At 33.2% G+C, this 144,179-nt stretch overlaps 6 protein-coding genes, 2 long non-coding RNA genes, 1 other non-coding gene and 1 pseudogene across 10 annotated transcripts; 5 read left to right on the top strand and 5 right to left on the bottom strand.

Moving 5' to 3' along the window:
* The first annotated feature begins 11,206 nt into the window (after positions 1 to 11,206).
* LOC128289917 (small nucleolar RNA R71) lies at positions 11,207 to 11,313 on the top strand. Its single transcript, XR_008279558.1, has one exon. It is a non-coding gene; the product is annotated as a small nucleolar RNA R71 (small nucleolar RNA).
* Positions 11,314 to 11,442: 129 nt separating this feature from the next.
* Positions 11,443 to 16,834, bottom strand: LOC128285523 (uncharacterized). The gene is made up of 2 exons (XR_008275958.1): positions 16,773 to 16,834; positions 11,443 to 11,889 (listed from the first exon to the last, which is right to left on the bottom strand). It is a non-coding gene; the product is annotated as an uncharacterized LOC128285523 (long non-coding RNA).
* A 3,421-nt stretch (positions 16,835 to 20,255) lies between these two features.
* Positions 20,256 to 23,093, top strand: LOC108464414 (lysine histidine transporter-like 8). The gene is made up of 5 exons (XM_017764709.2): positions 20,256 to 20,805; positions 20,902 to 21,038; positions 21,134 to 21,561; positions 22,194 to 22,325; positions 22,426 to 23,093. Exons 1-5 carry the CDS (start codon positions 20,420 to 20,422, stop codon positions 22,912 to 22,914), a joined length of 1,572 nt encoding a protein of 523 aa, XP_017620198.1. The 5' UTR covers positions 20,256 to 20,419; the 3' UTR covers positions 22,915 to 23,093.
* A 46,778-nt stretch (positions 23,094 to 69,871) lies between these two features.
* LOC108466721 (lysine histidine transporter-like 7) lies at positions 69,872 to 72,541 on the top strand. Its single transcript, XM_017767092.2, has 5 exons — positions 69,872 to 70,357; positions 70,864 to 70,997; positions 71,120 to 71,559; positions 71,642 to 71,773; positions 71,845 to 72,541. The coding sequence occupies exons 1-5, from the start codon at positions 70,068 to 70,070 to the stop codon at positions 72,328 to 72,330; spliced, it is 1,482 nt and encodes a 493-aa protein (XP_017622581.1). The 5' UTR covers positions 69,872 to 70,067; the 3' UTR covers positions 72,331 to 72,541.
* A 2,249-nt stretch (positions 72,542 to 74,790) lies between these two features.
* On the bottom strand, positions 74,791 to 77,471 carry LOC108462674 (uncharacterized). The gene is made up of 3 exons (XM_017762596.2): positions 76,645 to 77,471; positions 76,004 to 76,189; positions 74,791 to 75,348 (listed from the first exon to the last, which is right to left on the bottom strand). Exons 1-3 carry the CDS (start codon positions 77,086 to 77,088, stop codon positions 75,061 to 75,063), a joined length of 918 nt encoding a protein of 305 aa, XP_017618085.1. The 5' UTR covers positions 77,089 to 77,471; the 3' UTR covers positions 74,791 to 75,060.
* A 5,069-nt stretch (positions 77,472 to 82,540) lies between these two features.
* LOC108460915 (L-ascorbate oxidase homolog) lies at positions 82,541 to 85,786 on the bottom strand. Its single transcript, XM_017760623.2, has 8 exons — positions 85,294 to 85,786; positions 85,087 to 85,196; positions 84,349 to 84,619; positions 84,111 to 84,213; positions 83,666 to 84,011; positions 83,214 to 83,579; positions 83,040 to 83,118; positions 82,541 to 82,961 (listed from the first exon to the last, which is right to left on the bottom strand). The coding sequence occupies exons 1-8, from the start codon at positions 85,441 to 85,443 to the stop codon at positions 82,749 to 82,751; spliced, it is 1,638 nt and encodes a 545-aa protein (XP_017616112.1). The 5' UTR covers positions 85,444 to 85,786; the 3' UTR covers positions 82,541 to 82,748.
* A 4,494-nt stretch (positions 85,787 to 90,280) lies between these two features.
* On the top strand, positions 90,281 to 91,866 carry LOC108466148 (GDSL esterase/lipase At5g55050-like). The gene is made up of 5 exons (XM_017766506.1): positions 90,281 to 90,515; positions 90,590 to 90,729; positions 90,832 to 91,065; positions 91,303 to 91,549; positions 91,658 to 91,866. The coding sequence occupies exons 1-5, from the start codon at positions 90,281 to 90,283 to the stop codon at positions 91,864 to 91,866; spliced, it is 1,065 nt and encodes a 354-aa protein (XP_017621995.1).
* A 1,110-nt stretch (positions 91,867 to 92,976) lies between these two features.
* On the bottom strand, positions 92,977 to 94,505 carry LOC108460926 (uncharacterized; annotated as a pseudogene).
* A 31,053-nt stretch (positions 94,506 to 125,558) lies between these two features.
* Positions 125,559 to 128,915, top strand: LOC108467304 (rop guanine nucleotide exchange factor 1). Of its 2 annotated transcripts, none has more exons than XM_053025093.1 (5): positions 125,559 to 126,137; positions 126,459 to 126,518; positions 126,676 to 127,175; positions 127,546 to 127,899; positions 128,243 to 128,915. In XM_053025093.1, the coding sequence occupies exons 1-5, from the start codon at positions 125,855 to 125,857 to the stop codon at positions 128,672 to 128,674; spliced, it is 1,629 nt and encodes a 542-aa protein (XP_052881053.1). In that variant the 5' UTR covers positions 125,559 to 125,854; the 3' UTR covers positions 128,675 to 128,915. The 2 variants fall into 2 exon arrangements, with proteins under 2 accessions (XP_052881053.1, XP_017623417.1); XM_017767928.2 differs by having other exon boundaries at positions 125,560 to 126,137; positions 126,459 to 126,575.
* LOC128289361 (uncharacterized) lies at positions 128,385 to 129,708 on the bottom strand. Its single transcript, XR_008278979.1, has 2 exons — positions 129,332 to 129,708; positions 128,385 to 129,147 (listed from the first exon to the last, which is right to left on the bottom strand). It is a non-coding gene; the product is annotated as an uncharacterized LOC128289361 (long non-coding RNA).
* Between the last annotated feature and the right edge of the window lie 14,471 nt (positions 129,709 to 144,179).

The following is a 144,179-nucleotide window of genomic DNA, read 5'->3' as shown; positions in this document are numbered from 1 at the left end:
CGAGACAGATGGGGCCCTTCTTATGGCGTTCAGTCTGATGGCGGAATGATAGCGCGATGAAGTATGCCAAGTCAATAATATGCCCAGTAGCCATGCTCCATAAAAAGTACGCATCATAGGTACTAACACCTCCTGTGCTCTCTCTTCGTTCTGTCAAAGTGTGAGCTAGGAGGGCGTGAAGATACCGTAGGGCCGGAGAGAGACGTGTCGCCTTCGAGCGACTCGTGTCATAATTTGTTAGACTACCCGTGAGATCAGTCCAGTAGCACGAAGATGAGTGATAAATATGCCTATGAAGTTGAAGAAAGTCCTCGACACTCATGAACTCTTCTTTGTAGAGTCCCAAAGTAGCACCGAACTCTGAGACGTTCATATGTCGTACCAACCTGCCAAGGCGAAAGGTGATGGTGCCTGGATTGTCATAGACCGACATGACTTGCTGGACTGAAAATGTGGCACCGAACTTTAAGGTGAGCTCCGAGTAGGTGGGCTCGATGATGGTGAAGAACCATCCTATGGGGTTGTGGCAATAATTGCGCGCACATTATCAGCCAAACGGACCTACTCCAACACGACCCAGTCAATGCAACGACCTAAATCGAGTGGTCGCACTCGATAAAGCTGGTACAAATTCTCCTGTGGGCCTGCCGTAAATCGGAGGAAAGGATGGCGAGCTTTACCGGTAAGGCTTGAGAAGAAGGTCGCTAGGGGGCCCTTCCGCTTTTTCGAAGCTGGGACAGCAACTTTGGACTTTCCTCGAGTGTTTGTCATAATGGATCTGCAATAATAAAAGAATGTATCAATAAAGAATGCATCGCCAAATAAAAGGCAAATAATCCTAAATAACAATTTACTCCTAAAACAGAATATTCGAAAGCAAAGTATGCAAACTTCATATAATGACTCTAAATACGAATTATAGTAATTAAAAAGAAAGTGAATAAATAAATAAATAAATAAAAGAATCCAAACTAAACTTAAATCAGAACTAAAAGACAAAGTAGACTATACTAAAAAAAATCTGACAATAATAACTAAGAATAAAAAGAAAAATTGGCAAAGAATAGTCATGTTAGTAAGAAGCAAGAATACATAGACAAAAGAACAAATTCAATGTGAAGCTAAAGGGCCAAATAGAAATCGGACAGTGGGTAACCATACTAATGATAATAAACAATGAAAATAAAATAAAATAAAATAATAGAGAAATGGAATAAATAATAAGCATAATAAATAACTAGCATAAATAATTGCTATAAAATTAAAAAAATAATAAATGTTAAGGGTAAAAAAAGAAACCGAAAGTGGTGACTGGAGGTACAGATGGTCAGTGGATAGGTGTTTGGGGGTGCGACGGTACTTGGTCGGGAGAAAGGGGAGGAAAGATGAGGGAAGAAGGGAGGGGAGAAGGGGGTTCGGCTGAGGAGGGGAAATAGAAGAAATAAGAGGAGATGGAAAGAAAGAAAAAGAAGGAAAAGGGAAGAGGGGAGAGAGGAAAGAGAAGGGAACGACAGTGGCCGGAATAAGGAAGGGGAATAGGAATGGTGGCTAGGGGTTGAAGAAGATGGGGTGGAAAAAAGACAAAAGTGAAAAATAATAAAAAGGGAATTTACGGTTTTATGGCTGACACAATCGTGTAACGATCCGTGTTGGGACACACCGCTATGTCACACGCCCATTAGGCATTCTTTGAGCCCATGTGCGATTCAAAATTTTAGTCCAATCTTCACACGGCCAGGGACACGCTCGTGTGTCCATGCTGTGATTTACATGGCCGTGTTGCACGGCCGTGTGTAATGTTGTTCGTTTCTCTCATGCCCGTGTTGTCTCCTACACGCCCGTGTGTCTGAACACACGGCCATGTGCCTAGCCTGTGTAGCTCTCTGGCTTGGATAATTAAGCTTCAGTTTTCACACTGCATAGGACACCACAAGGCCGTGTCGCATGCCTGTGTTGATTCTTTTAGCCCGTGTCTCTGTCAATTTTTGGGGATTTCAGCTTCAGGGCTCACATGGCCTAGGATACGCCCGTGTGTCCTGGCCGTGTAACTCTCTATTGATTTCCTTTAAAATAAAAAACTAAGTCCAAAGGTCCACGCGGCCAAGGACACGTTCATTTGTCCAAGCCGTGTGTGTTACACAACCATATCGCACTGGCGTGTAGCTCATCATCGCACTCATGTTAAGTCACATGGCCTAGGACACGCCCGTGTGTCTAGACCGTCTAGGTCAAAAACCTGCATTTTAATGTTTAGTTAAGCTTAAAGAAATAATATGAAATAAAAAATGAGGAAATTAACAATGTTAGTACTCGAGTTGCCTCCCAAGAAATGCTTATTTAAAGTCTAAGCTAGACTTAACTTGTGCGCATGGTTACGAAGGTTCGAATAGCTGAAGCTCCTCTCTATCGTTTTTGAAATCCTCACCATTATAAAGTTTAAGTTGATGACCGTTTACCTTGAATATGCCAAATTTTGGGTGAGTTACCTCTATCGTACTGTATGGGAAAACGGTTTGCACTACAAATGGACCTGACCATCTTGATTTCAGCTTTTCGGGAAAAAACTTGGGTCTTGAATTATACAAGAGGACAAGATTTCCAACTTCAAATTTTTTGGGTTGCTTTAAACAAGCGTCATGGCGTCGTTTTGTCGCTTCTTTGTATAATTGTGAGTTCTTATAAGCATTTGCTCGCCATTCATCTAACTCGTTCAGCTGCATCAATCTCTTCTCACTTGCGAGTTTGAGATCAAAGTTTAGGAATTTTATAGCCCAAAATGCTTTATGCTCTAATTCGAATGGTAGATGACAACATTTCCCATAAACAAGTTTGTAAGGAGATGTTCCTATGAGAGTTTTAAAAGAGGTTCTATAGGCTCATAAATCGTCATCTACTTTTATCGCTCAATCCTTCCTATTTGATTATACGGTTTTCTCTAGGATGTGTTTAAGTTCTCGATTGGTGACTTCGACTTGTCCACTAGTTTGAGGGTGATAAGGGTAGCTGTTCTATGATATACTCCATATTTCTTAAGTATTTTATCAAATTAAGCATTATAAAAATGTGTACCCCTATCACTAATGATTGCTCTATGTGTTCTGAATCGAGAAAATAGCTTCTTAAGGAATCTAACTACCACTCTAGCATCATTAGTAGGTAAAGCTTGAACTTCTACTGTAACACCCCTTACCCGTATTCGAGGCCGGGCTAAGGTACGAGGCATTACCAGACAAACATATAAACATTAAACTAAAATACGAGCCATAAAATTTTATTCATATTTCAAAGCGTTCATTCTCTTACACATAGTCCCTTATTTGAGTCTACGGAGCCCAAAACATACTTTAGAAAGGTTTTGGGACTAAACTGAGAACTTACGAAAACCTTGGAAATTTCATGCTTTAAGGCTCCACACGCCCGTGTCCCAAAGTCGTGTTCCATACACGGCTAAGACACATGGTCGTGTCTCTGCCTGTGTGGAATATATCTAGGCTATTTTCCAAGCTTTGGTCAACCTTGATCTCTTACACACTTATACAAAATCAAAAGCATATAACATGGTATTCATTTAATGATTAAACATCCTCAATTAAACCACAAACATAGCATTTGTATGTCATCATACATGTGTCTCTCATACTCATTTTACCTTGTTTATTATAGTACCACTTATACATTTATACCAAGATTATCATCTTACCAAATATCTTCAGCTTAATAATCAAGTATTCATATTTAAAGCTAGATCATATCTTTATAAAATACCACGATTCAGATGCACAGAATAACATGTTTCTGAAACATTTCAATTCAATTCCATACCCAACAAGCATTACATTGAGACTAGTCATATATATATATATATATACATGTCATGATACATAACATTCTCTTTTGTTTTCTTATAAACACATATCATTTATTTCATTATATCAATATTTCATATACCATAGTTTCCATGTATTCCACATATATTTATTTTCCTCCTCCTCCTCTCCATTCCACATCCTTAATGTATATAGCATTCTTGTAAGTACGATTTCACAATTTACTAATAAATGTTCACATCAAACTGTCTACACGAGTCATAGTCACTTAATTATTTATAATTCGAGCTAAAGAGCTCCAAATTAAGATCCGTAAATTTCCCCTGAAACTAGACTCACATATCGTTCCACCATAAAAGTTTCATAATTTTTGGTTTAGCCAATTAGTACAGTTTATTCATTAAAATTTCCCTGTTTCACTTTCGACAGTTCGACCTCTCTTCACTAAAAATAATTATCTCATAGTACAGAACTCCGATAATGTTCTTGTTGATTTATATTGAAAATATACTCATTATGGATTTTAAAAATATAATTTTGAGCCTCTAATTATTTTTCTCCAAATTTTTGTGATTTTCCAAAGTCAGAACAGGGGATCACGTAATCATTCTGAATCAGTCTCACGAAAACATAAATATCTCAAAATATAGAACTCCTTTGCTTTTATGTTTCTTTTATATGAAAATAGACTCATTAAGATTTAATTTGATATCTCATTCAGTCTCTGATTTAATTTATACTATTTTTGGTGATTTTTCAAAATCACGTCACTGCTACTGTCTAAAACGGTTTTATTGCTAATTCACTCTTTCACACTTTCTTTGTATTAACCTCATTTTAACATACATATCACAAATCATTTTCACCACATTTCATACATCACAAGTATAGGCCCATGATCACACGGTCACCATAAAATCATCCTCATGTATAACTTACTTGTTTATAACCTTACCACATCTGGTCACTTAATGAACACATCATTCACATAACCAAGTTCTGCACATATTCATCACAAAACTCACAAAGCAATACATAGAGAGTCTCCGTTGAACACTTGGATCAATCCTCGATACTTGGTGGTTTCAGCAAATAGCTCCACCCATCATATAGTTCGGCTCTCTTGTACACATGGTGAACACTTAGTACCACCCATGTGACCTAGCGATTTATCTCGTAGCTCTCTTGTCTACATGGTGTCCTTCACTTGGAACCACGCATGCGACCTAGCTACATATATCCCGTAGCTCTCTTGTCTACATGGTGTACACATAGTATCACCCATACGACCTAGCTACATCATAATGTCTTGTAGCTCTCTTGTACACATGATGTGCACTCAAGACTATACATGTGACCTAGCTACATACCATCTCAGTATCATCCAATCTTTCCAAGGTTCAACCTAATTTCTCTCTTTTCCAACAATTTCACCAATCAAGTAATTATCCACAAACATATTTCCAATATTTTTATAAAATATCATAATACAAGTAATAGTGATGTATTACTTACATATAAACTTACATCTCATTTAATATCAACGCAATAACATTAAATTACACATTGTCTTATTAAAAATCATATGAACTTACAATTTCCCATAATATCCATAATCATAGAAATCACATTTATGTATGATAATTCAATGCACTTCATGTACCATAGACATATTTTTAAATCAATTCATAAACTTGGCACCATAATCATTTAATTTAACATAATTCAATTAATTCACTAAATTTAACTTTCAAATATAAATTACAGCATTATTGTTGTATTATTATCATACCAACTTGCATACTTTCAACACCTCGGAGATCATAGTAAATATATCAATTTTACATTGAAACATGCATAAATTAATGCTTATTATACATATGAACTTACCTTGATATTAAAACGGCCATTTTACCAACTTTTCCAATTTTCGATTTTTCCCTCATTCTAGGTTCAAATCTCTTTTTCCGGGATCTCAATCATCATATTTTACTTATTTAATTAATGTACTATTCAAAACAGTCCTTAACTCAAACTTTGGAAAAATTACAATTTTGCCCTTAAACTTTTGCATATTTACAGTTTTGCCCCTAGGCTCGGGAATTAAACTTCATCCCTTATTCTTATGTTTTATGACATGATGATCACTTTTCCCTTCTATGGCAACATCAAATTCTCACTCTAACATATATTTATGACTATTAGGTATTTTTACCGATTAAGCCCTTTTGCTCGTTTTCACTTAAAACTGAGTAGCAAAAGTTGTCTAACATAATTTAAAACCTCATATTGTATCATAAAACACCAGAATACACAAATTTTACCTATGGGTATTTTTCCAAATATGAACCCTAAGTTGAATTATTGCTAGCATAAGTTAAATCAAGTTACCGGGACTCCAAAAACGTAAAGAACTTGAAAAACGGGGTTAGAACAGACTTACAATTGAGCTTGGGAAGCTTGAAAACCCTATCCATGGAGTCTCCCTTGGTATACACGTCCATGGTGAAGAAGATGAGAAAAATTGGCTTTTAATTTTGTATTTTAATTCATTTTACCCCTAAATGACCAAAATACCCTTACTACTAAACTTTCGAAAAATTCCATCCATGTCCAATTTTTGTCCATAACTTAGAAATTGGTAAAATTTCTATTTAAGACCTCATAATTAATATTTCAAATCAATTTCATACTAGAAACTTCTAGAATGCAAGTTTTGCAACTTATTCAATTTAGCCCCTAACTTCGAATTAAGCACTTTATGCATAGAATTTCTTCACGAAATTTTCACACAATCATGCAATCATATCATAGACCTAAAAATAATCATAAAATAATTATTTATATCTCAAATTTTGTGGTCCCGAAACCTCTGTTCCAACTAGACCCAATTTTGGGCTATTACATCTACCCATTTTGACATATAATCGACTGCTACTAGGATATATTTATTTCCATACGAACTAGGGAATGGGCCCATAAAATCAATACCCCAAACATCAAATATTTCACATAAGAGCATATACGTTTGAGGCATTTCATTACATTTAGAGATATTACCTGTTCTTTGGCATCTATCACAAGAAGTAACATACCTGTTAGTGTCTCTGAATAGTGTGGGCCAATAAAAACCTGATTTAAGTGCTTTATGTGCTGTCCTAGTCCCACTGTAATATCCTCCTGTTGGCCCTGAGTGACAATGTTCCAAGATCTTACTTGCTTCTGATTTTGTAACACATATCCAAATTACTTGATCTGCGCATACACGAAAAAGGAAAGGATCCTCCCAAAAATAATTTTTCACATCGGCAAAGAATCGCTTCTTTTGATGATGTGTCAACTTTTTTGGAAGGATGTTAGTAGCTAGATAATTTGCAATATCCGCAAACCAAGGGCTTTCAGAGTCAGTTATAACCAAGAGTTGTGCTTCAGGAAAAGAGTCATTTATCTCATTTTCATCAAGCTTATTGAGATGTGGGTTTTCTAACCTAGACAAGTGATCTTTTGCAAGATTTTCGGCTCCCTTCTTATCTTGGATTTCTAAATCGAATTCCTGCAACAATGAAATCCATCTTATTAGTCGAGACTTTGCATCTGATTTAGTAAGGAGATAACGAAGAGTCGAATGGTCAGTGTAGACGACAAATTTAGATAATATTAAATATGGTCTAAATTTATCGAATGCAAAAGCCATAGCCAACAATTCTTTCTTAGTAGTTGTGTAATTTTATTGTGCGGCTGTCAATGTCTTGTTAGCATACTAAATCAGTTGAAAATGTTTATCTCTTCACTGTCTAAAAATCGCACCTACTACAAAATCACTCGCATCACATATTAGTTCAAAGGGTAAATTCCAATCAGGTGCAACTACAATTGGAGCATTAATTAATTTATCTTTAAAAGTATTAAATGCTTCTAAACATTCCTGATTGAAATTGAAAGGCACATCTTTTTCTAGCAAATTCGTTAAAGGCTTATCTATTTTATAAAAATCCTTAATAAATCTCCTATAAAACCCAACATGTCCTAAAAAGCTTCGAATAGCCTTAATTGAACTAAGGGGAGGTAATTTCTCAATAGTTTCAATTTTTGCTTTATTAACCTCAATCCTTTTACTAGAAATTTTGTGGCCTAGCACAATCCCTTCACGGACCATGAAGTGGCATTTTTCCCAATTAAGTACAAGGTTTGTTTCCTCACATCTTATTAGAACTCGTTTTAAATTTTTAAGTCAAAGATGGTAAGAATTACCGAATACCGAGAAGTCGTTCATAAATACCTCCATAATGTCTTCTACGAGTTCAGAAAAAATAGCCAACATATAACGCTAAAAGGTAGCAGGAGCATTACATAATCCAAAAGGCATTCTTCAATAAGAAAACGTACCATGGACATGTAAATGACGTTTTCTCTTGGTCCTCAGGAGCTATTGGGATTTGGAAGTAACCAGAGAGTCTATCCAGGAAGCAACAATACATATGCCTAGATAATCTTTCCAACATCTGATCAATGAATGGCAAAAGAAAGTGATCTTTTCTTGTGGCATCGTTCAACTTCCTATAGTCAATGCAAACTTTCTATCCCATGACGGTTCGTGTTGGGATCAATTCGTTCTTCTCATTAGCCACAACAGTCATGCCTCCTTTCTTAGGAACAACCTGCACATGACTCACCTAAGAACTGTCAGAAATAGGATAAATAACTCCAACGCCTAGAATTTTAATTACCTCAGCTTTTACGACTTCTTTCATGTTAGGATTCAGTCGTCTTTGAGTTTGCACAGAAGGACTGATCCCTCTAATATCGGAAATCTTCTAACCTATGGCTCTTTTATGCTCTTTTAACACTTGAAGTAACTCATCTTTTTCGTTTGGCTGCAAATTTGAAGCAATAATCACTAGTCATGTGGAATTATTTCCAAGAAACGCACACTCTAGGTGATTTGGTAATTGCTTTAATTCTAATTTAGGAGGTTCTTCAATAGAGGGTTTTAATTTTAATTTATTATTTACCTCAATACCTTTATAATTCTTCTGTCTCAGCGAAGACTTATTAGAATTTAATTTAGCTTTTGTATTACCTATCACAGCATCATCGTCATTTACCTCCTCTCCTTGAGTAAGATACAGTTCCAACGTGCCCTTATGAATGACTTCCTATAAAGAATCTTGAGTAGCATGATCAATTGAATCAATAAAATAACAGGAATGATCTTATTCTCTAGAGAATCTCATGGCATCATAGATTTTAAAAATAATTTCTTCTTCACCTACCCTAAGCACAAGTTTACCATCACCCACATCAATAACAGCTCTAGCAGTAGCTAAGAATGGGCGACCTAAAATTAAAGGTACCTCAACATCCTCATCCATGTCAAGCACAACAAAATCAACAGAGAATATGAGGTTGTCTACTTTTACAAGGACATCTTTAATAATACCCCTAGGATACTTGACAGATCTATCAGCTAATTGAATACTCATCCTAGTGGGTTTTTGTTCCTCAAAACCAAGCTGCTTGAACATTTTATAAGGCATCAAATTAATACTAGCACCTAAATCAACTAATGCTTTCTCAATGTTCATACTACCAATTAAACAAGGAATAATAAAACTTCCTAGGTCTTTCAATTTGGTTGGTAGCTTGTTTTGAAGAATAGCTGAGCATTCCTCGTTGAGTTCCACGGTAGATAGCTCTTCAAACTTCCTTTTATTTGCTAGAAGCTCCTTCAGAAATTTAACGTATGTAGGTATCTGCGAAATAGCTTCAACAAAAGGTAATTCATATGTAGCTGTTTAAAAAGTTTAAGAAATTTACCAAATTATGCATCCATACTAGAGTTGTTCATGGGCCGGGCTAAGCCGGGCTCAACTAAAAAATCATGCTGGCCTGGGCCCAAAAACAGGCATAAAATTTTGCCCAAGCTTGGCCCGGCCTAAATTAATTTTTTATATTATTTTAAATATATATAATACATCAAAATACTAAAAACATAAAATAAATATTTCCCAATAAATTGAAAATAAATTTTAAAAATATGTAAACTTAAATAACACTAAGATAAATGCAACTTAACAAGTAAATGCCTCTAAAATAATAAAAATTAACAAATGTATTTAAAATAATAACAAAATTAACAAGAAAATAAGTTTTATACAATATCCAAACAATAACAACAAAATAGTAGCAACATAATAGTAAAATGGTAGTAAAATAGAGAGAAAACAACAAGAAAATAACATTCAAAAATAAAAAAAAATACAGATTTTTTTTGTCCTTTAGTGAATTTAGGCTAGGCCGGGCTGGGCCCAGGGTAAAAATACCTTACCCGAGGCTCGGCCTATCTTTTAAATGGGCCTTATTTTTTTGTACAAGCCCATTTTTCGGGCCTATATTTTTGGCCAAACCTTCCCACATTTTGGGCAGGCCTTCGGGCCGAGCCGGGTAGCCCGACCCATGAATACCTCTAATCCATAAGGACTTTTTTCAACTTTGCTGCATATGAGATTGGTGGTTTATATTCTTTTAGCACCGGTGTTACACTTACTTCAGGTTTTACCTCTTCGTCCTTTTCCTTATCAGATTCTTGTGGCAACTTCTTTTCAGGTTCAGTTAACACTTTCTCATTCCTTAATGTAATCACTTTTACATGCTCTCTTAGGTTGGATTTAGTGTTACTAGGCAAACTACCTTCTTGCCTTTCTGAAACTAATTTAGAAAGCTGCCCAATTTGATTTTTGAGCCCTTGAATTGATGCTTGCTAATTTTTCAAAACCGTCTCGGTGTTTTGGAAATGAGTCTTTGACACAGAAGTAAAATTTTCAAACATCTCTTCAAGGTTCAGTTTCTTTTCTTGCCGATAAGGTTGCTGCTAAAGACCCGGAGGAGGTGGTGGTGGTCTTTGATTTTCTTGACCTCCCCATGAGAAATTTGAGTGGTTCCTCCAACCTGCATTATAGGTTTTACTGTAAGAATTGTTTTGAGGTCTAGGATTATTACCCATATAATTCATTTGCTAATTTTCTATAATAGAACCGTAGGGTAAATTTTCTGAATTGCTCATTTTACCTCCACTCGTGTCATACTACATCACCAGATGTACTTGCGTAGAACCACATAAATCATCAATCTTTCTATTTAAAACTTCTACCTAATTTCACAACATGGTAACTACATCAACGTTAAAAACACCAGTTGCTTTTGTCGGCTTTGTCCTCATAACTTGCCACTGATAATTATTTAGTGACATCTCCTCTATGAACTCATAAGCCTCCTTAGGTGTTTTATTATTTATAGTACCACCGGCAACTGCATCGATCATTTGCCTATTTGAGGGGTTCAAAAAATTATTGAAGGTTCGAACTTGTAGCCATAGAGGTAACCCATAGTGAGGGCACCTTCTCAATAGATCCTTATACCTCTCCCATGCATTGTAAAGGGTTTTTAAATCCATCTGCGCAAATGAAGAGATATCATTCCTTAATTTAGCCATCTTGGCTGGTGGAAAGTATTTCAATAAAAACTTCTCGGTCATCTAATCCCAAGTAGTGATAGAACCTCGTGGTAAGGAATTCAACCACTGCTTAGCCTTATTACTCAACGAGAAAAAGAATAATTGTAGGCGAATAGTGTCGTTAGAAATGTCATTTATCTTGAAAGTATCACAGAACTCTAAGAAATTGGCCAAATGTGTATTCGGGTCTTCATCTTTCAAACCATCAAACTGAACAAACTGTTGAATCATTCGAATAGTGTTAGGTTTTAGTTCAAAATTATTTGCAACAATGGTAGGTCTAACAATACTAGATTCGGCCCCAGTGAGAGTGGGCCTAGCATAATCGTACATAGTACGAGGAGCAGGATTCTGATTTACGAGAATTGCGGCAACCACAGGAGGTAGCGAATTATTCTAATTTTTAGCTATCTATCGTCCTCGTGCTCTTCCTCTATATACTGTAGACTCTGCCTTATTTCCCTATGATTTCTGCGAACTGTGCTTTCAATTTCACTGTCAAAAAGTAGAGGTCCTGACGAGTTTTTTCTACTCATAAACTACAAGAACCTGCCAGAAGCAAATAAAAGAAAAATTAGTAATCAAAAATTAAAATTAAAATAAAATGCGATAAAATAAAAATGATTAAATTAATAAAAATCAAGCGTTCCTAATATCTTAGTCCTTGGCAACGGTGCCAAAAACTAGATGATCGTTTTATGAATCACTAAACTAGACTACGATCACGACTAAGGCAAGCGCATCTATCGAATGGTAGTAGAGCTATGGTGAGTCCAGAATATCGTATCCACAAGGACTAAAAGTGCTAGTATTAACTATCTTTCTATTATTTAGCCTAAAATATAAGAGATTTGTTTTAATCTAAAATTAACTAACTAATTAACCACTGAATGCGACAAAGAGCGAATTGGAAAAAATACTTGAAGAAAACTTATAAAGAGGACAATACCCAGGAAAGAATCCATCTAGACTTCACTTATTATTCTGACTCTGAATCAAACGATTTATTCACTTTACTTGATCCGTAGAAATCCCTAAATTATGTTAATATCTCTTTCGAGACTAAGAACAACTGACTCTAGGTTGATTAATTGAAATCCCTTTCTAATTAAAACCCCTATCGTCGCATTAACTCGATCTATGGATTCCCTTATTAGATTTGACTCTAATCCTACAGATTTATGTTATCCTATCTTTAGGATTGCATGCAACTCCGCTTAATTATGCTAGATCTACTCTTAAATAGGGACTTTTGCTCCACTGAATAAGCACATCAAACTTGAATTAATATCCTGAAAATATTAAGGCAAGAATTAATAACACGTAATTAAGAACAAGAACAAGTATCTATCATGTAATTTAGAAAATTAAATAATAAGATCCATCATAGGTTTCATCCTCCCTAGGTATTTAGGGATTTTAGCTCATCATGTAAAAGGAAAACATCTCAAATTTAGAAATATAACAAGACATAAAAAAACCCAAATAAACTTCGAGAGAAATTTGAATGGATATATTCAATCTTGAAGTGGATCTACTTTCGAGATGATTCCAACGGGTTCCTTCGAGAGAAATATTTTTATAAATATTTATGGAGTGTTATTAAGTTAGTATTAAAGTTTCATTAGAAAATTTTAACGTTTGGTTAGTCAATTAATTAAAAAAGACTAAATTGAAAATAGTGCAAAATTTGGTAAAGTGATTAAATAGCTTAAGTGACTAATAAGGAGGGATTTAAAAGGAAATTAGACCCAAATCATATGGGCTGGACGATTTGGGCAAGAAAATCAGCAAAAAGACAAGGAGAAACAAGGGCAAAATTGGAAATTTTGTAAATTAAACATATAAAATAAAGACAAAATTGAAAAATTTAGAGATATCATCATTTTTCTTCAACAAAAACGCCATGGGAGGTCTGGTTTTTCATATTTGGACATATTTCAGTTTAATTTTTACATTTTATGTGTAATTTTTATGTTTTTGTGACTTTTACAATTAGGTCCAACTATCTAATTCATTAGTTTTTGATTTTATGGGTGACTTTAAAAGTTACCATGAATAATTTCTATATGATTATGGTGAATTATTATGGAATTGAAGTTCTTATTTTATTATATGATGATTTTATTAAGTGATTTTGATAAAAATTGATTTTAGGACCTAATTGTAAAAAAGTTGTGAATTAAGGTTTGGTATTGAAATTATGATTTTCAAAGGTTGTGTAGTAGCATATAATGAATAAACAAAATGTTAATTTAGAAAAATTAGCTCAATTGATGGGTTAATTGACCAGGGACTAAATTGTAACAACTGTAAAATTTAGGGAAAAGTGTAATTTTTGGAATTAAAGGGTATAAACTGTAAATTAGAGTAAAATTGAAATGAATGCTAATAAATTAATGATTTTACAATTATAGATTAAGAACCCAAAGTGAATCGTGGAAAAAAGAAAATAGCCGATTAGTCCCTGAACTTGTATGACTTTTACGAATTTGCCCAAGTAAGTTCATATTGCTAAATTCAATGTTTTATGAATATTATGGTATATTATTGTATATGAACGTTATAAAATTTTGATAATTGTAAAATAATGATTAAGGAAAAGTACAAATTAGTTAGAACGATGGATTTGAGTACTTTTGTTCAGTGGCTAAGACGAATTGACGGAAAAGACCATGGTTGGACCATGGCAACATGTGATATGTGATTTTTGTATAAGACCATAGCTGGGCTATGACGTCGGTGTGATATGAGCTTCCGTATAAGACCATATCTGGGATATGGCATCTGTATGATATGTGCTTCTGTGTAAGACCATATCTGGGATATGGCATCAGTGTGATATGTGATCCGTGTAAGACTATAGCCGAGCTATGGCTTCAGTGTGTGATATGTGACTATGTGCAAGACCATAGTTTCACTATGGCATTGTGATAACGAAGTACTCAATTCCGTAATTGTTCCCTAATTTGATTAAGAAAGGTAAATGATAAAGGGGCCCAAGAGATTAAAAGTTGGTTAATAAGTGACATTGAATTCAAGCAAGTGAACTTATCACTAATTTTGTGATTGATAGGAGGAGTTAGTGAATTTAGATATTGTATAATTGTTATAAGATTTTTGGTAAGAATTATTTTCTATACCCATGAACTTATTAAGCTTTCATAAACTTACTCCTGTGTGTTAAATGTTCTTTGTAGATTGAAGTGAAATTGGTGGATCGGATCAACACATCAGGGCACACTATCCAGATTACTCCGGTAAATTTTATTGTGCATTTTAAGGTTTATATGGGATGTATAAGGTTTAATTGAAAGGAAATGAAGGTGTTATAAACTTAGTTATCAGCATTTTTCACTAAAACAGTTTTGGACAGTAGCAGTAGTTCAAGTTTGAAAAATCACCAAAAATTGTGGAAATATACTTAAAGGTTGAATAAAATATGAAAATAAAGACTATTGAGTCTAGTTTTACATAGAAGAAACAGTGTAAGGAAAAAAATCTTATTTTATGAGATATTTTAATTTTTGTGAGATAAAGTCAAAATAATTTTGGAATCCCCTGTTTTGATTTGGGAAAATCATTAAAAATTGTAAAAAAAATAATTATGGGTTATAATTTATATGCTTAAAATATTTAATGAGTCTATTTTCAAAAGAAACAAACAAGAACATCATCCGTATTTTGTATGAGGAGATAATTAATTTTTAGTAAAGAAAGGTTGAAGCTGTTAAACAGCAAAATAGGGGTAATTTTGAAGAATAAACTGTACTTATTGGCTAATCCATAAATTTTGGAAATTTTATGGTAAGACGATATGTGAGTCTAGTTTTAAGGAAAATTAGCGTATCTTAATTTGAAGTTCCGTAGCTCCAGATATAAATAATTTAGTGACTATAACTTAAGTGGACAGTTTCTCTATGAACAATAAATATCATGAATTATTTAAAAATATTCTAAAATTTTCGGTAATGGTGTTGGATATGGGTTAGGGATGTTACATTCAATGCTATGCATGACATTTTCTAGACTCCTAGAAAAATAGTAGTAACCAACCGTATGTGATAAGTCGTAATTTATACATATTTTTATCCCATGCTTAGCACATTTTTAGATGAATTATCATTAGATTTGTGGAATTTGATGCTCTTAATCCTTTAATTTCATGTTGTATACTTAAGTGAGCATAGGAGAGTAAAAAGAGCGAGAAACGGGCCAAAAACAAAGAAAATGGGTCAACGTGAGAAATCAACATGGCCTGGACTTCCTCACACGATTAGACCACACGCCCGTGTTTATTTAGCAGACTTTAACACGGCCTAAGCCACCCCACACGAGCTTGTAACACGGGCGTGTCCCTATCGGGCCGAAGTCTAGTTCTATTCGAAAAAGGCTACTTTTTAGGGTTTTAAAGCATTCTAAAGTCTATATAAAAACCCTAGAAGAATACCTAAAAGGAAGAGGCACCTAGAGGCAAACACACGGAGTGGGAGGCAAGGAATTACTCGAAGAAAGTCGATTGATCCATCTCAGAAGCCAGATTCTCCTTCACGACTGAAGATCTCCCTTCAATTTCCTTCAGGGGTTTTTGGGTTTCTTTATGTTTTGTTATTATTATTCTTCTGAGATGTTTTCTTTTGTACATATGAACTAAATTCCCTAAATACCTAAGGGGAATGAAACCTAAGACGGATCTTATTACTATTTTCTGAATTATATGATAAATACTTGATTTGTTCTTAATTATGTGTTCTTAATTCTTACTTTAATATTCTAGGATATTGATTCAAGTATTGATGTGCTTATTCAAAGGAGCAAAAGTCTCTGTCTAAGAGTAGATTTAGCATAATTAAGCGAAGTTGATTGCACCTCTAGACATAGGGCGACATAAATCTGTCGGATTAGGGTCAAACCTAATAAGGGAATCCATAGATCGAGTTAATGCAACACTAGGGGTTTTAATTAAAAAGAGATTTCAATTAATCAACCTAGGGTTAGACGTTGTTAGTCTCGAGAGAGATAATAAAATAAATTAGGGATTTCTACAGATCGAGTCAAGTGAATAAATCATCTAGTTCATAGTCAAATAACAAGTGAAGTCTAGGTGGATTCTTCCTTGGGTATTGTCTAAATCAATCAGTTTTTTCAAAAGTATTTCCCCAATTTACTTCCTGTGCATTCTTAGTTTAGTTAATTAGTTTAGATAAAGTAAATCCCCTTATTTTTAGGCTAGATAATAAAAAGAAGTTTAATACTAGTACTTTTAGTTCCTATAGGTTCGACATTCCGGTCTTGCTATAAGCTATACTACTGTTCGATAAATGCACTTGCCTTTATCGTGATAATAGTTAGTTTTTAAGTACGATCAATCATAAATATAAAACTTATCAAGCACATCAATGCGCTTGTCCTGCGATAACATATTTGTCTACCTCTTAAAACTGAGGAAGAATTTGGTTTATCAAGTCAAGCTCCTCTAAAGTTGCCCTGCGATTCAACATTGTTCGAGTACCTAATCTTCATTGTTCAACAAGGGTTGGGTTTGCACATCTTTCCTTGAAGGACAGACAGGCGAAGCGTCACTTGTTTGGTGATATTGAACAACTTAACACTCGAAAAATGTAAATGATTGTGTAATTAATGAAGGCGTATTAGAAAAGCCTCATAGTCTTTGCATAGGCAGAGTAACGAAGCATGATCACTAAAGTAGCAAAGAAGTTGCAGAAGGTGTCTGCAACAAAAAAGAAAAAAGAATTACCTCATCTAGAAGAATTTTGCAATTCCCTTGCCATATCTCAACAGTAACATTCTTCTACAGCTACTGAAGATGTCTAAACAGGGATTAGAGCTACCTACTAATCAGTTGAACTATGATATCTGACGCAGTATTCAAGAATTACGTGGTCTCATTCTTCTGTAAGAACATGGAGCAGCTAGTTGCATAGAATAAAGTGGATGAATCATTCTTTCTCTTATGTAGATTTCTACTTTACCCCACAACATTCGATGCTGTATAGGTCTCATTCACCACCAAATGATAATAACCGTCATTGATATACTTAAATCTTAATTAATATTATATTATTTGTCTTTCGGGTTTTGAAATTTCTACAAGCAAGTCTAACATATCGCTTGTATGTAAGCATTCCAGCTTAAACTCAACATATCATACACCAAACTACATCCATTCAAGCTTTTCAAAATTCAAACAGTATCCCATTATTGACCAGAGATTGCGTATTCTACTTCCCTGAAGACTTTTGAACAAAGTATAAAGTAGAGAAACAATATTGTGGTGGAAATTATTAGTGATTCAAAAATATACATAAGAAATAAGAGCAGATAGACATTGAAATTCGAATCTAATCTGCTCTGATTATTGTTTCAGATCCCCATGATGATGATCATTTATTGTTGTTGGTCAATTCTTTTGTTGAACCATATAATATTTTAACTCCTTTCCTAACTGTATGTCAATCCCTGATTTTGTCATGCACATGCCTCAATTAGTTTTCAGAAGCCATCTTCATAAGCTTACCTCAAAATAGCAGGTTTAGACATATTATTCTCACATAAATTTACTAACATTGGTCACTTAGTAGAAACTGTTATATTTCACCCACCTGCATCTGTCTAATACTTGAAATTTAAAATAAAAACATGGATAAATTTGGGGTTTCATGCCTTCCTATTATACATTATTAAAATAGTTGCAACGTGCTTTTTGCAATATAATCTTCATTAAAGTAACTATCTTGTGATCTGAATTGGCGGGTTCAAACAAAAGCAGCGGAAACCAACATATGAACTCTTTTATCATTTTTCATTTTTTTTTTATTATTCTCATTTTTCGTTACAAAATCTAAATTCGTAACTATAGGACATCAACTTTATTTTAATGTGCAATTTTATACATAAAATTTTAATTTCATCTAATTCTCACAAATTATTAACACAATTATTATTTTATGTTTATATATATATTGCATACACAAATAATTATATTTATTTAATATAAAATAAATTGATGTATTTATTTCTTTAAATGTGTATAAAATTAAAGTTTCATGTATACATTTGAACCACAACCATAGTATTATATGTATAATTACACCAAATTAAAGTATATGTATCAAATTAGACATTAAATTAAAATTTATATATAATTTTGAGATTCATCATTATAGGAAATGAGTTACTAGAAATATTACGACTGGTCAAATTTTGCTCCCAATCACTAACGCTTTACACATTTAAAATTTGTTCCCTCTAGTAATTAGTTCCTTTACTATTTTGGTATGATAATTGAAGTCCATTGATAACACTGTCAAGATACTTTGTTGTGTGACTTATTTAAAATCCAAGAAAAAAAATGTTCACATTACCAATATTACATACGTGGAGGGCCTAATAAACAAATAAAAATGTTATGTAAGATTGTAAAGATTTTCAATTTTGAATCCGGGGTTATAAAATTCTTTGTTAGGATTATTTCATAGAAGTAAAGTGAATTAAAAAATGGCATTATCAATTAAATTTTAATTATTAAATCAAAAGAGTAGAGAGTCTAAATTTTTGAAATTTAAAGTAGAACAATTAAATTTAAAATGTGTAAAGAGTATAGGGACTAAAACCAGAATTAGACCATTAGGACTTGTACAGGTTGGCTTATTGGGAGGAGATAGAGTTGACTCCGTGGTTTCAATCTTTTTTTATTTTTTTCCCTTTTCTTCCGCTAATTAAATCATTAGTCAAATTAGTGCCCTTAATAATTAACCACTTAATCCAATTTCAATTTCAATTTCAATTTCATACACAATTTGTGTACTCTGGGCTTTGAAGTTTGAACATGTAAATTCAAACATTATAATTGAAACTAATATAAATATAAATATTTCAGACGTGAAAATTGAGCATTTGATCCAATTGCCAGACGTTCAAACTGTTTTTTATTATATTAATAGGTAGCCCACTTTATTAGATTATAAAACAGGATATTTTGACATTTTATATATTTCGTTCAAAAATGCCACCTTTAGATTGTTTACTTATTCTGAAAACACCAGGAAATTGTGGATAACTCCCAACATTGACTACAACTTTACAATTACCACACGTTTTGTTGCAGTGATATATAATTTACTAATAAATTATCGTACCAAGTGTGTTATTATTAGGATTTTATCTTTCTTTTTGTAAAAAAAAGTTAAAAAGGAATTTATATTTGATGAATCTATGTAGGTATCAGTTTGCAAAATAGGTACCCTAATGATACCCAAACAAGATTTATTACATTATATATTGCATACAATAATACCAAAGCGTCTTATATATATACAAGGACCGCCATTCATTCAATTTAGAACTTTGCTGGTTTAATTATGATTTAATTTATCAAATTTTGATAGTTTTTATAAAGTACGAGGATTATATTTGGATAAATTAAAATTCGTAAAACCCGATGCTAAACCTTATGCAAGTATGAAACTACGCGAAGTAGGTCGCAATATTATATTTTAGTGTCCTCCATTTTCTTGAATGATCTGAAAAGCATGGCTAATAAATAAATTTAGATGACGAGATTATTAAAAGGTTATTTTTTTAATATTTATTCAACAAGGCAAGTGTTTTACCTTTGAAAACATTTTTTTTAATGTTTATCTATAAGGACTCATTCCAAATCAAGTTCTAAGTTACAATAGTAAACGTGTGTATGTACTGGTTGACCCAAAAATATTTTGGTTGGCTACTTTGAGTGACCGGCAGTTGTAAAGTATGAGTTAAGAAATATGTCGATGAGTTGAAAAAACTGAACTAGTGAGCCCCGGCTGGCTGCTGCTGCAGTCTTCCCCTTTTTCCTGGCTTTGAATATTAACCATCATTCTCCTAAAATCAACTTGCCCTCGTCATCAAATAGTAAGTTAACCATGTTTATATTACATAAAATTCCTACATTGTTTTCTAAGTTCCGGAGTCTATATATAGGAGATATTTTAGTGCATCTATGTGAGGGAAAAGCAGGGGAAATTACTACATAATTGAGAGAGATCAAGGTGACAACTTATTTGGGACGATAAAAATGGGTGATAAGGAAATAGGCTCCTTCCCTGCAACACCAAGAACTGGTTCGGCAGCACCAACGCCGCCGATATCGGCTCCTCCTTCCCAACTTCATTCTCCCTCTCTTACTCGATCACCGCTTCTTTCCACGGATGATCACATACAACCTGCAAGCAAAACCCCAAAAAGTTCAACCCCAAGGATTAGAACCCCACGTTTTATTACTCCTTTGGGAAGTCCAATTAGAAGGGCTCTTAAGCTTACCAGGCTTGACCCTCATGATGCTTGGCTTCCCATCACTGAGTCAAGGAATGGAAATGCCTATTACGCTGCATTTCATACTCTTTGTTCAGGGATTGGTATTCAAGCCCTTGTGCTCCCTGTTGCTTTCACGTTCCTTGGGTGGTACGTAATCAAAGACACTTATAAATTTTCATGGTGCTTACAATATGCAACAGGTTGATGAAGTTAACAGGTTATACCAATGTTTGTTGTTTCCAGGTCTTGGGGAATCATAACCTTGACTGTGGCCTTCATATGGCAGCTTTACACCCTATACTTACTGGTCCACCTCCATGAATCTCCTGAAACTGGAATGCGTTACAGCAGATATCTTCAGCTTTGCAATGCGACTTTCGGTAAAGCCATAAACCCAACATTAATTCTTGATTTTCTAGCGAATTTTTGAAGTCGAAACTGATTGTTTAATGTTCATTCATGGTTAACAACTCAGGTGAGAAGTTAGCAAAATGGTTTGCATTGTTCCCCATCTTGTACCTATCAGCAGGAACATGCATCACCTTGATCATCATCGGTGCCCAATCTTGTAGGCTGTTTTTCAATACCGTATGCGGTGGAACATGCTCCGCTCAGCCACCTACCAACGCGGAGTGGTACTTAATATTCACTTCTGCTGCAGTGCTTCTGTCTCAGCTGCCTAATTTAAACTCGATCGCCGGTGTGTCGCTCGTCGGAGCCATCACAGCTATTGCTTATTGCACCCTAATTTGGGTGATTTCAGTGGTTGAGGGAAGAATGCCCGGAGTATCATACAATCCAGTGAAAGGAAGAACTGAAGTTATTAGAATTTTTGATATTCTTAATGCGCTTGGGATCATTGCTTTTGCTTTTAGAGGCCACAACCTGATACTTGAGATTCAGGTAAAATTTCCCATGCTCTACTAATATATGTTTCTTTATTTAGATTATATATTAAATTTTATGCTATCATAGAAAAAATTAAAAATTAAAAATTAAAAAATTAAAAATTAAAAATATTAAAATTAAAAGTAAAATCCAACGAAATATTTCATTTTTATCCCTTCTCAAATATTACAGATTCATTTTAAGTCACTGTAATTTCTTCTCAAATTTTTCATGTTCAACAAACAATTCTTGGCTTAGCCATTTATGACGTTTTTCATACAAAAAAAAAAAAACATCAACTTTGTCTCTTTGACAAATAAATAGAGAATTTTAAATAAAACAGTTAAAAAAGAACAAACTTGTTGACCACGTGCACACACATTTAAAAGAGATGTCAGCTTTGCTCAACGAAGCAGCTGACTGCGACAATTATTTTGAAAGTGTAAACAAATGATTTTACTTTGCAAGCTTAACTATGATTTTAAAGCCTTAATTTCTACAATACAAAACGTAACACCCTATGAAAACAAGAGCCTAAACATGTTGAATTTCCATATTCAACCAAGGGATTTGTCTCAATCCCATGAAACCGCGGGACTTTGATCCAAAAAGAAGTATGATATTACATTGGAACCACCAACTTGCAGGCAACCATGCCGTCGGACGAGAAACATCCCTCGCGTGTGCCAATGTGGAAGGGAGTCAAGATAGCTTACACACTTGTCGCAATGTGCTTATTCCCTCTTGCAATTGCTGGCTATTGGGCTTATGGTCAAATGGTAACTACTGCCTTTAATATCTTTCACACTTGAACACTTTCCTTTACTACAATTCAATGTTTTGCAAGATTAATGTTTATTTTGTTGTTGTCATTGACAGATACCAGTAGATGGGGGCATGCTAACAGCCTTATTTGCATTCCATGGTCAAGATACATCCCAATTCCTCCTAGGATTAACAAGTTTATGCGTCATAATTAGTTCCCTAAGCTCATTCCAGATCTACGGCATGCCAGCGTTTGACGACATGGAATCTCTATACGTCAAGAAGAAGAAGAAGCCGTCACCGTGGTGGCTGAGACTGATTTTCCGGGCATTGTTCGGCTATCTATGCTTCTTTGCGGCAGTGGCAATCCCCTTCTTAGCAAGCTTTGCTGGTCTTATTGGGGGGATAACATTGCCGGTCACCTTAGCTTACCCATGCTTCATGTGGGTTAAGGTAAAAAAACCCAAGGTGTATGGCCCAAATTGGTGGCTAAATTGGTCATTAGGACTCTTTGGGATGGCTCTAAGTGGGCTTTTAATAGCGGCTTCACTTTTTGTTATTATTGATAATGGTGTTGAATTTAGCTTCTTTAATCCTGCGTAAGAATGTCATTAGCATGAGGTGATTAGCTTCACACCCATTGTCCAATCACGTACTAGAGTTTTGATTAGATATATCTGTTTATACATTTTCAACATGTGGGATTTTTTTTAGAAAACAAAACAATAAGGACAATTGTAAGTTGTAATAAACTCTAATGAGCAGCCAAGTCTTTATTCTTACATCACCATTTGCTACTCTTTGCACATTTGTTACAGCCAAAGGCTTAATGTGTGAGCATGAAGAATTAATTAGAGATGTTTTTGGATAAAAAGGGAACTAAAACAGTAAAAAGTCCGGAAGAATCGTAGGAGTTGGAGACAATAATGGATGCTGAATCTGCTGCTTTTGTTTTCCAATAAAAGGAGAGGTGGGTTCTTTTGGAGTGGATGAAATATAAACTCTAATTATTATAACGTGTTATGGGAAACCCAATAAGATCAGAATCTTTAGGATTATATTCCCAAGACATGGAGTGAAAGTCTTACAAAAAAAAAAGAAAAAAAAAAAAGACATGACTTACAACTTTTAATTTCTTATAATAATTCTGTTTCGAAATATTTAGGAAATCATCCTCTCAAATTAAAAGGGCTGTTAGTCGTCTACCAAAGGAATCTACAAGAAGAATCTAAATCAATGAAGAAAAAACTGGAATCTAACAATTGATTATGTATTTTCTTTTCGTCAAAACAACATCATTATATTAAATTTACAATTTAATAAAACAAAACCTAATAATTTTATACGATATGCGGAGATGACAAACCATCCTTATTCAAAATGAAAACTGAAGAAGATGAAGGTTGACTAACCCTCAATGTTTATCTCCTTCTTGACATGCTTAGCTACCAATTCCCAGCTTTGTTGTTGTGGTTTCTATTATAAAGATTCGAACAAACTTGAACTTTGATAAAATATTTATTTTGGTTTTGATTTATATTTATATATGTTAAGTATGTAAGTATATAAAAGAAAAATTATACATACATGGAAGCAAGGGATAGTTGTTTAGAGACGTCGTTTTCCGATATTGTTTAGACTGCAGTAATATTAAAAATAACACTGAGGTAGGGTTGGGCAAAAACAACAAACAGAAATATTTTTATTTAATTCATAATTTATTTTTATGATATAAAAATAAATATTTTATATTTAAAATCTTATAATTAATTAAAAATAACTTTAAAATATTATATAATAATTGAGTAACTATTTGGTATAAAACTCGTGGAGTGGTTAACAATGTAGAAGGTGTCCTATATATATATATATATATATATATATATATATATATATATATTTCCTTTTACTTTATAAGACATTTGTGATACTTTCAACCTGCTTGTAAAGTTTTAAAAATAAAGAATAGAAAGATTATATTATTGTCTTTGTTTATGTTTCAAGTTAAAACAAACTACCACAATTCTCCTCCTCCTACAGATTAGGCTACATTTTTCACAAATTTTACAAACAAAAGCTCTTATTTTTATAGTTTTTATTTCTTAAATTTTTTCGAATTTGCTTATTGGAAGAAAATAACTTTCTTGAAATTTGAATTGGATTCCCCTAAAAGAAATCTTGAAGTTGAAAATATTACCTAATTATTAGAATTATTGTTGCGAAGTCTATAAATTATACGCTCCTTGATTGAATCATAAGTACTTACTTCACTTTTGTTGACTCTAACCCAAGTTGATAAAACTCTCCTGAAATATAACCTAGAACCAAATCTTCATTAGTTAAAGGAATCTAGGGTGGAATTGATTTACTAATTAAACCTCCATGAATCCATTTTTTTGTTCTTTTATTCCAAGTAAACCTGGGCTCTTTTCTTTTCTTTTTCACAAATGGAGAGTTTCAGATACAACTCATATATCAGACTGTGTAAAATAAAATAAAATAAAACACACAGATTTTTATGTGGAAACCCTTTCGAGAAAAAACCACGGGCAAAGGAGAAGAAAATTCACTATGTCGAATTCGAAATAAATTATAAGAGGAATAGACTATATCTATTTATAGGCTTGTAAAGCCATATTCTAGTAAGACTGAAACACCTTATTCTAATAAATATCAAATATATGGAATTTAATAAGGTTTAAAAAACCTTATTCTAAAATAAAATAAAAGAAGTGTAATTCTATATGGATTCTTCTTGTATTTTATTTTACCACTGTATTTTATTTAAATAAGGATTCGGGTCACTTAATTCTAACAATCTCCACCTTGACACGAATTCTTAATGAACAAGTTCTTCATCGCGAACTCTCAACGAACAAGTTCTCCACCTCTTCCATAAAACCCCTTAAAAGTTTAACTTCAACAATGAACACCAACCAAGTCTAAGCAATGCTCAAACTTGGTTATAGGAAGTGTCTTAGTCATCATATCTACAAGATTTTCATGAGTACTAATTTTGCTCACAACAATATCACCACAAGCAATAATATCACGAAAAAAATGATACCGAACATCAATGTGTTTTGTTCTCTCATGAAACATTTGATCTTTTGTAAGAAAGATGGCACTCTGACTGTCACAAAATACTGTGCTGATTTGAAGGTCTTCATTGAGTTCACTAAAGAGTCCCTTCAACCAAATAGCTTCTTTACAAGCCTCAATAATCGCCATGTACTCAACTTGAGTGGTAGATAAAGCTACTGTAGTTTGCAAAGTGGCTTTCTAAGTAATTGCACAACCTCCGATTGTAAAGACATAACCTGTGAGAGATCTTCTTCTATCAAGGTCTCCAACAAAATCAGCATCAACATACCCAATTACTCCATCTCTAGTTCTTCCAAACTGTAAGCAAACATCAGTAGTTCCTCGTAAATATCTTAAAATTCATTGAACTATTTTCCAATATTCTTTACCGGGATTCGTCATATATCTGCTAACTGCACTAACTGCATATGATAAATCTGGACGTGAACAAACCATAGCATACATGAGAGATCCCACTACACTAGAGTATGGAACATGTGACATATACTCAATCTCATCATTTGATTGTGGAGACAAAGCCGATGAAAGTCTGAAATGGGCTGCTAAAGGAGTACTAACAGGCTTAGCACTCAGCATATTGAACCTACAAAGAACTTTCTCAATGTACCTCTTCTGACTTAGGTACAATTTACTTACTTTTCTATATCTGAGAATCTCCATACCAAGTATCTTCTTTGCTGGTCCTAAATCTTTCATCTCAAATTCTTCACTTAGTTGGGTTTTGACCTTTCTTATCTCTCATTTATCTTTTGCTGCTATCAACATGTCATCAACATAAAGAAGTAGATACACAAAAGAACCATCACTGCTTTTCTTAAAGTAAACACAACTTTCAAAAGTACTTCTTTTAAAATTGTGAGAAGTCATAAAGGAATCAAACCTCTTGTACCACTGTCTTGGTGACTGTTTCAAACCGTAAAGGGACTTTTTCAGCAAGCAAACGTAGTCCTCTTTTTTTGAGACTGTAAAACCCTCTGGTTGTTACATGTACATATCCTCCTCAAGTTCTCCATGCAAAAATGCAGTTTTTACATCTAACTGCTCAAGCTCCAAGTCATGCATGGCCACAATACCAAGCAAAGCTCAAATAGAACTATACTTAACAACTGGGGAGAACACATCTATGAAGTCCACTCCTGGAATTTAACTGTAACCCTTTGCAACAAGCCTTACTTTATATTTAGGTTCTTCAACTCCTAGAGTCCCTTCTTTCTTTTTGAACACCCATTTACAACGAACAGTCTTTTTACCTATAGGAAGTTTCACAAGATCCCATGTTTTGTTTTTGTGGAGTGATTCCATCTCCTCTTGCATAGCAAACATCCATTTTTCTGAGTCTTTACAGCTAACCGCCTCAGAGTAATTAGATGGCTCTTGATTCGCATCTATATCTTCAGTCACATTTAAAGCATAAGCAACTAGATCAGCCTCAGCATACTTCTTTGGAAGTTTAATTTCTCTTCTAGTTCTGTTTTTAGCAATAGAGTATTGCGATGAAGAAGCAACTCTATTCTCAATTTTTGTACTGGCTTGAAGAGTCGACTCTATATTAATATAATGCTCCATCTGCTTTTGATTTTTTTTATTAGAAGAGTCTTTAAGAGATAAGTTAGGTAGCATAGCAGTTTCATCAAAAACATCTCTGCTAATCACAACTTTTCTATTTTCAGGACACCATAACTTGTACCCTTTTACACTAGCTTTATAACCAAGAAAAACGCATTTAATAGATTTTGGTTCCAATTTTCCATTATCAACATGAGCATACGCAGGACACCCAAAGATCTTTAAATCAAAATAATTAGAAGGATTACCAAACCATACCTCTTGTAGAGTCTTTTTCTCAATGGCAACGGATGAAGATCGGTTGATCAAAAAAATGCAATAGAGGCTGCTTCTGCCCAAAAAGACTTTGGTAAGTTGACATTTGACAACATACATCGAACCTTCTCCATGATCGTTCTGTTCATTCATTCTGCAACGCCGTTTTCCTGTGGAGTATGACGAACTGTCAAGTGTCTCACAATCCCTTCTGACTTGCACAATCTATTAAACTCATCAGAACAGAACTCTAAGCCATTGTCTGTGCGGAGGTATTTTATCTGTTTTCCTTTCTGTTTTTCAATCATAATTTTCCAAGACTTAAATGCGGAAAACACATCACTTTTCTGCTTCAGGAAGAACGTCCAAACTTTTCTGAAAAAATCATCAATAAAGATTAGCATATAATTAGCTCCACCTCTTGAAGGTACTTTAGATGGCCCCTACAGATCAGAATGAATATACTCCAACGTTCCCTTCGTGTTATGGATTCCTTTAGTGAATCAAACTCTCTTTTGCTTCTCAGAAATACAGTGTTCACAGAAATTTAGTTTGCAAATTCCTTGCCCATCAAGAAGTCCTCTTTTGCTCAATTCTGCCATGTCATTCTCACTCATATGCCCTAAGCGCATATGCCAAAGTTTAGTAATATCATCATTTGACAAAGATGAAGAAGCGACAGCTGCATCACCAGTAACAGTAGAATTCTGCAAAACATATAACTTGGCAGTTTTTCTTTGCCATTTCATCATAACAAGAGAACCTTTGGAAATATTTAAAACCCCACTTTCAGCTGTGTATCTGTAACCTTTTGAATCAAGAGTACTCAACGAAATTAAATTTCTCTTCAATTCTGGAACATGTCGCACGTTACTAAGTGTTCTGACAACTCCATCAAACATCTTAACTTTAATTGTTCCAACACCTGTGATTTTACACGAAGCATTATTTCCCATCAAAACAACACCTTCAGACACTGTTTCGTAAGTTGTAAACCAATCTTGACTGGGACTCATGTGGAAGGTGCAATCTGAATCAAGTATCCACTCCTCGCTCACTTTAGAATTGTTGACTGAAGCGACTAGAAGTTCACCATCGCTGTAGTCTTCTACAATATCAGCTTTACCGAAATTTTCTAGTTGCTTTCCCTTTTGATTTGCAGCTTCCCTTTTAATCTTGTTTTGTAGCTTATAGCACTTAGATTTAATGTGCCCTTTCTTCTTGCAGAAGTTACAAGTTTTACCTCTGTTTGAAGACTTTGATCTACCCTTAGATTTACTACGAGGATTCCGTTCCTGTGTCCTACCACGATCATCATCAGCATTCTGATCTTGTCTCTCACGAACAATGAGACCCTTTTCCTGAGAGTCGGGTTTAACCACAATGATGTGAGCACACCCAGGGCATCTTTGAATGCAAAACAAGGCCAAATCGAGCTTCCAAAAGGTCCCATAACTCGAGCTTGAACCAAGCAAATTCAAGATGCTATAACAGCCTTGGTGATGCGCATTTTGGACGACAACAAGGTCCTTGATGTTGGAAGAGCTAAGGACGACTTCTTGAAGACTCCATGCACCCTTTTGCAATTCGATTTCAGCTCCTCTCCAGCTCCCCATGCACCATTCAGTTTCCATCTCGTTTGAGCTCGAATTTAGCTCGTTTCAGCTCATTCTTTCTTCATCTCAATAAACTAAGTCTTATTTTAGTTTTTAATTAAGTTTGCTACAGCTCATGCTGAAACCCCTAGCTCAACTTAGCTCACTAAGTGTTTTGACTATTTGAGCTAGCCGAATTTATTAGTTGACTCTTATTTAATTTGTCCAAATTTAGTTATTGCTATTAATTTGTTTAGTTAATATTTTAATTATTATCATATGAATAGTTGTGTGTTATTTAATTATGTTAATTGATTCATGTAGGTTAGCCGAATGTGAAAGGTTCATTCATGACAAGGTGCATGAACGGGAAAGTACATTGAATGGGAAGATACATGCATGGATCGGTTCAATGTTTGGAAGCTATACATTCATGAACATGGAGGATTAATGAATATTGAAGATGCATCTCCCATGGACGGCACACATGTATGTATGAGGGGTATTTAATGCAAGTGAATGTACGGCCAGGTTCAAGCCTCCTACCAAGTTCCATGTACAGCCGATGCATGTAGGAGGACTCTTGGTGTTTCCTAAGCACCTATTCAGCCAAGAGACACCTCTTGGAAGTATCATGCACACCTTGGCCGAACCTAGACAACCCGCTGAGTTTCCAAAGTTGTACATTCATCAAGTGACTTAAGCTTATGCATGAAGCTGTCCAATGAAGTTCCAATCAGTCGAATCAAGACTCGTCAAATTAATGTGTTCATTCTAGAATATTCTAGCTAGTTCATGACCGAATTTGCTTAGCCTTTAAGCTAGCTAGTTTGTCCATTCGGTTACTACATGATTGCCTTTAAATAGTTTATTCATTTCATTGTAAAAGGACGTTTGCCAAATTTGTTAATGAACATTTGTTCTTGTGAGGTTGCTTCCTCTCATATCTCGTACAAGTTTCGAAAAACTTATCTAGCTTGTGCTAATGGCGTTAATCGTCTTGTTTTGAACTTATCACCAATCTTAGTGTGGCATTCACTTATCCAGCTATCCATAATTTCACCTTAACCATATAGGAATCGGGGTGACACTAGTTAGTGTTGAATCATTCCTGACGTTAAGTTCTTTTTTCCATTTCCATCTTTCAACCTACTTCTTGATATCCCAAACCGAACCATTTAGCCATCACCCATCTCTGCTACATAAACCGAACCTATCACTAAACTTACCTACTTTGAAACCTTCCGCTTAACATTTTCTAACTCTTTACTACTATTACTTTAACCCGAGGCACGAACGACTTTCTCGAACTACGATCGGGCAACTACGTGAATTCGACTCATTAACCCAGGCCGGATCACATCATTTGGTATCAGAGCTTGTAAATCGAGAAGCGCCGACGGTCGTATCAAGTTCTTATTAGGTTCGTTGTGAAAAAAAATTCGAATTAAAAAAAAATCAAGTTGTATTTTCATTTTATCATTGTAAAAGTGATATATTGAAATTGTAAAAAAAAAAAGAGAAAAGAAATATATATATATATACGAAATTTAAAAAAAAAGTGAAGAGCTCAAATTCTCTATTGTTTCTACCTTTGTACCGAGCGTCAAGTGTTCGTTTCATTAACTTTGTACCCCCTTATTTCCCAAAACGCCACACTACATTGGACTTATTTTCTTTTAGCCTACCCGTACACCATACGATTTAACCCTTGTAACCATTTTGAAGCCGACCCCAAAGCACCAAGACGAGTCAAAAGAAACAAAATACGAGGTTACGAGAGTAAGCTTGAGTGGAAAAAGGTTAGAGTGCGTGAGAGCATTCCAGTGTTGAAAAAGCCAAAACGAGTGAAAACACGAGTGGAGTGTCATCATTATTTTCTTTGTGAGTGAAATAGTGAGATTTGTGGTGAGGATTCTAACTTTTCTTGCTGATTCAACATGGCGCAAGCTAAAAAGCTTCTCGTTGTTAAAAGAAGCCTCAGTATCCAAAGTCCTGAAAATGAACAACAACGGGAGAATATCTTCCATTCTCGATGCCAAGTTCAAGGGAAAGTCTGTAGTTTGATCATCGATGGTGGAAGCTGTACCAACGTGGCAAGCACTTTAATGGTGGAGAGACTAGGCTTGACCACCACCAAACATCCTAGCCCCTACAAACTCTAATGGCTCAATAACGGTGGCGAAATCAAGGTAAACAAACAAGTACTTGTTTCTTTTTCAATTGGTAAGTACAAGGACGAGGTATTTTGTGATGTTGTTCCCATGCACGCGGGACATCTGTTGCTTGAGAGGTCGTGGCAATACGATCGAAGAGTCATCCATGATGGGTATACCAACCAGTATACATTCAAGTACCAAGGCAAAAATATCACTTTGGCACCTTTGACGCCAAAGCAAGTTTTCGAGGATCAAATGAGAATGAAGTCTATTGTAAATCAATCGAGAGAAAATGAAAAAGAAAAGAATGAATGTAAAAAAAGAAAAGAAAAATGAGAAAAAGAATGCGAAAACAGCAAAAGAAAAGAAAAAACAAGTGAGAAAAGAAAAATAAGAGCAAGAAAAAGAAATTGGAAAAAAAAAGTCTGTTTGCAAAAAAAAGAGAAGTTCGGAGAGCAATTCTATCAAAACAAACCATTCTTGTACTTCTGTACAAGGAAAATCTTTTTAGCACTAACGAACTGCCTGAGGAATTGCCTTCTTCTATTTTAAGTCTTTTGTAGTATTTCCAATACGTTTTCCCGGAAGAGACTCCGAGTGGATTAACACCTCTAAGAGGAATTGAGAACCAAATCGATTTTGTGCCGGGAGCGGTAATTCTAAATCGACCTGCCTATAGAATGAATCTTGAAGAAACTAAAGAACTACAACGGCAAGTCAACGAATTGATAGAAAAATGCTATATTAGAGAGAGTCTTAGCCCTTGTGCCGTGCCAGTCCTCTTGGTGCTGAAAAAGGATGGTACTTGGTGAATGTGTGTCGATTGTCGTGCTGTGAATAAAATCACTATCAAATATCAACATCCGATTCCTCGACTAGACGACATGCTAGACGAACTAAGTGGAGCTAAACTGTTCTCCAAGATCGATCTAAAAAGCGGATATCACCAAATTCGTATGCGAGAAGGTGACGAGTGGAAAACTGCCTTCAAAACGAAACATGGTTTGTATGAATGGTTGGTCATGCCGTTTGGCTTAACCAACGCTCCTAGTACTTTTATGAGACTCATGAACCATGTGTTGAGATCCTTCATTGGTAAGTTTTGTGTTGTTTACTTCGATGATATTCTCATATATAGCAAGACTTTGGAAGATCATGTAATATATCTTAAGTCTGTCCTTGACACACTGCGTAAGGAAACTCTCTTTGCTAATCTTAAGAAATGTACTTTTTGCTCTAACAAAGTTATCTTTCTTGGTTTTGTGGTTAGTGCACAAGGTTTGGAAATCGATCAAGAGAAAATAAAGGCAATACAATAGTGGCCGAGACCTACAACCATTAGTCAAGTTCGAAGCTTCTATGGATTGGCAAGCTTTTACCGGCGTTTTGTGCCCAACTTCAGCACATTGGCCACACCCTTGACAAGCGTTATCAAAAAGAATTCCGCGTTCCATTGGGGAGATGAGCAAGAGAGGTCTTTTATTGAGATTAAAAATTTTCTTACTAACACACCTTTACTTGCTTTGCCAGATTTTTCAAAGACCTTTGAAATTGGGTATGATGCATCTGGTGTGGGAATTGGAGCTGTAGTAACCCAAGACGAACGACCCATTGCTTATTTTAGTGAGAAGCTTAGTGGAGCCCCACTCAATTATCCGGTCTACGACAAAGAAATGTACGCATTAATACGGGCTCTTGAAACTTGGCAACATTATCTGTGGCCAAAAGAGTTTGTAATCCATTCCGACCACGAGTCTTTGAAACATATAAAAGGACAAAACAAGTTGAATAAGAGGCACGCTAAATGGGTCGAGCACCTTGAGTCATTTCCTTATGTAATTAAGTACAAAAAAGGTAAAGACAATGTAGTAGCTGATGCCCTATCGCGAAGGTACACCTTACTTTCTACTCTTGAATCAAAACTGCTTGGTTTTTCTTTCTTAAAAGAATTGTATGCTAATGACGTTGATTTTGGAGAAATCTATTCTACTTGTGAGCATGTTGCATTTGATGGGTTTCTATGCAATGAAGGTAAGCTGTGTGTTCCACAAAGTTCTGTTAGGGACTTGCTTGTGCAAGAAGCCCATAGTGGAGGATTCATGGGACATTTTGGAGTTGGCAAGACGTTAGCCACCCTTAATGAACATTTTTATTGGCCTAGGAAGAGGCGAGACGTGGAGCGGGTTTGTGAGCGGTGTTTGGCGTGCAAACGAGCAAAATTCAAGATTCAACCCCATGGACTTTACACACCATTACCAATAATTGAAACTCCTTGGACGGATCTATCCATGGATTTCATCCTTGGTTTTCCTTAGCCATTTTTGGAGGTCACTATGGGGTAAACTCGGAACCAAATTATTGTTTTCAACTACCTGTCATCCTCAAACGGATGGACAAATCGAAGTGGTCAACTGAGTACTTTCTACTCTTCTGTGGGCTATCATTCGTAAGAATTTAAAATCGTGGGAAGAATGTTTGCCCCATATTGAGTTTGCCTATAATAGAACGGTTCATTCAGCAACCAAGCATTCACCTTTTGAAGTGGTTTATGGGTTTAATCCGATAACTCCTTTAAACTTAGTTCCTCTACCTAATAACCAATTGATTCATTCTGATGCTAGAAAAAAAGCCGATTTCGTAAAGAAGCTACATCAACAAGTGCGAGCTAATATAGAGGAAAGGACTAAGTCTTATGTGCAGCAAGCAAACAAGGGGCGAAAGAGAGTTATATTTGAACCCGGTGATTGGGTTTGGGTCTATATGCGCAAGGAATGATTTTCAGCCCAGCGACTTTCCAAGTTACTTCCCCGAGGAGATGTACCCTTCCAAGTACTTGAACGCATTAATGAGAACTCATATAAGCTTGACTTACCGGGTGAATATAACATAAGTGCTAGTTTTAACGTTTCAGATTTGTCCCCTTTTGATGCAGATTCCGACTTGAGGACAAGTCGCTTTGAAGACAGGGGGAATGATATGAGCACACCCGGGGCATCTTTAAATGCAAAACAAGACCAGATCGAGCTTCCAAAAGGTCTCATGACTCGAGATCGAACCAAGCAAATTCAAGATGCTATAACAGCCTTGGTGATGCGCATTTGGGACGACAACAAGGTCCTTGATGTTGGAAGAGCTAAGGACGACTCCTTGAAGACTCTATGCACCCTTTTGCAATTCGATTTCAGCTCCTCTCCAGCTCCCCATGTGCCATTCAGTTTCCATCAACTCGCTTGAGTTCAATTCAGCTCGTTTGAGCTCGAATTTAGCTCGTTTCAGCTCATTCCTTCTTCATCTCAATAAACTAAGTCTTATTTTAGTTTTTAATTAAGTTTGCTACAGCTCATGCTGAAACCCCTAGCTCAACTTAGCTCACTAAGTATTTTGACTATTTGAGCTAGCTGAATTTATTAGTTGACTCTTATTTAATTTGTCCAAATTTAGTTATTGCTATTAATTTGTTTAGTTAATATTTTAATTATTATCATATGAATAGTTGTATGTTATTTAATTATGTTAATTGATTCATGTAGGTTAGCCGAATGTGGAAGGTTCATTCATGACAAGGTGCATGAACGGGAAAGTACATTGAATGGGAAGATACATGCATGGATCGGTTCAATGTTTGGAAGCTATACATTCATGAACATAGAGGGTTAATGAATATTGAAGATGCATCTCCCATGGACGGCACACATGCATGTATGAGGGACATTTAATGCAAGTGCATGTACGGCTAGGTTCAAGCCTCCTACCAAGTTCCATGTACAGCCGATGCATGTGGGAGGACTCTTGGTGTTTCCTAAGCACCTATTCGGCCAAGAGACACCTCTTGGAAGTATCATGCACACCTTGGCCGAACCTAGACAACCCGCTGAGTTTCCAAAGGTGTACATTCATCAAGTGACTTAAGCTTATGCATGAAGCTGTCCAATGAAGTTCCAATCAGCCAAATCAAGACTCGTCAAATTAATGTGTTCATTCTAGAATATTCTAGCTAGTTCATGACCGAATTTGCTTAGCCTTTAAGCTAGCTAGTTTGTCCATTCGGTTACTACATGATTGCCTTTAAATAGTTTATTCATTTCATTGTAAAAGGACTTTTGCCAAATTTGTTAATGAACATTTGTTCTTGTGAGGTTGCTTCCTCTCATATCTCGTACAAGTTTCGAAAGACTTATCTAGCTTGTGCTAGTGGCGTCAATCGTCTTGTTTTGAACTTATTACCAATCTTGGTGTGGCGTTCACCTATCCAACTATCCCTAATTTCACCTTAACCATATAGGGATCGGGGTGACACTAGTTAGTGTTGAATCATTCCTGACGTTAAGTTCTTTTTTCCATTTCCATCTTTCAACCTACTTCTTGATATCCCAAACCGAACCATTTAGCCATCACCCATCTCTGCTATATAAACCAAACCTATCACTAAACTTGCCTAATTTGAAACCTTCCGCTTAACCTTTTCTAACTCTTTTACTACTATTACTGTAATCCGAGGCACGAACGACTTTCTCAAACTACGATCGGGCAACTACGTGAATTCGACTCATCAACCCGGGCCGGATCACATCACACAAGATGCTTCATCTTATCATACGAGGTTAAAGAATCATAAACCTCATCAACTGTGAGAGACTCGCGGCTATATAAAATCGTGTCTCTAAAGGTTGAATAAGACGGGGGCAACGAACAAAGTAGAATCAACCCTAGATCTTCCTTACTATACTGAACCTCCATGGCCTCCAAGTTTGAGAGAATTTCTTTAAACAATGTTAAGTGTTCGTGTATAGACGCACCTTCCTCCAAACGATGAGCATAAAGACGCTGCTTCATATGCAACTTGCTTGTTAGAGTTTTCGACATACATATTTGTTCTAGTCTCTTCCATAATGCAGCGACAGTCTTCTCTTTCATCACATCCTGTAAAATTTTGTTGGCCAAATGCAGATGTAATTGTGTTAATGCGTTTCGATCCTTACGCTTCTTCTCTTAATCTGTTAATGTCGAAGGCATCTTATCTATCCCTAGCATGGCATCCTCCAGATCCATCTGCGCAAGAACTTCTTGCATCTTAATCTGCCGCAACGCAAATCTGGTGTTGCGATCCAACAGCGAAATTTCATACTTCAAAGACGCCATTACCGTGATCGAGATGAATAACCCGGAAGCTGTAATACCAGTTTGTGAAAAAAATAAAAATAAAATAAAATAAAGAACACAGACTTTTACGTGGAAACCCTTTGGGAAAAAACCACGGGCAGAGGAGAAGAAAATTCACTATGTCGAATTCGAATTAAATTACAAGAGTAATAGACTATATCTATTTATAGGCTTGTAAAGCCATATTCTAGTAAGACTGAAACACCTTATTCTAATAAATATCAAATATATAGAATTTAATAAGGTTTAAAAAACCTTATTCTAAAATAAAATAAAAGAAGTGTAATTCTATATAGATTCTTCTTTTATTTTATTTTATCACTATATTTTATTTAAATAAGGATTCGGGTCACTTAATTCTAACACAGACAGATGACCATATATAACACAAAATTTCTCCATCGATTCCTTCTAGTTGAGCCTCTTGGTCTATCATTATACCCCGAGAAGTAGAAAGAATTACAATCCCTATCCCGCCTAAATTGTTCTAGGAATTTGTTGATAGTTAGAATAGATTCATAGATTTAGTTGACTAATTCATCGTAAATTTGAAATAGTTCTATGTGATCCTTTTCTATTCTTTATATGTTACAAGGTAAATATATATATATATATATATATATATATATATATTCGTGCTCTTGATGTTTTCTTATGTTATTTATAAAACTTCTCGTAAAAATATTTTAACAATATTTTTAGTGATTAGTAGATCATATTTGAATTGTTCCTTTTCTATCCATATCATTATTTTGTATAGTGATTATTATTTCAGCAATAGCGTCCTTACTCATGGTAAACGAAAACTTTTGTTACTTTTGAATTTTGATATAACTGAGAATAAAAAAAAAGAGGAGGAAGATTAAACCGAACTTAAACCTTCTTCAAGACATGAACATATAAAACAAAAGCACATAGAAATTAGTTATGTAATTGGATGATCATATGTATGTCTATAAGACAAATGCAGTAATAAAATGAATAGTAGAATCAGCAAATACAATCCAACCAATCATAAAATTACTACAACCTTTTCTTTGTACACTTGTAGATAAAATGCCATGCATATATATATCTATACTCTTTGCCTTGTAAAGTTGTATATCTTTTTACAGAAACTTGAGCTTAAAAGCCATGTGTTGGAACTTGTAAAAAACCTCTCATTCAGCTCCAATTTTTATCCTTCTAAATTGACTCTACATTCTGAATAAAGTTAATAGTGGCAATAGATATTTATCAAAGATGTAATAGAGAGCCACAAGAATGCAGTACGTAAAACGTTGTGGTTAATATGAATCGACAATTGTAGCCCAGAAACCATATAATCCTCTATGTATGAAATTAAAATTTGTTCTAGATGTATGTAATGGCGTCGTGAAGTGATGTTTGATACTCGTAGCACTTGCAAAAGTATTATTGCTTGCCATTTCTCAGTAAAATAAACACTAGGATGATCTCATAGAAATGATCTTATATTACAGACACAAAAAAGTAGAAATTATTTCACCTTGCAAGTTTACCCAAAAATAAAGGTTAAGGAACAATGTTGGTGTTTCCCGACTTTACCATAAAATAATGATGATGACACTGGGACAATAATTGATAAAGTACTATCAGTCTTGAATGTTTCAAATTTTTTGATAACAACAATTTTTCTTAATCATTTAGACAATATAATATTATTGAACACCAATACCAATAAAAAAGTTAAAAATGAACCAAAGCACTCTAACTGATTTTTAGCTTAAATTTGTTACTTTACTCATATATGGAAAATGTCAAATTAGATAATAATAAAAATACCTGGAGATGTTTAAGATGTCTTTTTATTTTTGAAATTTAATCAAGTGACATTTATATTGTATGAAAATGGTTGAATCTGTAGCATGCTGGAACCTTAATTATTATTTAATAAATCAAGTGAATTTTAAAATTTTGGAAATCATTGAATCCGTATATGCACGTTGAGGTTAGTCCATTTCTTATCATTGCTTTCTTTTATTCAACTAAAATTATTGCTTTCTTAGTGGCTAAGTAATCCCTTTCGGTTTCCTATTATTGTCGCTCTGATTTCTCATTATGAAATTACTATGCTTTTAATCATATTTTATTTAAACCATAGAATAAAATTAATTTAAAGTATTCAATATTAATTGTTTTATGCAATGGATTAAAAATATCATATATTAAATGTGTATAATCACGTAATAGATATTAGAAATCTTATTATATGTGTATGCTTGTTAAAATTATAAATTTAGAATACAAATATCTATTTAAAAATCACATACAATAAATAATGAAATGTACGGCTTGAAACTAATTAATAATAACACATAAAATATATACGTTATTAAAATAAAAATTTAGATTGATGTTGTCATCAATTTTGAGTCGGTTTCAAGTTAACTTGTGACACCAACTCAATTAAATACATTATTACTATATACAACTGATAAATGTAATAAAATATGCATAATAAAGTTAAAATATATAAAATAAATAATAATAAATCTTTAATTGATGATAAATTAAAACATTATTAATATACCGATGTAGTATTTAAATCTTTTATATGCATATTTTTATTGATTTTGAAATAAAAAAATTTAAAATATTCTCAAATAATATTATTTATTTTAATTACAGAATAATATTTCCATAATTTCCTAAGATAATAAGACATATATCATATTTACATTTAAAATTTTAAGTTTGCATTTTCCTTTCTTATATATATTAACATGAAAAGGAGACACAATAAAATTGAAGTAAAAGATTTATATATATCGCAAGTTTTTCTACCCCCACCAATTCTGTTTTTTTTTTCTCCTTCTTATTCACTCTACATGTTTTCTCCCTTTTTCAACGCGTAGATTTATTTTATGAGTATTTTTATTGTCTTCACAAGTTATGACGGATAGATGACGATACTTGTTATTCGTTAAAACTCCATCGCCACCAATAGTTTTTCTTTTTTGGAATGTGGGTGGCTTTTTGTCAGTTTCTTAATCTATTTCTGTTTTGATAATATTTCAGAATAATAAATGATTTCACGAGTCGATTTGGACTTGTGTTGTCTTAAGTTTTTTATGTTTTTTTGTTCATTTTTCCGTTATTTAATAAGTTTTTAGTTTTAGAAATTTTTGTCTACTCTTATAGCACGTTTTTTTCGTCTTGTTTTTGCATGTAATCTTAGTCTTACAAGTGATTTTAGGGATGACTTTGTTATCGTCCTCTATAGTTTGGTGAATGTTTGATTCTTTTGTCAATTTTTGTCCGTTGCTTTGAACCATTCGTGATTGATTTCCTTATTATGTTAAGTGCTTGCAATCACTCCAGATATGTCGTGATTGAATTGTGACAAAGTCAATTGTCAACGTGTCATAATGTTCTATTGATGCTGATGTTGATGTTAAAGCCTTTGTTGTGTTAATAGAGCTTGTCCCTCTCTATTGACGATGAGTGTTTATTATTATTTTTCCTTAAATTGTATAATTCTATTTATTGAGTGAATTAATGAATTTTAAGTTAAAAAAAGTTATTATTAAAGGTAGAGTAAGTATAGATAAGATTAATTAAGATTAGAAACAAAAACTAGGTTTATAAAAGAGATTTGGATTCATGCGCTTTTTCTTACTTTTCCTAAAGCAAACCTCTTTTGCATTAAAAGCTGGAGAGAGCTATATGTGAAAAATTAAACAATAATATTTGGAAATTTAATCCACCTAAATTGAGCCTTGCGTAGTCAGATCACATCACTTAAATTAATTAATTAAAGTCTGCTACGACTTGGTCTAATCCCATTCATAACAACAAATAATTCATCAATTTGGCATTTGCCAATCTATTTAATAATATAAAGTTGTTTCATATACGACCCTTCTTCTCCCTACTTTTATTTCTATTATTATTTTATATCTTTTAACATCTCTATTATAATAAAGTCTAGTGTCACGAATGATGAAAAATTATTAAAATATTATTTTTAATATATAACAAATATTATTGTAAAAATATATTGTTATATTTCAATATGTTTAAAGCATTTAGATTTATTATTATGTGTAGCACCTTCGTATAAATTAAAGTATTGTCTTTTTAAAATTATTAAGTATATTTAATATTTTATCACCGTTTTAAATAAAGATAAAATACGTCTTTTTAGGTCTCAATTCCTAATTTCTAAAATAGTTGTCTTGGCAATATTAATATCACTTTGAACTAGCTTTTTTATTGATGAAACTCATTACAAGGTTCACTATCATCGCATGAACCAAGTATTGTCCTACTAAAAATCATGGGCTTCCTCAAAATTTTGTCATCCACTTTAAAAATACAACTAAGATGCAATTCTTCCAAATTTCAACTCTAATAAAGCTAGTGATATACACCATAGTTACCCTTTCACCTTCTATATTTATAGAGTTCATGGAAGTTGAGAAATGCGCACATATTATAATAAACATGTAACTGTTTTCTATTTATTTCAACAATGAATAAATAAATAAAGCTAATTTCACATTTAATTATTATTTCTTTTTGTATTTATGTCTTTTATATTTTACATACATAACAAAATTATGACAATCAAATATTAGCTCATTGATTGTCTAAAATTTAAACGGAGATAAGTGACATTATAAAAACATTTACATTGCGGGAAAGACAACTTACTTTAGTAAATAATCTAACTAACTCATTAATCCCGTAAAAGAATCAAAATGAGCATTTGATTCAAATACTAAGAAGGATTATTATATCGTCTACAATTCCAACTAGAGAGATGGCTAGTCTTGGCTATTGCAACAGCTGACTCCACGAGTAGCGATATAGATGTATTCATTAGTAGAATGATACATTAGACTGAACCCAAGATGAATCAATTTTGAATCTGTTTGTGAATTAATTCACTTGTGACGTTCATGGTGTGATTTTCCTAAATCCGGAGTTAGTTACTGACCATGTGTATGCAACTCATGTGCTTTGATATAAGTGGAGGCTTATGCTCTAAAGATGGTCGAGTCCATAGTCAGTATCTTGGGTACATGACTTGTGTATGGCATGACTTTACTAGCAATAGTGGAATACATAGCTCAATTAAAGAGTTAATGATATCCTCTCATTGGCATTGTGTGGATTGATAAATATGAAATGTGGTTATGGGTTGTTCGTTCTCGAACGAGTAATTTATCACAGTCATTTGTTGATAGTGGTCATATTAATCATTAAAAAGACATAATGGTGACAATGAGATAAATTAGGATTGTATTGAGTGAACGAATTTAACTCAAATGGATCAAGGATATCATATGAGGGTAACACACACATGAAGAGGTCATAGGACAAAGCAATTGGATGAATTGCTTTTGTAAAGAGTATACAATAAGGAGTTTTCAATCATGATACTTATTGTGAACTGACTTCATGATTAAGTAATTGCGAATTATCAGAACGATGCTTCTTGACATAATTACAATCACTAGAGTCAATTAGATATGTCTGATTGGTCCCTCCGCTAGCTCAACAAAAGCTCGATCGGATTGTATTTGAATGAAAAAAAAATTCTATGACTTTGGGAATAATTTAATCGAGTTGATTTATTCGATGTGGAATTAAATTAAGTGGTCGTAAGAATTATTCAACTAAAGAATTTGATTAAAGAATTTGATTAAAGAATTCTCTTGAAAAATTATTTTGAAAAATTTAAGTGATTATTAGATAAATTAATTTTGATAAAGTAAAATTAAATTAATCAAATCAATTAAATTTAATATGATATTTTGGAACTTAATTTTTAAGTCAAACAATTGACCTAATGGGTAATTGAACTTAAAAATTGGACCTAAGATCATACATTGGGCTCAGGAGCTCAAAACCAAGACCAAAACCCAAAAACTGGTCAAACTAGGCCCGATATGTGAAACCGGGCTGATGGTCCAACTGGTGATTAAACCAGACCGACCGAGTTGTCATTGACCCAGACCGAACCGACTCGAGGTGCAGTATGGTGTCACACCTACATCACCGGACACGACAATGTCGGTGGTTGTGACGGCAGTGTCCCAGTGGTTGGCGGCTGTTGATCGTCGGTGGTTGAGCATTGGAAGAGTTACATATTACTGAAACTCTACCAGAGAATTTGATTTCAGATTAATTATTCTAAACATAATATTATTTTAATAGTTTAATATTAAATTTAATTTGATACTTATTTTAATAATATTTTAGTAATTTAATATTAAAGTGATTATTTTAATATTAAATTTAATTTAAAGTTTATCTTGTAGATAAACATTCTATTATTTTAATAAGATTTAATATTAAATTTAATCTAATATTTATCTTGATAAATATTTTATTAATTTATTATTAAAGTGATTAAGTTTAATCATATTTGAACTCTCTAAACTCACTCTATATAAAGAGAGTATTAGGTCATTATTTACACACACTTCAATTCAAGAGAAAGTTGTAAAGAGAAAATTATCTTAAGAGATTATTCCAGAAAATTTCTAGAGATATTTTTTATTTATAACTTGACCCAAAAGTTTAGAGAAATAGTAAAATTACCCCACTGGTAATTTTTGTGAAAAATTTTCTAATTCAAAGCAAGCTCACACTCGGCAGATGTAAGCTTAAGGATAGCAGAAAAGACTATTCGATCGAAGTGCTCATCCTAAGCGAATCGAAAAGGTACAGTATTGATTAACTGTTTATTACTTTAGATATCACAATCAAGATCTTGTTTTGTAAAAATTTTTAAAACTCTGGTTTTTCTCTAAATTTATTTTTCGCTACATTTTCCAAACCCGTATTTCCAACAGTCAGTTCAAACCGCTATAAACCTTTTATATTTATAAAGCTTAAGGATTCAAAATTTAAAAAAATGACAAGATAAAATTATGAGTAAACAATACTTAATTTACATGATACAGTATTTATTGTTACGCGGCATATCTCATCAACACATTTATGTTGAAACTTTTTAGAAAATGTTGTTTGGAAGATATATATAATGTTGGTAGATAATTTATCATGAAATTATCCTCTTTTTATACATCAGTGATCACCAACCTGAATCTTAGATAGGATCCAGGTCACTTACCTGTGACCTGGGTAGGTTCAATCAGATAATTGAGTGCGAGGTGAACCACGAGAGGACAGCAATGGGAGTTCTCAGACCCAACTTGCAAGGCAAGCTTGCAAATCTAGCTCGTACGAACTTGTATGAACCAAGAGAAGGCCACGATCTCAGCTCGCATGCGTCCAAAGAACTTGCAGAAAGGGGACCGCATTCTCCGCAGGCAACACCGAGTGAAACATGTATCTAGCAAGCCTGAAGCCTGCACGGAATGTTCATACCAGGAACAAAAATGACATATGCTCCATAGGCAACCCAGAGTGAAACATGTGTCCAATAGACTTGAAGCCCTCACAGAATGTTAGTACTAGGAACGTCGGAGTCAAGACAAAATAATGAGGTCATATCATGAGCTATAATAGCATGTATAAATACTCGAATACGCTCATTAGTAAGACAAGAGACAAAAATTACATAACAATTGGTGTAATGAGCGTGGATAGACTTTCAATCATTAGATTTCAATAAGTTTGGTTTTCTTTTCTTTAGTCAGAGAAGAGAAATAACTCATCCGAGTGAGAATTTTCCCTTCAACCTTTCATCCTATAGTTAGCACAATGAAATGGATTTGTTTGTCGAATGGTTCACATGTAACACCCTATACCCGTAACCCACGCCGGGTCAGAGTACGAGGCATTATCTAACTTTATCTCATGCATACAAATAGTCTCAAGTCACCGAGACTTGGTCCAAATTAAAACTTTTTCAATGTCTACTTTAACCTTCTTATTATGGGTCTACAAGCCCCAAATCGACCTTTAAAAACTATTCTGAACCATTCTGGGTCCTTAAACCAACCTTAAGAAATTTGCCTTAAAATAGGGCACACGTCCGTGTGGAAGGGTAACACGCTCGTGTGACCATTTCTGTAACACCCCAAACCTAGCCTAGAAGTTTAGACCGAATTCAGAATGCTCAATTGATCACCGAAGTGACCGCGAGAAAATATTATAAAATCATCATTTATTCGATTTTCAAAAGCATTAATATCACGTATTTAAAATCAAAATAATAAAACGATTAAATCACAAAACAACATCATACCACAGTGTTTAAAAACCTTACATTCGAAACCAAATAACAAATAAAAGTCTGAAATCATAAGCTAATAATTTATTTACCTCAAAACTGCCTGAGTCCTCCGCATGCCGAGTCTAGCATCCAAAATCCTGAAATGTACCTGAAAAGGGAAACGGAAGAGGGTGTAAGCTATACGAGCTTAATGTGATATCAAACTAACTAGCTATCGAAGCAGAAACATATACAGTAAACCTGAAAATAGTTCAGCAGTGGAACATACTTATAGAGCGACTATAACAAAACAGACCATATGTAACTTTACAGTCATATGGCTCTGTTAGACACAATATCAGAAATTTTCAGTAGTCACAAACTGGCCTAAGCCCTTTTCCAGAATCAGAATCAGTTGGGCCTTAGCCCTTCACACATCGTTACTTTAGACACGAGTGCCTTTCAATCGAATAATACGATCAGACTTCACAGTCAATCAGACAGTCAAATATTTTAGTCAAACAGTCAAACAGTTACTGCAGTTACAGAATCACACAGATACATATGAGTGCAAATGAGTTATAAAATAACCCACCCATCCAATTAACACACCATCTCTGTCCAACCCTACACATCCTGTGAGGATTTAATCAACCCACCCACCCCTGCACCGAACAGGACCTCAAAAATCCCATCCAACCTTATACTCCATAGAACGTTATCTCGGGTTACCCAGCAACGATGATCATCAATATTTTCCTCGACCATCAGGGAATTGGGACTGCCCACGACCCTTTGGGTATTAGGGGCTATCAAAAAGTTGTACAGTTCCATGCGGAAGACCGCGGTACAGGTATGCAGTATGAACTGCCAGATCAGATATATTAGACAGCAAAGCTAGCGTATAAGCTGTATTGTGCAATATGGTAAACCGCGGTACAAACGTGCAGTATAACTGCCAGATCAGATAATGGTACGTAGCGTAGCTAACGTACATGTGGTACAATGCAAGGCAATAATTCGCTATACCATTATCAGTAATGTCCACGACCCTCAGGGTATTGGGACCGCCCATGACCCTTTGGGTATTATTAAGGGCTTTCAAAATGCAGATAAACTGCCAAATCGTAAATCTCCCTTCTCTTCAACATCTCACCCAAAAGCTTTGTATGCAAATGAATGTATGCAGATATATATATGCGGATGCATCAACTCAGAAAATCATTTCCAGACATTCAATCAGAAACAGCCATTCACATTTAGTCAGACAATGCAGAATCAGACATGTGCACACTCATAGCTCGAATTCAATATCAACCAAGTCACACATTCACTCACAAGTAACACATACAAACCGAAGCAAAATCAAAGTCACAGTTACCCTTACTAAAGCTTAGCCAATGGTTGAATCATAAAGAGGTCATGATTACACTTAAATTGACTAAATTCAAAACTTGGCAAGATAGGGCCACACGCCTGTGTGCCCTGGCCGTGTGGAGCAAGGCAGGCCGTGTGGGGGTCCATACGCCTATGTGAAGAGTAGCACATAGCCTGACCACACGGCCGTGTGACAGAGGCACGCGCTCGTGTGGTGCTGAGGCACGGTCGTGTGATCAACTCGTGTAATACATTGTCTAAAATCACTAAATTCAAGTACGGAGTAGACACGGCTGTGTGAGGGTCTCACACGCCCGTGTGGCCACCAGACACAACCGTGTGTTCCAAAACACACGCCTGTATGGAATCCTAAATTCCTAAATCAGTCACACGACCGTGTGGCCAGGCCATGTGACCTCAAATCTCAATCCCTAATTCCCAAACTCACACGCCGGTGTGGACCAACAGACACGATCATGTGATTTCTGACAAAAACCCCTAAAATAGAACATGCCCGTGTGGCTGTCGGGGAGGTCACGAAACCATCCCAAAATAGCCCAAAACCACCATCTAAGCCACCGGAACCATCCCTAATCCTCTCCCTATCAACAATACATCAGAAAGTGGTGATTTCTCACCACTTCCATCAACTAGCAACTCAAAATCAACAGCTTAGCATAAAGCCAAGAAAAACCAAAACAATTATTTAAAAATGAATAAAAAAGTAGTCAAAGTTTGAATCCCACACCTGTTTGGGATCGGAGAAGACGACAGAGAAGCGAAATTCCCGAAGCCAACAAGTCAAATCAAAACTTGAGTGTTATTAGCAAAAGCAAAAAATAAAAATAAAAAGAAGAACGGAAGAGCCAGAAAAATAAGAGAACGTGAAAAAAAATAAAACCCAAAATGAAATAAAATAAAATAAAATAAAATAAATAAATATAATAAATATAACCAATAATAAAATAATTATTCACTTAAACTGAGCAAAAATAAAAAAGGCTCCCTAAATACACACACAGCGACTTGAACCTAGAACCTAAAGGTTCACTAAACACTCACCAACCCACCAGACCAGCAGGCCCATTCTGACACTAAACTGCACATCCACACACATGTGTGCAACCTTCCCACTATCCCTACATTTAAAACCCAGAACTTCTAGGCCCAAAATTCGGGGTGTTACAATTTCGACATGGTCGTACTGGTGGTCCGTGTGGCTCACACGGCCTAAGCACCTTGGGACACGCCCGTGTCCCACACTCGTGTGGAATTAAATTCTAATTCACACTTACAGGGGTTTTCACACGACCAGACACACACCCGTGTCAATGTCCTGTGTCCCTCACATGGCTACGACACGCCAGTGTCTTAACCCGTGTACAAAAACCTGGGTATTCTGTTTCTGATGTCAGCATTCCTAAAATGTCACACGACCAAGGCACACACCCGTGTACTAGGCCGTGTCCTTCACACGGCTGAGACACACGCCCATGTCTCTGCCCGTGTGCTTATTACCATGCATACTGACTTGAAATTTTTACGTGCAAGGGTCACACGGTCGGACCATACGCCTATAGGGCTGACCATGAGTCACACACGGCCTAGACACACGCCTATGTGTCTACCCGTGTGGGCAATATAATGCTATTTACCAAACCTCATTGCCACCCTTGCATACCTATTTTCACGCAAATACCAGCCAATACATAATTTCCAAAATCAAATCAACCACAATAGACATTCATTCAACCATGTAGATACAACTTTTATAAACTCAAAATAAATATTAGCCATTATTCATGGCTTTATACTAAGTGTAAGATCTATCCTAAGCCAACACATTTGGCCAAATCTCTAAGACTCAAAATAATAAGTTCTAATCTTATACATGCCATATTCAAAAATATAAATCCAATTATACTGAATGTTTTGGCTGATAGTGTGATCGATGTCTCTGACTTCCGATGATCCATGAGCTAGTTAAGCAGCACTAAAAGAAATGGAAAGGAAAGGTAGTAAGCATAAAGCTTAGTAAGTTGCATATAAATAAATATACAACAATAAGTCTACAATTTACCAACAACTTATAATACCAAAGTGGGAATAAGCATGACTTACTCTTTACTTCATACAAATCACATAGCATATACAATGAGTTCACATCTTATACATATGTATCACTTAGGTACCTGTAATACTCACAATACGATTATACTTTTCTCATTAAATTAAATTTATAACTCTCGTCGTTACACCATTCGAAACACTACTGGATATTCCATAGGCCTCAATCATGGGTGAAGTACCAATGCCATGTCTCAGACATGGTCTTATACTGGCTATCATCTTCGAGGCTGATGCCATGTCCAAGACATAGTCTTACACTAACTCTCACATAACTGTGTCGATGCCATGTCCCAGACATGGTCTTACACTGACACATCTCGTAGCCGATGCATGTTTCAGACATGTCTTATATTACCTTACGTCCCAAGGCTGATGCATGTACCAAACATGTCTTACACTAGTACTCGTCTCAATGCCGATACCATGTCTCAGACATGGTCTTACACTGACTCTCATAATGTGGCCGATGCATTTCCCAGACATCTCTTACACTAGCTCACACAAATGACCCAAGTGATACGGCATGAATATCCAGTTTACTTTCTAAGGTCCCAACTAGAATTTTACTATCTCAATGATAATTACACATTCTCAATCTCGAAATCAAGCAATTCATGCCATATCTATTCAATAACAATTTAAATACGGATAGTAGCAATGTAATTATATTATTTACATACAACTTACCTCGAATTTTAAAATGTAGTGACTATACGGTTTAGTCGATTTGCTTAGCTTTCCCCCAGTCTTGGTTCGGATTTGACAATTCTTGATCTATATTAGAAAAATACACTCGTTTAGTCACTAATTACAATTAGGCAATTGAAAATTCAAATTTTCAGTAAAATGACCATTTTGCCCCAAGACTTTGGCAAAATGACCATTTTGCCCCTAGACTTGGCAAAATGACTATTTTACCCCTATGCCCGAAAATCAGTTTTTATCGAATTTCTTTACCTTTTAAACTTAACTGAACTCTTTTTACTCTTATAGCAACCTAAAATTCCCACTATTTCATACACTTATCACTTATTTTGTAATTTATGCAAAATAGTCCTTTTAGGTGTTTTCATGCTAACACCTTTCACAAAAGTTGTTCATAAGACAACCAAGACTCATTTTCTTCCATAAAAACTCAGAAAACAACACAAATTCTTTCATGTAAAAACCCTAAACTCTTGATTATTTTGCAAGATAGCACCCTCATTTGAAAACTCATGCTTCAAGGGTCTTAAAAGTACAAAAATATTTTAGAAAAGCCATTAGGATCACTTGTGAGTGCTTCAAGTTGCTGCAAATTTTTGAAGCTTAAAACCCCAACAATGGCTGATATTTTCAGCTAAGAAGAAATGAGAAATAGGGTGATATCATTTCTTTTTTCTTTTTTCTATTTTCTATTTTAGTCAAAATTGGTCACCTAATCCCACTAAAAATTGAATTTTTTTACCACACACGTCTCCTATGGCTAGCCACCCTATTTCTAAGGGTCTAATTGCCCTTTAAAGGCCCCAATTTAGGTTCTCTAGCTATTTAACACCTTTAGCTATCAATTTAGGACTTTTACACTTTATGCGATTTAGTCTTTTTTTACAATCGGGCTCACAAACGTCAAAATTAACTCAAAAAATTTTTCATGTACTAATATAAACATGCTATGACTCCAAAATAATAATAAAATAATTTTTCCAACTATGGATTTGTGGTCTGGAGACCATTATTCCGATTAAGCCCTAAATCTGGCTGTTACATCATATATGGATTGAAGAACTTCGGCAATACAATTCATTAGGGAATTTTTTACCCTCTAGACCTAAATGTTTCTATCGACTAGGGGTTGTTGCTCTCTTCTAATCAAGAGGCACCCTCGCAACAATTCTTAGCCCTCTAGGAGTAAATGAGATTCATAATGGAGCAAATGGGATTCATAATAAAGCAAATGGTTGCTCAAGAAGTTCGATTCGAATAACAACAGGCTCTCTAGAAATAGCCACTGAAATAAAATGAGGAGCTGAGAAGAAAGACGCATTTTGGTAACTTTGGCTTTTAGGATAACGTGAACACATAAGATGAGGTATTAGGCATGCAGGTGAAAGAGTGACAAAATTAGATGGATGAGTTATGAAGGGATGTGAGGGCGGTGCATGCTAAATCTCAGGACATAGATTGACTCTTTTGCTCCAACAACCCATTGGCCCTTGAGATGGCAATAGTGATCTTGTAGCGTGACTGCAAGGTACTAACGGATATGTTCAAGGTAAGGAAGGACCTACGAGCCTGCTTGATGCAATACAACGACTACATGAATGTGTTGGGGGACATTAGACGCAGCAAACTGCAAGGCCTTTCACGCAGCAAAGTGCAGAGCCATTTCAACGACGCTTAAGGGAAGTGCCAATGACTGGTACTTGTCTCGTCCCCAAGGTTTGATTAAAAGCTTCTCGTAGTTGGGATAGATGTTTTTAGGAAGGTTTAGAGCCTACAAAATAATCATGTATAAGCTTATGAGGTTAATTTCAGTAAAGCAGGGAGAGGGTAATCCCCTTTAGGATTACACTAAGAGGTTCCATGCAACAACCCTCAACACAAAAAATTTGGAGGACCAGTAGGCCATAGACGCTTTTATAATAATAGTACAAAATGATCACATGCAATACTCCTTTACTGATAGCATACCACAAAGTTTGGTTGACTTATATAAGCGAGCCCACAAGTTCACGGAAGTGGAGGAAATTAAGAGGACATCCCGCGACACCTTTGTAACAGCTTAATTTTCGTGGTGTCAGAAACAATGGTTCGAGACCATTAAAATCTAACAAGTGAGCTTGTAAATTTTATTAGTTAGTGTATATGAGCTAATTGAGAATTTAGGAAAGATAAGAATTAGTGAATTTTGTGATTTAAAATTTATTAGGTTAGTTAGTCTCGTAAACGAAGTATCGAGACCTAAATTTCATAAATCATTCCATAAATATTTTTATAAATATTTACGGAGTGTCATTGAGTTAGTATTAAATTTTCGTTAGGAAATTTTAATGTTTCGATAGTCAATTAATTAAAAAGGACTAAATTGGAAAAGGTGCAAAACTTGCAAATTAATGAAATAGTGATTAAATAGTCCAAAAAGTAAATAAGGAGGACTTAAAGAGAAATTTAACCTAAATTAAATAGGCTTGGGTAGCATGGCATAAAAATTAGTAAGAAAACAATGTGAACTAAGGGCAAATAAATGAGAAAATAAAGAATTCTAGAGAAATCATCATCATTTTCAGCTCTAAAAATAGACATTGAAGAGGTTTTAAGCTATTTTTTCATATTTTTGCATCAAGTAAGTTCAATTCTTGCCTTTTTCTTGAAATTTTTGTGTTTTTGAAACTTTTACAACTAGGTCCAACCATTGACTTCATTAGTTTTTGTTTTATGGGTGATTTTGAAAGTTACTATTGATGAGTGGTGGAATTTTATGATGAATTAACATATAATTGAAGCTTTAATTTTGTTATATGACGATTTTATTAAATGATTTCAAGGGAAATTGATTTTAGAACCAAATTGTGAAAAAGTTTAAATTTTAGAGTTTTGTATTAAAATTTGTTTATTCAAGGTTGTGTAATAGCCTAAAATAATTAGATAAAGTGTTAATTGAGAAAAATTAGCTCATTTGATGGGTTTATTGATGAGAGACTAAATTATAAAAATTATAAAAGTTGAGGCAAATGTGTAATTTCAAAAATTGAAGGTTATAAATTGTAAAGTGGAGTGAGGCTGAATATATGTGCTAATGGATGAATAATTTTATATTTTAGATCAAGAGCTTGTAGATCAACTAGGAAATGAAAAATTAGAAGAATAATTCCCGAAATACTACGAATTTTACAATTTAGTCCAGGTAAGTTCGTATGGTTAAACTTTAATGTTTATATATTAAATTGATGAATGATATTATGTATGTATTCATATCTATTGTTGAAAGAAAAATATTTTGGAAATTATGAAATTGAATTGAGTGTTCAGAACAAATGGAACACGGGATTAAGTACAATTGTTTTGTGGCGAAAGACAGCAAATGAAGAATTGACGGAAAAATTACCCAAGTAAACCAAGGTTCAGCATTTGTTGCGAACTTTCATGTTTACTTTCCGTTTAGCTCTCACGAGCTTCTGTTTAACTCATATGAGTTTCAATTTAACCCTAATAGGTTTCCGTTTAGCTCTTTTGAGCTTCAGTTTAACCCTTATGGGTTTTCGTTCAGCTCCTATGAGCTTCTGATCAACCCTTACGGATTTTCATTTAGCACTTATGTGCTTCTGTGTGGCCTTCGGGCTTCTGTTTATGATGTACTCAAATACATAAGATGTTCTCTAATTTAACAAGAATTGGTAAGTGCTATATGGAATTAATGTGGAAGAATTTAGGTTATTATTGATATTGAACTCAAATAAGTGAATTCATCTATTAAAGTTATGGTTGACAAGAAATGTGTAATAATTGATTTACTTAAATGAATTGTTATAGTATGTTTGGTGAGATTTATGTTTTAAGCCAATGAACTTACTAAGCTTCGTTAAGCTTACTTGTATTATTCAATGTTCTTTATAGATTTTCAAGAAGTTCAAAGAATCGGATCAACACATCAGATCACACTATCCAAATTACTCCGGTAGATTTTGTTGTACATTTTATAGTTTATATGGCATGTATAGGGATGGATTGAAAAGGGCTAAATTTGAAGTATAATTATGAATAACAAATATATATATGTGTGTGTGTGTGTGTGCGTGTATTTGTATGTTTATATGTAGGAGTAGGCCTTGGTAAATCAATAAATAAAGTTAGTTTGGAAAATTTAGACAATTGAATTTCGTGATAGCTTATTATGCTTAAAACATGATTTTTGGCTTGTGTTTATTGCTTGATTGTGGCTATTTGGTATACTAAATTGCTGTTTATAGGTTGATATCAGTAAGGGTGAGAAAAGTGGCCTTAAAATGGCCTATTTTTGTCTACACGAGTAGAGGCACGGGCGTGTGTCTTAGCCGTGTGTGACACACGGCCTCAAAATTTCAAAATAGAATGCCCAGGTTTTTGCACACAGCTTAGCATACGGGCGTGTAGCTTGGCTGTGTGACCCCTGCACTTCACACACGGCTTAGCACACAGATGTGTGGTTGGCCGTGTAACCTAAGTTAGTAACTACCCTAATTTGGACACAAGCTAGGACACGGCTGTGTGCCTCACATCGAATGCCCACACGGCCAAACACACGGGCGTGTCTACTGGCTGTGTGAGCCACACGAGCATGTGTCTCCTGCTCATAAGAAAAAATTTAAGATTTTGGGAAAAATTACCTGAGTGTTTGGTTTAGTCCCGATTCACTTCTAATGTGTATTTTGGGCCTCGAGGTCCCATCTAAGGGACAATATGAGTGTTATATGACTTATTCTTAATTTGTATAATAAAGGTAATAAAAAATTCGTAATTAGTTCGTAAAGTTTGATAATCTCCGTAACCTTGTTCTGACGACGGATAAGGGTTAAGGGTGTTACAACCTTTCAAAGGGAAGATAGAAAGATAAGAACAAAGAAGAGCCTCGCAGTAGACATGGTCGTCCTAGCCCTTCGTTGCGAATAAGAAATGATAGGCCACTGAGAAATCAAGACCAATATGTGTCTTCTAAGGCCCCTTAAGAATCTCAACCAGAGCACACTAGGAGATACATTCCCTAGAGCAAGTTTGAAGCTTATACCCCACTGAATGCCACTCGTACCTACATTCTTAGCCAAGTCAAGAGCCTTGGCATATTACCCAAACCACCCCCAATGTGGAGGTGAGAAAATTAAATTTAAGGGATAGATGTGCTTTATATGTGACATAGGACACAAAATCGAGGATTACTTCACGCTAAAGGATGCTATAAAGGAAGCATGCAAAATGGCGAGCTCACAAAATTTGTAAATTAGAGTGGTCCCCAACAAGGTCAAGGCTCACGTACCAATCCAAAGAGTAAGTAGAAGGTTAGAGGTACCATCCATGTGATTGTAGGCACAAATGAAGAATGGATAGATTTTAATGCAAATAAGGGGGCACACATAAAAAAGTGACGTCGGTCAATGCTCCTAAGAGGTCGCGTTAATAGGAAAAGTGGAGTGTGAAATTTAGTAGTGATGATGAGGAGTTGATCTGTGATGAAGAGGACAATGATATGATGGTTGTCTTGGCGACAGTTGCAGGTTTTGAAGTTAAAAGAATACTTGTAGGCAGTGGTAATGCGGTTGAGGTATTATCTTGGGATGCATACATAATATGGGGTTGAAAGAATAAGCGTTGTCTAAAGTTAGTTCGTTGTATGGCTTCGCGAACCATCCCGTCAAAGTGAAAGACTCAATCACCTTACGAGTCACCTTAAAGAATGGCAAGCACATAATTGCGGAGTTTGTTCAGTTCTACGTGGTAGACCACCTCAATGGCATACAATGCCATCTTCGGTTGACCAATAATGAGTATGAAAAATACAGTGGTCACAATGTTCTGCATGAAGATCATGTTCTTAACAAAAACAGGGGTCAGATTCTTACGCTCAGACCCATGAACTCCAAGGCAATGCCATATGTTATCCGTTAATCAGGCAAGAGAGCTCATTGCCAAGACAGAGTTTGCAAGGAACAATGTTAAAGAATCAGGTCTTTGATTTAGACAACTTAGACATAAGGGATAAAGAGGGAAAAAAAACTCGAGATCACGGAGCATACCAAAACTTTGCAGTTATTTTGTGAAAATGAGGAAAAAATTGTCAGGATCTTATCAGCATTGGTGATAGAAGAAAAGAACATGTTAGTTCGGTTTTTAGAGGAGAATTTAGACATTTTCACATGGTCAGTAGCGAATATATCGGTAGTGGACCCTCGGGTAATCGTCCATAGGTTGAATGTCTTCCTAGAAGAAAAACCAGTGAAACAGAAGAAGGGTAAGTTTGTGCCGCAGGTGGTAATTGCAGCTCGCAAGTTACAATCGTACTTTCAAGCCCACCCGGTCATTGTTGTGACCAATCAACCCGTTAAGGAGGTATTGTCCAAAGCAGACACTTTAGGAAGAGTAACAAAGTGGGATATCGAGCTAGTTGAATTTGGAATAGATTTCACATCACGAACAATAATAAAAGTGCAAGTGCTAGTTGATTTCATGGTGAAATGTTCTTTTGAGAAAGCTATTGACACAGTAGGTAATATAGTTTGCAATTTGAAATATCGGATAATAAACATCCTAAAAAATTGTATGTCACGTGAACATTGTTAACAATTCAATCTTTTATATATTTTATGATGAGGCACGATGAATTCAACACTTTATACTAAGATTTCTTTTTTCACTTATTGTGCACCATTTAGTAGCTAACCTACTTCCAGAAAGTGTACACGCAAACTAAAAATACAAAAAGTTGGCTAGATTATGTCGATGGCTCCACAGCCAAAATAGGATTAGGAGTTACTGCATTCATAATTGACCCCAGTGGCAATAAATGACAGTTTAGATTATCATTTGGGTTTCAAACGTCCAATAACAGTGCTGAGTTTGAAGCTTTAATATCAGGATTGTAGTTAGCACTCCAGTTATGAGCGAATAACCTAATTTTCCAAATAGATTCACAGTTGGTGGCGAAATAGATGAACGGCGAATATGACCTAAGGAAGGAGGTCTTAAAAAAATAACAAACTATCGTAGTCCAGTTGCTCAAGAGGCTTGACAAAGTTCGTATTAAGCACTCTTGATAAGCCATAACACGCGTGCCAATGCTTTGTCCAAGTTATTATCTTCTATTGCCATCGAACAAAGAGGGAAAATCCTATTCAAACATAGAGAGACCCTGAGCTACATCACACTATGGGTACAATATATAGATCAAAAGGAAACCTAGATGACTCCAATAGTTCACACTCTTTGAGGTGAACAAGAGAACCAAGACAAGAAAGAGCTCACGTGACTACAACACAAAACTGTAAGGTATGTCATGACAATAAATTCCAAATATCTGCATAACCCCTAATGCATGAATCAAGTACTTGAATGTTGCGAACTCGTACAATTACATAATGAATTAAAACAACATATTTTGTCATGCGTTTGATAAATACACCCTTCTAGAGGGTGTATTATATAGAATAGAGTTTCACATCCACTGCTAAGATGTCTATCACCACTTGAGATTGAATACGTAATGTGGGAAATTTATGAAGGAATCTGTGGTAATCACTTGAGTAGACTGCTTGCACAAAAAATCTTTAGGCAATGATATTATTGGCCAACGATCCTAAAAGAGACGCATGAATTAGTTCGCACATGCGATTCCTGCTAAAGAAATGCCTAAGTATAGAGATAACCAGCAGAACCTCTTCAGGTTATGTCAAGCCATTGGTCGTTTGCAACATAGAGAGTTAAGATACTCAACCCATTCTCTATTGCAATAGCATAAAAAAAATTCAGAGTGGTCGTAGTAGACTATTTTTCTAAATTGATTGAGGCTAATGCCCTAGCAACTATCATTGAAAGGCAAATAGAGTCTTTCATGTGGAAGTCTATCGTGTGTAGATTTGGCGTGCCGCGTTGGATTATCACAAAAAATGGTACGCATTTCCAAGGGAAATTTAAGAGCTTTTGTACTAACCTATATATTTCTCTTCCTAAAAGCTCTGTTAAGACACCGCAGAAAAATAAGCAAGTAGAGGCTATGAATAAGAAAATTTTAACAGCCCTGAAGAAGAAAGTGAGAGAAGCTAAAGGTGCATAGTTAAAAGAGCTACTTGGAATTTTATAAGCCCTGCAAACTACAGCCCACATTGCAACAGGAGAAACAACTTTCTCCTTTATTTATGGAGTAAAAGCTGTAAAACAACAAACAACAGCAGACAAAAAAGCAGAGAAGAATGGCAAAAATAATAACAAAAGTGTAGCAAAATAGGCTATAAGAAAGCCAAATCAAACACTGTAAAAGGGATTTTTTTTTTTACATCAATACAAGAACTAGATTTTAACACATAGACAGATTGAAATACATAGAAAAGATAGGAGAATAATACAAAACTCGGTGGCCAAAATCCCAGAATCAAAAGTCAATTCATATTGCGAGAGGTGAGTTGAGTCTTTTAATTTCTATTTTCAATTTCTGTCTTTTTTATTTTTTCAAAGATCAACTCATATTGCGAGAGGTGAGTTGAGCCTTTAATTTTCGTTTTTCGAAATCTACTTTTCAAATTATTAACTCATGTTGCGAGAGGTGAGTTGAGCCTTTTAATTTCTACGTTTCAAAAATCAACCCATATTGCGAGAAATGAGTTGAGCCTCAGTTCACCTGATGAGATTTGGATACCTTGAAGTGCGGTGAAGTAGGTCAAAGTTGCAAGCCCGGTCTCCTTGAAGTTGCAGTAGAGCTGATCGAGGATATCAGATCTTGCCTCGCTAGAGTTACAGAAGAGAAGATCACGAATCTCATCTAACTGAAGTGATAAAAGAGCAGATCGAAGACACAAATCTCATATCCTGGAAGTTACATTGGAGTAGATTGAAGTTACAAGGCATATGTCAGAAGATACAGTGGATTGAACCAAAGCTACAAGTGAAGCAGATCGAAGCCCCAAAATCTCATACAAGTGAAGTTACATTAGAGAAGATCGAAGTTGCAAGGCATATGTCGGAAGGTACAGTGGATTGAACCAAAGCTACAAGGTATAGTGGACTGGAAGGAGATTATCACCAATGAAGTCAAGACCCAGCAAGACCGGGCAAAATTGGCCTTTCATTATGTCTTTGCTCCATTCCCGTTACACGACAATGAGCAAAGAGGGGCAGCTGTACAAGCCAATTTTGGGCCAAACCCAAAACCCAATACACAGAAACCCAATAACCCCAACTAACCTAAACCCATAACACCAGCCCAAACCCGAACGGCCCACTAAACCTAACCCTAGCCCCCACTTGCGTCGCTCGACCAAGATCGAACCCCACCAGCACGCCCAACCCTGGCGCCGCAGCTCCCCATGCCACCATCGCCCATGCCCTGCAAAACAACAAACAACAGCAGACAAAAAAGCAGATAAGAATGGCAAAAATAATAACAAAAGTGTAGCAAAATAGGCTATAAGAAAGCCAAATGAAACACTGTAAAAGGGATTTTTTTTTTACATCAATACAAGAACTAGATTTTAACACATAGACAGATTGAAATACATAGAAAAGATAGGAGAATAATACAAAACTCGGTGGCCAAAATCCCGAATCAAAACCTTAAGGTAACCCTTTTCCAGTTTTTATTTTTGGTCTTATTCTCTAACCTATTTCTATTATATCTAAATATCTAAATAAATAAAAACTATATTTAAAGTATAAATAAATAAATAATAATATTTTAAAGCATAAAATAAAATACAAAAAAAAAAATTTACCTCTCCACCACAAGACTTGGTGGCTGGCAACGCCAAGTGAACCTCGGTGGTCGTCCGGTGATCGACCACGCAGGTGCTCTCCCTCCCTCTCCTTTCTCCCCTCTCTCCTTCTCTTTTTTTTCTTTCTGCTATCTCCAAATGAATTTTAAAAAAAAATTTTAACTTATATAGGGGACCAAAACGGTGCGTTTTGGTCCCCCCCTAAATAAACAAAACGACGTCGTTTTGGAAGCGGGTCGGGTTGACCCGATCCGCCCAGTCGATCCGCGTGTTTTTGAGGAGGGTTATTTGCGTTTAACCCTCCGCTTTTCGTGGATTTATAATCAAGTTATTTTACCTTTTAATCTAGCCCATTAATTTGTTGCGCTTTGTGATTTGACCTCTCGCCATGTCTTTGCGTTTTTAGGAAAGCGGTTTATTATCCGATCTGGTCCCTTATGTTTGTTTTGTGTGCAATTCAACCCTTTCCGTTTATTTTCTTTTAAAATTTTGCCCGAGCTTTGTTATTTAATTCAATGTAGTCCTTTTTTAATTCGTTGTCTTATTTTCAATTTACTCACCATCATTCTTGATATTTATCGATTTTAATATTTGTATTTACCATATTAAATGTATTTATTATATATCTTGCTGTATAATTGTATATATATATGCATGTATGTGTATGTATTTGTATTTAGTTTTTCTAGTTACTTTATTTTAATATTCTAATGCTATATTAGTCTTTATGCGTTTCAATATTTTTATGATCCTTCTTGTTGTCATAATATATATATTTGTTATATGCTAATATTATTTGTTAGGCATGCTATTATCTTATTATGCATTATGTACATGTTGAGTATTGTATTACCGTGTATTTTATTATATGTATATATCGTTAATATATATATATATAAGTATTTCTTATGTAACATTCGTATCATTATTAATATTAATATGTTCTTAGCATTGTAATTATGTGTTATATATACTAGTATGTATATATTTTAGTATTATCGGTGGTGTTCTATTTATGTTTTATTTTCTTGTGTACATTACTTTATTATCTTTGTCACTATTGTTGCTAATTTTAGCGTATGTATGTGTATATTTCTAATATGTATGAGTATATATATATTGTATAATATTATAATAGGTCTCTCTCCTCATGTGTATACATCATGTAGATATTAAAGTTTTAGATTATTTTTATATGTATATATATTTTTAATGTCGTATTTTTACATATCACATATATATTTCTAATATCATATTATATTTTCATATTATATCATGTACAAACGCATATATATATTTTTGTTGTATATTCTTAATATTTTTGTGTGTTTTCATTATGGTCGATCTTCAACATTATTATTATATTAAATCTTGCAAGCATAGCTAGCATTTTATTGTCACGCATATTCTTTGTTCCAACGCATTTTACCCTCTTACTTTTATTCCATATTAATTTTGTTTTACATTGCTTCAAAAATCATCATTCTCGTTTTCCAATTAATTTCGATAATCAAGGCAATATATCGATTCAACATTAAGTCGTAAATTTCATCGCTATGTTGGATGGAATTTATCGACTTGTGTTAAAACGATATATCCTTTCCAAAAAACCAAAAAATTAAATTTTTTTTTCCATCGGATTACGATTGAATTTTACGTTGAACGTATGTTTTTAAAAATCAAGACAATACGTGTTTAGGAGATACCAATTTTTGGGCGTCGCGAGGGTGCTAATACCTTCCTCGCGCGTAAATGACTCCCGAACCTTAATTTTTTCTCTGGATTTTAACGTGGACTTAAACTCATTTCTTTCCGTTTCAAAAATAATTTTATAAGGTGTCCGATCACACCTATAAAAAAGATCGGTGGCGACTCCCTTTTATTTCAAAATCGAACTTCAGTTTCCAAACTTTTTACTAGATCGCCACAATTAGCGACCGAGAGCCAAACTTTTACGTCGCTACAGCAGGTAACCCCGAGTGAAACACTTGTCTAGCAGGCTTGAAGCTCGTACGGAATGTCAGTAATAGGAACGGGAGAGTCAAGACAAAACAGTGGGGTCATATCGTGAGTTGTAATAGCATGTATAAATACCCGAATACTCCTATTAATAAGCCAAGAGACAAAAATTACTCAACACCCATTGTTTACGATATTTTAAAGATGTTATATATGAAAAATTCTAAAAATAAACTTTTATATTCACAACTATTTTTTCTCCTACTTTAATGAATGAGACAAATAAATTTCCTTAAAGGGAAAGGATTGTATGAAACAATTACGCCACGTCATCCGTGTCCTTTCCCAATCAATTAATGACATGTCAGCTAATTTTAACATGTCAATTACACCTCATTTAATTAGATTTTTTAATCATTTAATGACATGTCAGTTGATTTTTACATGTCATTTACATCTCATTTAATTAGATTTTTTTAATCATAAATCCCTAAAATCCCAATTAAAAATTACTCAACCCTAATAATAGGTCTATCTTTACGTCTCTACCCCACTGCTATTATTTTTTTGGCAAGTTCTTTGTTGCTTCACGTCTCTGCCCTGCTGCTATTATTTTTTTGACAATTGTTTTGATGCCTCTTAACGTCTATTTGCAACCCCTGCCATTATTTTTTTCGGCAACTGCTTTGCTACCTCTTCACATCTCTCTGTAGCCCTTGTTGCTATTATTTTTTTCGGAAACTGCTTTGTTGCCTCGTCACGTCTCTCTTTAACCCCTGCTGATTTGCTTTGTTTTTTTGACATGACTGCTATAATTGATTTTACAAATGAGGTTTTTTTTTCTATTATGCTAAAATAGATAGGAACGATAGAGATTTTTAATCATAAATCCCTTAAATCCCAATTAAAATTTACTTAACCCTAATTAAAATTGAATCTTCACATCTCTACCCTGCTACTATTATTTTTTTCGAGCAACTGCTTTGCTACCTCTTCACATCTCTCTGTAACCCCTGTTGCTTTGCTTTGATTTTTCGATGTGGCTGTTGCAATTGATTTTACAGGTGAGGTTTTTTTTTTCTATTATGCTAAAATAGATAGGAAAAATAGAGATCTATTAATAGTTTTAGACAAAATTAGTGAATTCTGGTCATTATGCTCGACTGGATCAACATGTTAGGTTATTCTTACTTGCGTTTTATTTTTCTTCTTTTATGTAGTTTCCTATAAAGTCACCAAACTCCAGCAAGGAACAATAAGAACCCTGCGGCTAAGCAAGTGCCTATAATAACTATTATTTTGCCTTTGTTCTCTTTAAGTTTCTGGTAATGTTTCAATAAAATTGCAAGTTTTAGAAAGGCCACATTCGAAAACAAACTGCTATAATGTTTATCATTGTGATTCAATTTACAAACAAATTAGGTGTTGATATTGTGTATATTTAGTTGAGCTTCGATTTTGGCTATTCTATTCAGCAATCGAGTTAATATAGCAACTAATTGGTTATTATGGATGTTCCATTTGCTCAGCGATAAATTTGTGCGGATTTTAAGTTGATTTACATGAAGTTCAAGGTCCAGTCTCTATATTTGTAAATCCTTTCCTCCTTTCCCCATTGTAGTGTACTTATTCACTTGTGTAAAAAAAATAATTAGTTATTATCGAAGTAACATGATCCTTGTTTAGATAACCGATTGAAAATAGTTAAATAATATAAAATTAATATTTTCAATTATTTATAAGTGCTTTGATAATCCAACATAAAAGCAAAAGATAGAATAAAAACGTGAAAATTAATAAACAAAAAAGAGTTACTATATATAAGTGTTTTTATGAGAATTTATACCAAACAAATGCATATTATATATGAGTTTATTATTTTGAGTTTTTTTACAAAGTATGAAAAAATATTAAAGTTTCTAATTGTGTCATTTCCAAAACTACCATCGAATTACCAAAACAATATACTTACAAAAATATTGATTGAACTTATTCCATATTAAATAATAACTAAAACAAAATACAAGATAACACTATAAAAACCATATAATAGTATTATTCTCAAAACATTATAAAAGAATTACAAATAATAATAAAATTGAGGTCTTTTCATGAATTATCATCATCTTTTTAGATTCTAAACCATTTGAGAAATGTTCTGCATTAAAAGTATTATACGTTAGATAAACCTTTGAATTATATATAATAATTTGTGATAATATAAGTAAAAACATATTACTTGAATCTTGAATGGCAATAGATCATTCTCTTTCAGCAATTTAGTAAGACTCATGTTAGATGAAGAATTGAACCTCCAATTTGAAGAAAAATCTTACATAAAAATATTTTTACAATACATGTACTTAAATATTTACGACTTTTGACATTTAAAAAGAATTGCATTCAATCAATACCTGTAGAGGATGAAAAAAGTGATTATGGTAGTTTGGAGTTATTAACATTGGAATTTGATGATAAGAAGAATAACAATGAGTTTGAGACTCCATTAGGAGAGGCACTACTAGAGAAACTTCATACATAAGTGATTTGCTTTCTTTCCCTTGATCAAAATAATAATTATTTGTTAAATTCAAGACATAAATTAATTAAATAACATAACAAATAGATGAAAATATAGTAATAAAGGAAATCATACTCACTTGATATTTTCTCCTTACATTTTGAAACTTGATAGAGCATTGCCTTCTTTGTTTTTTTCTTTTGATTTTTCTCGAATTGGCTTTTCATTCGAGAATTTCTTGAACCCTTTGTTTTGACACATACAGGATCAAACATTAATTTTTCACTTGATCTTCCATTGCCATCATTGATAACATCTTGAAAAGATGTATGCTTTGAAATTTTCGAATCATTAGCTTCTTGCATAGTTACCATCTCCTTTACAATAAAATGCAATGCCTCAAATAGTTTTTCTTTGAAAATTTGAGTACACTTAGGAGTCAATGAACCTTTTTCAAAAAGGTTGTAACAGATATGATTTAACTCACTGAGGCGCAATAAACAACTAGGTTTTTCTTCATGTGCTAATGAAGCTCTAAAATCACTTGCCAGCAACGACTTTGCTTTTTTTGTCCATCTCATAAGTATATATTTTTCGGGTATCTCTTTAATGTTATTCATAAGAAAAACTCGTAAAGCATGACAACAAAGTAATCCAAGACTTTCAAACATATTACAACTGCATGAGACGGTGCTATTTGGAACGTCAAACTCCACACAGTAAATTCTTTCACGTCTATCTTTAGTCACATGATATAAAGAAATATTTTCGATGTTACTAAATTCAACACAATTCAAGCCTATGCAATCTATCAACTCATCTTCAAACCTTTTAAACATAGCAAGAGTGTAAACATTGGATGCATGCTTCAAAATCCCACGTCCATTAACTTTGTTTGGTGCTCCATTTTTACATCGAAAATCTTGATTTAACTCTATTGGCGAAATTTTTTTGCCTTTTCCTCATAATGTCGTATAACTTGAATAAGAGATAAAGAGTAATTCATAATCTGATGTAATATGCTATTCATACTCTCGCTTCTTTGAGTAGATCTAATTCGAGCCAAAAAAAATCTATGCTAAAGGCAGGGTACCATTTTACTCGAAACTCATATAGTCTCTTAAGCCAAGCATGATCTCGAAGTTCAAAATTTTCAATCATGGTAGCCCAACTTGATTCAAACTTTGTTTCACTTTCACATCCATAAAAGCATTTATTAAATTGTGCTTTGAACTCGGCATTGGCAAAACGACTAGCAAGATGTTGTTTAGCATTATTTGAAATGTTCCACATGCATAATCTATAAGCAGATTCTAGGAGGACAATCTCTACTATTTTCATCATCGCTTGATCTTGATAAGTAAAAATACTATTCGGTTGTCAATCGCCCATGGCTTTTAAAAATGTTTCAAATAGCCAAGTAAATGACTCAATGGTTTCATCCGATAAAAAAGCACAATCAAACAAAACAGTATTCCAGTGATTGTTGATTTCGAAAAATGGAGCACAAACCAAATTATACTTATTGGTTCTATACGTGGTATCAAACACAAGAACATCTCCAAAACAATCGTAATCCAATTTTTATCTTCTATCTCTCCAAAAAAAATTAGCTAGTCAATTATTCTGGTCCATTTGCATTGAATAGAAAAACATAGGGTCTTCAGCTTGCTTATATTTGAAAAAATTGATAACGCTTTGTGCATCCCCTGCTTCAATCAATTTCTCTCTTTCAATTCGCAAGAAATTATGACAATCTCGTTTGGTAAATGTAATATTTTCAAACCCAATCTCCTTCCTAAGAAACGAATATGAACTTGTTTGTTTAATTCCTGCAGCAAGTATTGAACGAATAATATCTGCATGTCCTTCCAAAATTTTTCTTCCTGATCTTAAATTAATTCTTTCTTCTGAAGTTGCTAAGTGGTGATTATGATAATCATTAAAGTAAGAATCAACCCAAACACTTTTTTCTATTGTAAAATAAATTTTAGCTTAACAACCTGTCCTTGTCTCTAAACGATTAAATTTTTTCACTTTGCCAGCATCTTCGTGTTCATGACACCTAGATTTCGAGCATAAAAATTCACGTTGTCTTATAGGTTCAGTAATACTTCGTCTCTTATTGCCTCTTCGAATACTAAACCCCTTACTCAAAACAGATTGATTATAAAGATTATAAGCCTCTTCTTCGGAATGCACTTTTAGCCCTACTTTTTTTTCTTCAACGGAATTATCTTTTTTCTTAACAAGATGAACTATTTCATCTTGATTTGTCTCTATAAATGAAAATTATAAATTAACAAAACACGAGAATAAATTTTAATATATAATAATATATAATAAAAATCATGATAATACAAGAAATCGTTAAAAAATTAAAAGAACAATTAAAATCTAATAAAAACACGGCTTGAAAATTATATAATTTTTTTTAGTACGCTAAGTCATTATTATTAAAAATCACAATTATTTCAAAGATTCTAAATAGAACTATATTTTAAACAAATGAAAATCAAGTAGAAATACTTAACATCCCAAACTAAATCACCCAACCAGCCTTGAATAACTTAACATGTTGATCTAGTGGAGCATAATGCTAGAGTTCACTAATTTTATCTAAAACTATTTAAGTATATTGTATTACATGAAAGGCTGCCTAAAGATTAAATCTTTGTTTTCTACTCAAGAATAGTTTAACCAATTCATTTAATTGTTAGGAACAAGCATTGACTTTCTTGATCTCCTATCTATTTAGCATAATAGAAAGAAAAAAAAAAACTCACCTGTAAAATCAATTGCAGCAGCCACACCGAAAAAATAAAGCAAATCAATAGGTGTTGCAAAGAGACGTGAAGAGGCAGAAAAGTAGTTGACGGAAAATAAATAGCAACAAGGGTTTTAGAGAGACGTGAAAAGGCAGCAAAGCAATTGCCGAAAAAATAATAGCAGTAGGGGTTGCAGAGAGAGCTAAGAGGCAGCAAAGCAATTGTCGAAAAAAATAATAGCAGCGGGGGTTGCAAAGAGACGCGAAGAGGCAACAAAGCAATTGCCGAAAAAAATAATAGCAGCAGGGCAGAGACGTGAAGATACAATTTTTATTAGGGTTGAGTAATTTTTAATTGAGATTTTAAGGATTTATGGTTAAAAAATCTAATTAAATGAGATGTAGATGACATGTAAAAATTAGCTAACATGTCATTAAATGATTAAAAAATCTAATTAAATGAGATGTAAATAACATGTAAAAATTAACTGACATGTTATTAATTGATTGGAAAGAGACTCGAATGATGTGACGTAACTGTTTCATAGAATCATTTTTCTTTAAAAATCATAAAATAACTTTATTCTAGTATTATTATTCTGATATGAGATGAAATAAATAAATATATAAATAGAAGAGGAAATAGAAACAGAAAGAGTGGAGAGTGGCCACTCAACTTGTTATATTTTGACGAAGAATGCACAAATGCAAAGCAATTCCACCAAATCCGTACCCCATGTCGAATCACTTCTTTTCACATCCTATTTATATATTTCATGTTACAAAATATTTAATGGTGCACAAAACAATGTAAACACTTTTAAAATCCTTCCCTTCCCTATAATAATTAAAGGTGTACTTACATTAACAAAATTAAATTAATTCATCTGTTATCAAAATTAATTTAATTTTTAAAATTTTGATTGTCAATTAATTTAACTGAATGAATCAACACCTTAACTATTATAATTGAAATAATTTCATGAACGTAATATTCCTGAAATATATATCTTAAGCTTCGAGTTTCTTAATCAATTATGTAAATATATAAACACAACAAAATTTTAATGCATCTATCTCGGGATTGAAGAATGTCCTTAACCATACACCAAATTGCAATGCAAAATGCTATTAATAGATTTGTCAAAGGTTTGTTTAAACTGAGTCGACAACAACACTCAAGAGAGATGGATGATTGTTTTACTATACTTATTATTTATTTTAGAACTCAATATAACATTATTATTTAATGGGTAAAATATAATTATGGTAATTAAATTATTGGTAAGTTTGTGTTTTGGTCACTTAACTTTAAAAAGTTACAAAATGGTCGTTGAACATTTTTATTTAAGTCACGAATTGTTATTTATTTTTTAAAGTTCAGCTAACGAGTTCTAAGTGACGATTTGATGATTGATATGGTGGATCAGTACCCATCAACTAGTAGGAAAACATACCTTAGATCCAAGTCGATATGACAATTTGTGTCGAAGACTGGAAAATAAATTTGTTTGCATTTTGGTTCATAAATTCGTGATGTTTAAAGTTGTTTCATGGAGAAAAAAAAACCTAAACTATAGAAAAGAAGGGAATAAGGACTTTCGATTGGTGTAGGCGATGCGAACAAAGAAAGCTATATACAATAATGATTTTAACAATTCAGTGACTTAAACGAAAAGTTTCGAATAGTTCAATAATCATTTTATAAATTTTTAAAGTTGAATGACTAAAATGTATACTTATTAATAGTTTAGCAAACCTTTATTTAATTCATTCATAATATAACTAATTTATTTGAATCAATAACTTTTGTATAGACATCAAAATGAATATGGAATTTGCAACATTTTATTATTATTAATGAGAAGATGTTGATCTTTCAAACGTTATACAAATACAATAGTTTAGAATATTTTATATATTTTAATAATAACTTAAATTAATTATACAAAAATAAAAAAGTAAATAGGTATGAAAGAATGGATGTCAACAAAAGTTATTCCCTAATATTCTAATTACATTTCATCATAGGCAACATTAAAATTGACCATCAAATTAAATGTTTACATTTGTCAAGCGACTTGACCAAAAATAAAAATTTGGTATGGATTTGTATTTTTACACATGGGTTGGCGGGTCATCTATTTCTTAATTAGCCGTGAAAACAACGTGTCCAAGTTTAATTTCCATCTTTCTCTCTTTATTACTTTAGTTTTGAGTTTGGTAAGAAAAAGAAATTTAGAACATCACCAACTTTCCACTGCAACCCAACGCATGCACATGCGTATGACGTTCTCACAATCTAAAACCCATAAATCTAACACAATCTTGTATTCTTCTCCTCACATTTGAAAACTTAAGCAATGATTTAAGCTCTTAGCTCCATGCAAACACATTACATGCGACATAAAACAATATAACCATTTCTTATCATCATTAATTTGGTAGTCATGATTATTTAACATTAATATCTATTAAATCTTAAAAAACTTTAAAATTATTACTAATATTAGCAGTAATTTGAAAATAAATTGATTTGCTTAATATTATTAACAACTTATTATCATAATTAATATTTATCAAATTAAAATTTTATAAATAGTCACATTAACTGTGACAGAATATATAATTTATATTTCTGACCGAATATGAAACAATTTTTATTTCTTAAAAAAAAGAGTCTCCAGTGAGAACAGAAACCATTAATTAATTAATCAAATATTTGTAGGATCTTGAACATGATTTTATTCCATTTATTATGGATCCCAACCACAATATGATTTTTTTCTTTTTGGTGGTTAATCCATCCTTAACATGATTAGTATCAAGAAACTATCATTTCCCCCTAAATCAAATCATTTTTGTATAGTTGTCCCATTAACCTATGTACTACACATAATTATTATTATTTTTTTTTTAAAAAAGGCTGGTTCGTGTGGAAAATCCCATGCCTGATCTAATTATGTCATTGGTATAAAAACAGTAAACGTCATTACCTTATATCAGCATTTCACCGTCATATTCCCACCGTATTTTCGACACTTTCGACCTACGTTTATCTTTAACGCGAATACTTGTGCTATATACTAATAGGGGATTGACTCCTTCACCATTTTAAGTGTTGTTCATCGGGCAGTTAATACGGTCCTTAGCAATTGTTGGTATTATTTCGGGATCCAAGTTTTGTCTCCCAATTTCATGAAGAACTCCAAGAATTTACGGAGTGGGAACGCCTTAGTTGGTGGAGAGAGTACGTACCTAAAGGACTTGTAGATATTTAACCGATGAAGTTGCGCGCGATATATATCAAACCACCAATCAAGGTATAACTAGTCTTTTCAAGGAGACTTCTCCCAAAAGAATCGACCCCACTCAACAACCAGCAATATTTCTTGGGATATATTGGACTCATTTTTTTACCCGAACATATAAAAACACTTCATGAGTTGACAACTTAATGATTTTTCATAGTATAATAATCGTATTTTATGAAAATTAAAGAAATTAATTCTGTTGATGGTAGACAAAGATAGTTAATATCGTATCAATAGATGTACCATTTTTCTACTAATATCGATATTTAACGAACTGATTTATTTCCATGCATCATTTTAGACTTATTACTACTCTTTTAAATATGTATATATATAATACTAACCAATTGTATAAAAGATGCTACACATAATATATATATATATATATATATATATATATCCTACATGTAAAATTGCTACACTTAATAAAAGGTGAAGATGAAAAAAATTAAGGGTCAAAATTGAATTATAAATTAAATTAGTATATTAAATAAATTTATTTTTATGTAGAAAAAATCATTTTGGGATCTAAAGAAATAAATCTTTTGTATTGGCCACTAGTGAAATCTATTAATGTGCATTGATCTTGGCTATATCGATCTAAATTTATGATGAAATAAAATTTAAACTTTTATTATTTCACTTTACCACCAATAAATTTATGACGAAATATTGATTTCTAAATCAGTAATTTAATATTTTAATTAATTAATATCTCCATTATCATAAGATAAGAGAATAAAATTTTGACAAATTAAAGGATTAATTTTTTATAAAATTTATAATTAAATCGATTGATAAAGAAAAAGAAAGAAAGTTATAAACACCGTAGCCGTCAACTACTTTTTATCTTTTATCAAAGTTATTGCATATTTTATGCATAAATAGAAAAGTGTGATGCTGAAATGGCCTATTTTTGGGTGGTTAAATAAAATTTCAGATTAATAATTAGCCCAATAAATCTATACGACTATTATTTTAGAAAAAAAATGAGAGGATTGATGATGTAATAGATATGACGTATGCCATTATTGATTATCCCTTTAAAAGTTGGCCACACCCTCGTTGGTGAGACAAACTGTCGTGAAATTCATTGTTGAAATGAAACAGCAGAAATCTTAGGTCTTGTTGTTGATTTCCCGGTCTGGTGGGCAGTGCGTTAGGTTTCACATGTCCCATACTCTTGGTTCCTTATATTATTAAACTCAACCCCCCAACATTTCTATTATTCTTAGCTTTGAGATTGGAAGGAGTTTTTGGATTATGGGAGAAGTAGTAGTACCCATTGAAGACAATTCGAAGCATGTGCTTCCACTTTATCTACCCCCTAGGCCCGTTCCTTTCCAAATTATCACCATTAAGGACACGTCTGGAGCTGCGGCTGGAGTTTCTCCGCCACCACAGGGTGTGGTCAACCTTAGTGATCTTGAATCTTGGCTGCCTCTAACCGAGTCCAGAAATTGCAGCACTTTCTCTTCTATTTTACATCTGCTTTGTTCAGGGATTGGGTTTCAGGTCCTTTTCCTCCCTGTTGCTTTTGCAAGTCTTGGATGGTGAGTTTTTGCAACTCATTTTGTTATTACTTTTTATCCCACTCTCTTCAAATCACCACTCTCAAACAATCCAACAAAAAACATGGTCATAGTCTGTCTTGTTTTGCTCAACTCAAATATGGCAATATTTGTTGATCACAAAGCTGACCTGTTTCCAAAATTTCCAAGTTTCAGTGTGGGGTCTTTAGGGGGGACCATCTAAAGAAGAAAGAGTCTCTTTTCCATGTTCTAAATACTAATTAATACAATAACTTAATCTCCAAAGACCCAAAAGAATTGTTGAAAGAAAGAAAATTGTCGTTCTGTTTGAACCTAGACTTCAGATAATTCCAGCTTTATTTCCAACAACCATTGTTGGTATGGCCCATTTTTTCTTCTTTTGTCTTCCATTTTGAACCCCCCCAAAAAAAAAGTTGGAAAAAAAACTTGGAAGCTAAGGTTTTCTTTTTCTTTGTTTTTCATGTGCTATTGCTTAAATTTTTTCATACAATTTTGAATTTGTGTAGGGCATGGGGGATCATATGTTTGTCCATAGCATTCATGTGGCAACTCTACACCACATGGCTTCTAGTAAATCTTCATGAACCTGTTCCTGGAATCCGTTGCAGCAGATTCGTCCGCATGTCAATTCTTGCCTTTGGTTAGTAGTTCATTAAAATAATACCTCCCCCACTTCCCAAGTCAAAGGTCCTTCAACTTTCACCAATCTTGATTGTGCTCCCCAAATGGACTAAAAACTTTCCTAATTTGATCCCATTGCAGGCCCAAAGCTTGGGAAGTTGCTGGCAATCTTCCCAGTAATGTATCTATCAGGAGGCTCTTGTGTTATGCTTATTATCACAGCAGGAAGTTCCATGGAACAACTTTTCAACATCATATGTGAAGAAGGAACCATGTGTAGATCCATGTCCCTGAGTGGTACACAGTGGTTCCTCATATTTACTTGCATAGTCCTTATCATTGCTCAATTATTCCCCAATTTAAATTCAATAGCCCGAGTTTCTCTAACCGGTGCCATAACTTCCATTGGGTACTGTACTATGATATGGGTTCTATCCATCAGCAAAGGCAGGCCAAATAATGTCTCTTACGGCATAACAGTTGCTGACAGAACTGGTATGACTGGATTTGGTAACGTCTTGAATGCCATTGGCATCATTATGCTTGCATTCAGAGGTCACAATCTTATTCTTGAGATTCAGGTGAATAATCTTAACCGCTATGAACTCTTTTACTTCAGTTCATCACATGTGGAAACTAATTATATTTAATTGTTGAGTGAAGGGGACATTGCCATCAGATTCAAAGCACCCATCACGGAAATCTATGTGGAGAGGAGTAATGGTATCGTACGTGATAATAGCAATGTGTTTATTTCCACTTGCAATTGTTGGATTTTGGGCTTATGGAAACAAGGTAGGCAACATTGCGATTTAATAATATACTTCATTGGTTAACATTATTGACAGTAATTCCATTTCTTCCAGATACCTGAAGAAGGGATTCTAACTGCATTTACAAAATTTCATGGACAAGACACTTCAAAGTATGTAATAGGCCTGATCTACATATGGTTAACTATAAGTTGCATAACCTCATACCAAATCTATGCCATGCCTGCTTTCGACAACTTAGAGTTTATTTACGCCAGCAGTAAAAAAAGGCGATGCCCAGGGTGGGTTCGTGCCGGTATACGCCTTTTCTTCGGAGGGGTCACGTTCTTCATAGCAGTGGCTTTTCCCTTCTTGGGAAAATTGGCACCTTTAATTGGAGGAATGGCAGCTGTGCCTTTGACGTTTGTATATCCATGTTTCATGTGGATTTCAATCAGAAAACCACGACCAAAGGGTGCAATGTGGAGTCTCAACTTGGGAGTGGGTTCTATTGGCATTGTACTCAGCCTTTTGCTAGTAGTTGCTGCTGTATGGAAATTAGATGACAAAGGCCTGAATGCCAACTTCTTCAGGCCTTAATGATAGATATACAAGTCATGTGGATATTTATAAACTTTAAATCAGGCCTAATCTAATTCTTTTTGGCCAATTAATCATTGTTTGTGTGCATGATAATTGAAATCTAAGAAATTAACTAGTTTGTAAATCGGATTTACTTTCGTTTCATTAACATAAATTTGTAGCCCTCATGTTCCTTTAATGCAGTGGCAATCCTAAAAGATAGTTGAAATTTCTTTCCTTTTTTAAACTAACATAATTCAATGTGTTCGTAAGCTAAAAAACAATATATTCCAAGAATTAATTGAAAATAATCATAAACTAACATAATTCAATGTGTTCGTAAGCTAAAAACAATATATTCCAAGAATTAATTGAAAATAATCATGAAATCAAAATAATTATGAGAAAGAAAGATTCGTTTGGTTTCTAAATAGAATTTTTTATTTTTTTTAGAAATTAAATCTTTTTCAGAACTAAAATAAATTTTACATTTATATGATTCAACCTTGTGATTTGATATTTAAAAATATTGAAAAATAGGTTTTTTTTACGATGATTTGAACCAATGGCAATCCATCAAAATTAAAATATATATTTTCAAAATTTTAATTTTGCAAAAATAATTAAAAAATTTTTACGATGATTTGGTACCAATGGCAATCCATCAAAATTAAAAATATATATTTTCAAAAATTTTAATTTTGAAAATAACTTCAACCAATTTTGTTCTTAATGTATTTCATTTTCAAAAACACAAAAGCAAAAATATTTGTCTGATTTTTTAGTTTCCTACACTTTCGACCACACCAGTAAGTGATGAAGACAGTGCGATACGGACCAAAATCAGGAGGGTGGACAAGACGAATCCCAAGGACCAAGCTAGAAATAAATTTGAAGGAGAGAGAAGAATAAGGCGCCCCCAATTCTTCTCCTGGAAGCAATTTAGTTGCTGAGCTTCATACACTATACATTCAGTAAGGTCAAAATAGGTACACGTAATCGCCATTATTGAACATGAAAAACATGTATAGGTCCAGAACGCCCACTTTGACTAACCCAAAAATCTCCATATCCACGCTGCTTCAAAAAAAGTCACACTGACACATTAACCACTATTCCCACCATGCCAAAGGCAAGTGTTCATCACTTATTTTTCTCATATCCACTTTTTCTTTTCTTTTGCAAAATGGCTTTTTCTTTAAGTCTTTGGTTTAAGCCGGGAGACGCGTGTACCAGGGGTGCCTGAATTTTGTGGCCAGTGATAGGTGAAATGCCTCAAGGGAATTACACTTTGAATGTATGGGAAAGACGGTCCAAATCTCAATCATTATAGATATTACCATTTCTCACCTAAAATTAGCAAACTCCAACACTCATAATCATAGTGCTATTATTATGATTCTTGTTCATGAAAATAGAGGCAAATTAATTAACATGCCCGTAATAATATTTGTGTGAGAAAGCAAAAGGCGACCAGAGAAATAGCCAGAAACTCTAGATGCTGTTGGTTAAACTCTAGATTTCTCTCATTCTATATGTATAAATACCCCCCTCTAGTTCAATAATATTCAAGCTAAAGTTTCTGGTTCATTCTTTTCTTTCTATGTGAGTTCCTTTCACTATGTATTCTTTCACAAATATAAATATATATATATACATCGTTTAGGAAAAAGGTAGAAGAACAGAAACAATCTTCGTAGTCTTTACTAGGTTGGGATTAAAGCTTAGCAATAAAACTTGATAATGAATTAGGAACAGCTCAGTATAAACCTTTTTCTACTTTATTTTATCAAAAGTCAAAAGCTTGCAATTTCTTACATTGATGATTATCACTAGTAGAATTTGTTGTATCATTGACATATGCATAACCGTATCTCATTTGGATTTCTTTCATCAACAAGCCCTGGCCAGATGTTCCGAATTTGTTGCCTTGATTTAACTATTCAAAAAAATCATAATGGTTGATTGAATATACATTTTGACAGGAGAATGTTTATCCATCTAAAATGATTTAATTAAATTAATGATAATTTTAATAGTGTTAGATTCTAATATTTGTCGATATCCGACTTTTTTTTACTGGTTTGGATAACATTCAAATTCAAATATTATAATATTACCATCCACAACATATTCGGAAAGGATATGAATATCGACCTTTAGATATTTATTATCTATCTGAACCTACTTTACTTTTGTAGATAATAAATGTGGACTTGATAATAGATATCTAGATTCTTCGTGAATATTAGTTTGGATATTCCAATTCATTATTTGTTTTACTTTTTAAAAAAATTATTTATAAAATATTTTTATCCTTATTTGCATTGCATTGTGTTTTTAAACTCTAAAAAGTGTTCCTAAAAATTTAGAGTTGCATGTGGGAAAGATTGTCAATTCCATCACGCTTAATATCCTTTAATTTAGTTAGAAATCTCACATTGCAATATGTAGAAAGATCAAAGTAGCAGACAAAGATTTAGGTAAAAATAACTAAAGTTTATCCACCATATACGCAAGAAAACCTTTGCTAGATACAACGTACATTAAATGAACAGCAATAAACCAGCAAAAAAGGAGAAACAGGTGAACAAATTTAACAAAAAAAATCCTCAGACAACGTCCATATATTCAGAGTTTGACCATCTACCTCAAATTGAAGCTCCTAAAATTCTTGGTAAATGAAGAATTTCAAAAAGCAAAAAATATGATAACTCAGCTTGGTCATGTAAGAAAGGAGAGGAGCAGTCACTGATAAATACACGAATCTGTCAAATTAAGGGCCTTCCCAAGCTTGTTTCCTCTCAGGGTGACAGAACATTGGATTCGTCCATAAAACTTTGTCTTTACCAGTTTGCCCAGAATGTAGGCCCTTGACCTCATCACAAATGTCAAGTTAAGAGGTACTGCTATGGTGTTCAGGTGCTCCCTAGAGGCTACAAGAACTGGTATCCCACCATATAGCGGAACTTGAGACCCTTTCACAATCGTCACCACTTTCCGCTGACTCTTTCTTGATTGAGTAAATTTCTTCATCTGTATCATACATTAATGACAAACATCAAACCATTTTCACAATATTATGTTAATGAATCAGCAAGCACATATTGTCATATCTCTTTGTCGATACAATGGTTGGGGATGATGACCAAAACCAAAACTGGTAGGATAAAAGCCCAATTCAGTAGCCGAAACCAAAAGCCAGCCATTATTTGAATGAAGCCTGACAGGTGATAAACATTAAGGCCCCAGTTTAAAAACTATGGAACATTCCAGGGTGAATTGTGAACTATGTTTTGTTCCAATGTCTGAAAGCCAGCTAAGCAGAGCAAAGATATTTGTGTCCTGTTTCAAAGGCACACTCAAAGCCAGAGGCCATGTTCACAACTAAACTTGAACAAACGAATAACATTTTGGTTTCTATGTGGGGACCCATAGAGATTATGTTAGGTTCAGTCTTTGCAGCCTTTTTAAGGCACTCGAATAAAGACATATAATAGCATTCAAAGCCCTCTGCTGGAGTTTCCCACTTCTCTAGGTTGCCAACTGCAAACCCAAAAAAGTCTTTTTGACCCAAAACTGCCCCCTTTCCCAATGGTCTAACCACAGCTAAGCTATCATTTTTAACTATTGATTGAAATCATAACAAATAAGGAAGGATTAGAAGAAAAATGGGTCCTTTTCTATTTACCTGTCCAGAGGCAATTTTGAGCTGGAAATAGTGAAGCTCCCAAGGGGTAGAAGTGACATGGACGGCAAAGAATGTAGCTGGATTTCTGTATGAGATCTTGACCGTTGAATTTAGCGAAAACATATCTGTTGGCAACCCTGATTGATCGTTTCCTGCCTGATAATGGAAGTTCTCAAACACTATGTGCTGCCCACAAACCAACACACACAGATTAGAGAATGTTTTATTGGTGGTGATTTGATTAAATTAATTAAAAGTTTATAGCAAAACATGGCTCAATTTACGGGATAAAGCTATTACATTGGCGTTCCATTCCATATTCCTAAGCCTCCCTAGATATCTGTACATGCCCCTATTTCCATGAGAAAACTCGTTAACTGAGTCACTGAGTTGACTCATGTAGTGCGGGTTTATAATTTCATCAACCAATGGAAAGTTAATTCCTTTTTAACTTTTCCTAGGAACTTTCAATGCTATAAGTGCCGAGTGCCAACTGATGTTTTGCTAAAAAGATATTGCTTTACACATTTAAAGTAAAAACACATATAATCACCGCGTTTACTCAGTCAAATAAAAGAACAATCGGGTGACAACTGAGTCAACTCAAAAAAAGAATCAATTTTGCAAAGTAGAAATCTAACCTTAACGAGGATTTTAGGCTTGTAACTCCTGCTAGCACCCCACAAGATCAAAGAGAAGACAGTGAACAGCACGAAAAACAAGAAAACAAGGCAAAGATAAAGCCTGATTTTATTAGCCTTACTCCCATCACGACCTTCCATTTCATCATCATCGTCGTCGTCGTCATCATCGCCACGGCCAAGCTGCACATGCTTCCAAGCAGAAAGACTCCTGGGATTCTTAAGAGAAGCCGAGAACCTAGACGTAGATGACTCTCTGGAATGGTGAATGGGGGAACAATGGTAATAATGGTGGGTTGGTGAAGCCGTGGGGCTTGACCCATACGACATCTTCTCAACGTCATGGTTAGAAGGGCTCTGAACATAGTATACAGGCCTTCGAGGCGACCTTGGCGGCCATGACGCATCGATACTCGTCCCTTCTGAATCCGTTTTTGCATGCATTTTTTTTGTTCTTAGATTTAAAAAAAAAAAAAAAAACAACAACAACAAAGCTATGGTTTTTTTCAAGTGACAGACAAGGAATGTTAGAAGATGAAGAAGAAGAAGGGGAAGGTGCGTTGTTTATTGTGTCAAAGGGAGGGTCTTTAGCTTTTTGGAGTTTCTAAGGTTTTAGAGTATCACGAGACACGGAAATTGTTCCATTTTTGTCTGATGGTTCCCATGTCTGTGTTCTTCTTCTTGGAATAAAAATGGGAGAGATAAAATAATGGCAGGCTGGGCTTACTGTGGGGGCCTGGCCCACGTGAACATAAATCAGCGGCCATTATTTAATCATCATTTCACTCACTAATCAAATCAGAAGGACCGTTACTTATCTTCCTCTAGGGTATGGACTGTCTAGCTAATTTATATTTTAAAAAGTAACTGCTTGTAATTGATTACATCAATCCTCCACTTTACTGAAACACGAATACAATAGTGAATAGGTCTGGAATTCAATTTACCAATAAACATTAGTTTGTTTCTTTAATTACAGCTCAAATAATCAACATAATTAGCGTAATTGTAATTCGAGCTCAAAAATCATACATGGACAATCAACACCATTTATTATTAAACCATAACATGAAGTTTGCCTCCTATTAAAAAAATTGTCTATTTCTATTTCATTGACCTTTTAAAGTCAAATTCTGCCTTTTCTTAAGAAATAAATTTATATATATTGAGTATTGACCAATAAGCAAATTACAGAAAATAATAATGTAGAATTTTTCCAACTTCAGATTTTTAAATATGCTAGCTGTATATTGATCAAGTAATGAATATAAATGTTAAAAATAAAATAAAATATTAACAAATATTAAATTTATAAAATAGAGCAAGCAATAAGAAAATGTAAATTATAAAATTTGAGTTGGTAGTGCCAAATTTTGTTGTGCTTTGAATCAGGCGTGAAATATTATATTATTACCATAATTTAAATGTGAGAATTTGTCCTCTAAAAAGGAAATATTTAGTCTTTTACTTAAAAATGAATAATTAACCCCTTTAGATTAGATAAGTGAGCAAAAATTTCCTTTGTTAAATTTTGGTGTTAATATATGAGATATGATGACAAATTTAGCCCTCAATTTTTACATATTTATTCAATTTAACTCATACTCTTTTATTAGAAATAAATTAACAAAATTAAACTAATAAAGCTAAAGGATAAAAAAGTCCTAATATTTTTTAAAAATACAACTAAGCCCTTTTCAAATTTAAAATTATTTTAAAAATCATAAAAATTATAAACAAAAATTATAAAAATTTTGTCTTATTATAAAATAACAATATCGACCTATTAAAATCTAATGGTTATATGATTTTAAAAAATTTGACCCTACTCTTTTATTTGGTCATTGTTATTTTTTTTAATAAAAGATTATAATTTTAAATTTTTATAAATCTTTTTATAAATTTTTTTATAATTTTATGATTTTTATAAATTTTAAATATATTAAAAGGATTTAATTGATTTTTAAAAAAAATTGTTACTAAGGCCTTTTGACCCTTTAGCCTTACTAGTTTCAAAAAATTCTAAATTTTTTTTATTAAAGGTCAAATTTAATAAATGTGTAAAGGTTGAGGGTTAAATTTGTTATTATGCCTTATATTAACACCAAATTTTAATGGATGAGACTATTTTTCTCACTCGTCTAACAAATAAGGGCTAATTTGCCCTTTTTTTAGAGGCTAAAATGCAATTTAAGGTATAGTACAAGGGGTTTTGTGGTACTTTTACCTCGATTCCAACTATTCTGATTCGCTTTGGTTAAATTAAGTTCGGTTTCAGTTCAGTATTGAATTTTATATTTTATTTAATTTATAAATATTTTAATTTTTATAATATAATTACTTTCTTTTAATATTTGGGAGAGTGGAGTAAGACTGCTTCGGATCAATTCAAGCTTCCATATTTACAATATAATGCTCTTACTATTGGACAAAAATTTATTTATAATAATGAAAAATAATAAAAGTAACTTTAAGAAAATATGGTAAGAAGTAATTTTTAAAAAAATTGTTTAAATATTGATGAACTAAACTAATTGTCTACTTCATATATGTTGAATTTAGTTGATTCATTCGGTTACCATTGATAGTCAATTTCGATTCAGTTAAATTTTTTAAAATATAAAAGTATTGCAAGATAATTGTACTTTTTAGAGGGAGTATTCGGTTTTTGATCAATTTTTATTAAATCGATTTAATTGACTATAATATACATAAATTGATTTGACTGAATTAAAGTTCAAAATTCAAAATAACTGAATTGATTTTAGGTCAGTTGGTTAATTGACTTTAATTATTGGTTTGAATAATATATATTTATTTTATATATTATAAATTGTACACATATTTTAAATCATTTAAAAATTAAATTAAATCAATATTTTCTATTGAATCAGTTTGAAAATTTAAAAATCAACAATGACTAAAGTAATCAATAAGATTGAACCTATAATCGAAAAAATCGCTCAAATAAAAATAGACTAAATCGATAAGGTCAATTTAGTCGATTTTAATTAAAAATTACTCTCTCTAGTGGTTTTTTCTCCAAAACTAACTTCAACCATACTAGTATCATCCTTGACTATGAAATCTCATGGAAGTGGATGAAGGGCAAATAAGGAGCATGGTTTTAATTCATTAATTACATTTCCAAATCCATAAAATATAAAAACAGAAAGAAGGATTTATTGGTAAGTCCAAAGTAGGTATTAATTGAAGTAGTTTCATTTCATAGCAAATAAAGAAAAATAAGGAAAACAAGATAAACTTGAATCAGATTGGTATCATTCTTCATTATGAAGTCTTATTAAGTTACAAATAAAGATGTATATGTTCAGGTTGGATTAAGTTCGGGTCAGGCTTATATATAACATTAGCATTCTTTATGTTTACTTAAGCTTAGCTCAACCTAAAATATGGGCTTAACATTTTGTCTAAGTCCATCCATATTTGTAAATCGATTTAAATCTGTCCATATTTTTTTTTTTAAATATATATATTTATATTATTTTTAATTTAATAAATTATTTATTTATTAAAGTTTTATATATAGTCATCTTTAACATTTTTTAATGTTTACATTATAGTAGTATATAATAGATTTAATTTTTATGTGTTATAAATTACATAATATAAAATATTATTCCGGGTCGGGCTCGGGCCTTGAAGGTTCAAATTTGAACCCGACTCATATTTTTAACAAGCCTATTTTTTTTGGTCAAGTTCATTTTTCGAACTTAATATTTTTGTTCAAATCCTCTCAAACCTTGAGATTTGGATGAATAGTTGTAGTTACAAATCCTCTTTTAGTCCCTTTAATAATTTAGAACATGAAATGGAGATTGTTATTACTATTGATTTCTTTCTTCTCTATTTTATAGAGCCAATGCAAACTTGGACATTGCCTAAATACAAGATTCAAAATTCTTTTCAGCTTTGGTTGCTTCTCTTTTAGTGTGAAGAAGGACAAATTTTTAAAAGAAGATGATAAAATCTGTTTCGTCACTTAGTTTGCTCTCATATATTGTCTAATTTTAAATATTATTAATTCAACGCTTATAACTGACTAAAACTTTGGATACATGAACTGAAGATAGTATGTAGTATTTAGTATGAGTGAGTTATTATGGAAGAATGGAGAAGGGATTCACACCCTTACAATCGTCAGAGCAAAATTGTAGAATATGTAAAGAAAAGGTCCTTAATTGAATAGGTGAACAAAGTGTGACTCTCTTTTTCAAAAGTTTGTAACTGCTCCTTTACCTCATGCGGTTCAAAATTATGGACAAAAGCTTAGTTAATCAAGGTAAGTAGTCAATTTTGGCTAAATGTAATAGTAATTTATGCTTGCAAATTCAAATTATATTTAATTAATATTTTTTAAATCCTTAGCCTCTAACCTCCAATACTTCAATACTCAATATTTGATTTGTTTTTAATTAAGTACCATATTATTTATATTACATAAAAGTTAAATCTATAATACTAATACAGACATTAAAAATATGTTATATACGTTTAAATTCTAAAAATAAAATATATTAATCATCAATAATTAATTTTAAAATTTTATGTATTCAAATGAGTTTCGCACACTTTCATAATCCTTTAGACAATTAATCTATCAGCAATTTGATCGTTGAATTTGTAAATGTAATTGTACTTGTGCAAATAAATTTTCAAAAAAATGATTTTGATATTCTTATCATATTTGTTGGGGCTCGTTTCATGTCCTATTAAAACGAATTTAATATTCTGCATGGACCACTAAAATGGGCCTTAGAAAGGTTGTAGCTTGTTGTTTTCAGTCTACTATATTTGACAAAACAAGTAATATGGTTCAGCTTGGGTGTAAAGACCTTCAACCGATTCCTTAATATGCTTGAGGTTATTAGATAAGTGTTTAACTCTTATCATTATCTTTTTGGTGATTAAAGAATTAATTTAGAGATAATTATAAGATATTTTAAAGGTTTATCTTGTTAATAATTCAAACTATAAATAGACATGCGACTTCAACTTATAAAGTTGAATTACTTTCAAAATCGTGAGCACTCCAGCGTTATTTTCTTGTATTGAATGCTGTTTTGGTTAGTTTTGAGTGTTCTTGATTTGTTACCATTGTGTGTTGAGAAACCGATTGTTCTCTATTGGAGCTAAATGATTTTGCTTGGTAGAAGAGTTATGAGCCTTAGTGGATAGAGAAAGAAGTGTATTGTTAATTTGTTTTTGTGATTGAATAAAAATATATCTTGAGTAAGACTTTGGAGACATAAAATCATTGTATTTAAACCACGTCAATAAAATATCGATTGTATCGATTATATAAAAGAAATACTTAGACATTTTTATTTTACTCAAAACATACATGATTTAAATAAATGGAACATAAAATATAATGGTCAAATTGTTAAATGGTGAATCGCATAAAAAGTTACAAATTGGCTCAACTTAATTATACCCTTGCTAAAAGTTATTATATATCTCAAATTGTTGTTAGTGTAAAAAGATATAAGTTTGAGGATGTTGAAAGTTTCTTTATCCACATGCTTTAAGTGTTGAGGGAGAGTTATTTCAAGTATAGTATAAAAAAATAAATTATAAATATATTTTATAATTTTTTTTTATAAATAATTGAGTGGTGAAAATAACGTGATGCAACCTCTTTTGCTTGCCATAATTCATTAATATTAAATAAAAAATTCATTAATACTAAGTGTTTGAAGTTAATTAAAATAAAAGCTTCGGTGGCTTTTAATGGGTTGAAAGTTGAGAGCAATTCCTTCTCGCAACCAACAACACACAGCTCAGCAGCTAAAAAGTATGAACTCCACGCACTTAGCAAGTTAAGGGATTGTCTTCAGAACGAATGCCTTCAAATAGAGTAAGGTTTACAGGATTTATTTATAACAGAGATTGAACTTTATAATATAATCTTTTACACAACAAAAGAATGCTTAATGTGATACATTTATTGACAATTCTATGGTTACAAACCAAATACAAATTCTGAAGAAAAAAAAAGAATAAGAGAGCTTAAAGCTTTGGTCATTTTATACTTTTGTAACGGTGTTAAATAATTAAGAACAGTTTCAGGTGCAAATGTTTCAGAGAGGTCTTGTGCTTTTCCCTTGAGCTCTGCCACAGAGCAGGGCATTCTTTGGAATAGGATATTCATCCCTCGGTGAATTCACAGGTGAATAAACTCGCAAGTAAAACTGCTGTCCCAGATATTGCCGAGCCCAAAATTGAGTCCTCACATTCCACATTCCAACATTATCAAGTGCCATGTAAATAGCAGTCCATGATCTTGGATATACCTGCAAACACCAGCCATTGTTGTAGTTTCCCATCTCTTGTTAAAAGCTCAGTGGAAATAAATGGCGGAAGTTACTAACCTGTGTGGTGGATCGTGAAACTGCATCTCTTAAATTGTACTCTTTACGACTGTCCGGTGTCCACAATCCTCCATCCATGCTGCCATGGAAATGAAGTGTAAGTTTAGCCAATATATATATATATATATATTTGGATTGTGCATAAGAGAAGAATATTTTGAGTTGGTTTCTTACCCAACAACCCAAAAGGCATATCCATCAATGTGCCAGCTCTGGACAATGCTTTCATGGTTCTCAAACACAATTTCCACAAAGGCACGGAAATCAGAACCCATGACTGATGTATCTAGGTACATGTTTTGACCGGTTGGCTTATCCGAGATGCTTCCAACTCGGAAAACTCCTCCAATTTTGAAGTAGTCAGCTAGTTTCAAAGGTGTATCAGCTGGAATGAAAGAAACACTGTTAACTGCGTATCTTTGTTTCCCTTTGACTTGATCAGCTGAGCTCACTAGTTTGATTGTTCTGGTTATGTTAATAAGACCGTAGTGATATGATCCCTGTGGATTTGGCCTTGGTCCACTTGCTGTCAGGTTTGTCCTGACATGCACCAAAATGAAATATTATGAATGGCACAAAAATGGGTTTACAAACATGAAGAATAACAATTGGAGCAAGATTTTTACCTGATGGATCGAGCCTGGTTAAGAGACCAGTCGATTTGGTCGGTTGGTCCACCGGGAATAGGGCCTGAAACTGCCTTGTTGGAGTTACTGTAATGAAGAGTGGCAGTGGTTGAAAGGATCTTGTCAGTGAAACGAGTTGAGGCCACAATGTAGAAATCCTGGGCAGATTGATCCATGGTAACAAGCACAGAATAGGATTGACCCACATGGACATCAAGTGACTCATACATGGTTTGAACGGTGTGGGTTCCCTCTACTTCCACCAGCTTCATTTTATGACCCTGAATTCTGAAATTTAGTGAATTTTGAAGCCCCACATTTGAGATCCTAAACCTGTAAGTTTTGCCTGTAGAGGTACACACAAAAATAATACCAATTGTTATCATCCGTAAAAATGAGTTCAAATTTACACAAGAAATGGTTCAATTTAACCCCCAGTGTGTACCTTGTTCAACTGTGAAGAATGCACCATTAGGACCATGACCATTGATTAGAATACCATCAGGGAAGGGAAGTTTATGACCCCTATCCAGCTTGGCTTGCAGTTTCTGAAAAAAAAAATGAATGTTAAAGACTATATAACGACCAATAAATGAAATTGCTGGTGACACTCGAACTCTAGTATTTGTCAATGTTGCACTATAAAATTGTTTTATTAGATGGGTATAAGTTGTTTATTTTACCTTATGGTCAGTCTTGAACCAGTCTCCGATAAGAACAGTGAAATCGCTGGCAGGGTCGGGGAAAGGGACCGGGATTCTGGGCCTACTGAGGATCCTGATGCCTCCAAATCCACCAGCAGCCTTGTGGAAAGCAAGGGATGGAAAGTAGTAAAAGGTACCGATTTGGTCTTTCGCTTGTAAAATGTAAGTGAAGTTCTTGCCCGGTGGGATTGGGCATGTTGTGCCGTACACTCCATCCTCGTACGAGTTTCTCCTTTGCTGCATCCCATTCCTATTTTATAACCCAAATCAGCATACATACAAAATTTCTATAAACAAGTAGATTATAGGCTAACATTGGTTCATAATTTATGTCCTCGTGTAAGAGTAGCCAACCAATGAGTTTTCATGTCGGAAAAGCAAACTAAAGTCAAAATGTTTGGTCTAAATGATCATTGTCACTTTCACAAATTTAATGAAACAATGATAATATATTATCAGCAACTAGCTCCCAAATTACAGGTGTTAAAGATTTTGTTCATACTTAATACGATGATATAAAATAGGCAATATCACCGTCAAAAGCTGGAATGATGTGGATATTCAAGACAATTTTAAGTATATCCCCATTTGAGTTTTTTACTGGTTTGTTCATTATATTTCACCAGTTAGATCTCCAGTTTCCGATTCGATTATAAACTCGATTTCAGAAAGAAAGAAAGAAAAAGCACATTAGCTAGTGTCATGGGAATTGCTCACCATGATAAAAGAAAAGGTTCATCCAAGTTGTTGTAAACATTGATGATGAGATTGTCATTAGTAACAGAATAGAGATCAGGCCCTGGAAATTGCCCATTAATAAGAATTCCCTGTAAAAAAGACAACACAAACGATGAAGATCAGCTAAACCCGGAAATAATTTATATAACGCACATATTATGCTACATGCTATAATAATTTACAAACCTGCTGGCGAACACCAAGTGGGTAAATGTCACCGTAAGTAACATTCCAGTTGAAGAATCTGTAAGGATCCTCAGACTGAACAAGAGCAAAGACAGAAAGAACTAAAACGACGGCAAATCTTTGCCATAAGCTTGATCCTTTAAGCACCATTTCGTGATGAAATTGGATATGATTTTTAAGTACAATGTGTGAAGATATAGAAGGTGTGTAGAAAAAAAGGCTTTGGCAATTTACAACAACAACAAAAAGGTTACAACCTTTACAGAACAGGAGACTTCAATGTGGCTTTTAGTAACTGATACGTGACTTATTTAATGTGCATTGCCAATGCCATGAAAGAAGAGCAAAAAAATGGCAACCCCTTTTGTTTAAAAGCAAAAATGAACAAATTAATGAATGAAATAATAAAAATCCAACGCCCCCCTAAAAAAGAAAAGAGAAGAAGATGAAAGAAAATTTGAGTGTTGGTTGGACAAAGTGTTATCATGTTTTTATAGTGTGATTAGTGGGGGCGATTGAGCCTACAAAATCTTCCAAATTGTTGGTCTTTCATTTCATAAAACTGTCCATTGAGAAATGGACACGTAGGTACATGTCAAATAAGTCGATGAAAATGCCCTTGACATGAGGAAGGATAGATAGGGGAACCGCGTGGGGGAAAGGCGGCTTTGAAGCATGAGCTGAGCTGAGCGGAGGTGGGTGTATTGCCCGTGATTTCTGACGCTACACACGGCATCTGCATGTGGGCTAATTGCTTTACTGTGGACTTTGGACCTAACAACTCCAAGCTTGGGGGGTTGATCAACGGCTGATGTTGGTGTTACGACTTTGGACCCATTTTAATGAAGGGTGGAGATAGGATCTTCGACAATGGAAATTTTGTACGCGGAGAAAATAATGAAAAATGGTTTCACAATGGCGGGCTGTGTGGGCGGTTTTGACAGAATGATGACAGTGAGCTTTCATATTTGTTAATTCCTTTGAATTGATTGCAAGTCAAATATCATGCTAATAAATAAATCCATCGCCTCTTTCTTTCTCAATAAATTGTATTTCTTTTTTATAACTTACAAGTTACAACTATATGAATTAAATAATAAAATAATTTTCGATAGTTTTAAATTCCACAAGTAAAGTTAAGAGGTTGACAAATATATATTAAAATGTTAAAAAATAAAAAGGTACATGATAATTTTTTTTAAATTACTTGTGAAATAAAAATAAATACAATATAGACGCATCAAATATTAACCCTTGAATTATCAGTTTAACAAATTAACTCATTCACACATGGTTCTTACAACCAGACTCAAATCTAGTTCATGTTTGTCCTTGACAATTTTTTGCCCTAGGCAAAACAATAAAATGGAGTTTTAGATTTCTTAAAAGTTGGGAGAATTTTTTTTTAGGTCCTTTAAAAGTTAGTAAAAAAATTTTGGGCTTTTAAAAGCTAAAAACTCTTTTTTTGTGCACCTTAAAAATTGATAAATTTTTTTATTTACTTTTAAAAGTAAAAAAAAAAATTGGACCTTTTAAAAACTAAAAAATAATATTTTGGACCTCTTTCAGTCTTGGACTCTAGACGGCCGCACCTCCAAATGATTCTTTGTCATTATTAGGGTTCAAACAACGTAATTTCTCTCTAATTTCTAACTTGACTATATATCAAGAAAAAACATAAAATTTCGATTTTAGTGAAAAAGTGTTTGTATAATTTGAGAAAGCCTATGATATAAATTTTTATTTTTTTATTTCCATTTTATTCAAATATAAATAAGCATAAAATTGTTATTCTTTTATGGCATTATAAGTTTTGTTACTTATTAAAGGTGTGTTGGACGTTACAAAGTAAGCGTAACAAATTTTAATTATTCGACAATAGTTACATCTCTTGTTATTAATATCTTCTATTATTATTTTTGAACGTGTTTCTCTTTTAAATTGTAATTACATTTTAAAAATAAGTATTTTTCAAAAAGAGTTGAAAGACTTATTTAAGTATCAAATTATTCTCCCCATTCATATCTCATATAATTAGTGTGATTTAATTACCGATATTTTAATATGATCTATTAATCAACGATATGATTTATTTTTAATGACTTATGATGGTCCAGAATAAAATATAAAATATAATTTTTTTTATATGTTTCAAAATGTTAACAAGTGGAGAAAATTGTTGAAATTTACAAATAGGGTGGAATGGTTGCAAAAATAAATGACATGAAATTGATATTATTGAATTAAAAAATTATTTGTTCAAAGTAGTTGTCAAGCATTTAAATTAGAGCCAGCAATTGACAAGACAATTTTCTCATGAAATAAGTTAATAAATGTTGTTTTTTTAATAGTTTATTGATTATATTTGTTGTTTTTATATAATGTGTATAATTACTCATAATTTCTTCCTAACTCATAAATAGGAGAATAATGTGCTTCAAAGACACTCAAACTCATATCCTCGTACAGTAGTAACAATGTTCATATCAATTAAGTTAAGACTCAATTGATAAATATTAATTAATTTTTGTCTCAGCAAAAAGATGACAGTAGGGATAGTATTTTTTTATATGGTTTAATACTATAAAAGATTCAACATAAAGTCTAAAAATATAAATAAAATTGTTTATATAAAACATATGATGCTACAATAACCATTTTAAAAATCTTTAATATGTTTTTCATATACGTAATTTTTGATAATATTATATTAAATTTGTATTTTTAAAAATATTTTTAGTTTACAATATTTTAAAAACTTTTACACCACATATTAAAAAGATAGTTTTTTAATTTTAAAATCAAATTATTAAAAACTCATTAGATTCATGTCTAAATTAATAAAAGTTTATCTATTAACAAAATTTACTTTCATTGTCGTAAAATAAATCACTAATCTCATGTTTACAATTTTCAAATTTTACCTCTTCAATGGTAAATGCAAATGAGTTTTTCAATATATATATAATAATAATAATAATAATAATAATAATTCAAGTTTAAAATTTATTTAACATAAAAATTAAAGAATAATAAATTTAAAATAAACAAATATATGCACATCATTACCTTATTATAATTTTATAATTTCAAATTTACAAAAATGAAACATATGTTTTATTTAAAATTGTTAAGAAATAAAAAGGAAAAAATAAATTAAGATATATTATCCTAAACTACTATCTTAATAAATTTTAAAATAATTTATTAAATTTAATTTAGATAAAATATAAATGAAAAAAAAATCTATGTTGAGAAATTATAAAATACTTTAAGACTGGGTATTTGTTATTTTGAACAAAACATCAAAGATGCTGACGAAAATAATTAAAATTAAAAATTAATCAAAATAATGAAAAAAATATGTTTTGCACATATATATTGATAACAATTCTTAACATAATATATATAAATGAAAACAATGTGAACTTAAAAAACAAATATATAAGAGTTGTGCCTTTACTAAAACTTACTATTCATTAAAATAATAAAAACTATATTTATATCTGATATCAATAAGCTTTTTAAATATATATTTTTTAGTAAAACTTAATTTTGGTTTGACTTTAAAATCATAAATATTGAAATATTTATTAAGTTTACATAAACAAAAAAAAATCATTTTAAAACAAACAGACAAAAGTACAGTTTTTATTCTACAACTATATATGGAGATAGAGGATAAATAACATTACTAAAATAAATAGATAAACTAAATAAATTCTATCTTAATTTAAAAGTTAATATTTAAAAATAACAAAAGGGTAGGTTTATAATTTTATTGTAATAAATATTTTTATATAATATTTTAATAACTATTTTAAAGTATGAAAATATAATATAAAATATAATGAGTATTTAAAACTTTAAAAGAATAAATAATTTTTAATAGATAATTCAATTAAAATGTTTTATCTTTCATTTAAAATATTGAAAAGGAAATATTTTACTAATAGTTTAATTTTACCTTAGAGTTTTTTTTTTTATCAATCTCCTAAAAATAAATTTAATGGATAACTAAAATTATAAAATTAAATAGAAAAAAAAATAGAGATATACCACTCATCACAATATTATACTTTTGTACTTTATTATATTATATGATTAGATTTTTTACCTGTGCGATCCACAAGTTAATAGTGTTTATTAATTTAAAATATTTTTCTATACAATAATTCCAAGTATTCTAGTTTTAAAACATGCTAATTTTAAAAACCTTTCTAAGCATTTTTAAAAATAATAATATTTTAAAAATGACATTAAATTTTTTAAAAAGTATTTATACTATAACATTCATTTAATCTAATATGTGATTTTAAGGAAAAAAATATTAAAAGATATTTTTAACTAATGCAATTGAAATTATGTTTTTAAATTTAAAAATAATATAACCATATAATAAAATAAAAATTAAAACATCAGAATAACAAAACACCTAACTTGTTTAAAATTATTTTACTTTTAAAAATATAATATGACTGTATAATATATCTATACTATTACATAATATTTTTAACTTAAAACATGTATGATGTAAAATATTAATTTTTTCAACTTTGTAATAATATATATGATATATGAAGGGTGAATGAAACATGTTATTATTGGGTGTTTAAAGACGAGTTTGGGAGTTGGGTGGGAGACAAAATATCATTGCAACACAATCAGGAAACTATAAAGAATATGTGATACACGAAAAATAGCCAGTTAGGTCAATGAAATATGATTCCTTGTTTTTATCATACCTCAGATAAAGCCATTCAGAGCATAGAAGAGAATGTAAGAACTGTAAAAAAAGGAACGGTTAACAAGCATTGGAATTATTATATTCCAGCTAATAGCATATAGGACAATAAATTTCTCTTGTAGCTTGCATCACCTCACCGGTAATTCCAATAGTTTTGCTTATGACTTCTTTACAGATAAATAGTCCGTAAAATGAATCTTATAGTACAGAAACATAGGAAAATTTCTTCCCTGGATTTTCATGGCAAAAGGGTTGGCCTTTGTAGCCTTGTCATTGATCATAGGTGTTCTTCAATCAGCAAATGCGGAGGTTCCGGCCATCTTCATACTAGGAGATTCTACAGTTGATGTTGGGACCAATAATTACTTGCCTGATAGTAATATAACGGCTAATTTCCCGCACAACGGGGTTGATTTTCCTTTCCAAAGAGCAACTGGAAGATTCAGCAATGGCCTCAATACTGCTGATTTTCTTGGTTAGGATTATACTATATGCATATGTGTGTGTAGTATTCCTCAAATTTTGCTGATTTTTTGGTTTCCTTGTCAGCTAAATACTTTGGTTTCAAGAGAAGTCCAGTGAGCTTCCTGTCTCTAAACGGGACACTTGCTATTAAGAAACGTAAATTTAGGGGTGTAAACTTCGCGTCAGCTGGATCTGGCCTTCTCGACATTACCGGACAAACATCGGTAAGGCTTTGTTAGTTTCTCGATAGCAAATGAGACACATCTAGTCCATGCTTGCTAGATGATCATTGTTCTCAATTAACAATAACACGGTTGATTTCATAGACCCAGAAAGCGAATGTTGTCCCAATGGGGGAGCAGGTATACCAATTCTCTATGGTCTACAATGATCTAGTGGCAAGCAAAGGTACATCCGAAGCACAAAACTTCCTCGCAAAATCTCTTATCTTCATCAGCGTTGGTAGCAATGACATTGTGGGGAATCACTATTCGAAGAACCCGATACCTAAAGAACAGTTCATACCCAATTTAGCAGTCGTGTACGAAAAGCACTTGAGGGTGAGAAGTTCATCTTTCTTCTTTTAAGAATAGGGAGAAGGGGTTGCAGTTACTGGGATTCGAATCCCAAACGTATTGAATGCAATCAACTGCATGAATCCAATAAGCTAAACACCCGATTCATTTTTTTGCTTCTTTTAATCATCATCACCATCATTAAGAGGGCATAAGCCATGCTTGATACAAGTTGTCAGGATAATCTCAGTTCAATTAAACTGAAGATAAGGTAATATGCAGAACCTAATTAGTTTCGGGGCAAGGAAGTTTGGCGTAATAAGTGTTCCACCAGTCGGGTGTTGCCCATCACAAAGGGTTTCGGCCAACGGTGAATGTTTGAAGGAGTTAAACGACCAAGCCGAAGCTTTTTTTTCAACAATGGACACCCTAATGCGCAACCTCAGCTACGAAAACAAGGACATTAAGTATTCTCTTGGAAATGCATTTAACATCACAAAACCCATTATTGATAACCCTCAAAATTCCAGTAAGCCTTTTTTTTCACTCACAAGTAACATTTCTGCATTATCCTATTTCCATTCCCCAAACCAAATGTTGTAAATCTTCAATTTTCATCTTTTCTTTTAAACCTCAGGTTTTACAGATGTCAAAAATGCTTGTTGTGGAAACGGTACACTTCCTTGCACTCCCTTAGCAAGCCTTTGCTCAAATCGCCATAAATACTTGTTCTGGGACATGTTCCACCCCACACAAGATGCTTGCAGATTGGTAGCTTCTATCCTCTTCATTGGTGATTCAAGATTCGCAACTCCTATAAACTTTTCTCAACTAGCAGAGGCTTAAAATTGAGAATGTGCCTATAATTTTAGTATAATCTATAAAATTCTCCTACCTTAATAGCTGAGAGCAATTTATCTGCTTATACAGAATAAGGGGGGTGAATTTTTATTGTATACTCGAGTATTCTTGTAATTGTTTTTTATCAGATATATATATATACATATCAATGAAACTTATAAGCAGGAAGAGAAACAATGTTGATGCATACTGCTTGAGGGCTAAAACATCCATGCTTAAAACGAAGGACAAATAGCACAAAATCTCCAGCAAGTGTTGCAAGATCATATATCTCTCCCCACAAAAACAACCTATTGGGTAGTCATGCTTGTTTGCCCAAAAAACCTTACTTTCCTGACTAATGTGAGATTGAAACACCCTACCAAGCACCATATCTATAACGTAAACCGTCGAGAGGTATTTGGATATACATTACAGGATTTCATAATTCATGTGAAACGAAGCAAGTCTCTTAAGGACAAGGCAGTCGGGCAAAAATTGTTAAGACTAAAAATGCATGTTTAATTAAGTGGTCTTAAGGCTGCAATACCACCCGAGCATCGGTCCCCATTAAATTTATATCCTAAAGAGGAGCAAATTTTGTAAGTACTTAATACGAGTTTGTTGCATCATATGCAAAGATGAATGGCTTAAAGCCATTTCATAAGAATGTGATTGAGGCAATGTTCTCACCTAAAAAATCAGGTTGAATTCTATGATCACAACAATATATTTCACAATCTCAGGATGCAAGGAACTTCTTGGTTAGCTCATCCTTGAAAGATAAAACAAGAACTTGTACAGGCAGTACTGATTTTTCATCGATGCACCAAGTCATAAGTAAAATTTTATCCTTCAACTTAGGGATCAGAAAGCATTATCCCATAAAATTTGACAAGAATTCCGGCTCTCCCGTCACATTGATACAGTAGGAGGCAAGCTTCATCTGACCTTTACAGTCATTGAGGTGTTGCATTGATAATTCATTCCTCCACAAAAGCCATTATCTTTCACCAATTCCCTAGGGCTAGCAGACTTTGATGTAAACAAGCAATGACAATCACTTGAGTGACACAATAGCGATTGAAAATTTAGGTTATCAAGGGTATCAGTAGATAATTCAGAAGCAAGCCTAACGTAATTTTTTGTCACACATGCATATCATGTACAATCTTTATTAATCTACAAGGGGAAAAAGGATAACGTTCCCAGCTTTCTATCTTATGTTCGCAACTTATTCAGTAATTTACACAATCCATGTCAAGTACTATTTCTCTCCATGTACATCAGTCAATCTTTTCTGACCCTCAAGTACATAGAAAATTGGGCAACAAATGATATTTAAACTAACACTGCTCATATAGAAGGCCAGAAACCCCATAAGTTTATAAACAAAAAAACTCGCCTGCCATTCTAGCCTGAGAAAAATTATGCAGAGATCACTCACTCAGCAACCTGCAAATGGAAAAAAAATCACTTAAGCCACCAGAAACACTGACAATTATTCATTGGTAATGACCAAAACCTAACCAAATTAACACATAGATCATTTCAACATAGGACCCGACATTGTTTCAAAGTTGGATATAGACTTGCCTGGTTTAGAGGATTATCAGGAGATTTCTTCCATAGTTTCCATATCATATCCTTGTATTGATTGTGAGTAAGACCTGGCTTCTCTTCTTTAAGCCTGGGAAGCTCAGCTTCTTCAAATGCCTGTATTCATTCATTAAAATAATTCAGTACTATAACTCATTACCGTGCAGTAAGATAAAGACTAAGGAACTAAATTATACTATCTTCTAGATCTAAAGAAGAGAGTAACCTACAGTTGAGCAAAGCAATGTAATGAACCTTGAAGGAAGCTTTAAGCCACCTCTCAGGATGGCGATCCGGGGGAAGGTTGTCCGCCACAGACATCTGCGCAATCGCCTCCTGGACACTCCTTGCTTCAATCAACGAATCATCCCTATTCGTGTTTGTCACTGACACCAGCCTCTCATACTCTACTTCGGCCACGGTCCTACTCTGTCTCTTCTTCGCCTCCTCCGCTTGCTCCTCCTCCTCCTTCTGTAGCTCCGCTTCGGTCACCTTCGGCACCGGAATCGCCACACGGTTGGCCTTCTTATCCGGTTTCTTCAACACCTTTTCGATCTCTTTCTCCTCCTATCTCGGCTTGACGGCGCGCCTCAGCCTTGGAGCTGCGGCTTCAGCTCGTTTCTCGGCTTCTTCCTCGCGTTTCTTGGTGGCCTTAGATTTAGGACCCTCGACTTCGCGCCGGTACTACCATTCCTCCCGTGCTTCCCGATCTTTTCGTTCGGCTTCAGTGGCGCTCTTGCGCGCACGCGCCGCCTCGGCTTTGCTGTTTACACCCATCTTCTTCGGCATCTTGTAATAAATTTGGGCGTCACTGAAAATATTGGAGAGGAGGGAATGGAGGATTGAAGCTTTAGCAAATACCAACCATCAAAAACAATGGCACCCAGCTCGCTCCCAAGAAACTTCTGGATTTAACAATGATTTCTTTTCTTTTCTTTTTATTTACTTTTGATAATTAGGGCGGGGAACCAAAACTCTTGTAATGACATAATGCTAAGAGGTTATGGACATTTTTATTATTTTTATTTAATTTCATTCTCGGGCAAATTTAGAGGTATATGTTTATTTTAATTTTTAATTGTTCTTTTTGGTTTTTTTTTAATTTAATAATATAGATTGATTTTGAAAAAAAAGTGTGAAAGTGTGCTCAGTTGTAGTATTTTCCTACCAACTAAATAAAAAGTCTATTCAACTGGACTCATTTTACTCTAATGGTCGTTTTTTCCAATAGGTTTTTGAACGTTATCAGAGGTAAAATTTTTAAAAAGGCCAATTATATTTTTTTTCTATAAATACCATGTCATTTTTTATTTTTTTACTCAAATCCAAGTCTTTCTATTCCCCCCTAAACTTTCAATTCTCTCAACTCTCTCAATTTTATCATGTTTTGTTCAAAAATTTTGAATACACTTGTTTAAAAATACTATAGTTTTATTTAATTATTTCATATATTCATTTTGATTAAATTTTCACGAATAGCAAACTTTCTGATTCGTTTCAATGACTAGCACATTTCCGCAACTCAATCAAAAACAGTAAGAATAAATTTTAAATTTTGTTATTTTCAATTAAGTTAAATTTAATTTTTTTAATTTTAAAAATATTTTACAATATTTTATTTTATCGATATAAATAGGCGGATGATCGTGTTTTGGAGGGGTTCATACATAATTCGTCAAAGAGCCCAGACACTGAAATTCATGGTTATCTGCAAGACATGAGATTCTTACATGCGTCTAGTATGCTCGGAGGTTGCAAATTGGATCCTACACTTATCAGTGCGTTGGTGGAAATATGGAGACTTGAGACACACACGTTTCATTTTCCATGCAATGATTGTACAATCACACTTGAGGATGTAGCTTTACAACTCGATTTACCAGTGGATGGGCCAGTCGTTATAGGGTCAGTGGTCGTTCCCAGTAAAGAGGACCTTTGTGAGGTAGTTTTGGGGAGGTGCCAAACAAGTTTCAAGGTGACCGGATAGATTTGAAATGGTTGGAGAATAATTTCAAAGAACTTCCTAAGGACGTGTCCGACGTCATCAAAGACCAATATGTCAGAGCATTCATCTTGGGGTTAATCAGGGGCATACTAATGCCCAATAAATCTCAAAATTTGGTACACATAAGATGACTACTACACCTAGTTAACTTTAAAGAATATGGATGGCTAAGTTGGGGATTAGTCGTGTTGGTCATGTTGTACCGGGAGTTGTGTTGGGCAACGGAACCGAATAATTGTCAACCGCTGATTACTTGCTTCTGCTGTAGTCATGAGCGTAATGACGGCTACCATTTCTACGTCCTCGAGGGAATGACCCTTATACGTTTCCATTGGTGGCAAGGTAAAATTCATTTGATAATAATACGTAGTTAATATAGTAAATGTTGTTTATTTATTATATGTTTGAATTAACATATTGCTTGAATAGGTGACATCATGGGCTGAGTTATGTGGGACTATCGGAGCAACTCGAAGATATCTGACTATTGTTAGATCAACGGTCAAAAGCTGGTGATAGTTATTGATTTTTTTTTTCAAACCTAAAATAATTACGCAATTATTTAAAATTTAAATTTTGAACATAAAAATTTTTATAATTGTGCACCATAGTTTGTATAGATGTCATATGTCAATCTGAATATCATAGAATGTGTGCCGCTCAAATTTTTAACCATTTGGAGTATGTGGGAAACAAATGTGTCATTGATTGTTCACACAATGATGGAGATGTATGAATCGGATAGAGTAATGTAGAAATTCGAGTGGAGACAACAAATTCCACTGCCGCCGTGAAACATGGAAGCATTACACAAACTTGATTTGCGAGGGAAGATCGATGAAAATTGGCGAGATTACCATAATGAGTACATCGACATTTGCGATCGTAGGATGAAATTTTTACCCATCCGTGAACTCTTCTTATCGGACACGGTGGCCTGTTTTGAGTAAATGCCTTGATACAAAGTCACCAGCAAGTCATATCTACTGTTAGTGGAAGCGATGAGTAAGGAACTTCGTCAAAAGAGGCCATGACGACTACCTCAATGGCGTAAGTTTGGAGGAGGTGTCACAACAAGTTTGTCCTCGGCTCCAACCCAACAAATGCCACTGATGTCTACACCACATCCCAACCAGTTCACTCCATTTTTTCTGGTTCATTTCATTAACCACATGTTTTATTTACAAGTACCACATTGTACACCACACTATGCGCTACCACAACACTCTACATCTGTACCTCTCACAGGTACGTATTTTGGGGCACCTCCATCCCCTACATATTATTTCCCAATGCTGACGCAAATACCAACACAGATGTCGACACATCTAACGACATCGATGGCGACACCATTTTCGTCATCAATGTTGATGTATCTGGTTTTTGCAACATCATATGGTTATTCGTTGATAGTATCACAAACACCCACCACGTCATTGTTTTATTGAGGTAGGTCATCGACACAACCATCTTCTCATGGAGTGGAGGACACACAATGGGATGTTAAAACGACGCCTGTAACACTCCTATACCCGACTTGATCGTGAAGTCAAGATATTAGAATGCCACATTTGTTGTCGAAGCAACGACAGTCAAATTCGTTTCATTTTGAATACTTATTTAATCACCTTGATCAATTTAAGCTTTTGATATGCCTTAGTATCATTTTCGAGTCTTATACGAGTTTATTGCAACCTTTAAAATAGTCTAAAGAGGAATAGGGACTAGAGTGAAAGGCTCAAAATTTAAGGGTGACATCACGACATCAGAGGGCTCCTCGTTAAGACTTCACAAACTTATTTACATCGTCGTGATGTAGTTCCTCAGTCATCGCGTCAAGAATTTTATTTCCCATGTTTGACCATATTTTAAGTTCTTAACATCCAAGCCTCTTTTCAAAGCTCAAAATTCAATCAATTCAACTCATTTCACATAGCAAATCATTCAGATTTAAGTATTTATAGTTTCAAATCCACATAATATAACATGTTATTCAATGAGAAATAGCAATGCTTATAAAATTGACACAATTATCAAAGTTTTACAAATAAATCCACTAGAAGATTCACACATACAAATACAATTTATTTTTTTACATACCATTACTAATGTCAATATATATATATATATTAATTTATTAATTAGGGCTTCATCAAATCATTTTATGAGAATCACTTACTTAGTACCTCAACAAAGCATTTGAATTTATTTTATGTATTTTCAAGTCCATTATTTGCAACAATTCCTTAGTATTATCACTATTTTATTAATTTACCTCCTTCCCTCTCCATTCCACAACCTTAATATATTTTTATATAAATAAATATTTTCCTCTTAACATATCATACCTATATGTGACATTAATTAATGTTTTTTCTTCTAATTACACAATACTCTTATCAAAGTTGTCCATTTGAGTGTTAGTCACTAAATTATTTATATCTAGGCCTACAGGATTTGAAATTAGGAGCCATTTTTTTATTCTTGAAACTAGACTCGATGAAATTTTTACCATAAAAATTTCATAATTTTTACTTATTCCAATTAATACAGTTAATGCTTTAAATGTTTTCCTATTTTGCTGCTAGGCAACTCTGACCCTTCTTCATTAAAAACTAAATTTCTTTTAGTACAAATGTTGTATTATGTTATTGTTTGTTTCCCTTGAAAATAGACTCATTAAGCTTTTAAGAATGTAAAGTTAATAACCTAAATATTTTTTACAATTTATAGTGATTTTTAAAATTTAGAACAGGGGAACCCAAAATCAATCTGACATTGTCTAACAAAAATTCATATATCTCATAATATGAAATTCTTTTACTTACACCGTTTCTTCTATGTAAAACTAGACTCAATAGGATTTAATTTCATACTTTAATTAACCTCTAATTCAATTTATATGATTTTTTGGTGAATTTTCAAAGTCAGACTACTATTGTTGTCCAAAACTATTTTAGTGCAAAATGTTGATAAACAAATTTATAATACCCTATTTTCCTTTCTCTACAATATTTCCCATCACTTCCTTTTATTTCCCTTTACTAACATATTAAAAACATAAAACCTTATATAATAAAACTCTACCTTAACATCATTTTCATGCTTTTTCAATAATATCAAACTTAAAAATATATTGAAATCGTGATGTTCTTACCTTGTCCTATTGATTTCAAATTTTAACTTGATTTTCTCTCTCCTCCAACTTCTAGTTTCTTGAATCCAAGGTGATTTTATTGATCTCCATAATCTTTTTATCACTTTTCTCTCTTGGTGGTTATGAAAATTCCTTAAAATTTTAAGTGAAAATGGTGAATTTTTTGTGGAAAGACCAAATTGTAAAGAAGGCAAAGTTTTCTTCTTCTCTCCCCCTCACTCACATTGGAGTGATGGATTCCTTCAAATTCCATAGTCTCCTCTTTTTTTTCCATCATCTTTCTCTCCTTTTATACTAGTTATTTATAATAAAATATTAGTAAAATAGCTCATTAAAATATTAATAAAGTAATATTTATCTAATTAAATAATTATAACATATCATCAAAATATCTCCAACATCATCATTGCCTTCTATAGTTCTCTCTCTTTCTAATTGACAATTTTTCCGTTTAGGATCTTTTAAAATTTCATCCTTGAATCGTCACTTAATTTGGTAAAATTGTACTTTAGTCCATTATACTTTTTCTGCTTATTCAATTTGGTCCTTATTCATCCATTTTTCTTAATTTCTAGATCCTTCTACCTTAAAAATGTTTGCACTATTGGACTTTCACTTCAACTTTTCCATATTTATACTTATGCTACAAAACTTTTCGCATATTTACAATTTAGTCAATTCCTTAATTTAATACATTATGTCTTGCTTCTTGATTTAACTTTCTTTTGATATCTTGCAACTCTCATTTTCTTTAATCTTATACCTTTTTTCGCTAAAATTTTATCTCATATTATTTACTACAAAGGGGGTTTTGAAGATCTTACAGCATCGCACTCAAGCACAATAGAAGACGGTAGAGATGAAGATGAAGCCAATGGTGGAGATAAATATGTAAAAAAGGGTGGAGATGAAGATGAGTACAATAGTCGAGGTAAAGACAAAGAAGATAAGGATGATGATCATGATTAAGAGGAGGAGTAGGCACCACAACTTGTATACAAAAATCCTATGCGAAATTGTCAGCCACCACCTTATGGCACACATTCGGCTTGACGACGCCAATAATGTATTTTTCATTTATTTTTTTGTGATATAAATATAAATGATATCAATAAAAAAATGATCATTTTTTTTTGTTCCTGTTGCTACTTATATTTGTCTTTGTTAAATTTTAATGTAGATTATACATAGTTTTTTATATATAATATTTGATATGAAATATGTAACTTTGGATAAGTACCTTTATCAAACTAGCGATTAATTAAGGTACATAGAATAAATAGTAAAAAATGGTAAAAGTTCAATTGCTAGAGAAATTGTAATTCATACTTGAAGTAGCGCATAAAGTAGTAATTTTTCCACTATATGAATGTTAGCAAACAGTGACAAATACAAATGAAATACGAAAAAATGAACAGATTTTGTACAAAATAAGAAGCATTATAAGCAATTTTATATCACAAAAAAGAAAAAGAATGTTAGTGACGTTGATGCCTCAATGTATCCCTCAATATGGAACATGTTGTGTTCGTATGCCTTGACTTTCTACAGTATTTGCATAACTTTTGTTGGTTGTCCCTCTCCCGAATATTCATATTGGTGAGTATCTGAGTGAAAGTCGGATAACCTTTCGAGACGCGACGTAAGTTCATGTTCGGGGCCAACTCAAATGGGTCCACATACTCTTATCTGGGATGGGTGGGAATACAGATCTTCATACATTGTGCATGCGTTCCAATTTGTACACATCGTTAATATAAGGAGTGTACTCAATTCGTACATTCATATATGCGACAATTCCATGTGCGTATGGGAATCGAAGTGCTTGAAATCTCTCACAATCGCAAATCCTTTTTGGTTGATCAACAAGGTATGATGCCCCTGACATGTCTTGTTCAGGCCTCGCGTGCTCCATGACCTAAAATATCAGGTTTGGACGCGAGTGACACACTATATACATGATGTTCACTTTCTCAACATTTCGTCTAATTTCTTTCATGACATCCTCGCACTAAATGAAATCGCCAGCTATTTGTCCAACATACGTCACAGCCCGTTTTGGAAATAAGGCAGCCAGGCAAAAGTATGTTTGCTTGACAACCAAGGTTATCAACAAATGGCACGTCCCTTTCAGTATGAAATTGATGTATTCAGCTAGGTTCGTCATCATGTGCTCATATCATAGATGTTGTCATACGATTATGTCTATGTTCGAATGGTATGTTGGCGAAGTAGCCCGCAATGGCACTATTGATGGCACAAAAAATTTCTAACATTTCATGGATATAATGTTGGATGAGCTTATACCTTGTTGAGAAAATTATACCCATGAATGCAAAAAATGAATGAAATATGGTTTAGCATGATTGTGGAAATAGTGAAAGGTAAGTACCCATGTTGATGCATTGGTCTTGCTCACTTTTCAAAGGTCATTTTGTGTGGTAGTGGAGCTTACATTTTGTATACATGAACTATGGTATGTGATATCCCAAAGGCTATCATGTCGTTCAATAGTGATCAAGATTTCCCGTCCCCTTTCAAATATGACACAAATGTCAGCTTGCGAGCAAACGCGATAGCGCAATTGGAAAATGATACCGGTAGAATCCTTCAATTACCATTCTAGAAAACGACCATAAACAACGTATTGTCACTTCAAAAAAATGACAGATCTAAAAAGGTGAGTAAAATATGTATATAAACTGTTTGGCACATTGTGGTAGTATAATCCGCCACCTTATTGGCTTGATGGTGAGTTAAAGTTTTGATGCATACTAGTGTTAAAGTATCCACCCATTAGCAGTGTCTAAGGACTTAGTTACATGGTATCTTTAAGTGAGGAAATAGTACACTTGAGAAAGAGTAAGCCTAGAGTTTTGACTGAGCACTAAGAGCCTATCAAGTGTACGAGAAAGTTGTAAGAGATTTGATTGTCTTTAAGACCACGCCATACGTGAATCACTACCAAGGTATAGTACGTTCGATTTACACAAGCATTGTTCTAGTTGGTTTTGTAATGGGATTAGTTGGGAGTCAATTGGATTGATTAGACCCTATTTATGACTAGTTAAATAGTAACGAATATCTTTGCTGGATTTTTTTTACCTTTTCTTGGATTTTTACGGGAAATTAGGATGATTTGAGTTAGGTAAGTATCATCATTTGTCAAAATTCACAATAGGGGTTAGAGTGTTTATATCTAGTAAAAGAGAAGACATTTCAAATGACTTTACTTTCTACTTTACGTTTTGGTTATTCTTCTAACTTAAATGTTCTCTTCTTCTTCGTTAAGATGGGGCTAAGAACTCGTTTAATCAATGGATGATTCAACCTTTTGGTAAGTTTTATAGCTCTGTATGCTATGATTGTTGATGAGTAAGGATATTGAAAGGTGTAAGAATAGTAGAGTATGAGTGAAAAGCCTTACATAGGGGTCGTACATAGTTGAAACGTTAGTAAACTATCTATTAATGGTGATTATAATGGAAATTTTATGATCTTGTACACAGTTGTTACTGCTGGATTTAGAAGGACAATAGAAAAAAAAACTCTAGGTCGAGCTAAAGGTAAGTCTCTAGTGAGTTTCTAAACCCAACTTCTGCAGAATATATTTTGATGATTCTTTGTACAGTTGATGTTCATATAGATGCACATATCTTCTTCAGAAGTTGTTGTATGTATATATGGTTGTGTATGTCCTTCGTGAAGCATTTGTATGTATGTATTGAAGTGTACGATGCGTTTTATTAATATGATAATGTGTGGTAAGCATGCATGGGAAATTATGTGTCAGGAAGTATGATTTTGTTAATATTATGAGTGAAATCTGTGTAGATACGTCTATTATGTTATTTGAGTGATGCAAGACCAAGTATGGTTGGAGATAATGGGGTTCAGGTAGAGTGTTGGGAAAAATATGTGATATGATAATGGACTGCACGGTGGTGATTAATGGCATCCGACAGGACAGTAAACTTGAGATAGGGCCAGCGTGGTAGATATATGTAAAGACCATGGTCATGGCACATTCTGGGAATTGCGGATAAGTCGTATTTGTCTATTAAGGTTTCTATGTGTCCCAAGGGAAATGATGGGCAAACCTTAGGCGATGCTGAGTTTAAGCAAATTCATATCGTTAAACATGATAGTTTATAGGTGCCTTTGTGGCAATTTACTTGGGAATCCTTTGTGGCAATTTACCTGTAAAGCCTATGTGGCGTAATGTCTGGAAATTCTATTAGGCAAATTTTGTAACACCTAAGTGGCGAATTGTTGTGAAGAGACCTAGGTATGCCTTTGAGACATTTTTTGAAAGAGTCCTCGATAGTGTACTTAATTGATGAATCTTCCATATTAACTTGTCAAAAAGAGAGCTTAGCATATATGTAATTATGGGTGGTGTAAATTTCTACCAAATTTGGAAGTTTTCCTATTTTGTATTGAAGCTATCTGCATTTTGATTGGGTGATCTAAAATATTACCTTCATTGACTGAGTTCGTTGTCTAGATCGACATGAAGTTATGGCGTGACTAGTATTCCGACAGACGTCAGAGCCGGTATATAAATCCATCGAGAGTAGTGTTTGTACGTATATTATTCTAAGAAATGTATCCAATTTCTATCTTCAAGAAATTGCGAAATGAGATTTGCTATAAGGTGGGAAGTTTGGAATCCGCTAATCAAGTGGAACGTGCACAAGGTGGTTGAATTGGAGGTTGGCATATAATTATCTGCTAAAAATTAGAAATGTAACCTCTAAAATTTGAAAGGAAGTCTAGAATTCTTAAGTCAAAGAGTTCAACATCATAGTTTAAAGTTAAAATTGGCTTAGACTTATTAAGTTCCATTGAACTTATGAATGTTTATTTGTAATGAAAGTTCTTGAGTTGAACTAGTTCGCTAGAAGGGACCAAGCCAAGAATGCACCAAGATGGTTGATTGTAGTGCAATGTTATGCACACGGAAGGACATTTTTTGAAATATGTTTTCAAATGGTGAATAGTAATATATGCCACGAATATGTTTATTTTATCAAAGATTTAAGTTGTAATGTTTTATACTACATTTGAGAGTTTGTTATAAATGATAAATATTTCATTCAAATCATTTGACTTAGAAAAGATTTTTAAATAAATAAAAGTACATCCAGTATTGTTTTCGTCGGCTAAAATTTTTTGTTAAGCATGTAAGTTTTATGATATCCTACATTCGAATCTGGTAAATCGGGTTGGGTATAGGGCGTTACACGTATAGTTAGGTGCCGTTAATTTGTACCAAAGGCTTGCAGTGCTAAAAAGCTTCCCTGCATTGATCGAAGGTCCAAAACAATCAATAGAAGACTCTTTTCCCAAGGGTCAGATGATCGTTGAAGTACGTTGGGTGTGTTTCTAGACCAGTTATGGAACCTAGTACGTACGGATCTAGTACTTGACACCATTGTCACAAATAATTGTATGACCTATCCTAACTGTGATGCAACTCATCTATGGTATTTTGTTTTGTGACTCATGCTTTGTATTACGATGACGTGTAATTGTACTAGTTACAGATGTTAGTAATTAACATCGGGACAAGAATCTTGAGACTTGCTTTCACCATAGGTAGAATTATGTCAAATATCAAGTCAGATTCTGGCTTACATGTTCAAAGTATGAGTTAGACTTATGTTATTAGAGAAAATGAAGACCTCGATTAGGTCACATTATGTCAAAAAATCAGGTGATCACATCGTGCACCTACTGCGATACAAGTATGTGGAAAGAAATACTTCTTTATCGTCCACAAGTTTGACTTATTCCAAATAGATGTCATGATTTTCCATTTGCACCTCCTGTAACGCGTTGTGCACTTTCCCTCGAATTTCTCCGGACGAAATCTTGTGTCGTGATAGTTCATGCTATAACAGCTCATTTTCTGTTATGTCAAAAATAGTGGCTTTGGGACCACAATTCTGACAAGTAAATTATTATTTTATTATTATTTTAGTGTCTACAGAATTATATTTAGGTTGTATTAAAATTTCTTTAAGAAATTTTGATGTTTAAATAGTTAATTAGGTGAAAAGAACTAAATCGTAAAAAATTTAAAGTTGAGTTCTATTAGATAAATGAGTCAAATGGTTATGAAACCTTAAATTAAAGGAATTGAATGGTAAATAAGCCATTTAATGAATTAGTTGATGTGTATGGCATGGTTTTATTGAAATTTTGTTAGTTTTTAAAGGTTAAAATGGTAATTAGATAAACTAAACTTAAACTAAATGAAACAAAAATTGCTTCATCTTTCTCATTTAACACCACCATTGAATTTTGAATAAGGAAACACCACTTTTAGGGTTTGGAGCATTTGTTTAAACTTGTTGCTTGCATGGTATGTGATTTCAACCCCACTTTTAATGATTTTTATATTTTTGAGTCCATTTTAGCTTAATTTAACTACCCCAGGAGTTAATTTGTAAATTGTTAAAGGTTGAGGGTTATGTCATGAATACTTTTGAATGAATTTTTATGTTGAATGATAGATTATGAATATTTTTTGAAAAATAAACAAGTTTTGTTAAGTGATTTTTTGATGAATTTTAGAATTAGGGACTAATTTGTTAAAGGTATAAATTCTAGGATTTTATTGTGAAATGATGGTAAAAATGAGTTGTTTCAAGGTCCCTTGAATCTTTTATTAACATGGATTTAGATTAAAATATTTAGATTTTAAGTTATAAGCTTAAGAACTAAATTGTGAAAAGTTAAAATGTTAGAGGCAAATTGGTAATTTTGTATAAATATGAAATGTGGATTAAATTGAATAATAGAAGTATTTAATTGATTGAAATTGCCTATTTAGATCAAGATAAACCACGTTCAGTCTTAAATTGAAAAAAAGCTAAAACTTCGGATTAGTTCGATCTAACTGCTACTGTAACACCCCTAACCCATATATATCGCCAGAACAGGGTTACGGAGTATTACTAGAATATACAGAACAAATACAGACATTTCATATTATTTAACATACATATCAGAAATTATTCTTAAAGTCCCTTATTTGAGCCCTCGAGGCCCAAAACATACATTAGAAACAAGTCAGGACTAAACCGGGTACTCAGAGAATTTTTCACAAAATCTCAAAATTTTTCCAAGGTGCAGGCGACATACGCCCGTATGGACAGGTCGTGTGGGCATTCGAAATAGGGCACACGGCCGTGTTCCAGCTCGTGTCCGTACCCATGTAACTCTTTAACTTGGATCACACGGACGGCCAAGCCATGTGTTCGTGTGCCAGGCCATGTGAAAAATCCTGAGCATTCTGTTTTAAAATTTAAAGAAGCAGAGGACATATGGCCAAAACACACGCCCGCGTGGTAGGCCATCTGTCACACACGGCTGAGACACACGCCCGTGTCTCTACCCGTGTGGACGAAATAATGTCATTTTCAAACCATATTTTTCACCCATTTGGTCTTCCACCTATACCAACATTTTAAGATATTCAAAAGCCAATCCAAGACATTAAAATCAAGCTAAAGTCAAGTCTTATGCATGATATATCACTTCATAAATCCATATATCCAAACTTACCTATTTGACCAAAAATAGTTATAGACATACATATAATGTTTACTATCAATTAGCCATACTAAATACTCATATCAAACATGACTTTATCTCATATATATACATCAAAACGCATTCATCAAAAGCTATGCCAATGGCTAATTACAACCAAAACATTTATATGCCAACATTGGCTATCTAAACCTATATATGCCATTATAACCAAAATTAATTTACTATTTATACCGAAATAAATGATGGATAGTGTGAGTGATCTCCGCCAAGCTTCTAACCCAACGAGCATCCGAATTATTATAAAATAAGAAAAATAATACAGAGTAAGAATATTATTCTTAGTAAGTTCATATAGTGGGAAATTAACTTACCACTCATTTACATTTAAGGTTAGCATACAAATACATCCAAAGCAATTTGGCAATTTTCCTAAACACATATAACCTCAAGAAACATGTTAGTAATGTACTTCATGTGAATATCAAGAAACAAGGATGAGCTCATCATGTAATAAATTTCCATGTGTTTTCAGGTGTATACAGGTAGTATCTCACTCAAAATTCATCTTACCTTATATCAGAACTTTGTCCATTGAACCATTTGAAATATCAATGGATACACGGTAAAACACATGAAGTGTACGAATCTGTTATCTGTTAATTCATATTTGTAACACCCTTTACCCGTATCCGATACTGGGACAAGGTACAAGGCATTACCGGACCTAAACATACACATACATGCAAAAATCGGGCCATAAAATTTCTTTTAATTCAAACTTTTCAAACACATGTATGTCGTCGCTTAATTGGGTCTACGAAGCCCAAAACATATATCGGGATTAATTTGGGACTAAACTAAGAGCTCTGAGAAGATTCGGGAAAACTTAGGAAATTTTCCCAAGAAATAGGGTCACATGCCTGTATGGACATAGGGATACGCCCGTGTGTCTTTGACACACCCGTGTCCTCAGGATGTGTAACTTTTTGTTTATGACGTTAGCATGCAAATCGAACCACATGGCTGGGCCACACGCCCTTGTCTCTAAGCTATGTTCCTCGCACGGTTGAGACACACGACTGTGTCTCAGTCCGTGTGGCTAACACTTAGGCTATTTTCCAAGCCATATTTCTCACCCATTTATTCATTTATTTTCACCAACATTTTAATACATTTATGAATCAATTTAAGGTATTCAACTAAGCCTTATAATTATCATCGTTTGTTCATTTCGTAGCCATACTAATCATGATAAAATCATAATAATTTGAATCTCCAACTTACTAAATACAAGCCATACCAATGGCTAGTTACAGTTATACCATTCATAAGCCAACATTGACCAATCAATTAATATATATCAGCCATATCTCTGTAGTTTAAATATATTTTCATAACAACTTATCTTGATTTCATACTATTTCATATTTGAGCTTAAATAACCAAAGTATTTGAAATATCATCTTTATTCAAATAGTACACATGAGATACATAATTCCATAATTATGAATGAACACATTTATCAAACATATTCCATATTCATATATCAATGTCTCATGTCTCCATATATCAATAACTATCATTTTCATGAATTTTGAGTTCAATTTCATAATTATTTGTCTCGTGTTCAGTTTATTCCATGTTGGAACTTTATTCATTAAATCATTTAAAATATCAATACATATGGACAGTACACTCAAGATGAACAATTATATAACTATAAATGAATTCATTCATCAACCAAGTTCTATACTCATGTCATATCAACTCGTACTTCCTTATATCATATAGTTCCATATAACACTTACCAAACTTTGTCAAATTAGTGAACGTCTTACGGAATTGGGTACTTCATTTTCTCGATGCCGTAGTTCAACTATGGTCTTACACATATTCACATAATGATGTCATAGCCCAGCTATGGTCTTACATATATTCATACATCGATACTATAGCCCAGCTATAGCCTTACACGTAATCTCATATCACATATCGATGCCATAGCCCAGCTATGGTCTTACACGAATCACATATCTCACTGATGCCATATCCTAGATATGGTCTTATACAGTAGCATATATCACACTGATGCTATATCCCAGATATGGTCTTATACGGAAGCACATAATCACATCTCTCTGATGCTATAGCCCAGCTATAGTCTTATACGGAAATCACATATCACATGTTGCCATGGTCCAACCATGGTCTTTTCCATCAATTCGTTTTATCCACTGAACGAAAGTACTCAAACCTGCGTTCCATTCAATTTGAACATTTAGTTCAATTTTCAATTTGTAACAGCCAAATTTTTCAGTGGTGTCGGAAACAGTGATTCGAGATCACTAAATCCGACGAGTAAGTTTAGAAATTTTAACAAATAATAATTATAGGCCAAACGCGAACTTAAAAGTATTATTTTTAATTAGTGAATTTTGCGATTTTAAAAGAATTAATCAGGTAAATTTGGTTGAAAACGAGGTATCGAGACCTCGGATTTATAAACCGAGCCATAAATATTTTTATAAATATTTATGGAGTGTTATTAAGTTAGTATTAAATTTTCGTTAGAAAATTTTAACGTTTGGTTAGTCAATTAATTAAAAAGGACTAAATTGAAAATATTGCGAAATTTATTAAATTGTGATTAAATAGTTTAAGTGATTAAAAAGGAGGGATTTAAAAGGCAATTGGACCCAAATTGTATGGGCTGGACGGTTGGGAAAGAAAATCAGCAAAAAGGACAAGGAGAAACAAGGGCAAAATGGGAAATTTTGCAAATTAAACATATAAAACAAGACAAATTTGAAAAATCTAGAGATATCATCATTTTTCTTCAGAAAAAATGCCATGGGAGGCCTGAAAGCTGCTGGTTTTTCATACTTTGACATATGTGAGTTCAATTCTTACCCTTTTCTTTGAGATTTTTATGTTTTTGTGACTTTTATAATTAGGTCCAAGTGTTTAATTCATTAGTTTTTGATTTTATGAACAAAATTAAAAGCTATCATTGATAAGTGTTAGCTGTTTATGATGAAATAAAATGAATTTGAAGCTTTGATTTTGTTGTTTGATGATTTTATCAAGTAATTTCAATAGAAATTGATTTTAGGACCTAATTGTGAAAAAGTTGTGAATTAAGGTTTAGTGTTAAAATTCTGATTTTTAAAGATTGTGTAATAGTTTAGAATGATGGAATAAAATGTTAATTGAGAAAAATTAGCTTAATAGATGGGCTAATTGAGCAAGGACTGAATTGTATGACCTTTGAAATTTAGAGGAAAAATGGTAATAAACATCTTGAACTAAAACAATATTGGACAGCAGAAGTAGACTAACTTTGAAAAATCACCATAAATTTTAGAAATCGAATTAGAAGATGAATAAAATATGAAATTAAAGCTTATTGAGTATAGTTTTTCATAGAAGAAACGGTGTAAGCAATGGATTTGTAAATTATGAGATATAATGAATTTTGTGAGACAATGTTAGAATGAATTCGGGTTCCCTTGTTTTGACTTTGAAAAATCAACAAAAATTGGAGAAAATTAATTAGAGTCTCAAATTTATATTCTTAGAATCCTTAATGAGTCTATTTTCAATATAAATCAATGGTAACATTATCTGAGTTTTGTACTATGATATAATTAATTTTTAGTGAAGAGAGGCCAGAACTGTTGGATAGTGAAACAGGGGAAACTTAAATGAATAAACTATACTAATTGGATAAACCAAAAATTCTTAAAATTTTATAGTGGAATTATATGTGAGTCTAGTTTTAGGTAAAATTTACGGATCTTAACTTTGAGCTCTTTAGCTCGAATTATAAATAATTGAGTGACTATGACTCGTGTGAACAGATTGATGTGAGCATTAATAAGTAAATTGTGAAATCGTACTTACAAGAATGTTATATACATTAAGGATGTGGAATGGAGAGGATGAGGGAAAATATATATGAATATTCAATTAGCATCGCTAATTTGCATGTTTTAAGCTCATGGACTAAATTGAATAAAAGTAAAACTTTAGGGGGCAATTTTGTAAAAATGTCAAAAATGACTAAATTGAAAAGAATAAATTGTTTTATTATCTAAATTAATAAATTGAATGAAATTATCAATTTAAGATTGGGTGAAATTTGGGAAAATGGTAAATTACCAATATGCCCCTAAATCTTGGTATTTCTGCAATTTAGTTAGGTAGGTTCGGATACCCTGAATGAGCATGTAAATATGAAAATTTAAGTATTGTATCGTATTTTATATGATATTTTGAATTGAATATATGAAAAGGATGTTACATGAAACATGAAAATGAATACTAAATAATATAAATTAATTGAAATTATTCTGAAAATTTCGATAATGCCTCGTATCCTATTCCGGATCTCAGGTACGGGTATGGGGTATTACATTTAATGGCATCAGAGCTAAGGTTTAGCCGGTTCTCAGATCGAACGTAGCATATGTGAAGTCTAGAAATACATGCCATTATATAACTTGTGATAAGATAATGTAATATCTTCTAACTCTGATGAGATTTATTTTACTTAAAGATAGAAATACTTTCCCAACCGAGCTAATTACGATAATGATAAAAGCGATACTCAAATATATGGGCAAAAGTAGATTATGATGAGCCGGAACTCATAAAGGTATGAATAAATGTTATATTTAAATTTATGTGTATAGTAAGTAAAATTTTAAAGTAAGTATTAATATTGAATTGAATTTGTATGGATATATGTGATTGATGTGGAAATAGAATTTTGGATATATGTTATATTTGAAAATTTTATTGATTGGGAATGTGATGAAATTGATATGAATATGTGATTAATTGAAATGTGTATTGATTGGAAAGCTGGAAAGTGAATTGAATACCCTATTAACTGCATCTGGACCGAGTCGGATATAGTTGGCATGCCATAGGATTTTGAGAAGGGATTTGGAGATGAGATTTGGATATGCTGATGTTTATATCCTTGATTTATCCGAAGAGGCACTTTGTGCTATTCGGTGTGTTTTGGATGGATTATATTATTCGGTGTGTTTGGGAGGATTATATGATCTTGGTGTGTTTTGGAGGATTATACTGGTGTGTTTTGGTTGGACATTTTGGTGTGTTTGGATGGAATCCGTGTATTCGCCAAAGTCCGAGTCTTGTTAATAGGGGTAAATATGAATATTAAGTGAAATTGAAATGAGAATTGAATTCCCTATTAACTTGTCGGACTAGTCGGATATAATTGGCATGCCATAGGAGCTGGAAGTGTACGAGATTTGTCGGCTATACTGATCAGCCACTTTATGTGTCGTATTTCAGGCACCTTGTGTGTCGTTTCAGGCACCTCGTGTGTCGTTTTAGGCACTTATGTGTCGTATACTGATCAGGTACTATGTACCATTTTAGGCACAATGTGCCGTACTGGTGTGTTTGGTTGGATCCGTGTATCCGTCTGAGTCCGAGTTATGTTAATAGGGTTGAGTAAATGAAATGAGAAAATCGAATGAATTTGATCGAATAAACTATTGAAAGTGTGAAAAAGTAGAATTATGAAAAGAAATGTGAATTGTGAATTGTGAATTGAAATAGAGATATGAGATTGAAAGCTTGAACCAAAGGTTCATGAATTGATTAAAGATAATATAGATGATATATGATGCCATTTGATGAAAGACTATTGTCGAGATATGAAATTAAAGCATAATTAACACATATGACTTATATTGTTACATGTTTGATGTCTATTATTTATTATAGTATTTATAATTTGAATTATGGTAATACCATTGAGTACAAACATGCTCAACATACGATTATATTATTATAATTCAAATTATTTATTATTATTAAGTGTTAAATCCCTATCACTCCATATGGGATTCAATTCTATTATGTTTGGAAAAAGAAGTCGATGGTGAAACTTACATGAGACTATTCTTCTATCTCTTCCGGTTTTCTCTGAGAAATCATTTGGATATTTATTATTATTTTCGTATGAGTTATGTTCTCGATTTACGGTATGGTATCGTATTTTGGAGTTCTTTATCTCGGTTTTCCTATCACTCTTATTTCGTAAATTATCGATCATGATTTATCCTTAAAGTATGTTCTTTGGTTTATGATGACTATGTCTATTATGATAAGACTATCCGTATGCATTTCGCATGTCTCACGATGTTATGTGCCCAACATGTTTGATTAAGTAAATTTTATTCAAAACTGAATAAGTGTGTGTTTATGTACACTTGGTTGAATAAGTATGATTAGTAAGTTCATATGGCTAAATTTAATGTTGTGATATGAAAATTTCATGAATGATATAGTATATTATTGCATATGAATGTCATTAAACTGTGATAGTTGTAAAATGATATTTGAATAAAAGTACAAATTAAGTGGAACAACGGATTTGAGTACTTTCGTTCAGTGGCTAAGACGAATTGACGGAAAAGACCATGGTTGGACCATGGCATCAATGTGATATGTGATCTGTGTAAGACCATAGCTGGGCTATGGCATCAGAGATATGTGATTACGTGCTTCCGTATAAGACCATATCTGGGATATGGCATCAATGTGATATGTGATTCGTGTAAGACCATGGCTGGGCTATGGCTACGGTGTGTGATATGTGACTATGTGCAAGACCATAGTTTTACTATGGCATGATGAAAACGAAGTACTCAATTCCGAAATGGTTCCCTAAATTGATTAAGAAAAGTAAGTGATAAATGGACTTAAAAGGTTGAAATTGATTAATTGTTGATATTGAGCTAAACTAAGTGAATTCATTGTTTGAAATTGTAGATGGTAGAAAATATTGATAGACTATATAAGTGTATAAATTTTCTTGAAGTGAATTATGTGAAAACGATGATGTTATGTATGAATGTCAAGTCATATGTGTGTAGTTATGAGAGTTAACTTAGAGGCTTTACGACCTCACCCTCTTACCAGAGTTGTAATTATGAGGGAATAAGTGAGATTTTGATGATATGCTCCGACACTGTATGCTACAGTCTAAAGGTTATTGGGAAGAGATGTTTGAGATTAATTCGGTTTTGATTCTGAGAAATTTTGTGGAAGTTTTTCATTAGAGTTGAAAGCAACTTTTTCTGGTAAGATTTTCTGGGACGAAAATCCCTAAAGGGGAGAGTTATAATGACCAAATTTTTCAAGGTGGTGTGGAAAATGTGATTCGAGATCACTAAATCCGACGAGTAAGTTTAGAAATTTTAATAAATAATAATTATAGGCCAAGCGAACTTAAAAGAATTATTTTAATTAGTGAATTTTGCGATTTTAAAAGAATTAATCGTAAATTTGGTTGAAAACGAGGTATCGAGACCTCGGATTTAGAACCGAGCCATAAATATTTTTATAAATATTTATGGAGTGTTATTAAGTTAGTATTAAAGTTTAGTTAGAAAATTTTAACGTTTGGTTAGTCAATTAATTAAAAGGACTAAATTGAAAATAGTGCGAAATTTATTAAATTGTGATTAAATAGTTTAAGTGATTAAAAGGAGGGATTTAAAAGGCAATTGGACCCAAATTGTATGGGCTGGACGGTTGGGAAAGAAAATCAGCAAAAAGACAAGGAGAAACAAGGGCAAAATGGGAAATTTTGCAAATTAAACATATAAAACAAGACAAATTTGAAAAATCTAGAGATATCATCATTTTTCTTCAGAAAAATGCCATGGGAGGCCTGAAAGCTGCTGGTTTTCATACTTTGACATATGTGAGTTCAATTCTTACCCTTTTCTTTGAGATTTTTATGTTTTGTGACTTTTACAATTAGGTCCAAGTGTTTAATTCATTAGTTTTTGATTTTATGAACAAAATTAAAAGCTATCATTGATAAGTGTTAGCTGCTTATGATGAAATAAAATGAATTTGAAGCTTTGATTTTGTTGTTTGATGATTTTATCAAGTAATTTCAATAGAAATTGATTTTAGGACCTAATTGTGAAAAAGTTGTGAATTAAGGTTTAGTGTTAAAATTCTGATTTTCAAAGATTGTGTAATAGTTTAGAATGATGGAATAAAATGTTAATTGAGAAAAATTAGCTTAATAGATGGGCTAATTGAGCAAGGACTGAATTGTATGACCTTTGAAATTTAGAGGAAAAATGGTAATAAACATCTTGAACTAAAACAATATTGGACAGCAGAAGTAGACTAACTTTGAAAAATAACCATAAATTGTAAAAATCGAATTAGAAGATGAATAAAATATGAAATTAAAGCTTATTGAGTATAGTTTTTCATAGAAGAAACGATGTAAGCAATGGATTTGTAAATTATGAGATATAATGAATTTTGTGAGACAAGGTTATAATGAATTTGGGTTCCCCTGTTTTGACTTTGGAAAATCAACAAAAATTGGAGAAAATTAATTAGAGTCTCAAATTTAAATGCTTAGAATCCTTAATGAGTCTATTTTCAATATAAATCAATGGTAACATTATCCGAGTTTTATACTGTGATATAATTAATTTTTAGTGAAGAGAGGTCAGAACTGTTGGATAGTGAAACAGGGGAAACTTAAATGAATAAAATATACTAATTGGATAAACCAAAAATTCTTAAAATTTTATATTAGAATTATATGTGAGTCTAGTTTTAGGGAAAATTTACAGATCTTAATTTTGAGCTCTGTAGCTCGAATTATAAATAATTGAGTGACTATGACTCGTGTGAACAGATTGATGTGAGCATTAATAAGTAAATTGTGAAATCGTACTTACAAGAATGTTATATACATTAAGGATGTGGAATGGAGAGGAGGAGGAGGAAAAATATATATGAATATTCAGTTAGCATGGCTAATTTGCATGTTTTAAGCTCATGGACTAAATTGAATAAAAGTAAAACTTTAGGGGGCAATTTTTTAAAAATGTCAAAAATGACTAAATTGAATGGAATAAATTGTTTTATTATCTAAATTAATAAATTGAATGAAATTATCAATTTAAGATTGGGTGAAATTTGGGAAAATGGTAAATTACCAATATGCCCCTAAATCTTGGTATTTCTGCAATTTAGTCAGGTAGGTTCGGATACCCTGAATGAGCATGTAAATATGAAAATTTAAGTATTGTATCGTATTTTATATGATATTTTGAATTGAATATATGAAAAGGATGTTACATGAAACATGAAAATGAATACCAAATAATATAAATTAATTGAAATTATTCTGAAAATTTCGGTAATGCCTCGTATCCTATTCCGGATCTCAGGTACGGGTATGGGGTATTACACAATTTTCATACTTTTTCAATATTTACAATTTAATAATGAATATATGAAATAAAACATTATATCATTACTAATTCAACGTTTATTGTTTATAATCGGGCATGTAGTCAATTTATACACAAGTCATTCATATATTTTTCCTCCTCCTCCTCCTCTCCATCCACATCCTTGGTATAAATAACACACTTGTAAGTAACCTGATCCATAATTTTCACTAATTACTTATGTGAATATTCAAGCTATCCACCCGTGTCATAGTAACTAAATTATTCATATCTGGAGCTATGGAACTCAAAATTAAGATCTGCTAATTTTTCCTGAAACTAGACTCATATATATTCTTACCATAAAATTTTCAGAATTTTTGGTTTAGCCAATAAGTACTGTTTATTCTTTAAATTCACCCCTGCTCTCATTCTCCACGCTTCGACCCTTCTTCACTAAAAATTAGCTATCTCTTCATACATGATACAAATGATGTTACTGTTTATTTCTCTTGAAAAATAGACTCATTTAGAATTCTATACATATAAATTTATGCCCCTAATTATTTTTATTAATTTTTTTATGATTTTTCAAAGTCAGAACAGGGGAACCCGAATTCATTCTGACCTTGTCTCACAAAATTCATTATATCTCATGATTTACAAATCCATTGCTTGCACCGTTTCTTCTATGAGAAACTAGACTCAATAAAATTTAATTTTATATTTTTTCATCTTCTAATTCGATTCTAAAATTTATGGTGATTTTTTAAAGTTAGTCTACTGCTGCTGTCCAATATTGTTTTAGTGCAAGCTGTTTATTACCATTTTTCCCCTAAGCTTTTAATAAATAACAATTTCGTCCCTACTCAATTAGCCTCTCAATTGAGCAGATTTTTCTCAATTAACACTTTACTCTATCACTTTAAACTACTTTACAACTTTTGGAAGTCATAATTTCAGCACTAGATTTTAATTCCAAACATTTTCACAATTAGGTCCTAAAATCAATTTCCATCAATTTTCCCTGATAAAATTATCATATATCAAAATTAAAGCTTCTATTATATGTTTATTCATCATATGCTTCCAGCACTCATCCATAAAAACTTTAAAAATTAGCCATGAAATTAAGAACTAATGAAATAGTAAGTTGGACCCAATTGTAAAAGTCTAAAAACATAGAAATTTCAAGGAGAAAGCAAGAATTAAACTTACATGAAGCTAGAGTATGAAAACCAGCTTGAACCCTCTTCCATGGTTGTTTTTCAGCTGATGAAAATGAAGAGAATTGAAGAGAATTCTAGATATTCCCATTTGGTCCCATTTTTATTTAGTTAATTTTGGTAATTTTCTAATTTTGCCTTAAATTCACCCATTTCCTGACTTTTCTCAACTATTGCCGCCCAAAATATCTCCTATGGGCTTATTTTCACTTTAGATCCTTCCTCATTTGATAATTGAGCTATTTAATCATTTTAGCAACTTTTACACCTTTTTCAATTTAGTCCTTTTTATTTAATTAACCACCCAAACGTTAAAATTTTCGGACGAAATTTTAATACTACCTTATTGATACTTCATAAATTATAAATATTTATGGCTTGATTTATAAAATCGAGATCTCGATACCTATTTTCTTCAATTTCTTGACTTAATAAATCTTTATAAAACACAAATTACTAATTTAAAAATCTCTCAAAAATCATATTTGGCTCATAATTATTAAAGAAATAAATTTTCGAGCTTATTTTTCAAATTTAGGGGTCTCAAACCACTATTCCCGATATCATTGAAAGTCGGTTATTACAATATTCGGGAGTGTTAGTTAAAACACATAATCAAGAAGCCTTCTCTCGAGCCTAATAATGGGAAGCTCATGTAAGCCATGTAACGGGAAACTTATCCGGGTTGTATAACTAGAAGCTCATAAGAGCCAATAACGGGTAGCTCCGAAGAGCCATTAATTGGGAAGCTCCAAATAGCTATATGTCGGGAAGTTCAAGCGAGCTATTTCGGGAAGCTCCGGAAAGCCATTAACGGAAAGCTCATAAAAAGCCTTTAATCGGGAAGTTTCGAAGAACCATATATCGAAAAGCTCATAAGAGCTACGGTGTGTCCATAACACATGCGTGATTACAACCGATCGGGATGCTCCAAAGAGCTGTTAAAGGAAAGCTTGCAAGAACTATATAACAGAAAGCTCGAGAGGGCCAAATATCGGGATGCTCATGAGAACTCATAAAGGGACGCTTTTTCGAGCTATGGTGTGTGCACAACGTATGTAGGACCACAACCAACTCGAGAACTCTGTATCCATCGAATCTCATTTATCCAAACGAGACTTATTATTTATCAAGTATTATTGGATATGTGACCGATTTTCGTACATGTCAATTATACAATACACATACATAACATTCAATTTAAATATATAAATATACATAATTTACTTACACAAACTTACCTCAACAATGTTCGTGAACTTGTATGCTACTAATCCGTTACTTTTTCTTTACCTCAATCTAGCTCCGTATTTGGTCTATCTAGATCTATACGAGTAAATTTAGCTCAATTTAATACAATTCATATTCAATTCAATTCAATTCACATCTTAGGCAAAATTACCATTTTGCCCTTATACTTTTAATTAATGATGATTTCGTCTCTAGAGTCGGAAAAGTAAAATTCATGCAATCTAACCCTTATTCCAAGTCTAACCGATTTTTACATGTAACATTTTCAGCCTATGTAATTCATAAAATTCAAAATTTTTCCATAAATTTTATATCTTTACAATTTAGTCCCTAAATCACAATTTCATCAAAATTCACTTTACAAAAGTTGTTTATCTATTAATAGTCTTTCATTTTCTACCATAAATTTCATAATTCATGCATATTCATCCATGGAAAAACTTTAATACTTTGATAACTTTACAATTTAATCCCCGAGATGCTAGATTAAGCTATTACGATCTCGAAAATATAAAAATTACTAAAAATAGGATAAGATTACTTACCCAATTAAGCCAAGTAAGCTTGCTTGAATTCTTTTCTCTTAGCTAGGGTTTCCATGTAATATAATTTGGGAAAGATGATGAAAAAGATGATATTTTGTTATTTAATTATTTATCATCTTTTGTTATTTCCAGTTTCTAATTTAGTCATTTTCTTTTTCTAATTTTCCATTGATGGCTAATCATGCTTATCTACTAACTCTTCTTAATGGTCTATTTTTCATATAAGGACCTCCAATGTTGAATTTCATAACTATTTGATACTTATAGCTACTAGAACTTAACTTTTGCATTTCATGCAATTTGGTCATTTTATCAACTAAACATGTAATCGGTAAAATTTTCTTAACAAAATTTTTATACGATATTCTTATCATATGTTAGACCATAAAATAATTTTAAAATAATTTTTTTTACGAACTCGGATTTGTGGTCCCGAAACCACTGTTCCAGTTTCACTAAAAATGAGCTGTTACAGCTATAGCCTAGTTGTCAATGTAAGTTCGTATGAACGGTTATTGTGTAAATGTTATTTAATTAAATTTTTATTATGTTATTTATAATGTAAATGGATCGATATATAAACGAATCAATGCTATGATGAATTGACGGATATCGAGTCCTAGTTGAACCTTAGGAATTCTTAGGATACAAATGACATGTCTTTAGAGATTTCATGTTTTGAGTGCTGCTCTTGAAAGTCCTACCGACAGTTGAGATCCTACATTTGTTGTAGATTCTCCATAGCTCGTATGATCAACATCGTGTAGCTTACATTTCAACCTACAGCCTGTGTGAGCAGGCTCATTTCACAACTCGTGTGAGCAATAATATAAAGGAAAGGTTACGGTTATATGTAAAGACACACTTCGTGTGAGCTTTCCCGAGTATCTGATGTAATTCTAAATGGTTCAACAAGCAAGAAAAAGGAATGAAATGACAAGTATTCAAATGGACTTAAGCATAATCTTATGGAAATAATTTATGAACTAAATGATGTATTTCATATGGAAATTTACTTATCTTATGGTTAATTCATTTGGTTTACATACAAGTGTGCTAACTTGTGAATTTAATGATGATGTATACACTTATGGCAAGCTTATGGTTTTGGTTGATATTATACTTATGCTTTATATTATGCAAAGGCAATGGTAAGTCATGTTTTGATTTATAAGAGCTTACTAAGCACTCGTTGCTTACGTAGTTTCTTTCTTTTGTTTTATAGATTACCGGAAGCTTATCGATTTGGAAGTTCATTAGAGATCTATCACACTATCCAGAAGTCAATTCGATAGTTTTTGTGCATTTTGGCCAAGGTTTATAATGACATGTATAGGGTGTTTTGTAATGGTATTTGAAGAATGTGTTAATGGTATTTTGGCATGTATTAGTTTTGAAAGTTATCTTGGTTTGGTACCATTTGATGCCTTGTCAAATTGTGTCATTTTGGTTAGCTTACTATGCATATTTATAAGTCTTTTATGGTATGTTTGGAATGGTATGGAAATGGTCAATTATGATGTGTTTTAGGCACATAATAGAATAAAGTCTTTATGCATGGAATGAAGTAATGTCTACATGTTTTGGTAAATATTGTGTTTTTATAATTGTGGTGCCTTTGAATGGCATACTAGTTAGTTGAATTAGGACCTTGAAATGGAATTTTGATGTGTGTTTGGGTGATGTTTCGGTCCCCTTAAAGTGTGCTTTAATGGGTTGAAAGGTTATGCATGAAATGATTTTGAAATGGCTTGATTTAGGTAAATTTTGAGTTCACACAGCTTGAGACACGGACATGTGTCTCAACCGTGTGAAGTACACAGCCTAGCGATACTATCATATGTCATTTGGGGATTTCTTAGGGTGCAAGTTAGTGAGTTGCATGACTTAACACACGGCCTGGCACACGGGCGTATAGGGCAACTCAGAGAGTTACATGGCCTGGCACATGTGTGTGTGGCACGACCGCGTGACCCTATTCATAGTGTTACACGGGTGAGGACATAGGCTGGGACACGGCTGTGTGTCCCTAGTTCGAAAGTTACACGGCGCAGATGGTCGTATGACCCTTATTTTGCAAATTTTGCATCTTTTTCCTAAATATTCCAAATTGTTTCAATTTGGTCCTGACTTGCTTCTAAGTTATTTTTAGGGCTTCGAGGGCTCGATTTAGGGATAGTATGCATGTGTATGGATGGTAACACTTCATAACCCTAATCCAGTGATGGATACAAGTTAGGAGTGTTACATTAGCCATTATTTGAAGCTGTACCGCTTCAATACAACAAGAAAAGCATTTTTAATGGGGTACTCTATGCCCACTTTCAATACCTAAACATTTGATGATGAGCTTGAATGGCCAAGTGTTTTGTGCGGGAGTTGTTGACACTCTAAACTACCCTCGGTAAAGAGGTCAATGTTGGTCATATGAGGCGAATGTTCATAAGCCCTAAATCACGAAATTGGATTTGTAACAATTTCTGAACTATCATCATTAGAACCTCAAGGTTCTGGCTCAGTTGGAACCTGCTTTAGTTCAGAAAAAAGTACTGCTTCCAAACTATCCGGACCGGACTGTCGAATTAGATCGAGGTGCGACTTTGATCTGTCAACAACATTTGTTGTTCTTTTTTCCTCGGCTGCATCTTTATTGTCATCTTCATCCATGCCATTTAATGTACCCTCGTCGGACCCAGTCGTAAGAAGTAAGTCATTAGTTCTTCTATACCCCATGTGCTACGTAAAATCTGCACTGGATTACCAGCCGGTGTAAGTTGATGCCCCATAAGTAGTCCTACCACAAGACATCGAACCACCGAAATTGAAATCAGACGCACTAACTGAATGTCGTGCCAGAGTGTCGAGGTTCACTACGCTTATACCTTAATTGATAGTAGCCGCCAAAGTTAAAATCAATGCCCGAAACTGAAAAATATCTATCCATTGATGCTTCAGAGACATCATAATAGGAGCTTTGTAACAAACCAGTGAACTCATCGCACAATCGTATAGTAAGACTTTCTGCTTCGGTTCTCGTATTAGTCGCAATAATGGTCGAAGATGGACTAGCTCCATTAGCTTCGACAAACTCGACATATAACTCTATTATAGCATTTCTGATTGAGTGGTGCAATGATATGGTCGCCTCCAGCTTGAATTCGCCTTTCATATCGAACAGTTCATACTTAAAAGGGTCAATCGATGCTAGATATCTACATTGCAAGCTTAAAACTCTTCCCCGGATCAAACCCCCAACTGAACAAGCTTTCTTACCATTTTCACTAATGGTCTTTCAAAAAGTGACCTTATCCTAAGAATCCTGGGTAAGGTTTGAAGCATTTTTTTTAGATATTTGATGAAAACACCTCTCTTACGACATATTTTCAAACACGGGGAATTTTTCCTTTGTAATCTTACCCCTCCTCGTGCCTATAAAAGTGAGGCTCCCCCTTCATACTCCATCATCTCTCCCATCTTTATTCATCCATTTTACAATATTTCTTTCGTTTGGTTTTCTTCCCTGCTTCAATGTTAAAAAATTTTGTAACTAATAAAATTTTTAGTTTGAGGTATTCTTAAGTTGTTGGTGATGCAATGTTGTTTTAAGATACACACATTTCATATATTCTGTCGAGATGAGACCATTACCTCAGAAACCTATCCTGTGGAAAGAGTGATTTTGCTTTATACGATTACAAGTGGAAGTCTACATGGAGGTTTCAATCAATAATTGTTATGAGGTCATGGATCGAAGTATAACGGAGGAGCCAATTGATGATCGTTTTGCGGGCATAAGCTCAAACTTTTCGGATGCACGGAGATGTTACCTTATAAATAAATACAGAAGTTTGAGGGCATAATCATAGGGAAAAACTATTAGGCTTCTTGCTATAATTTGTGTAATTTTTTCTCCGTTTCCACGCAGTCAATATCTTTAATCTTCTTTTTTTATCCAAAGGTTGGCACTGTTGTGGACGTAAGAGGACTCCGAGTGAGCAGCGGTTGTTGATAATAGTTGTCATTATTAAATAACCAATTACTAACCACGACTGCTTCTGTGCCGACTCAAGTTTGACATCTACTGTGTCAAAACATCCGCTCTCCGCGGAGAGTCCTCTTGTGTTCACCTCGGTATCAACTTTTGTATAAGAATGAAAGGTTAAAGATACCGACTGCCTAGAAATAGAGAAAAAAATTACGTTGATTACACTTATATATGGTTTCAACTTTATGATCATGGCTTCAATCTTATATATGGTATATCTAAGGCTTCATTTGCGGGTATCCAAAAAGCTTAAACTCATAACCACATAGTGACCGTCTACTGGCCCTCAATTATAATTGTCACCCTGAAACCTGACTTCTATAGGATAAGCTTATGAGGTAATGGTCCTATCTCAACATGACATATGAAATGTATGTATTCTGAGACACGTTATCGCATCTCTAACCCCTCAAATCTACTTATAAACTTTTACGGTTTCACTCTTAAAACATTAAACACTAAATCCTAATTCATAAAAAAAACTTAACCCTAAATCTAAAAGAAATTTAAAAAATGGCTAATGAGAGTGTGTGTGAAAGCTCGTCTAGTTGGGTGCGCTTTTGATACAATTGACAGGAAAGTATGCCCAACCAACTGGGTGCGCTTTCACACTCTCTTTCCAAAATCAGTTTATTTCCCTTAATTTAAAAAAAAAAAAGCCCTAAAAGGCCGTTTAAAACTTAAAATCATCATATACCTCTAATTCAGCTTCATTCTCGTCCTATTTATTTTATCCCTTTCTTTTTAATTATTTAAGGTTTGGGTTTTTAAAATATCATCGAAGATAAAATCAATTAAATTATTGGTTTTTACTAGACCGGTTCAATTAAATAATTTTTAATTGAATAAATTGTTAAAAATTATAAAATAAAAATATATTAAAAATAAAAAATCGATTCAATCATCATTCAATCCAGGCAATTGTTATCTTGATCGATTTTCAACTTAATTTTGAAATTAAACTATATAATTTTTAAAATATTAAAATTTTTATTAGTTTAATTATTAATTTAGACATTAAATATGGTTTCAAATATTATTGTGTAAATTTAAAACATTAATCAATTATTGATATGTTTTACTTACATATGGATAATTTGGATATGTGGAATTAAAAGAGTAATGTGTCAACAAAATATAAGATATTTTTAACATGATTAATCCAAATTATCTATATAAAATGTACACATACCATTACAAAATTGATCCATATATTTCATGTTATATTCAAAACAAGGTTTAATCAAGGATGATAGTGGAAGTGTGAATTTGAGGTCAAACCTAGAGTTAACCAAAGTTTTAAAAAGTCAAAACCGCATTAATTACACTTTTTAAACTTGTTTAATTTCCTAATCCAATGGCTTAGAGATGCGAAATCACGTTATTTTTTCTGTAAACATCCGCTTTCTTACCACCCCCCGGCAATTTTACTTAACCGCCGTTTCTTCCCTAATCAACATTTCGGACTCACACCCTCCCCCTCCACGCAAGCAAGTTTCGCGCCATGCAAAACAAGAAATTTAGCCACGTCATCTGCAAATTCCAACATGGCAAGCTCATCATTGATTATTATTATTAAATACATATATATTTCAAATTTAAGAATAAAAGCTACAACTTTTGACTCTAAATTCACAAATTTAATTTCATTTATTATCTACATTAATTCTAACTATTAAAATATGAATCAATCAAATTATTTGAATATACTAAATAAATAAAATCTTTATAAAGTAAAGTAGATATTTAAATTTAAAATAAAATAAATCTAATTATTTGAATTCAAATTTCAAAATAAATTAAATTCCAATAATAAATATTTGAATAGGGTTAACTATTTAGTTCATCGCTAAATTTTAAAACACTTTTTTTTATGATTAAAATAAAATTCTTGCAATTTCATCACTCAATTTTAAGACGCTTTCATTTTAGTTACCTAATCATTAAATCTCTAAGGTAGTTAACGATAAAAACTAAAATAATGTTTTAAAATTGTTAAATTGTATTTATTCACCCCTTGATAGCACCAATCGATTTGTTACTATAGTATTAAAATTAATTAAATTAGTCTCCTTTAAAATTTTATTTTATATTTTCAAATTAAAACCAACTCAAATAAATTATCTTTAATAATTATACATGAAACCTATTTTTATTATATAATATCGAGTCTTTCATACTAAGTTAAAAGCAAAGAAAAGTTCTTATAATTAATTTAATTAATTAATTTTATATTCTATTCCAAACAAAACCCAAATTTTTCATCTTTCTTTATCCGAACGAAGAACAAGTAATTAATTTAATTAATTGTAATTATTTTCTTCACTTTTAACTTAGCTTGAAGATTCAAAATTATATAATAAAAAAATTTAATTTTTCAGACAATTATTAAATATGAGTTATCAAGTTAATTTCATTCAGAATAATATGGAAACATAAAATAAAATTTTAAAATTTAAAAGGAGATTAATTTAATTAATTTCAATATTACAAGAACAAATTAATTAACATTATTAAGGGATAATTTTTTTCAACAATTTATTTATTTTATTTTATGTTTTTAAATTAAAATTTCAATATTGAAAAAATTAGAATTTTCAAAATTATTTTAATTGCACCATTGTTTCACTTTAATACTTGATTTTTTATCCCAATCAATACTTATAAAACGACCTAAAGATTGAGTAACTAAAATGAAAGTGAGAACATGACTGGCGTGTATAGTTAACCGCCGCTAGAGATTGAACGGTTGGGTGACTAAAATGGAAGCACATTAAAAGTTGAGTGATGAAATTGTAAAAAATTCATTTTAGGTGACTAAAATGAAAATTCTCTAAAAGTTAAGTGACCAACTATATAATTTATCTAAATTAATATTTTCTTTTATAAAATGCCTAACATTACTTATAACCTCTCTCAACCTTTAAATAAATGATAATCAAATCATCGCATACTCCTAATAATAATTTAAATATCTATACTTTCAATCACCTAAATAAAAAATTAATCGATCAAAATAATTAGATTTAAAAAATTTAACGTTACCATATCATAAAGATTAAAGAGGAAACACCGAAACAGAGATGGCCCAAAGGAAAAGGTCCGTGTCGGATGGTAAGACCAGAACATAACGGAAAAGACAAGTACCGTCAAACGCCGTCTCTTTTGCTTTCGCCACAAAAAGACATCATCAGTACCACAAAACCCATGACAGTGCTAAGCATGTAGACGCACAGTAACACAATTTTAGCCAGAGGAGCAGAATTTATTCGCATTATTATCAAATTCGTCCTTAGGGATTTGTTTCTCTTAACCATTGAATTTTGTGATTAAAAAGATCATGGGAAGTGTATCTTCAGATGATGGCTTTGATGAGCAGAGCGAGCGGTGCGGGAGTTATAGTTTGAGTGCAGATGTGAGTGAATCGGAGAGTTGTAGTAGCTTCTCATATCGGCGGTTCGAAGGAGAAGGTTGCTCCAGTTCCATGACCTCATCGTCTCCAAGGTTACCGGCTGCTGGAAGGTTCGGTTTTCAGGTGCCGTTGATGTTGCCGGTGATTGGAGGGAAGGATGTGGTGATATGGGATGATGAGAAGCCTGAGAAACGGGACACCAATTTGTCTGGTATTTCATTTTTCTTTTGTTTATTTTGGAAATTTTCTTCAACATTTTGGTTAGTTATAGGCTTACGCGAGATATAGATTTATGCTTGGTCAGTTTATGAGCGAAATGATTTTGCTTGCTTCTATTTGTAGCCTTTTTTTAGTATTTTTTTAATTATATCCTGTTCTTCTGTTAGTGTAAAATCGATCTCGGTTTCGGAATTTTTTGGAAAATTTAGCTTTCAACAGAGGAAGATTAATCTGCTTGATTTATAATTATTTATCGTTTTTTTTTTCCTTTTCATTTCAACTCGATTATTGATAATTTTTGAATGTTACGCAGAAATTGAGATGATGAAGGAGAGATTTGCTAAGCTTCTTTTAGGAGAAGACATGTCTGGAGGTGGGCATGGAGTGTGTAGTGCACTTGCCATTTCGAATGCCATCACCAATCTCTCTGGTTGGTGTGATTTTGCTTATAGTTTCGTTTACTTTTATTTAGGTATTGTTTAAATTAAATTTTCTTTTAAGCTAAGTGGTATTCTTGTTTGTTATGGCAGCGACCGTCTTTGGTCAGCTGTGGAGGTTAGAGCCATTAGCACCGCAGAAGAAGGCAATGTGGAGGAGAGAAATGGACTGGCTCTTGTGTGTGAGTGATTCGATTGTTGACCTTGTGCCATCTATACAACAATTCCCTGGTGGACGCACATACGAAGTCATGGTGACAAGGCCACGCTTAGATTTGTATGTAAACCTTCCTGCCCTTAAGAAGCTTGATGCAATCTTGATTACCATACTTGATGGGTTTTGTGAGACAGAGTTTTGGTATGTTGATCGGGGGATGGTCGTGGATGATGGTGGTGATTGTGAAGCTTGTGAAGAGAAGTGGTGGTTGCCTTGTCCAAAAGTGCCACCAAACGGCTTGTCAGAGGATGCAAGGAAGAAGTTGCAACAATGCAGGGATTGCACGAACCAAATACTTAAGGCAGCCATGGCAATTAATAGCAATGTGCTTGCAGAGATGGAGATACCTACTGCTTACTTGGAGAACTTACCAAAGGTATTCGACTGTGTTTATTTCTGAATAAACCGTATTAGCTATCATGCATTGGTTCTCTACATTGGGTAATAATTCTTGAATATTAATGGCTGGTATTCAGCATTGATCTATCAGCTTTCAGATTGATAGTTTCCTATGGAGCATCTCTATCAAGAGACCTGCTAGTAAAGGAAGGTGCTCAAATTAGGATTGGAAAGTTAAAAAATAGCTTTGGAAGGGAACAAACATGCGTGCTCACATTTCTCCCATTGAACGTCAAAATAACTGTTGCATGGACGGCTCTTTGGGACAGCTATTGTGACATAACTGTTTTTTAGCATAAGTTTTCTTACACTTGATTTGAATGTTAACAAATTTTCTTTGCCATCAGAATGGAAAGGCTTGTCTAGGAGATATCATCTACCGCTACATAACAGCTGATCAATTCTCGCCAGAATGTCTACTTGATTGCCTTGATCTATCAACCGAACATCACACTCTGGAAGTAACTAACAGGATTGAGGCAGCAGTGCATGTTTGCAAGCTCAAAGATCAAAGGAAACGCATTAATGACATCAAAGTTAAGCGCTCCTCGTGGGGTGGAAAGGTTAAAGGTCTTGTTTCCATTAGTGAAAAGAATAATTTTCTGGCCCAAAGAGCTGAGACCCTCTTACATTGCTTGAGGCGTCGTTTTCCTGGTCTTCCACAGACATCATTGGATATGAGCAAAATTCAATATAATAAGGTATTCCTCATAATTCTTTATGGGGAAAGAAAGTATAAAGAATCATTCTATCATGCGTTTGTCAAACCATGTCTCCTTATAAATGTGATTTTGGAAGCTCATTGGTTAATTAGTGAGGATAGAAATATAATTTTGTGTAACTACCATCATTCATCTTGGACCACAGCTTTTTAAAGGGGTGATGGAGCTTATAATGAGTGAATTTACAATTAGCCTTAAAGTCATCTAGTAGTTGGCATATGATGTAGCAGTGGGTCTCACATTGTTTATACATTCATGGCTTGCATCCTTCTTCTTGTTATACTAAGCAACCCCCACCCCCATTATTGTGTTTTAATTGCAGGATGTTGGGCAATCAATTCTTGAAAGCTACTCAAGGGTGATGGAGAGTTTGGCCTTCAACATTATGGCAAGAATAGATGATGTCCTTTATGTTAACGATGTTATCAAGCGCTGTGCTGAGGCAGAAACAGTTTCCCTTTTCAACAGGAGAGGATTGGGTGGTCTTCCAATCCAAAAACGAATGTCCCCAAGCCCCTTCTCAATTCAGCACACTCCTTATGCCTCTCCTTTTGCAACGCCAACCTTCTGTTCTTCAACCCCGCTCTCTGGAAACCCTGGAAGGGCACCTTCCTCTTTGAAGAGAAACATTCTTAAGGAGGAATCCGATTGGAAATTCGGAAAACCATGTGCAGTTGAATTTGAGAGGGTGTGTTCATATACACGGAGCCTCAGTGCGAGAAGAGTTTCTGAAAATGCTCATGAGAGAGATTGAAGCCGAAGATTCATGACCCTGCGTGAGGTAAGTTCTATGAATAGTAGAAAAAATTGCATAGTTTCATTGGTTGCTGACAGATTAAAGAGGATTCGCTGGATGTAATCATGTACATTTCTTACCATTAGGAGTACGAGTCTCAAAGTTTTGATTTCCTTTTGGCCTATTTTAACTTCAAATCGTGTTAGCCAAGGAAAAAAAAGATTATGCTTAAATCGAATTGTTAATTTTTTTGGTGGTCCATTTTGGGTCGCACTTTCATCTCCACATAGCCAGTTTTATGGATTAACAAAGTGCGGAAACATTCTACATGTGTTAGGAAACTAACGTTTAAGCATGGGTCAATCACTATAGTTCTTCCTTCTGGGTCAACGGCATAGAGCTTCCCATTAGATGAGATAATATCCTCAGGTCACCCACATTTTCAAGCACGACCTTTTTGTTTTCTCCGAACATCATAAAAGTCGAACCCTCTACAAAGTACCCAAATAAGGCGAGCATTATATTCTCATTACAATCGGTACTTGAGTGCAAGAAGACTACTTTCATCCTGTAGTCTCGGTATTGAGGATCCAAAAGATGAACAATATATAATTCATATTAAACCATATATTGATGACACAATTCAATGACTTGAAAGTTGGCTAAATCCAATACCTTTGGGAAGTTTTCCGGAAGAGGTTCCTGCTCATAATCTGAAAAGGATTCAACAGTTGTGTTTTGACACCGCGAGCTCTATCTCGGATTTTGACCAACCAGCAGGCAGGGGGTTGTGTTTAGTTAGGGTGAGACAATTTAACAAGGTAAAAGGTGGTTCTGGCAATATGGCTCAGATACTCTTCAAATCTACCATGTTTTCGTGAAGGGAGGTATATGGGAGAAGGGTAACGTTTGGCTATGAGAACTAGAAGCTCCGGTGGGAGTTGGGGCTCACAGGTCTTGCGTTGCACTCGCATCTACTATAATAAGGGGCAACAGCTGCCTGACTCCCTGCCATATTTTGTTTTTATATAAACATATGATCAAATTAAATAACAGACAATAAAAACTTGCTTTTTTGTTTTGTTTTGTTTTGTTTTTTTTTTATTTTTTTTATTTTTTATTCTGGCTTTGATGATGAAGTTGATGACCTTAGCGTAAAGTAGATACAAAAAGAAAGACATTCCTAGGAAAAAAATTTTGAACATCTTCAATGCACATAGAGGCCGAAGAATTCTTTTGACTTTGGTCAAATGCTATGCATTTTCACAATGAAGGGCTTACAATTGTCAACCAAGACAACGATTCTTCAATTTCTTGAGAACCAAAAAAAGAAGATCGTTGCACAGAATATGTATACAATAAAAAGTTGCCCCGAAAGAAAATGACAGTATATCCAGGCTTCTGCTCAAAGGAACTTGAACAGTGCCCACATGGTGGGCTTCCAGGGGTCTCTCGTAACAAAAAATTGTGCAGGAACTTGGTGATGGAGACGAAGTTTCTAGAGCAGGAATGTTTTGTTGTATATAATACTTAACATAAAATAACATAATATATGTCTCTCTATTTCTATCAGAGATATTAAATAATTTGTTTATTTATTTACTGCTCCTTTTAATTTACTTAAATTCAACACAATTTGAGCATTTATACATTACATATAACTCGAAAGGGGAGCCTTTTAACTTAATTCTTGGGGAAGTTAAGTTGTCTTGGTAATTCCCTGTTATTGAAAAACCATAAGATTGAAGCCTAAAAAACATGAGTTTGGAATGTGGTTATCAATTAATACTAGCACTTCCTTTGGTTTTATTTGTTCAAAGCAGAAGTTGTTTGAACCAATATTTGGTTTAACTGGCTACAGATTTTGCTGGTATAGTCGTTTAGTAAAAAAAAAAAAAAAATGCAAAAATGAGATATTATTGATGTAAAGCTTGAATTGTGTTTCACAATGTGGTTTAAGGATTTGATACATCTCATTTTAGTCTTATAGATAATTCACAGTTTTGGCATTGAGACTTATTGTAATATTTTTAAATAGAAAAATTATGATATTTTATTTGCCATATGAAGAAGATACTTATTTTTATGTAAGACTCCATTTGTTTCACTGAAAGTAATTTTCGGAAAATTATTTCGGAAAATGATTTACTTTTCTAGAAAAGTTAATATTTTCGGTGTTTGGATGAATCAGATAAAATATTTTCTCGTTGTTTGGTAGATTTCTTAAAAATATTTCATAAAAGTTATTTTCAATTAAACAAACATACATTTGAGATTTTCTTATTTTTCATTGTTTAATTGAATTTTTTATCTATAATTTTATATTTTACATTGTTTTTGCATATATTAAAAATATTATGTTAAATTGATTCATTACAACGTCATTTTCTAATTACAGGACTACTAAATGAGTATTTTTATATAAAAATGTGACATCAACAAAACTGACAAAAAAATTAACGATGTCAACAATTGGACTTGATTTTCAAATTTGAAAAGTAAAGGGACTAAATTCTTGAAAATAAAAGTACAAAGACTAAATTACAAATCTGTGAAGTGTACATAGACTTATGACATATTTTAACCTTTATACTACTAATCATTTATTATTAATATATTTATAATTGTAATAAATATTTATTATTAAAATATTAATATTGAATATTTTCAATAATATGTGAATAATATTATTTAATTTTAAAATTTATTATTAAAATAAAATTGAAATATTAAATAATTTTATTAAAACAATAAATTATATTTATTATATTAATAATTTATTATATGACTAAATATAAATAATTATATATGTATGTTTAATAATATTGAAAAATATAATATTTTAAATATTTAAAAATAAAAATAATATCAATGTAATAATATTAAACTTGATTTAAGTTAATTTTTATACAAAAATAAAATTATCTATAGATGAGCTCTTTTCCGGAAAATGACTTACGCTTTTCAAAAGGTAAGTCATTTTATAGGAAAAAGGGTTTATTTTACCTTAGCCTGTAAGTCATTTTTCATTAACCAAATTATTTTCTATGAAACAAAAACAGGAAAATGCAGAAAACATTTTCCGTAAAACCTTTTAGATGTAAACAAACAGACCCTAAGTATAAATTAACCAAAAAAGAAAGACTCAATCGATTAAGATAGTCGATTTCGTGGAGAAAAGTCCTAATCTTCGATGACTTCTTTGGTTAATAAGAAAATAATTTTTCACTTTATCCTGCATGGGGAGTACGTTCACAAGAATGAAACTCAAAGGAATTGACGGGGGTCGTACAAGTGGTGGAGCATGTGGTTTAATTTGATGCAAAGTGAAGAACCTTATCAGGACTTGACATGCCATGAATCCTCTTGAAAAAGAGGGGTGCCTTCGGGAATGTGGACACAGGGGGTGCAAAGTTGTCATCAGCTTGTGTCGTAAGGTGTTGGATTAAGTCCCGCAGCAAGCACAACCCTTGTGTTTAGTTGCCACCGTTGAGTTTGGAACCCTGAGTAGATTGCCGGTGATAAGTCGGAGGAGGGTGAGGATGACATCAAGTCATCATTGTTAGAATTTGTAAAATAAATCTGAAATAAAACTTAATAAACCAGGATCTATCATGTCAAATCATCAAGAATAAATCAAGAACAAAACTAGATACGGAAGCGTACCTGAATCTATAAATTCCTTGAAGTTTTACTAGCACACAAGAAATTTAGAGAATATCTGCTCTCTTTCCTAATGATGGGATATATTAGAAAAGATATATTGTGTACATTTTGGGGACCATAACTCTAATATTTATAACCTTGACATATTAGTTCTAATGAAATTCTAATTAGCCCATCATTAATTAGAATTTGAGTAGAACTCAATTACTAGAGTATCTACACATATTTGACACATACTTTATTTAATAATTAAAACCCAATAAAATTTTAACCAAATTAGATCACTTTTGATTTGGGCTAACTTATCATGATAGTAAAAAATGACATGTAATTACCCTTATTATATATATGATGTCTGTATTTTCCAAAAATCATGCCCCTTATGCCATGGGCGACACACATGTTAGGGTCGCGATCCTGCGAGGGTGAACTAACTCCAAAAACCCATCCTCAATTTCTGCAATGATTTATTTACTTTTGATAATGGTAAAATATAAAAGATCAGCCACTTGGTTATAAAAAGATTATATCCCACTTATCTCTTTAGCATAATCTTGATCTATTAACCAAGCTTGTTAACCTATTCATAGCTAGTTGGTGGGATTATGATTTATTAAAGGAGTGTGCATATATGTTTGAAATGAATTGAAGGTGAGTTTATATTAAATGTATTTAGGTAAGTTCTCGCAAATACAGATTAAATTTAAACTACATTAACACTATTTTTGTATTTTTTCTCTTGTTTTATCTTTATGTGTGCTAAATCATATGCTGACTCATGTACTACACCACATACTACATCTTACCACTAGACTTTGTATTTTTTCTTGGCATCATTTCATTATCAACTTTATAGTGATTGAATTAACTATTTTTGTTTATCTTTTAAAATATAAGGTTTTTTTTACCTATATAATTTTTAAAAAAATTAATAAATATCCGAAATAGTATTCCACCAACATTAATTACTAAAGTGGTATGCTGAAGGTGGTGGAGAGGTGACACCACCACCTTTTTTCAACACACGCTAGTATTCCATTAAAAAAAAAAAGAAAAATTGATTTTTTTATTGAAGGAGTTTAACTGGTAGGCAACATCAAACACAATCCACTAACCTGAATACAACTCGAAACTTGAATACAGAAATGGAACCCAAGAAAGCTAGTGAAGCCTTCTTGACAGGTGGCACCATCACTGGTTAAGGCTACCTGACAAGCGACATCGATGTTAGCCCTTGGAAGGCTGTTACTGCTGCTGGGTGATGAGACGAGACCCTTAACGGTCTCGTGAAATTGGGTTGTCGGGGACCTTATAACAATGGTCCCCTAATGTGAAAAAAGAAAAAAAAAAAGAAAATAGGGGAAGAGTTTGAGAAGAGAACAAGAAGGTAAAAAAGAAAGAAAAAGAGACTAGTAGAATAGAAAAGAGAAGGAGAAGGGAAAAAAAAAAGAGAATAGTAGAGAAGATAAAAGAGAAAGGAAGGAGAAAAGGAAAAAAATTTTTGGGGTCTGTTTAGTTTTGGGTTTAGTTTAGAGTTTGAACAAAAAAATAGATTTATGGGTTTTATTTAGGGTTTGAAAAAAAGAGGGATTAAAGGGTTTTCTTTAGGATTATAATGAAAAAAGGGTTTAAAAAAATTAAAAGAGGATTTTATTTGGGGTTTAAACAGAAAAGATCAAAAGAGGTATTTTGTTTAGTGTTTTTTTTATTTATAGGTTATAAATGTTATTTTTTGTTGTTTTTATTTATTCGATTCATATTATTTTTGTAAGAAAGGAAGGTTGTTTGAAAGAAAATATGTAGGTATGTTTCTGTTTTATTTTTTTTATTCGTATTTTTATGGCTTTTATTATATTCAAATAACAATATTAGTCCCGTTAGATTTATTATGTTGAGATAGTTTTATTGTTCTAACATAATTTTTTTGTTTTTTAATGTAGGTAAAAATGGGACCATTGAGTTGGAATTTATGAGATATTTTTTTGGTGTTTATTTACTTAAGTAGTATAAATAAGTTTACTATATACTAAAATAGTATGGCAAAAATGTGATGTGTACCAAACTGTTTAGTATTTTTGTTAATATATTATTAGTGTATTATATTTTTGTATTATTAATGTGTTTTGATAATTATTGAAAATGGACCTCCGTAAAAATTAATTATTGAAATGTATTATTTTTAAAAATTACTAGGGTGTCCCATTTCGTATTTTAATATTGCTTCTACAATTATTAGGATAAAAGACCCAAATAAAAATTATTTACCTACCAAAATGTGTTTTTTTGTAACAAGCTAATTGAACTTAATTTTTTTTTAAATTACAGATATCTAAATTGGTTCTTTGATTAACATGATAATCACATATAAAAAACGGTTAATGTGATGGTAATAAAATTGTTATTTGTCACTCATGGGTACCTTATAAAAAGTTCCATGTCATTTACAAAATTAAATTAGGTTATACTAACTATTTCGGTAATTTAATATTTTTAGGGCTCGTACCACTCATTGAGGGGTCATGTGAACGATGTAAGTTATCTGTTGGATGAACGTCTCATGCCATACTTGGAATCAATCAGATTTGGATCAGCAGCATTGATCTGGACGTTTGATTTATTGTACGACTTAATATCCACTTTGGTTAAACGGTGGCGCCCGGAGACCTACACATTTCATTTGTCATGTGGGAAGTGCACCATCACACTAGAGGATGTTGCACTGCAACTCGAGCTCCCTATCGACGGGAGTGCAATTACGGGTGTAACTATGATCTTTAAGTCAACCGCCCTTTATTATAACTTACTGGGAGTCTCGCACGATGATATTGAGTCAAAACTTACGGGTTTGAGGCTTTCATGTTTGAAGGCCAATTTCGAGCATTTATCGAGTACTGCCACTGAGCGGAAGGTGATGTGTGCTGCTCGAGCGTACATTATGCACATTATAGGGGGTGTACTTAGGCTAGATATGAACAACAACAAGGTCCACTTGATGTATTTGCCCTTGTTAACTGATTTGCATAATATCTATTCGTAAAGTTGGGGTTCAGCAGTACTAGCTATGTTGTATTATGAGCTTTGCTGGACGACAAAACCTTGTACTGTGAACATAGGCAACTGCCTCATATTGCTGTAATCTTGGGCGCTTTACCAGATGTCTTTCTTGACATCAGTTAGTCATCAAGCATATGTATTTTTACTCGTAAATAAGTGATAAAATTTAAGTATTATAACAATTATTTGATATTTTTTGTGCAAATTTATTCTAACAAGTTTTTTTCTTTTGTAAAAAGAGTACCAATTTGGGTATTGAGAGGTTATACACGATTCCAATAAACCATCAGATGATGGAGACACACGTCGAGGAGGGGGTAAGTTATTCGGAACATACAATTATTTTATTTATCTTATTTGACACGTGTTAAGATAACCATGTTATTAATTGTGTAGTTCATTTGGATGCCCTATTCCTTCCCAAACATTGCGACTGTTATTCCGGCGTCTGATCACATCCACTCACACCTGTAGTACATTAACTCACCCATTATCAATTTCCAAATAGTGGAGTGGTATCACGGGGATCGAGTAATGCGATAGTTTGGGTGCATGTAACACCCCGAAAATTTCTACAGTGATATATTATCCTTAATACAGTAAAATAAGGAAATAAAGTGACAAGAAGAGGAAAATTGAGTTATGTCACTAGGAAGTATATTATGACATATTGATTCTAGAAAGGACTAAATTGTAAAAGTGAGAAAAGTTTTGTGGCCCAAGAATAAATACTTAAAATTTGAGGGATTAAAGTGTAAATATGAAAAAGTTGAAAGACTAATAGTGCAAATATTTTAAGGGTGGAATGATTTAGAAACCAAGGAAAATTGACGAATAAGGACCAAATTGAATAGGTAAAGAATTATGAGGGACTAAATTGCTATTTTACCAAATTAAGTGATGAATCAAGAATGGAATTTTAAAAGATCACAAAGGGCAAAAATGGTCAATTGGAAGAGAGAGAAATCTAGAAAGTAATGATGATGTTGGTGATATTTTATAGTTATTTATTTAATATTTTAATAAGATATTTATTATTATTTTATTATTTTATTTAGTATATATATGTGTGTATGGAAAGGAAAAAAAAAAAAGGAGGGAACAACACCATCATTTTCATGCATCCCACGTTCGAAAGAAAAGAGAAGAGTAAACTTTCATTTCTTTACAATTTAGTCATTCCACCAAAAATTCACCCATCAAAAGAATTTTCATAGCTACCAAGAGAGAAAAATGTTAAGGAGACTAAAGGGAGTTGGAATATCAAGTTGGATTTAAGAAATAGAAGCTGAAGGAGAGAGAAAAATCAAGTTAAAGATTAAAATCAATGGGGCAAGGTAAGAATTTTAATATTTCAATATATTTTAAGTAGAGTTTCTCATGTAAGGTAATATCAAAAGCATGAAAATGATGTTAAGGTAGAGTTTTCTTATATAAGGATCCATGTTCTTGATATATTAGTGAAGGGAAATGAGAGAAAATAATGGGAAATATGGTAGAGAATGGAAATAAGAGTGTTATAAACTTGGTAATCAATATGTTGCACTAAAGTAGTTTTGGACAGCAGCAATAGGCTAACTTTTAAAAATCACCAAAAATGGTAGAAATTGAATTAGAAGCTGAGTGAGATATGGAATTAAAGCTTATTGAGTCTATTTTCATATAAAAGAAATATAGAAAGTAAAGGAATTCTATATTTTGAAATATTTATATTTTTGTGAGACTGGTTCAGAATGATTTCGAGATCCCCTGTTCTGACTTTGGAAAAATCATTAAAAATTATACAAAAATAATTTGGGACATAATTTATATGGTTAGATTCCTTAATGATTATATTTTTATAAGAAACAAATTTTAACATCATTTGAATTCTGTTTAAAGAGAATTAAACTTTAGTGAAGAGTGGTCAGAACTGTCAAATAGTAAAACAGGGGAGATTTTAATGAATAAACTATACTAATTGGCTAAACCAAAAATTCTGAAAATTTTATGGTAATAATACATGTGAGTATAGTTTCAGGTAAAATTAATGGATTTTAATTTGGAGTTCTGTAGCTCAAGATATAAATAATTTAGTGACTATGACTCAAATGGACAGCTTTGAATATACATATAAGTAAATAGTGAAATTATAGATAATGCTACTTATAAGCATATTATATAAATTAAGGATGTGGAATGGAGAGGAGGAGGAGGGAAATATGTATGAATATTCAGCTAGCATAGCTAATTTTCATGTTTTAGGCTCAAGGACTAAATTGAATAAAAGTAAAACTTTACGGGCAAATTTGTAAAAAGTTAGAAATAACCAATTTGCATGAAGTGGATTATTTTATTATTTAAAATTGAAAAATTTAATAAAATTATTAATTTAGTTCAAGATCGAGGAAAAAAAACATGTTTTAATGATTAAATTGAAAAGTGTTGAAATTATGAAAAATTCTGATATTTTATAGAATACATGGGTTGTTATCAATTTGTATGAGAATAACGGCTGGAAATAAGGATTAAATTGCAAGAATTTTATTTTTAACTGCATAAAATATCGATATAATGAATTACCTGATTTATGTTTATGAAGAAATGGCAAGAGAATGATATTTATCATGATATGTCAATATGTTATTATCTTTGATACGTTGATACAAGGAAATTAAGTATATTGAGACGAGTAATAAATTCAAATAAAACATGTCGAGAAAAATAAGTATGTTTAAAGGACAATATGATTGATTTTAATTGGTTCCAAATATAAACGTTAGATGAAATAAAATATCTAATAAATAAATTAGTAACTCCGTAATGCTCCGTAACTCTATTTCGGTGACGGATTCGGGTTAGGGGCGTTACAATGCATACAATACATCTTGGCACTGCCAGTAGAATTAGGGAAGATCTACAGAATTAACAAGATGGGGAATCAAGGATTGAACTAGATGGTAGCGTATCAACAATATGTTGCAGTGTCGAACTACTAGATGGGGCAGAGACCTCATATGGATCTTTTTTCCAGTTTGGAGCTCTTATTAGAGTATATACAGTGGTACTTCAAAATAGAGAAATTGTATTTATTTGGTGGAATCAATAGTAGTCACCCCTCACATGCAACAGCTTGGGCAACCCTCTCATTCCCTTCTATATTCCCTTCCTACACCTAAACACTAGTCAGAGCCCTCGTCCGAACCCGAGTCGAAGCCTAAGTTAAGGGGTAGTTCTTATCATCTAAACTTGGGGGTTGATAACTATTTCAAGGGTTAATTAGGCTACAGATATCATTTGGAGTTTCTCAGACCTAGTTCTGATTATTCAGATTCGAGATCATCAATGATGTTTGATATCTTCAGCCCATTACCATCATAATACTCCACTCTTCCCAAGCAAATGTTAAAGGCATACGATTTTTCTACTATGTTCATTTTATTATGGAATTTGGTTACTTGTAGACGACCTTTCAGATTCTTATGCAACCCTTTGTCCGGGACAAGCGCAAAAGTCGTCGGAGGCACCTCTCGTGTAGACAAATTACGCAGGATAGGGAACTCGTTTTCCCAAACATGTAACGTGCGCTCGAGAGTGTACACCTTATTAATAAACTATTCAGTATTCATCGAGGCACGAGCACAGGGATAATAAAGTGTTTGGAATTTCCTGTATTCATATCGTCTTTTTCGAAGATCAACTCCGTAAGACCTAGGTGGGATACCATGTTGACGATCGATGAACTCTATAACTCGAAACGTTTCAAACTATCGTGAATATATTTTTAAATTCATCAACCTCGCCTTCCGACGGTTCACATCCATTTCATTCCTGACATCTTTAACAAACACGTGTCTCGCCTTCATTTGGTTGACTTGTTTTAGCCCTATTATTGGCATCAAGGTAGGTAGCCTGTAGAATGTAACTGAGAATGAAATCGGAAGATGTCGTGTTTTCCTCAACACGGAGTTAACCGCCTTTGCCAGGTTGGCGGTCATATAATTATATCAAAACTCACCATCGAAACTTTGAGCTCATTACCATAGCTCCATAGTACCCAATCACTATCAGAAAGGAGTGTTCGTTTCACCTTTCATGTCACCCTAAAGTCTAGTCATCCTTTTCCAGAGAAGGTGTGGCTCTAACTTATACACTGTGTATGTATTAAGAAAAGATAAGTTACAGTCTCGAATTAATTTGTCCTAGTATTAATAACATTAAAACATATATTGAAACCATATTTTACCCATTTTCACAACTTTCGGCCAGACTGCATTCTTGTACTCTCAGTGGAAGTTAGCAACGATATGCCAAATGCAGTAAATGGATTTCTATGTAACATCAGAATGCCTAATGACAACAATTATTCTCTTCCCTCTATCAAATATGATGCAAATATTATCATCTTTAAAAACATACATCCGCAGGTTCGTGAGAAAGAATTCTCATGATTCTATGTTCTCCTTGTCCACAATGGCAAACACTATCGAGAGCATGTTCTTGTTCTTATATTTAGCAACCACAATAAGTAGGATATATATATTTTTCGTATAACCGGGCCTCATGTACTTTCACAAGCAGCTTGTAGTAGGGAAATGCCCGCCGCATGGATCAAACGTCTATAACATCCGGTGAAAAATTCTTCTTCCCGGTTGTAATTGGTCATCCAGACCATAGTAAGGTCGTATCTCTAACTCAATGACAATCACCAACACATACTCCCATATAGTGGTTATCCACCCTTGTAGATCATTGTAAAATGCATCTCAATCTTCATACAACTGCTTTATTTCCATTTGTTTAACTACTCATACTTTCTAGTATGATACTCGATATTGGAATTGTGTTTGCATTTTGACAATCAGTATCAAAATAGAAATTGCCGACATGTCCTTCACCATTGGCATGATATAGGTGCGGATAGTTTTGGAATCAAGTTTTTGGTGATCTTGTGTCATACTTGTTGAAATACATGTATGAGGCCCAATAAATTTTTATATTTTCCACATTTGTGACTTCTAGATAAATACAGCTCGTACCCACCAATTACAGCCTTTTTCAATCTTCAACATTCCCCAATATACAATGTCAGTTTAAGCACGACGACTTTGTAGTCCACCAACATATTCATGCTATACCGCTTAATGAAAAATACGCACTCTTCCTTGATTTCAAAATTTTGACCCACGAATAACTCCTTAAATTTAGAATCTATGGCCAGTTGGTGAGCAGGTAATATATCAAGGTACTCCAAGAACTCTTCTGCATGAACCGTATTGTGGTTTATGAACAAAATGTGTGCCCCAAGATCATTGTGTATCACAATGTGTCGAATTGGGTTCCCCACTGAAGACGCATTAACATTTCCATCGTCATTCATGTCTTTCTCGTCGATATCATCTGGGACCTTGTCCAAATCGGGGCCACTATGATTTGCAACCTCATGATCAAAAGGATCACTATTATTATATCCATAATCACCATTCGCTTCAGTTTAAAAAACCACCAAATGTATTTGTAAACGAGGCCCGGGTTCTAGTTCTCAGACGCAGGTGTAGCATCAAGACCAATCTCGATCATGCGTACAGTTAATTGATTATCAACGTACACAATCGGAACCACCATACACGAATCTTGAACTCCATGTTCTTCACCTAATGGAATGGGATATTCAACTGGCTCCATATCAGCTAGCTCAGCAAATAACTAAATCGGTACATTTTGGTAGCTCCAATTTGCACAATAAAGAGTGACCACTGTCTCCATGTCTTCATCGTCTACAAGTTCTATCTCGGTGAATTTGATGGGATCTATTGAAATTGGAAATTTGTAGAAAAGTTTAAAAATCCTTCTCCCACAACCTCTAATAATTTTTGCACTAATCTTTTCCTTCATATCATCAATCAAGACATTTCTATTAAATCTCATTGCTATTTGTTAACAACATTCAAATATACATCCAACTATTGTTGTCAAAATTACTTCATCAAAATAAACGCATACAAAAAAATAATAATTATTCATCTTCAATAAAAAAGAAATAAAAGTTCTCAATACAATTTCAAGCAAAAAACTTACTGTAAAAAAAAAGTGAATTTCATATATACTAACCTTGTGAAATTTTCTCTGTTTGTTTACTCTTCTTTTACATAATTTTTTTTTGATATTCTTGAATCTTCAATTTTTTTTTTTGCACAAAGCACCAGTTAAATATTGGTATGGCTTGACTGGTGCCGTATCTAAGAAGGGTTTCAGGCTACTGGCATCTGACATAGGCACTACTGGTGCCGCCTATGACATGGGCACCATAAAACCGTATATGACCTATACTCATATTTAACCCGTATAAAAGACCCATTTTGGTGCCGCCAATCAACAAGCCCTCACCTAATATAAATTTTTTTATTTAACGGTGATTGACATGTGTCAGAAAATGTAACAACCATAACCCGTATCCGTTGTCAAAATAGGGTTTCAGAACAAAATCGAGTAACCGTAATTTAAATAATTCATTCTCAAACATTTCAAAAATCATAATATAATTAATCACTAATAAGCATAGATCATTTATTAAAGTTTTGGAGGGCTTAAAAATATTTTAAATTTTAACTATTATAATATATATAAAATAAATTTACATATAAGTTATATATAAAACTCACTAATGTCGTCCCACTTAAAGAAACAAAATTGTAATTGCTTCTTTAGTCCTTTTAATTATTTTTAAATCATAAATTAACTTCTACCTTAAACGCGAGTTAGTCCTTATACCTAATTACTTTTAATTCAAGTAAATTTGCTTAACTAAAATCTAATTAACTACACAACTAGCTTCGTAAATATTTATAATAAAAATTAAATATTTACGAGTCTGATTTACGGGAACGAAGTCCCAGAATGCACTTTCTGACACCCCTGACTATCGAGTGGTTACAAATCTCCCCCTTAAAAAAATTTTGTCCCCAAAATTTACCTGAAAAGAGGTGGGGGTACTGAGATCTCATCGTCTCTTCTGGTTCCTAAGTCACTTCCTCGACACTATGACTATGCCATAGTACTTTCACTAACGAAACTTGCTTATTATGCAACTCTTTCACCTCATGCGCCAAAATCTCAACTGGTTCTTCTTCGTACGACAAATCGAGTTGAATCTCAATGTCTTTCATCGAAATAACGTGGGACAGATCCATTCGATATCTTCTAAACATTGAAATGTGAAAAATGTAATACATTTTTTGTAATTCCAAAGGCAAAGATAAACGATACGTAACTGGTCCCACTTTTTCTGTGATTTCATACAGTCCGATAAAACGAGGGCTCAGCTTCTCTTTTCGACTAAATCTCAAAATTTTTTTCCAATGTGAAACTTTAAGAAATACTTTATCGCCAACAGAATATTCAATATCTCGACATTTCAAATCTGCATATGATTTCTATCTATCAGAAGCTATCTTCAATCTATTTCAAATTTTCTTAGCAATGTCATCCGTTTCTTGAATTAATTCTGACCCGAACATTCTTCTTTCACCTAATTCTATCCAGCAAATAGGTGTTTGACACCTTCGACCATATAAAGCTTCATACGGAGCCATCTGAATACTCGATTGAAAGCTATTATTGTATAAGAATTCAGCCAAAGGTAAGTAACGCTCCCATCCCGATTCAAAATCAATAACACAAGTACGAAACATGTCTTCTAAAGTCTGAATAATACGCTTAGATTGTCCGTCAATTTTCAAGTGACAAGCTGTGCTAAAATTAAGTCGCATACCAAGATATTCGTACAACTGTTTCCAAAATCTCGAAGTGAACTGTGGATCTCGATCAGAGATTATCAACATAGGGACACCATGTAACCTTACAATTTCTTGAATATAAACTTAAGCAAGCGTTTAAAGTGACCAATCAGTCCTGACCGCAATGAAATGAGCCGATTTCACATGTCGATCAACAATTATCCACACAACATTTTTCTTACTTACTGATAGAGGTAACCCCATTACAAAATCCATTGTGATACGGTCCCATTTACATTCAGGAATAGAAATAGGCTGAAGTAATCCTGTGGGAACCTGATGTTCTGCTTTAACTCGCTGACAAGTTAAAAATTTAGCCACATAATTGACCACGTTTCTTTTCATTCTTGGCCACCAATAAGATTCTCGTAGATCGCGATATATTTTCATTCCTCTAGGATGCAAAGAAAAAGGACTATTATGAGCTTCATGAAGTATCAACTTTTTTAATTATGAAACATTTGGAACACATATTCGATTATGAAATCTTAAACAACCACAATCATCAATGATGAAATTTTCTAATATGCCATTCTGAACCATTTCTCTTTTCTTCGCCAACTTGTCATTATTTAACTGCAGTAACTTGATCTAATCAAACATCAACAATTTGATCTTTAGTTCAGCTAACAAACTTCCATCGTCATTGATACTAAGCTGAGAAAACATTACTTGCAAATCAATCGCTGTTTTTCTACTCAACGCATCAATTACAACATTAGCTTTACCAAGATAGTAATCAATAACGTAATCAAAATCTTTTAGAAGCTTGACCCAACGATGTTGTCTTAGATTCAACTCCTTTTGTGATAGGAGATATTTGAGACTCTTATGATCAGTATAGATATGGCACTCTTTGCCATACAGGTAGTGTCTCCAGATTTTAGCAAACACCACAACAGTTAGCTCTAAATCATGCGTCGGATAATTATGTTCATGCATCTTAAGCTAACAAGAAGAATAAGCGATCGCTTTTTGGTCTTGCATCAAAACACAACCAAGACTACTCAAATAAACATCACTATAGA

This window comes from Gossypium arboreum, chromosome 2 (genome assembly GCF_025698485.1).
Source record: "Gossypium arboreum isolate Shixiya-1 chromosome 2, ASM2569848v2, whole genome shotgun sequence".
NCBI classification, from domain to species: Eukaryota; Viridiplantae; Streptophyta; class Magnoliopsida; order Malvales; family Malvaceae; genus Gossypium; species Gossypium arboreum.
This window is presented reverse-complemented; position numbering and strand designations above follow the sequence as displayed.

Excerpts from the sequence above, each read along its gene's own strand:
- LOC108464414 (XM_017764709.2), top strand. The coding sequence starts at position 20,420 with ATGGGTGATAAGGAAATAGGCTCCTTCCCTGCAACACCAAGAACTGGT. Across the intron at positions 21,562-22,193 it reads ACCTGATACTTGAGATTCAG|GCAACCATGCCGTCGGACGA; the intron begins GTAAAATTTCCC and ends ACCAACTTGCAG. Across the intron at positions 22,326-22,425 it reads ATTGGGCTTATGGTCAAATG|ATACCAGTAGATGGGGGCAT; the intron begins GTAACTACTGCC and ends TGTCATTGACAG.
- LOC108466721 (XM_017767092.2), top strand. The coding sequence starts at position 70,068 with ATGGGAGAAGTAGTAGTACCCATTGAAGACAATTCGAAGCATGTGCTT. Across the intron at positions 70,358-70,863 it reads GCTTTTGCAAGTCTTGGATG|GGCATGGGGGATCATATGTT; the intron begins GTGAGTTTTTGC and ends GAATTTGTGTAG. Across the intron at positions 70,998-71,119 it reads CATGTCAATTCTTGCCTTTG|GCCCAAAGCTTGGGAAGTTG; the intron begins GTTAGTAGTTCA and ends ATCCCATTGCAG.
- LOC108462674 (XM_017762596.2), bottom strand. The coding sequence starts at position 77,088 with ATGCATGCAAAAACGGATTCAGAAGGGACGAGTATCGATGCGTCATGG. Across the intron at positions 76,190-76,644 it reads AGCCTAAAATCCTCGTTAAG|CACATAGTGTTTGAGAACTT; the intron begins GTTAGATTTCTA and ends GTTTGTGGGCAG. Across the intron at positions 75,349-76,003 it reads TCAAAATTGCCTCTGGACAG|ATGAAGAAATTTACTCAATC; the intron begins GTAAATAGAAAA and ends TGTATGATACAG.
- LOC108460915 (XM_017760623.2), bottom strand. The coding sequence starts at position 85,443 with ATGGTGCTTAAAGGATCAAGCTTATGGCAAAGATTTGCCGTCGTTTTA. Across the intron at positions 84,620-85,086 it reads GAACCTTTTCTTTTATCATG|GAATGGGATGCAGCAAAGGA; the intron begins GTGAGCAATTCC and ends GTTATAAAATAG. Across the intron at positions 84,012-84,110 it reads ATTCTTCACAGTTGAACAAG|GCAAAACTTACAGGTTTAGG; the intron begins GTACACACTGGG and ends GTACCTCTACAG.
- LOC108466148 (XM_017766506.1), top strand. The coding sequence starts at position 90,281 with ATGGCAAAAGGGTTGGCCTTTGTAGCCTTGTCATTGATCATAGGTGTT. Across the intron at positions 90,516-90,589 it reads CAATACTGCTGATTTTCTTG|CTAAATACTTTGGTTTCAAG; the intron begins GTTAGGATTATA and ends TTTCCTTGTCAG. Across the intron at positions 91,550-91,657 it reads TGATAACCCTCAAAATTCCA|GTTTTACAGATGTCAAAAAT; the intron begins GTAAGCCTTTTT and ends TTTAAACCTCAG.
- LOC108467304 (XM_017767928.2), top strand. The coding sequence starts at position 125,855 with ATGGGAAGTGTATCTTCAGATGATGGCTTTGATGAGCAGAGCGAGCGG. Across the intron at positions 126,138-126,458 it reads ACGGGACACCAATTTGTCTG|AAATTGAGATGATGAAGGAG; the intron begins GTATTTCATTTT and ends AATGTTACGCAG. Across the intron at positions 127,900-128,242 it reads GCAAAATTCAATATAATAAG|GATGTTGGGCAATCAATTCT; the intron begins GTATTCCTCATA and ends TTTTAATTGCAG.